At 42.5% G+C, this 144,179-nt stretch overlaps 2 protein-coding genes and 1 non-coding gene across 3 annotated transcripts; 2 read left to right on the top strand and 1 right to left on the bottom strand.

The window, feature by feature from the left end:
* The first annotated feature begins 2,314 nt into the window (after positions 1-2,314).
* On the top strand, positions 2,315-59,259 carry LOC147902471 (Ankyrin repeat family protein). The gene is made up of 10 exons (XM_087373807.1): positions 2,315-2,682; positions 28,247-28,303; positions 28,461-28,528; positions 28,734-28,932; positions 29,244-29,368; positions 29,546-29,621; positions 29,722-29,781; positions 30,222-30,272; positions 30,358-30,436; positions 58,995-59,259. Exons 1-10 carry the CDS (start codon positions 2,602-2,604, stop codon positions 59,075-59,077), a joined length of 879 nt encoding a protein of 292 aa, XP_087229933.1. The 5' UTR covers positions 2,315-2,601; the 3' UTR covers positions 59,078-59,259.
* Positions 59,260-65,708: 6,449 nt separating this feature from the next.
* Positions 65,709-69,964, bottom strand: LOC147902472 (ATP-citrate synthase alpha chain protein 3-like). Its single transcript, XM_087373511.1, has 14 exons — positions 69,317-69,964; positions 69,113-69,229; positions 68,921-69,034; positions 68,776-68,838; positions 68,377-68,538; positions 68,191-68,271; positions 68,031-68,082; positions 67,775-67,889; positions 67,559-67,640; positions 66,884-66,979; positions 66,696-66,797; positions 66,464-66,580; positions 66,241-66,357; positions 65,709-66,141 (listed from the first exon to the last, which is right to left on the bottom strand). Exons 2-14 carry the CDS (start codon positions 69,209-69,211, stop codon positions 66,070-66,072), a joined length of 1,272 nt encoding a protein of 423 aa, XP_087229637.1. The 5' UTR covers positions 69,212-69,229; positions 69,317-69,964; the 3' UTR covers positions 65,709-66,069.
* Positions 69,965-124,931: 54,967 nt separating this feature from the next.
* On the top strand, positions 124,932-125,003 carry TRNAD-GUC (transfer RNA aspartic acid (anticodon GUC)). The gene has a single exon. It is a non-coding gene; the product is annotated as a tRNA-Asp (tRNA).
* The last annotated feature ends 19,176 nt before the right edge of the window (positions 125,004-144,179 follow it).

Below are 144,179 nucleotides of genomic sequence, written 5' to 3' on the forward strand. Positions count from 1 at the left end.
TAGGGTGGCTACTTAATTCTTCCCTATACCATACCTTAGCCTTTAATCTATGTGCTCATGGCACCATATCTCAACACATGCTTCCATGCCCCAAGTGAAATCCCTTTGAATCCTCTACACCTCAGCCACAATCTAAAGAGATTTCAACCCAAATCCTTTATTTTCTAGGACAACTCCATAAGCAATTAGGGATTGACTTAAGAAACCCATGAGTATAGGGGTGACACTATCCATCCACATGCATTTGCTCCAGCCATGGCCTATGGAAAGACCCCCATGGGCAACCATCAATAAGAAATATGAGATCTTCTATGGCTGCCAACTAAACAATAACTACACCCATAATCTAGATCCGCCGACATCTTGGGGCACCTACTACTCAGCCCACTATGTCTCTCTTAAAGGGGTCAAATCCATTGCCTTCAATTGTGCAGAGGACATCCTATACATGTTGTGTAAGAGAAAAAGGCCACTGCTTCCGCATGCTCTAAGTGGCCTACTTTGGATGGTCCAAACCACTCTCCTAGATCCCACTAAACCTCATGAAGGCGATGGCCATCCCAAAGCCAAAGGCACCATTGATGTGCATCCTGATCTGAAATGCATAATGGGTTAATGGATCACTCCTTGCCCCATTGGCCCACTACTATGATAATCTACCATTGAAGTGTATCTAGCCTCCCATCCATCTTTGGGTCTCTCATGGTTGAAGAAGCCTTCCTAGCCCCACTCCAAAGAAACAAGCTCGGTCACTGTGCCTAAACATAATCCTCAAGGCTATCCCTATCTTGGAGAATTGACTCACCCAAAAATTGACTGCTAGCATATGGACTTTTTTCCACCATGACTTAGGAATGGCCTTGTTAATCTCCATCATCCGTAATTTTGCCCCTCGGAGATTAGAAATGGCATCGAGTCATGCCTCTACCTCTGTAAAGAGTCTACTCCAAATCCAAAAGAGCTTGTTGGGTCATTATCTCACTATGCCCATCCTATGTGAGTCTATTGTATGAGAATGAGCCCATCCTAATCTCTAATCTCTAGATGCCAAATAATAGGTTATCACTCAAAGTCCTCCCTACAATGTAGATGAGTCCAAAACTATGTTTGATGACTTTACATGAATCACATATTTGGTGCAATGATTGATTCATGAAAGATAATATGCACTGGTTTAATTTATGAATGATTTACTTATATATGCAAGTTTATATTTTTATACTTTAAAGTTCCACCTAAACCGTAAACCTTGAAACCTACATGACTCTTAGACTTCGGTGCAATGAATTATTCATGATATTACTACTCTAACCACTAGGATTTTGTGTACTTTTAGTTTGGGTGGACGAATTATCTCAAAATGCAAGATTCACCTATCAAAAAACATTCATGCATCCACCATCTTTCATGATTTACATGAAGCACATATTTAATGCAAGATTTGGCAAGGTGAGGCCTCAACTTCAAACTCAAGACCATGGCTAATATCTTGTATGCAGAGTCTAATAAGGTGATAGGTCTCTACTGGCAAATGTCTAACTTGTCCCCTCCTTTCAGATCAAACAAATCCATCCTTGAATCAAGGATTGAGGAAGAGAGTCTGAGTGAAAAAATCTCCTAAAAAGAAAGTCAAAGTGCAGTGAAGATATGCTCCCAAAAGCACCAAAAGGACATGTTTGATGAGGATATGCTCCTAGAAGCACCTGGTCCAAAAGAAGGATGTGATCAAGCCGTCCTTCCCATGGCACTTCTAAGGCAAGAGGGCCATGAGGGCCTCCCAAAGCTCCTCCATGCCTCTAACTTCCTACTAAATCTTAGAAGGACCACTCTAAGAATCTGCATCCACATTGCCTTTCGGGCTACTAAAATCATGGGGAATGACTCCTCAAATTGAAACAATTGCCAAAAGAAGTTTGTGGTCATCTCAAGTATCTCCTATAGATCTATATGCATCTATCCACTCACATCCCCCCCCCCCTACCCCCGCCAAATCATCTCATCAACATCTTACTCCGCTATCGATATACTCCAACGATCTATAAAAGCTAAAAACATTGAAATAATGAAGGCAGAGTTCTTGAGCACATCATGTGCTCTCTTGTTTTTGGCCTGCCCTTGGCTAGGTCTAAGTGAAGGCGCATGCATGTAAGAAGCGGAATTAGATTTTCATGAAATTTGATGTTGATTACGGCACTTGATTTTCACTTTCTATTTTCTTCCTTGGGATCTTTCTTACTCTCTCTCTCTCTCTAGCTTTCTGTCCTCATTTCCACGCTATCCATCCAATTCGTTGCCCTCTTTTCCATGCTGAGCATCCAATTCGTCTTCTTCTTCAATGTGGAGCAGGCCTTATGAATGATTTTGATAATTCATCTTGTTATAATTTTGTAAGTTTGGGAGTTTAGATGAAAGGATTAAATAAAATACTCTTTTAAATATCTAAGGAGTGGTAATGATCACTATTGGTATGACTGACACACCAAGATCATCAACACGCAGCTGAGCTAGATCATTGTTTTCGATCGGATCCCGATTCCCCTCATCTCGTAGTCGATTTGCAGCTGTCGCTGCTCAAATTACTGGTTTCTCGACATTGAAGCTATGGAAGACGCTCCCCCTGCATTTCAGGAAGCCAGCCGGTGTGCCATCTGTGCCTCAGGCTTCTCCACTTTCAGACGCCGGGTATGATGCTCCTTCTCGATCGCGAAATTTATCGATCATTGAGAAGAACTACCGTTTTTTATCACGGCGTTTAGGAAGCTCCGACTTGGTCCATGGTCCTGGACTTACGGTGAGTGGATTAATTGTGACGACACGACGAAGTACAACCTCGCATTAGGATGTATTTTCCCAAAGGACCTTTTTGTTGTAAAACTATTGACAGCGAAGCATAATTAGAGAATCTAATAAAAGAGCGTAATTGACTTCCATCCCTCGCTTGGCGATCTTCTGCTTCCGCTGTCTTCCGCTGCATTTGTGAATCTTGTCAATAATAGGTTCCGCTTGCTTCATCTGAAACTAGCATATCAACTATATGGGCACAAGCTCAATGGGATAGTGGATCGGCCTGATACAGCCTTACACGGCGAGCACTCTGAGTGAATACAACCACCATTGTAGAAGAGAAAGCTGAAAGATGTGTCTACCTGTAAACCGAAGTCATGGCCATTTAGAAGCGGCGGGACTGCTGGAAGAAGAAGGCGTACTCCAAGTACTTATGAAAGTAAAACTACTTTTTATTTTTGAACTTGAATTTGCATACCCCTCCAAGTAATCCTCTCTCATTTTAAGGTGGCCCCATTTAGACTGTCATACAATGATCCCTGCCCAAACGATTTGCTCTCAAATTGCAAAGAGATGGTTGCTGTCCCCATAGCCATCTGCTGCAAAATAGGATACCTTATCATGCATGCACCTGCGTCAAAGGAATTTTTTTGCTCTAGGTCGTGTGGGTCTTCCTTGGTCTTGTAAGTTTTCAATTGTCCTTGCAGGCTTCTCATCAGGAAGTTACAGTCATGCTGAACTTGGCTGTTCCATGCCTTTGAAGTTTGAGTTTGTCTCCTCAATGTAAGTCTTCAATTGTCCTGGCAGACTTGTCATCAGGAAGTTCTATAGTCATGCTGAACCTAGCTGTCCAATGCCTTTGAATTTGCACTCTTAATAATGTAAGTGTTCAAATGTCGTGGCAGACTTGAATTTAAGAAGGTCTACAGTTATGCTGAAATTGGTTGTTCCAGGCCTTCGAATTTGCACTCTCCTCAATGTCCTCGTTGTCACGATCTATGACGTATTCCTTTCTCTATATCTAGACTTATGGATGGTTTGATGAATGGACACTTGTGGAAGGGTATGCCCTTTCGACGGGACACTTCCTATGAGGCACAACCCTTCATAAGAGACATTCTGTGGAAGAGACATTCCTATCGTAATGTACCCTCTCATCAAGGGTCACACCTTTCACAAGGGGTACACACCTCGTCATGCACATACATTTTGGAGTACACACCTTTTCATGTGTGACTCTTCACTCTCTATATAAGAGAGGCCCAATTGTATGGATGACACACTACAGATACGCTACAGACACTCAAGCAATACAATTATTCCTTGTTCTCTGCTATTTCAGTCTCCTTTCTGTTCCTTAGCACATTTCTAAATATAGTAAATCTAGGATTTCTTACAGTGGTATCAGAGCAAATTTCGCTCTTGCCTGTAGGAAGTGCCCCCCACCTTCTAGCACCTATCTGATACATCTCTTTCCGCTAGAAGGATATCCGTGCACATTGTGCATGGAACGAGATGGAGAGAATGAGCGTAAAATTTTTTAGCGCCAACCCTGCCTAAAGTCATCAATGGCCTCTCCATCTCCCACACATCACGAGTTGATGTGAATGGACATGACAAAAATTGTGTCTTTTCATGTGCTTGGGCTGTCCCAAAACCCAGGGACGCACCTTTTCCACCATCGGACACACCTTTTGATGAAGAGTTTTGACTCCTCACCCAAGGGACACACCCCATCGTGGAAAAAAGGACACCCCTCTTCGTGTGGGGACACCCCTTTTGAAAACAGGGTCACACCCCTTCATGAAAAGGTACACCTATTCCAAGGGTCACACCCCTTAGAATAGGCACACCTTTTGGCACCAAGCACCTTATAAAAGGGTACTTAGAGGGGCTAAAAAGGAAAACCCAGCCCCATATCTTAGGTCTTACCCTAGACTACCCAAGGGTTAATTAAACCCACACTTTAATTTTTGGCAACCACCCAACCTAGGCAGCCACACACCAAATGATGATCCACGATTGACGCCCGTACGGAAATTCGTCATTTTGGCTCGCCTCCCTACGCAGCCCTCTTTCCACGCCATACGCAGTCCCCCTCCCCGCCGGTTTGCTGCCCTGGGTTCCTGCCAGTCCTGCAGCGCTAGATCATTGCCCTGGCTGCCGCAATTCAGCCTTGGAAGCCCGCAGCCTGTTTCGCCACAAGCAAGCAGCCTGCCCCCTTTTTCGCCACCATACCTGCCTTTTTGATCAGCAGCGGTTCAGCCCCTCTATTACAATGCAGACAGCCTGTGAAAAGCACCGTTTTGCTGCCTTCCAATCCTGACCAGCCAGGCCGAGATCTGCTCCTCGCACCCCACAGGCACTTTTTCTCTGAAATCAACGCAGGAAATCTGCCTTTTCTGCACCCAGCCTCTGCCGACGCCTCTGTCTGCCTCAAAAGTCTACCCGGCACCTATTTCTGGTTCACACATCCACGTGGATTTGCAAGGATAGCAACATGGACCTCCGGACAGAGATCTGCAGGCCTTTTCTACGCAACTAATTGGCGGATTAAATCTACGCCAGGTGGATTCTTTCCATTCTATTGCTAAGGATTCTCTTTCGTATTGTTATTTGACGCTCATTATCAAATTACAGCAAATGAAAGCCTTCTCCTTAAAGCATGGGAACCCCTGGTAATCCACCCGTCCCTTCAAGGACACCTCAGGCATCGTCTACCACACAATATCGTGTTCATATTGCACAACCAGCCCATTTCGGAGCTTTTGCATTGTGGGTCTTCTGTGTCACGTGCCCTTCTAGTGATTTGGACCTTAGGCTCACAAAATTGCGCATGTATTTTGATATTGTTGACCTCATGGAAGGCAAAAAGATTGCCTTGGCAGCCTCCCTCCTTAAGGATACAGCTTTCCTATGGTGGCAAAGACGCTTAAAGGACGGCAAAAGTGTGTTAACATGGGAACGTTTTGAACACGTGCTCCATAAGCAGTTCATACCTGCCGATGCGGACTTCCAAGCACCTTCAAAACTTCGACAGTTGGAGCAAACAGACTCCCTGTCTTCCTACATTTCTGAGTTCACCACATTGGTGTTGGAGATTGATGGCTTAACTGAGGATGATCGCCGTCATGCTTTCATCTCAGGCCTAAATCCCTCATTATGCATTGATGTCCTTAAAGCAAACATCACCACCACAGCTGGCGCTATTGCTTATGCAGAGCGCATAACAAATTTCCAAAACACAGGGAAGCAGAGTGCTAATCGAACACAGAACTCTACTATGGCCAAAGGTGCTCGCCCTCAAGATAACCCTAGGTTTAGAAAAACCTCGGGTAATCAAGGTCAGCGACAGTCTCAAGATCCCCACAAGTCTCAGAAATCATATGCTGGATTCCAACAGAAGCACTCCTCCAAGGATCGCGCCTCTTCTTCTTCATAAAGTCATTACCGTCATCCCCAACATAAAGGTGCGGCCACTGACAAGAAGAACAACTCCAGCACAAAAGGACTTTATACCATCTGTATAGGCGACCATAGATGGTTCGATTGTCCTAAGCGACCAAAGCAAAATTCCAATATGGAACCTTGCACTTCCCAAACAAAAGATGCTACCCTAGCACAAGACAAGAAAGGCAAAGCTGTTCGAATGGCAAATACCATCCACTTAAGCCTTGCCAGCAACCCTGAACCTTCCCTGGCCACTCTAGTACTTTGTGTTCAAGGATCAATTCGTGGAACAACGGTCACTATCCTCATCGACAGTGGCTGCTCTCATAACTTCCTAGCTAGTTCTATGGTCGACAAACTTCGGTTGACCACCAATCCTAGTCTCATGGACTATTAGATTGAACTCGCAAATGGAACTACCTTCTTGTGCAACACCAGGATCAAAAACTTGTCTTTTTGCATCCAACATTATACGGACAAGTTGAATTTCGACATCATGCCTCTTTCTCGGTACGATGTCATACTTGGACAATAGTGGCTCTACGACTATGATCCATCAATCAGTTTTCGCAGCCATACTATCCAGTTTGTCCACCAGGGAAAACTTCTTGAGCTAACTGGTTCTAGGGACTCTCCTTCAACCCCAGTTGCCTCTGCCCTACAAGTAAAGAAGTGGGTTCGTAAACGTCAAGTAAAGACTTCACTATTGTTGGTTACGGCAGTAGAGGAGACACCATCAAAGGATCCTCCTGAATATCTCAACCAACCTTTTTCCAGCTCTATCTGGATATTTTTCCACAGGAATTGCCAAAGCAGTTATCACCTCGACGACCAGTGGATCACCCAATCGAAATTATTCCTAGCAGTAATCCACCGTTGAAACCTCCTTATCGGGTTTCTTACACTTAAAATGAAGAAATCCAAAGACAGGTGACCGAACTACTCGACAAAGGTCACATTCGGCCCAGTCGCAGCACTTTCGGATCTCCTGTACTACTTGTGGAAAAAAAGAATAAGTCAATGCGCCTCTGCATCGACTACCAAGCCCTCAACAAGCTCACTACAAAAAACAAGTATCCATTGCCTCGCATCGATGACCTCTTCGATCAACTTCTACACGCAACACAATTCTTAAAGATTGATCTTCGTTCAGGTTATCATCAAATTCGCATACGAGAAGGCGATGAGTACAAGACAGCTTTTCGAACAAAGTATGGACACTATGAATGTTTGGTCATGCCTTTTGGGTTAAACAATGCCCCGGCCACATTCATGACACTAATGAACGACATCTTCAGGCCTTTCCTCAACAAGTTCGTCATCGTTTACCTCGATGACATCCTCGTTTTCAGCAAATCCCTACATGAGCACAAACAACATCTTCACCAAGTTTTTGAAGTTCTCCGTGCAAATTCTCTCTACATCAACATTGAGAAGAGTGAGTTCTTCAAGACTGAACTCGAATATTTGGGACATGTTATTTCAGCTCAAGGCATCTCAGTGGATTCCAAGAAGGTTGAGGCAATCCGAAACTGGCCTACTCCTAAGAATGTTCATGATGTCCGCTCTTTTCTCGGATTGGCAAACTTCTACCATACAAAGGTCTATCAGTTTTCTGAAATCGCAGCTCCTATGTCCGAATTATTGAAAAGCGCAACAATTTTTCAGTGGCTTCCCGAAACAGAGTATAGTTTCTAAGAACTCAAGCAAGCACTCACTACCACACCAGTTATGGCTATTGCTGACCCAAACCTTCCATTTGAGGTCATGACCGACGCTTTCGATATCGCTATAGGAGCATTCTTGATGCAAGAAGGCAGAGTTATTGCTTTTGACAGCCATAAACATTCCGATATCCAAACCCGATACCCGGTTTATGATAAGGAGTTTCTTGCCGTTGTATATGCTTATCGCTCTTGGAAATATTATCTCATGGGAGCCGACTCTGTGGTCAAGACAGACCATCACTCCCTAAAGTATATCTTTACTCAGCCAGTCATGAACGCTCGACAAGCACGCTGGATTGAGTTTCTGGCCAACTTTCACATGACCATTGAGTACATTCCAGGACTACGCAATGTAGTTGCAGATGCTCTCAGCATGTTAACTCTAGCATCAGCTATGGTAATCTCTACATTATCTGTGGATGATTCGAAGGGAAGTATTTCAATGATAAAGACTTTGGCACAGCAGTACAAGTTCTTTCAAAAGATCAACCTTCGACTTCCGAACAGAAGATTTTCTCATCCTATTCTTATACGGACGACCTTCTGTATTATCAAGATCGCGTCTGTGTACCACATGACAAGGATGTTCGATGTCTTTCGTTAAAAGAGCATCATGTAGTTCCTTATGCTGCCCATCCAGGCATCAACAACACTCATAGGTTACTCAGTGCAACATACTACTGGCCTCAGATGAAAAGCGACGTAATCAAAATGGTTACATCTTGCTTATCTTGTCAACAAATGAAAGCAAGCTGACGACTTTCAACAGGACTTCTTCAGCCTCTTTCAGTTCCAACTGAAAGGTGGGAAAGTATTTCCATGGATTTCATTACAACACTACCACGATCCTCTAGAGGTAACACTCAGATTATGGTAATTGTTGATCGATTGTCCAAAATGGCACACTTTGTCGCTTGCAAAAGCAGTGCACAGGCTCCGGACATAGCCAAACTCTTCATACAACACATCTTTTGACACCATGGATTGCCCAAGAATATTATATCCGACAGAGATCCTAAGTTTACCAATCACTTTTGGATTTCACTGTTCGAATCTTTGGGTACAACTCTACTGTTTAGTTCAGCCTACCACCCAAAATCAGATGGCCAGACTGAAAGAGTCAACCAAGTTCTGGAAGAAATGCTTCGACATTATATTCAGTCACGCCTAGCAGCTTGAGAAGAGTATCTACCACTCCTTGAGTTTGCTTATAATAACTCTTTCCATAGTGCCATCAGCATGACTCCATTTCAAGCAGCTTATGGACACACTCCGATTGTACCAACGAATTTTGTACTTCAACATCGAGTGGCCCTAGTTGATCAACTGGTTCAAGAAATGCAAGACATTCTACTACAAGTCAGGGATCATATGTGAAAAGCGCAAGAGCGGTATCAATGATCTACCAACAAACATAGACGTCACCTGGAATTTGACACTGGTGACATGATGCTATTATTTGTAGCCCCACATCGCTATAAGACGGTTAAGTCTGTGTTTCCTAAGTTGCGACCAAGATACTATGGACCTTTCCGGATCGTCAAGAAAAATTCACCTTTAAGTTACAAATTGGAATGACCACCATCATGGGGTAAAATCCATCCGACATTTCATATTCTTTAGCTAAAGACGTACATTCCAGGCGATGAAGCAGTTCCTCCTGGAGTTGATTATGTCCCAGAAATCGAAGACGATTATCCTTATTCCTGAGCGTATTCTGGACCATCGACAGCGAGAGACTCGACATCGACTTATCACAGAATTCCTTGTTCTTTGGCAAGATCTGGACAACTCTGACGCTACTTGGCAATCTGATGAAGACTTACAGCAGTACCCTGACATTTTACAGCAGTATTTTCAGAATTTACTGATTTTCTGCATCAGTTCATTATCTCCACCAGGGTCTTATTTTGAGTGGGAGGGGATGTCACGATCTGTGACGTATTCCTTTCTCTATATCTAGACTTATGGATGGTTTGATGAATGGACACTTGTGGAAGGGTATGCCCTTTCGACGGGACACTTCCTATGAGGCACAACCCTTCACAAGAGACATTTTGTGGAAGAGACATTCCTATTGTAATGTACCCTCTCATCAAGGGTCACACCCTTCACAAGGGGTACACACCTCTTCATGCACATACACTTTGGAGTACACACCTTTTCATGTGTGACTCTTCACTCTCTGTATAAGAGAGGCCCAATTGTATGGATGACACACAGATACACTACAGACACTCAAGCAATACAATTATTCCTTGTTCTCTGCTATTTCAGTCTCCTCTCTGTTCCTTAACACATTTCTAAATATAGTAAATCTAGGATTTCTTATACTCGTGCCCAATTCCCCCCCCCACTGGAGCAGTACTTGTTTTACATCCTTTTTATGGTAGCTTGAGTGAGCTATTTTGGCATTGTATATTTAGCTTTGCTGTCTTACCCATGGGATTTAAATGCATGGACTTTATTCTGACCTGAGCAAGAGCTTCTAACCAGCTAGGTCCCCTTAACTATTGCTCTATCATGCCCTTGCGATAACATGGTGCACCTGGTTATGGAAGCATTCTCCTTTTGCTATCCAGATGTAGAGCAATGGAACACTGCAGTAAAATTCTAGACATGGGCGACAGATTGGCCAAACACATACTAACAACTTCGGAATTTTTGGAAATTCTAGAAGATAGATGTAAAGAGCTATTATCGTTTTGATAGTGGTTTCTAGTCCCATAGATCCTGTAGATTTCCTTACAGGTGAATAGAGTTGTAAACCAAAGAGCCATGGACCTTTATGATATAAGTGCAAAAGACCTTATGACTTTGTCTCACGGTGTAGTCATTATATCTTTGGAATTTCGGCTTTGGGTATGTTTAGGATCCTTGAACATAGAATCAAAATCCAAAGTGCTCATTTTCTTTTTAGCTTTTAGGTTGGTTCTATTTTTGGAGGTCATCTTCTCTTAGGTACCTGCTTAGTTTTGGTTTTTCCCCACCACCCTATTTTTCCATTATTTGCTATTATTTTTAGATTAAAATAAATAACTAAATAATAAAGAATGATAATAATTGTTTCCTTGTGTCAACATTTGTTTTCTTATATATGTGTTGGTTTATCTTTGTTTCCTTGTGTTAGTGTTGACTTAATTTGATTCTCTCTCTCTCTCTCTCTCTCTCTCTCTCTCTCTCTCTCTCTCTCTCTCTCGTGTATATTTATCCCTTGCCGCATGACGGACACCATACACTAATCATGACATCCTCTCCGATCATAGCCTCTCCCATTGGTACTCCACACGACCCTCCACCTTACCACATATCTCGAGGACATCCCGCTCCTAGAAGATCGAGTTGCTATGATCACCCGATCCCTTCATGAGGTTGCCTGCCCACTTTCACACACGCCACCTGCTCCACTGGCCCACCGTCCCTTGGCTTAATTTCTTGCAATAGTTGGTACAATAACAAGTGAAAGGCTTTATGCCATCAACTCAAGTTCAAGACTATGCATCACCTTCTGAGTGAGACATAGACTATATGCAAGTATTGTTGGAACTTGGGGAGAGAGGAGAGCTTCATCATGGAGGTGAGTGAGAACACATGAGATATTCAAGTGGGTGTTCTATTCATTGTGAGAGGGAAGTCCCTCTTTTATAGAAATGGAGAGAGGGTGTCCTAAATCAATGGCACCTCTCCTATATCAATGGAGGTAGCTCCTAAATCATAGGAACTCCACAATCATGGGCACCACTGCATGTGGGGGCCTTTGCATTACATCATCACCTGTGTCATGGTCTATGGCACTAAGTGTACCTCCCCTTGATCACATATATCCCAACATACCCACCCTCAAGGGTTTGCCTCTTGCTACGCAAGGATTCATCTAGTCATATAGTTTCTCATGCCATCTCATGGTGGTCTAGGATAAATCTATGGCTAGCATCTCATGCTAGCAAAGGTGCGCAAGGGTCAAGGTTTACAAAAATGGGATAGACCCCCTCAAATGGTTCTCTCTCTTGCATGTATAAGGATTAATCATAGGCCTTCGTGTGGGCCTAGTTTCTCATGTCTGCAAGAAGTACCATGGGAGCAAACATACATCATATGGCCTACATCGTATGGTGATCAGAGGTGATTTACAAAAGACAAAACACATAACATTCTTTTTGGAGTACTACTCCAAACAAAGAACCTCAAAAATTGACCAAGTGATGATAAATTTCAAAAGACAAAGCTTTATCTTCTACCACAAAGTTTGATTCTTCATTTGTTGATGGAGTCTTTCCTTCAGCAAGATTTTCTTTATTGTTGATGCACCTCTTCTTCACATGAAATGCTTCATTCTCTTGGGTGTCATTCCTCTCCTCTTCTTGGGCTTGTCTCTTGGAGAGCAGCTGTAGAGAAAACCTTTTTAGGTGGCAATACTCCATAGTATGATTGGGTACTCCACAGAAGATACATATCTTTTTCTTGGTGTTCACCTTGATGAAATATTCACCATTATAGGGCTTTACTCTCATTCTAGGCTTCTTTTGGAATGCTTTCCTCTGAGATACATAATCAATGTTAGAGGAACAATATAGCATATTGGGAAGGTCTTACCACTAATGTGGCAGTGTCTAGTCCCTTACAAAGAAGTCTCCTTCTCCATAAGTATAATTGGTTAGAGAGATAGTTAGATACCCCAAACTCTTAGCATAAAGTAAATACAGTGTCTATTGCTTCAAAAAATAGAATTCAAGCATATTCAAATCATAAATGCATTATGAGCATTTACCAAAACTGTCAATGATACGTACACTTTCTTGACTCTCTGGTTTTCGTTGATTCACTGGCTAACAATCACAAGCGCTGGCATCATATTTTTCCTCCCAGCCTCCTTGTGGATTGCATCCTATAAAGATACTTAATTTTTCATTCCTTATGCATATCCACAAGCCCACATCTCCCTAGATGGTTCCTTCTGCCACATGTCATCATTCTAGACCTTTAACTTGGTACACCATTTACCCCTCTCTTGGGGCACAATTAAAACATTTGCCCCTTGGCATTATTATACATTTAGGTGCACCTAGGCGTGAGCACTCAGAACCACCTAGTCGATGCCAATACACCCTCACCTAGGACCTTGGCAGTTACTTCTCTTGACCATTTAATTTACGCACACAAAATATTACAAAAGTCGGTCATCTAAGAGAAATGCCCACCGATCTTTCCGAGGTCATGCTATCTTGGCTAGAGCATAACATTCCTTCCCTCTTCAAGCATCAACGTTCTCGATGATGAAATATGGGAACACTCTTTGTAACTGGCATACGGATTTCCAGGTAGCTTCCGATAGAGATAGACCATGCCGTGCAACCAACACCGTGGGTATCTTCTGATTGCTTACTTGCATTGTTCCTCGGTCCAGTATTCTTGCTGGTTTGCGTCTTTCATTATCCTCTATCTCCTGAAACAAAACAACACCTTCGATTAGTGAGTCACCAGTATGTAAAAATTTCTTTAAACAAGAAACATGAAACACTGGGTGCACCTTACACCCCGGTAGTAATTCTAATTTATAGGCTACATTGCCTATTCTTTTTAGAATTAACCATGGTTCACAATATCGAGGTGATAACTTAGCACACTCTCCTGCAGTCAAAGACTTAGAGTGCGAAGGAACTCTGAGAAAAACTTTTTCTCCTTCCTTAAATTCTCTAGTGGATCGGTTTTCATCCGCATACACCTTAGCTCTATCCATAGCTTGGTGGATGTTAGCTCTCGCAAGTGCTAGCACCTCCCGCATCTTAACCACAAAGTTCGCGGCACTAGGCACTTTCTGAGGTATTCCAACTATAGTTGGATTCATTGGTCTATAACCATAGTTCAGTTCAAACGGACTGAACCCTGTAGAGGAATGTTTTCTATCATTGTAGGCAAACTCCAACAATGGCAACCACTTGTCCCATGTATGTTGCCTCAATGACACATATGCTGTCAGCATATTCTCTAAAATTTGGTTGATTCTTTCCGTCTGACCATCCGTTTCTGGATGATCCCCACTAATATATGTCTAATAAATAAATCCGCCACTTGCGGGGCACTAACAGACTCCCTAGTTGGAATGAAGTGAGCCATCTTGGTAAGACGATCAACCACCACAAGGATAGAATCATATCCACCTTGTGTCATAGGCAGCCCTACAATAGAGTCCATGGAAATGCTCTCCCACTTACTTAGTGGTATCTCCAAGGGCTGTAAAAGTCCGAGTGGCTTCACCCGCTCGGCCTTACTTACCTGACACGAAAAACACCGTGTCACATATTCATGAATATGCTTTTTCATCTTTGGCCAAAAGAAATCTCGTTTCACGAGATCATAAGTCTTCTCGACTCCTAGATGTCCCGCACATGGGCTATCATGGCACTGTCGAATGACTCTCTGCCTGAGATCATTCTGATTAGGTACTACTACCTTGCCTTTTCTTTTTAGCATACCATCCCTTATGGTATATCTTGCATAAGTTTGGCCTTTCCTGGATGCCAGGTCATCCTCTTCCCTGGGTTTCAATACATGAGCCTTAGGCCAAAGGCTCTGGACAAACTCGTCCACCTTTTGAGTTTCTCTAATCTCGGCCATTAGAGCACTCTCTAACACCGTGAAACTCATGTTATGCATAATGTGTGACAACGCATGAGCAACTTTATTATCTTTTCCTCTTCGGTACCGAATCGTTTAATTAAACTCCTGCATGAGTTCTGCCCACCTAGCTTGACGGCCTCTCAAGTCAGGTTATTTACAAAAATGTTTCAGAGTATCATGATCAACGTCCACATAAAACTCTGATCCATACAAATAATGTCGCCATGTTTTCAAAGCATGGACAACAGCATACAACTCCAATTCATGAGTTAGCCAATTCCTTTGAAGAGGGAGTAATCAACTCGAAGCTTATTAAGAGGCTCAAGTTGAAAACTAGTCCGTCTGACTATGCTTATACGGTCAAGATGGCAGACGGAAGTTCAACTGAAGTATGGGACTCAAGGGTTACCGAGTTGGAACTTCGAATTCAGGACTATGTTGAGAAGCTGGACTTTGAGTTGACCAGGCTTGCTCACGCAGATATAGCCCTAGGAATGGCTTGGCATTTTTGGAAAAATCCAGCCATTGATTGGAAAAAGCATATTTATCAATTCAAGATGAACGGGATAGAATATGTTTTACGAGGTGAGAAGGATTTACCTCGAGGACCATTGATTTCAGCCATGGAAATTCGGAAGACTCCGAAAGAGTTTTTGTGTCTGTGTATAGCATCGGTAGAGTCGATTGATGATGCGTCGACTAGCACTGAGGCTACCCAAGATGGGGAAATGGCCGAGTTGGCTAAAGAGATATCGGAGAAGTTCTCTGATTGTTTCAAGGATGAGTTACCTTATGGGTTACCTCCAAGGCGGAATGTTCAACATAAAATTGAGCTTATCCCGGGGGCAGAACCTGTAAATAGACCTCCCTATAGATTAAGCTTTACAGAAGAAGCTGAGGTGCGAAGACAACTGGAAGAATACCTCAAGCTGGGATAGATTCAATCAAGTTTTTCACCTTTTGCTTCCCCAGTGATATTAAGAGGAAGAAAGATGATACTTTTCGTCTCTGTATAGATTACAGAGCATTGAATAATATCACTGTTAAGCACAGGTATCCGATGGCTCGGATCGATGATTTGCTAGATGCATTACATGGGGCCGTAATTTTTAGTAAGATAGATCTTAAGTGTGGCTACCATCAGATCCGTATTAGAGCCGAGGATGTGCATAAAACCGCTTTTAGAAGCATGTTTGGACATTATGAGTTTTTGGTAATGCCCTTTGGACTTACCAATGCTCCAGCTACATTCGTCATGCTTATGAGCGATTTACTACGTCCGTATATCGGAAAGTTTGTAGTACACTTTATTGACGATATTCTAGTATTCAGTAAAAGTATTATTGAGCATCGTGAACACTTAAGAATAGTGTTCAGTACTTTGAGGAAAGCCAGTCTTTATGTAAATAAGAAGAAAACTATACTGTGTATGGTTAGACTTGAATATTTAGGATTCATGATTACTCGAGAGGGGGTAGAAATGGATCCAAAGAAAGTGGCTGCGATACTGACTTGGCCAATCCCTCAGAGTTTGACCGCTCTGCGATCATTCTTGGGATTTTTCCAATTTTATCGAAGGCATATCAAAGGATATTCCGAAATAGTATCGCCATTGACTAATCTGACCTCATATAAAGTACCTTTTATATGGGGATAGAATCAACAGGAAAGTTTTAACACCATAAAACAAGCTGTGGTCAGAGGACTGGTGTTAAAAATAGTTGATCCCCAGAAACCGATGTTCCTGGAAACCGAAGCAAGTGGCATTGCGGTAGGAGCAGCTCTCCTCCAAGAGGGAAGGCCAGTAGCCTTATGAAATGATACGTACACTTTCTTGACTCTCTAGTTTTCGTTGATTCACTGGCTAACTCACAATCATAGGTGTTGGCATCATATTTTTCCTCCCAGCCTCATTGTGGATTGCATGCTATAAAGATACGTAATTTTTCATTCCTTATGCATATCCACAAGCCCACATCTCCCTAGATGGTTCCTTCTGCCACATGTCATCATTCTAGACCTTTAACTTGGTACACCATTTACCCCTCTCTTGGGGCACAATTAAAACATTTGCCCCTTGGCATTATTACACATTTAGTTGCACCTAGGCCTGAGCACTCAGAACCACCTAGTCGATGCTAGTACACCCTCACCTAGGACCTTGGCAGTTACTTCTCTTGACCATTTAATTTACGCACATAAAATATTACAAAAGTCGGTCATCTAAGAGAAAATGCCCACCGATCTTTCCGAGGTTATGCTATCTCGGCTAGAGCATAACAGTCAAACTGCAGGACAGTGCTCCAAAGATAAGACTAAAAAATGCCTTAGATCACTTCCAATGGTCAAACATCCAAAAGACCAAAGATAACTGAGATAATAATGAAACTTTCTAGCACTTAACCATATTCAATGGTTCATCTTAGAAGCAGATATCACTGTTACCCCCAAATTGAGCAGTCTGAAATTGGAGAGTGCAATTGAAGCTGAAGAGAAAAGCTTTGAGAGGGCTTTCAAAGGCAAATGGAAGCTCTTACTGAGGACTACTTCCAGCAGAGAGGATTGCCAAAAAATGCGCAGCATTGCTCATGACAGTAGCGCCTTCTGCGACTGGTCTTTTGCTTGTTTCTCCTTATTCCAGCAAGCATTTGAGCTCAAATTTCATGAGCAGCAAGCTCATAGTGTCGTCCACCCGTGGCTAAGAGGAATTGGCGAAATATCGTGTTAGTAGGCAGAATTGCTTGAAAGTTTGGTGAGCAGAGATCGTGTTGGCACAGACTGTAGAGGGCATCTCTCTCTAATTGCTTGGTGTCAAAGGTGCGCCCCAAGTAGAGGAAACTTCAACTCAGAGGGCTCTGGGAATGGTCACTTAATGGAGGAGAACGGAGGTAAACAAAATCTGGAGAGAGAGAGGGCAGAAATGAAGAAGAAGATGGAGGGTGGAGAAGAAGATGATGAGGTGGCATATTGAAGCTACAATGGGCTAGAGACTCAAGGAGGCTCTGATACCAAATGTCGGAACTTGGGGAGAAAGAAAGAAAGAAAGAAAGTTTATTAAAGTCTTCGGGAGACCGTGAAGGTCTATGAAACTAAAGGTAACTGATACAATGAGCATAACGGTGGCGGTCTCAAAACGGGCCAGCCAACCGTTCTACAAAAAAGAGGTTATGAAGGACGGTGTGTCTAGTCCTGATACAAAAAATATGTGTCAACCTCCAGATGATACAAAAAAGAAGGGGGGGGCACCAAAAATGGGGCAGGGGGGGGAGATACAAAATATATGTGCAGGTGGTGATCATCAGAGACCAATCATAGAGGGGCCATCAAATGGGAGGCCGGAAAAAACCCTGCGATAGATGATTGGCCTCTGACGTCACGCGGCCTAATCGAGCTCGGTCGTCGGGGGGGAGGGTGGCCCTGTGGATGAGGGCAACGGTAACCCCGGTGGGGCGAGCATAGAGCAGAGACGAGATGTCATGGACCCGGATGTGTGAGTCTGTCCGCTGGCGCAGTTGTCGTGGCTCTGGCTCTGGCTCTCGCTCACGTCCGCGTCGTCGGCTAGACTGAGGAGAGGTATCCTGTGACTGGAAGAAATCAGTGATGGGCCGCTGGGTGTCCTCACGTTGTGTGTGTGTCGCCGTGCTCGGAGAGAGGTATCTCGGTGGCGAGTCATCTCATGTAAGAAAGCGGCTAGGCATCGCTGATTCGGGAATTGCAGCATGTGTGGGAGGGGGCTGAATCCATCGCGGAAGAGGCAGTGGTACCGGCCTCGGATGGCATAATAGATTGGACATCTGAAAGCAAAGTGCTCCTCCGACTCGATCTCCTGCAAGTCGCAAAGTGGGCAAAGGCGGCCCTCTCGTGGGATACCCTCTGTGCGTCCGCTCTCGATCCGTAATCGGTGTGACGAAACCCTAAACTGACCGAGGGAGATCCAGAGCGCATGTGGTAGATGAAGTTGTGTGTAACTCGGAGGTGTGATGAAGCCCTCCTGTGAGATTTGGAGGCAGTGTCGGCAGTAGAAGTCGAGCTTCACAGGAAGCTCGGAGTGAAGAAACCATGTCTGCTAGGTGTGGAGCTGGAGCAGATCCGCTCGAATGAGCCGGTTGACCTCTTGGTCAGTGGGGGAGAGGGGAGATGGTGGAGCGTCGAGGCTGTACTGAAAAGGAGGCAACCGGTCTAAGTCGAGGCCCAGTCGGGTGAACCAACTGGAAAGACGACTATACTAGCATCGCTGGTCCCCATCAATGGATAAGGCCATAGAGGAGGATAGGGCTAGCCAAGGTATTACTGCCCAGATAACCTCCAAGTCGTAGTCTAACTCCTGCAGGCATTTGACGAGTCGGGCGCGGGGAACGGTGTCGAATGCTTTGTGAAAATCCACAAAGCAACAATATACTCTCCGTCTCCTGTGTCTGGCCTCCTCAATGATCCCTCTAAGTGTAAAAATGTGATCGTAAGTCGAGTGATCCGCCCTGAAGCTGACCTGTCCGGATGCTCTGATCCCCTGTACCTCTGCGCGAGCACTGACCTCGCCGTCTAACACTGATGCATAGATCTTGGAGATAACATGTCCAATCATGATGGTCCTGTAATTCCCTGGATCCATGGGATCTCCTGCTTTGTGGATGGGTGTGATAGTGTTCAGGGTCCAGGCTATGGGGAACCTGTGGCAGACAGCTTCATTGAACATCGTTGCCAGGATGGGGGCTAGAGTTTTGATGCCATAGGCAACAAACTCTGTGCATAGGCCCTCATGATCCTTAGCTCGGCCGTTGTGAAGCTTAAGCGCTGCGTGGGTGACTCCCTAGGTTGTGAAGAGGGTGAGAGAGGAGAGCTTCATCATGGAGGTGAGTGAGAACACATGAGATATTCAAATGGGTGTTCTATTCATTATGAGGGGGAAGTCTCTCTTTTATGGAAATGGAGAGAGGGTGTCCTAAATCAATAGCACCTCTCCTACATGAATGGAGGTAGCTCCTAAATCATAGGAACTCCACAATCATAGGCAGCACCCCATGTGGGGGCCTTTGCATTACATCATCACACCTGTCATGATCTATGGCACTAAGTGTACCTCTTCTACACACACACACACACACACACACACACACACAACCATATGACTGCTAGTGGATGCACACATGCACTTAGTAAGCCCTTGATCACATATATCCCAACAAGTATTGCAGCCTAGTCCATTGGAAGAAGCAGGCTCTCGTTCGTCAGCAGAATGACTAGTTAAATAAATATTATGTTTAACAACTCCAAGGATTTCTAGCATAAGTTTCTCGAGCGACAGGTTCCCTCTCCTATCACAGATACTACACTTTGGCACTCTTATGCGCACACATTGTACAACATTTTGCACTAGCCATCATCTGACCTCTTACTGCTATCCGGCCCCACTGCCTGCACACTAGTCACCACCAGTGGCGTCAAACACTCAGCTTTCAAGCTCCATAACAGTTGGGTGAAGAATCATGAGGGACGCCATATTGAATAGATGGACTAAGTTACTATGGCCCTGACCTTTTCAATGAAGCGGTGTGCACCGGTTTCCATGCATTCGAAACCTTAACACCATCACTCCCATTCATAAGGTAGGGGATCTCGTGAGCCCATAAAACTATAGGGCCAGTATTATTGGGCATATCATGTCCAAGATCTATGCATCAGTACTCAATACACAAGTTAGCAAGTTTACAGAGCTGCACGGACTTAGAGAAGATGGACAGGTAGGCTTTTGGGATTATCATGTAGCTTTAAATCACATCCTCACACTTACGAGGTATCATTGAGGAGGCCAGAGGGTTTATTGCTGCTTTGCGGATTTTTGCAAGGCTTTTGACACAATGGTGAGAGCTTGTCTTGTTCAACGCTTGTAGGATCTAGGGTACGGTCAAGAGACCATTTGGGCAGCCATGGCCCTCTACGAGGAAGTCCTAGGCAAGGTTCGATTGGCCAGAGGGTAACAGAGGAGATCAAGAGCATTATCGAGGTCTAGGGTTATCTGCTATCACGAACCCTATTTGGTTTATACATTGACAAGCTTGTGACCTTCCTCAGGACATTGCACAAATAGAAGTTCACGTCGGAAAGATTATTAGTGGAGGTCGTCGCATCCTACACGTATTTAGGGGTCCTTTTCTTTGGCACGATTTTCACGATGTGCCCAGCAATGCAGACCCAATTGAACAGGGATACACGCACTAGCTAGACTTGAGTAACAGTGTTTTCACTCTCATTTCTATGATTCATGGACCAAGTCTCTATGGCAGCCCTTGCTGGGGTACTGATCCATCAAAGGTAGACTTGGCTGAGTGGAGAGGTTCCAGGTTCTCTTATTGTCATGGATGATCCGTAGTAAGCTGTTAGTCTCATATTAGATCATTTTGGCTGAGCTCCACAATAGCTTGATGCAACATTTCAATTGAATGCATACCTCTACCAAGTTGAGGATTATTGTCACATGCACCTGACAACTGGCTTCATCGACAAAGTGCAGATAGTTCCTATGATAGGATATTTTGTCGTATGCCATGACCCCATTGTGAGCCCTTGTCCAAGGACAGTCAGGGACGAGCTACGTAGGTTAGTCTCTCAGCCTTAGGTCAAGTCAGAAATCAAGTCCTTGTTCACTAGTACCCACTTGAGAACAATAGGTTGTTATTGTTTCCATCTTAGGTTAGGTTAGGTCTAGGTCTTAGCCTAGGATAGGAGCCCTAGAGGGCCCCCCAAAGGTTGACCATGGACCAGAGGCAAGCATCAGAGAATATTCACCTTTGCCCGATTGACGGCAAGACTCCTTCACCATTCTCGACGCACTGTCTGAGCTAGCCATCATCCACGAGGAGAGAAGCATTCCTAGTATCCCTTTGATCTCCCACATGCACGTAGCTCGTTCTATTCGTAAAGGCGCCATATGCACATTGGTGTATGTCCATTGTCAGCTAAATTCAGTGCAGGCAGCTCCTCCTTTGTGGCACGCAATGGCCGATCTCATCCAGGAGTTCCATGATATTATGCTCCGGCACAATCTACCACCACAGCTTCCGCCTCACAGACCTGAGGACCATAGGATTGAATTAGTTTCGGAATCAATGCCTCCCATTAAAATTCCTTATTAATTTTCTAAGACTATGGAGGCAGAGTTAGAGCAAGAGCACATGCAGCTATTATGCGTTGGGTTTATCCGGCCATCCTCATCACCTTTTGCGGCTCCAATTCTATTTGTTCAGAAAAAGGATAAGACGGCACAACTATGTGTCAACTACAGGGCACTCAACAAAATCACCATCAGCATAAATTTCCCATTCCCCTCATTGAGTATATTTTAGAACGCTTGAATGGTGCTAGGTATATTTTCAAGATAGAGTCGAGCGGTTATCACCAGGTCCGAATATTCGATGCTGACATCCTAAAGACAACATTTAGGACATCGTAGTCATGCTGTTCGGTCTCAAAAATGCACCACCAACATTCAACCAAGATGATGTCGTGGGTGTTCGTCGCTGAACCTGTTTATCTTTCTAGATGATATCTTAATCTTCTTTGCCACAACGGAGCAGCATATACGGGATGTGCAGAAAGCTCAAGTATGTGTGGGTGTGTGGATTTGTATGTGTGAGAGCATACTTTCATACTATGGTCTACACCCACTGTTGGGCGCTGATGACGTCAGTGGGGATGTCATAGTAGCTAGTCCTTGCTATGCGTGATGGAGTTTATGGTTTTCAATCTTATGAGTGACTATCGTGAGATTGAAACTGCACTATGTTGTGTTTTTAGAGGATGAGTTTGGGAATGTTCCTGGATTCATCTAGGTATGTGCAGAAAGCTCTTCACCTTTTGCGCGATAATCAATTATATCTCAATGCCAAGAAAAGTGAGTTCGGCTTGATGGAAATCCAATATTAGGGTAACATCATCAGCGCCATTGGCATTCGCTTGGATCTTGAAAAAATTCAAGCTATCACTAATCGGGCAGTCCCCATGAAGGCCCTGGAGATCCCATCTTTAGTAGGGGTTTGCCAGGCTTACAGTTCACATATGCCTGGATTCTCCACCACCTCATCCCCCTTAACCGACTTATTAAAAGGGGTGACGACTCGCCGACAAAAATATCCGTAACTGGTGCAGCTTTGTAGGCCTGATTCCCTTTCGATGCGCGGCGCGCAGTGCGCCCTTGACACAGGACTGCCCCATCTCCTTCCCAATGATAGGGGTGATTGGTGTACTAAACCCTGGACAAGCCAAGCCTGCCTCACTCATACATAGGCCCCATCTCCTTTGCACGGATTCCAAGTTTGCCTGCCAACTCAAGGGGGAAAAAAATTGCACGAGCCCCTAGATCAAAGAAGATCAATGCCATTTGATCTCTCACTTTGCCCCGTGCCACGCTTAACTCTAAGGCATCCCTACTTGGCTGCTCGCCAATCACATCAGGCATTAATCCTGCAGTGGGCTAAGGCTTCTTGCCTTTCTGATCATCCCTATCATCAGCCTTGCATTTCAGTTTGCGTTTTGGGCATTCTCGTGCCATATGTCCCTCTTCTTTGCAGTGAAAGCACTTATTGGCGTCCATTAAAGCTTTCCTCTCCTCACGTGACAACCAATTAGAGCCTGGCCTATCATGCTTTCCCCCTTGTTAAATGGAGCCTTTGCAACATTCCCTGGCTTTCCTACTCTTTTGAAGGTGTCAGATTTGCTGCTCTTGTAACCGCTTGTTTTCCCAAGCAACTACGCATCAGCAGTAGCTGGATTTTCAATCAATTGGGACATAGTGGTTACCCTTGTCTTCGAGTCTTAGTCTCTGATCTCTTTGTGCAAGCCGCATGAGTTTTTCTCAATCTGCTCTGACAATGGCACATGCCTATAAGAGCTAACCAATAAAGCTTCCCAAAACTTTTTATTGTATTCCCATAACATCCACCTCAAATATGGTGGTCAGCCACGTAGCTGCGAATGACTGTTTAAACTGAACCCAGCTGGTCGGTGCTCTATTCTGGAGTAGCAAATTTGTCCACCACTATAGGGCATTCCCTTTCAGAAAGGTGGCTGTCTTACACATCTTTGAAGATTCAGTGAAGTTTCCTTCTGAGAAGGCTGCATCAAACTGTTGAACGAAAGTTAAAGATTTCAGCCTATCCTGAGCCCCATTGAAGGTCTCAAACTTCACTGTGCCCCACCTTCCTTGAAGTCTTTTGCATCCCCTTTAGGTGTGAAATTGTCATACACAAATAGCTGTAAAAATTGAGGATACATAGCATTACCTCCATCCTGTCCACCACTCTGACCAGCATCACCACCACCCTATCCAGCATCACCACCACTCATAGGTGGGTTTGCCATACCATCCCCAGTCCCTTGCACCCCAAACATACCTGCAGGAGCTCCCAAATTACCATGCATTCCTCCTTGCAACCCTGGTTGCATTCCAATATTCCCATACATTATGCTGTGCATTGTGGGCTGCACACCAGGCTGAAAATCCACTGGATAGTTTCCAGACATTCTAGGATAATGCACAGCTTGCCAACCATTGGCTTGAACACTGAACCACCACCAAAATATCGTGGATGCATTAAGGGTTGGGAGAAGGCTTGCTGTCTCTGATTTGCATTCTGAAGATTATTCCCTTGAGCATGCAGATCAACTCTAGGACCATTAATAGATTGCTGCAATGGAGCACCCTGCACATTTGGCATTACTAAAGGCTGTCCATTAAATGGCATGGGACCATAGGGCTGCTTTTGAGCTCTACTGGTTTCCCCTGGATGTGAATGACCCTTTTCTTTTTAGACTTAAAAGGGGTTTGCATAAACTCAGTAAGCCTTGGGTCCTGAGTGAGATGAGCAAGTGCGCCACTTCACTTACTAGCTGTGCTTTGAACAGTGCATCAGCCTCCTCTACATCTTCAGCATCATTAGACCCTCCAAGCAGTGTTTCATTCACATCAAGAGCATTTACAGCTTGATGTCCATCAGCATCATCATCAGTGAGCGATGTACTTGCTGAATGTTTATCCTTGCTGTAAATCAACTACAGCTAGCAATACTAACACCAGAGACAACCACAGGCTCACCTCCTTAAAGAAGGTGGTGATGTCCCCGCAATGGAACCATGAAACCGGCCTCATGACTGAGAGGAGGGCGGTAATAAAGAATTCACACAGCCAACTCTCTCACATTAATAGTTCAACAAGTAAACAACAAAATGGATTGGGAGCTAGAATGCTTCTGCTCAAGACAATTACACAAACTGGACCCAAACCTTGGCATTGCTTTCGGTATTTCTTTATTAATTGGAGAACCTTACCAATGGGTTACACAAATCTTTTCAACTTCCCTTTGATTCTGTGCATAACTCACGCCCAGAGGGAATCAATACCTCAAGCAATAACCCTGCTAGGCTCTACTCTCACCCAACAAAGCAATAGGCATCCAACGTTATTCCAAATGCTGGCATGAAGCTTGGAGTTGTTACTAGCAACCCATGCGGGGTCACAGAACTCCCCTGCCAGCCTCAGGTGTCCATTGAACCACTGATATGACCAAGCAATGGGTGAAAGCAGAAATAATCAGTCTGCAATCTCGGGAACTTGCGCTCAAACTCGAAGCATTCACCATAAACCACTCTGCCAAGAAAGTCTCTCCAAGACGGCTCACAACAATGGAGTAGGATCAAGAGGAAGCAACTAGCTTGTCTTGGTCAACTTGGAGGCATAAACTAAGCTCATACTTGAGCTTATGCAATCCCATTCTCAATGATGCATTATCTGCAGCCCATACATCTGCTTATTGAATGGCCTCACTAGCTCGTACAGTTCATATCACAACCATCCGTACAGCTGTACTCCCACGTGTGCACACCGTTGATGAATCATATGCTGTCCATACCATCACGTGTGCACTCTGTTCGTTGACCATACGCTGTTTATACCCGTACTGTAGCAGTCCGTATAGATTTGGAACCCGTATAGTCTATAGTACAATAGCTCGTATTGACGTGTTCAGTGCAACTTATGAGCACCCGTGCCTACTGATGGCCCATACCACCCGTATAGTCTATGCACTGTCAGTGCGACTAATTGGCGCAGCTTGAGAATTCGTCTATACAGCAGTCCATACTCGCTTTCGTACATCAAAGTGCGACAAAATTTGCTAATGCCTGTGAACCAACAGTCCGTCGTCCACCTTCACTTCCTTCCTAGGTGCTTCCTCTAGTTCCATTCCAATTGGGGGAGGAAATTGCCACGTGGCAATTCCCCACGTGCTCAATTGTGGCTTGCCCCGAATTTAGATTCTTTAGGGCCTTTTTTCCCCTTTGCCCCTTTGCCCCTCCTAGAGCACCAAGGTCCAACATTGGGATTTTGGGTCCCTTTTGCCCCTTCCCCCAATCTAGGACTACCTAGGGCATTTAATGCCAAGGGAGCCTGTTTTGCCCTTCACGTCGGGACCAACTAGGGACACTGAAGTCCTAGTGGAGCCATGCACACTTAGTGTACCCCCAAAGTCCTTTGCACACCAACACAAGCTTTGCTTGCAAGTAGGCCCCAAGCATTCACACTTAGGTTTCACATTATAGTTTGAAAGTGACGTCCTCATGACACTTATCAGGTTATCTAGGAGGACCTCATACAGCTATACACATTGAAGACTTGGTTAGCTCCTAGGGAGCTTCTTGTGAAGCTTAGCTTCTACAGAGATCATTGCATACAGATATCAGAGGAGGGCTTCATTGACATGCCAGGCTACATACGGATTCACCTCTTTCATTCTTTGAGGATCGATTGGGCAGTTTCGTGTTTCACATCGACTACACATTGAGAATGGACGGATTGAGCACCATACCTAGAGAGGGTCACATCTGCACTCTATGTGATATACATGAGGTCAAGTCATGAGGAGCACTTTGCTTTTAGATGCCTTGTGTACTAGAGATCCAAGGTCGTTACTAGTCTTTTCACAGATGGATTCGGATCCCTCTTCATAACTAGGAATTCTCCAATACACAAAGCACCACTTGATAAATTGAGAAAGAAACCAAAAGCACAAAGAGACAATGACAACCACCTAAGTACAGTCTCCCCTCGAGATGAGTGGCTTATGCTTTCTCATATGGAGTATCTAAGATATTCAATTAAAGAATAAGGAGCCAATTTTTTCCCTCTCTCATCCATAATAAGGGATGCTCTTTACATAGCCTCTTTGGGCTTTATTTATCCTAAATTTAGTTTATATCCTCTAAGAGAAAATATTGCTCAAGCTATACAATATCAAAGAAATACAAAATTGGCCCATGGCCATATAGCATGTGCGGTGTGATATCTCAATCGGTACCCTCGCACGAACTCCAATCCTCATCATTAGTTCCATTATGTGTACTCAAGCTAGAATTATATTAGTAATAAACAATCAATTGAACAAATCACCGAATCAATCCATCCCAATATAATTATGCTCAAGTACAATAATAAAACACAACACCAATAACAATAGCGACATCAGTATCAGCATGGAATCATCCACAGTACTGACCATCTAGCATGGCAAAAGTTAGGTGTCCCCAACTCGTATCACATCCGGATCACAAATGTTTGGTGACTTTCATTCAAGAGGCCATATGATACAAATACCAACTGCTCACATAGCTGAGATCAGGATACTTAGCCTAGTTTCACTTAGAGTGTGATCACTTAGTTTTTCCAGCCAAATAGCATGAACCAGGAGGCAGTGTAGCCGAGACCTTGAGTGAGAGAGATGACAAACCCATCAGCGTGTTGATGCACAGATCAAGCTCGGGGATCTTCCCTCCATGTTCACTAGACTAGATGCACGCTTGAAGGATGTGACAGCGGCATGTGTCCGATGAAAGGCCACAGCTAGGGGACCACATCAAACCATGCATACTGACCCTCACCATTGCTCTATCATGGGTTTTATGCCGCCGCAGCCCCGTACATCATCGGGACCTCTTGTGGACTTGACTCTCCGCCAGCATCCAAAGGACCACCACAGTGATGCATCGGGGTGGGAGTTTCAGACGAAATGGGTTGCCCTAGAGATCCTTGCTCTTGTTGAGTTTCTATCGCCATTGTGATTGTGGAGACTACACCCAGAGTTGGAGAAGATCTTATTGGTGGTGAGGCTATATTGGCTGTGCCATCTGGGGGGTACGAGGACAATGCCTCTTGTCGTGTCTCTGCTTCTCCTCCGTATTCATGCGTTTATCTGTCACCACTTTGCTGCTGGAAGTATCGCAGGTCTTGGAATCCTTGGACCTGAGGTGTTCAGATACTCCTTATATTTGCGTTCCCTCCTAATGGCCTAACTTATGACTCAGCCTGACTGGCCAAGTGGGGTCTCACAATTCACTATTGAGTTGCTTCATTCAAAGCATTTACTGAAAGAGCATGCCAAGCACAGGAAGCTAGAATAATCTTGAATGGCGGTTCTAAAAGGGAAATAAGATTGAAAAAATAGAGATGGATGTTGTAGAGTCGGTTGATGGAAATGATCAAAATTTTCTGATGGAGATTTCTTAACGTTTCAATGTTGTTCAATCATATGACTCTGCCCAGGTTCCGCTTGTAATGTGGGTAAGTAACATTTTTGTGTCAGGTAGAGTTTAAGGTACTCACATCCTGATATGTCTGATGGCAGCATCACTGCAGATGTTGTGGAAGGAGCCTCTGCAATGAGCATTCATCCAACCAAATGGTATGTAATTTCAAAATCTCAGATTCTCGGAAGACCAGTGTACACTATCTGTTGATATTTTTAAAATAGTAAGTTCAACTTGACAAAATATAACGTCGGACTAGCATCTTGAAGGAGATGGTTTTTCAGTAACTATCTTGGCTGTTCCATTGTACAGGCTTTGCCACAATTTGGACTGAAATCTGCTGTCCGGGTTTGTGATGATTGCTTTCAGTCACCACAACAGTGAGCAATAATGCTTACCTTTTCTATGACCATCTTGTTATAATATCATTTAGTTATTGTATTTCTTTTGTATAAACACTATAAAATAAACATGTAAATCATGCGTTATACTTTTGATTATGTTGCCTTGATACATTGGCAGCTTTAGTAAGAAATATGAGACGTACACCGTCGTTTTCAACATTTTTGTTTTTTGATCTTGCAGTCACCCGCCTGAAGGAAGGATTTCACAGGTGGAAGTTGATGGTTCAAGAGCTGCATCATCTTTCTCCAAGTTGTCTCTGTCTCCCAGCAGTAGTCCGCCTTTGACAGAAGAAATGCCTTCAGTCACTCCAGAGACACAAATTCTTGAGTGTACTTGTGGGATGCCTTTATGTATATGCCAAGCTCCTACTCCTCCGCAGGTGATTAAATTCTTTTAAGTGATTGTGTCTATTTTATTATTATGATTGGTTAAATTATTTTATTTAATTAAATCATTGCCTTTATGTATATGCCAAGCTCCTACTCCTCTACAGGTGATTAAATTCTTTTAAATGATTTTGTTTATTTTATTATTGTTATTAGTTAAATTATTGTATTATTGGGAATTCTGACATCTTCAGTAGGATTAAATACTGATAAGTCAGATAATAACCTACATTGGTTTTGACAACATGTATCTCAGCTAGTTTGTTGCTTGAATCTGAAAATATGCAGATAAATGTGTTTTCAGGTTATCTCATCTACTGAACCAGTGACTCCTTTCATATCAAAAAAAAATCCTTCAGTGTCTTCTGGGACTAACTCGACAGCTGCAAAACCTGCTGCAATTTCTTCTTTTGGCAATAATCTCCCAAGGTTTGTGAAGATCTTATGGCAAGCTCAGTTGTTTCTTTAGCTCATAGTAAAACATGAATATTAAGATCCTCCATCTGTGAGTGCCTCTGTGTTGGTGTAAAAAGTGTAATCTTTCAGCATATTGTTTTCCTTAGTAGCTTAGTTGCATGGATTGCGTAAATATGGAGATTTTTGCAGTCTATTTTTCTCCACTACACAAATGGCAAATGGAGGAAGTCATTGTATGTCGAAAAAATATGAGGCCACAGGAGAGGTACTTTCAATTCAATGTACATTATTGCTGTGGACTGCACTTAATCAGAAGCCAACTAAGAGCTATTGGATTTCTGCACTTCTGATTCATCTTACAACAGGGGATGCGAGAAGCTATCAAAGTTGGTGATGTGGCATCTGTGAAAGATTTGCTTGCAAGTGTAAGGCTGTGTTAGTGTCTTTTTCTATTAATCTATCAGAAATGGTTCTTATCATCCGCCGTTGCATCACAATTGTGATGACTAGGGTTATTATAGCTTTGAAAGTGCCTTGTTTTGGAGGGATACTGAAGAGCAAGTTTTTGATTTTTGGAACTAGTAATCGGACGCAGCATTAGGCTTGGACAAGCAATGTTAAATTTTTTCCATACTGTAGCTCATATTCAATAATCATTCATCTGAGCAGGCAATGGTCCTAGTGAAAATAGGCAGGGCGTCCGTTAGCCTTTATTTATGTTAGCTTATGTAATGCTGCATTGCTTTGCAATACTCATTCATTGAAGGGCGGTCAATGGTTCTAGAGCTGTTCTTAATGTCCTTAGAGCTTTGTATTGTTTTGGGAAGTGTTGGAAGATGAGGCTCACTTATCCTGTTTAATGCAGGGTGTTGATCCAAATCATACAGACAAGCAAGGAATGTCTTTACTTCACCTTGTAAGTCAAAGAGCTGCTTTTAAATTTCATGCAGTGAAAAACGAAGCTGCAGAATTAAAATTACTATTCTGTCTTGCTTGCACAGGCAGCTGTATTCAATTTAACTGAAATCGCATTCTTGTTGATGGATGCGGGGGCAAAAGTGGATGCTAAAAATTCTCAAGGTAAATAAAATATGGCCATTCTTAAGTCCATCTCTGTTACTTGCACAATGTTCTAATCCCCCAGTGGTTATATGACAAGCCATATCATTGCTACACGGTTTGTTGTCAAAGGTTGTTATGATATGGATAAGATTTTACAAGCAGGATTACTCATTCTTCTCATTGTAACAATGAGACTATAAAATGCAGTGGCGAATAGAAATGACAGATAATAGATAAAGAGTGTCGCTGTGTCTTGCCAAATATGATGTTCTATCATCTCTCTAGAAGGGGTCCCTCTCTCCTTTTTTGGTTCTAGGTTGAGATTGCTCCTTGTTTTGTCCAAAGTGAATGCTTCCTTTGCCTCCTACGAAGGAAGCTCTACTCCTTCCTGCTTGTGAAGTAGTTTCCTTGTCTACTTTTCATTTTGTTTCATGTCCCCATTTTTTAAAGGGGGGAGAGTGTTGGTTTTGTTTGATTAGTTTTTTGGTTTATACCCCCCTCCCCTCTGTCTCTATATCTCTCTCTTGCTTTCTGGATTTCCTGTTGCTTTGTGGATTTCCGCAAAGCATTTGACACGGTTCCGAGAGCTGCCTCATACGGCGCCTACAGGATTTGGGTTATGACCAGGAGATCATTTGGGTTGTCATGGCACTTTACGAGAGAGTTTCAGGCAGAGTTTGGGCAGGATCTGGGTGGATAGACGAGATCATGAGCACTATTGGGGTCAAACAACGGTGTCTATTATCACCTACCTTGTTTGGCCTCTACATTGACGAGCTTGAGACAATGATGCAGACACAGGGGGGGTTTGGTTGCTCTTTTGTGGGTACGTTGATCCGGATATTGCTTTACACCGATGATGTGGCTCTTTTGTCTTCCTCAGCAGAGGGGCTCCAGAGACACCTTGACGCACTATAGTCCTTTTGTGGGTCTTATGATTTGAAGGTTAACCTAGGTAAAACCAAGGTTATGATCTTCAATACATCTTGAGCCATCATGTGCCAGGAGCAGTTCACATTTGATGGGTCACCTGTTGAGATAGTTTCATCATACACTTATCTTGGAGTTGTCTTTTTCGGACCCATCTTCACTATGAGACCTGCGATGCAGACACGCTTGGGCAGAGGATATGCTTCATTGGCCAGACTAGAGAGGTATTGCTTCCGCTCGCACTTTCAGGGACCAAGGGGCTGCTTTGTGACTCCTTGGTCCATCCAGTGGGGATGTATGGCAGTCCATGTTGGGGCCAGACTTGTTGGATATAGAGTGAACGGCTACAGGTTCTCATGTTATCATGGATGATTCGTGGTAAGCCATCCGTTCCTCACTTCCTCACTAGATCATTCAGGCTGAGTTTGGGTCATCCCCATTACAGCTAGATACTGCATTTTAGGTCATCATGTATCTGTACCGAGTCAGGGATATGGGGATTACACCTTTGGGCATAGCAAGCTACCATGGCTAGCATTGTCCTCTTCTATGGTACTTTCAGCACTTTCAGTAGGAGGGGACCAGAGGTGTTGGTATGCACGCACAGAGAGATGGTTGGAGCGACTGGGACTCCACATGGATAGACTACCTTCCTTCCACTATAGCTTGGATGCTCCGTTTTCTCCCCTCCTATCACGTGAGGTTAACCAGGTTATCCGTGAGGATCTCTTACAGCTACACACATTCTGGACCTGGTTGGGATCGAGTGAATTCCCAGTGAAGCTTAGTTTCTACAGAGATCACTGCTTACATATAACAGAGGAGGGTTTAATTGACTTCCCAGGATACACACAAATCTACTTACCCTACTCACTGACGATCTCTATTGGGCAGTTTCGGGTCTCTTCACATAGACTTTGTATCTAGAGCGACAGAGTAGAGCGACTACCCAGGGAGAGGTACATATGCACATTATGTGACATGCAGGAGGTTGAGACAGAGGAGCATTTCATCTTCAGGTGTCTTGTTTACTTTGAGATATGAGGGCATTTCTACTGCCTCTTTAGAGAGAGCTATGGGATTTTGGGCCGATTCCTCTCCTACCTAGGCCAGCGATGTTTGGCAGGTTTCATTTATGTGATACTCAGACACCGCGAGAGGATACTTAGAGCAGGGAGAAAGGAGCAGACTTTTTCCTTGGCTGATCTCTGTCAGAGCTCTATCACGGAGTTTTTTCAGCCAGATCACATGGACCCCCACGAGACGAGGCCTCGACATAACCGTGACGTGGAGCCAATGACCCGACAGCTTAGACAGAGGGTTAACGCACAGATTACACTTGGGGACATCCCCTCCCTGTTTAGAGACGGAGCGCAATCGACATGGGGTCACGGTATCCCTGGTTAGACGTAGAGCTATGACCAGGAAACGTCCCAAGGCCGCGCCCTGAGTGGCCGACAATACTCTATCGCCGATTTCATGCCTCCAGTGCCTCATCCGCTCTGATGTCTTGATGATGATGATGATTATGAGATTGATATATAGTCGACCACCGACATGACTATGTTGTACTTAGGACTCAGTACTATCATTCGGCATTTTTTGCATTATTGTGGATTCTCGTTTAGTAGCTCCACCACCACAGTCTCATAGACTCGTCGGTCTTCCGAAGACTTTAATAAACTTTCGTTCTTTCTTTCTTTCCTCATACTCTCCTCCTCAGTAGTTGAGGGTCTCTAGCGATATTTAAATGCGCTCCACTCTTTTTGTGATACACATGATTTGAATGTCAACTTGGGTATAAAACTAAGGTTATGATCTTCAGCACATCTCGAGCGGTTGCACACAAAGAGCAGTTTACCTTTGACGGGGCTCCTGTATAGATTGTTGCATCCTACATGTACGTTGATGCGCTCTTTTCAGGTTTAATCTTCACGATGCAACTAGCTATGTAGGCCCGTTTGAGCAGGGGTTGTAGCGCACTAGCTAGACTCGAGTGCCAATGCTTTCGATCACATTTGCAAGATCTGAGAACCAAGTCTCTTCTTTTTGGCTCATTGGTTTGCCCGGCAAGGATGTACAGTAGTCCCTTTTGAGGACAGACTTATCACAGGCAGATTGGTCTCCGCATAGAGAGAGACTTTGGCTTCTCGCTCAGATGATCTGTAGTAAGCCATCGATATCATACTTGTAGAGTTTGGGGCCACCCCTCTACAGCTTAATGCAGTCTTATAGGTGGTCAGTTATCTCCATAGGGTCAGGGACTTTGGTACCACGACAACTGGAGACTACCATAGGTAACCCTGACTTCATCTATGGCATTGGAGGCAGAAGGGGATCACAGGAGCTGGTATGCTTGGGCAGGCAGATGGTTCGCAAGCCTACGGTTACAGATGGACATCTAGATTGCCACCATTTTACTATGGCCTTGAGGCTCCATTTATTTCACTTGCCTGTCAGGAGGTGAACCAGCTCATCAGAGAGGATCTCTTGTAGCTCTACACATTTAGGACTTGGTTAGCACCTTTCAAGCTTTCGATGAAACTCAGCTTCTACTGAGATCATTGCTTACAAATCTCAGAGGAGGGTTTCATGGTATTGTCAGGCTACACCCACATTCATCTCAAAGGAGGGTTTCATGGTATTGCCAGGCTACACCCACATTCATCTCTCCCATGCATTGGCGATTCCGATGGCTCTGTTTCGGGTGTCTTCACACAGGCTATGGGTTGAGACAGGATGAGCAGAGGGCATCCCACACGAAAGACTGATCTGCACTTTATGTGATCTACAGGAGATCAAGACAGAGGATCACTATGCTTTAAGATGTCCAATATTCTAGGACCCGTGGACAGCACCATTGTCTTTTGAGTATCGGTTTCGGCCCACTCAGAGAGTGCTTGACACTTCTAGATCAGCAAGGGGTGGCTATTTTCCTTCCTGAGGCCTAGAGATAGAGATCAGCTCATACAAGCACAATGGAGAGCACATGAGGGACCGGTCAAGCCCATTCAGAGTACAATTATGGATTTTTTCTTTAGTGACCAGATGTAACAAGGAGAAAGACTGACTCACCCTCTCTCCTGCTCAATACTAACTGAACTGAAGAATGATGCACTCAAAACACAAGTGATGCTGTGGAGTGAGTGTGAGAATCAAAGGGAGAGAATATGATGGGCCTCTGAAGGGGGAAATGAATAGTAAACAATGTCTGGCCTAGAGGGCTGAATACAACTATAGAATAGACAAAAACTGTATGGAGGGAAATCCCTCACTACAAAAGAGAGAACTAGTAGAACTACTGTAGACTAACTGAAGGCTGGAGGGACTGCTGGTCTGCTGCAGTCTTCTCTGTCTTGATCTGGACTCAACTGCTGCTGCTGGGCTATGTGCTAGAGCTGCCTCAGAAGATGGGAAACAAGGGCCAAGGGGGCTGCCTTTTATAGGCTCCCTTGACCCCTAGAAATGGCCGACTGGCTGCACCTTGCTCCACCAACCTGGCAGTCTGCTCCACCGACTTGGCAGTCTGCTCCACTGACCTGGCAGTCCACCAACTTGCCACATGGCTACTGATGTCATTGTTGACATGGCACCTTTATGCTGACGTCACCTGTTGCTGACCTGGTCTGCCTGTTGCCGCCTGTGCTCATTTGCCTGTTGCATGGTTGCAGCATGTCCACGGGCTGCAGATACCTGTGACATCCCCTTCTGCTGAAACTCAAACTAGGGTATGGAAAAGGCTTCCTTGTATCCTGCGGGGAGGTTTGGATAATCTGTGAAAAAATCCTCGTCCACCCATGGTGCTTCGTGGGAGCCCCCGTGCTTGAACTTGACTGCATACAAGCGTTGTCGATTGCCTATCGCTCTTTTGAATCGATGATGTAAGATTTGCTCAGGTTCAACAACCTTGGCCTCATCAACAATTTCTGGTTGCTCCACATCTGGTACTGTTGTAAGTGTTGGACCCACATACGGCTTGAGCCATGACACATGAAAAAGGGATGCATGGTCCATGTTGAAGATAATTGCAACTTCATGACTACATCATTCACTACTTTGACCATTGGAAAGGGGCCAAAGCTTCTATGAGATAGCTTTGGGCACTTTCTCCCAATTTGCTTAAGGCGCTTCTTCATGATCCAAAGATAGACCCACTGCCATTCCTTGTGACTCACGTCACGCATGTGCTTGTTTGCTTGCGTTGGGTAGGTCTCTTGGGCTTTGGCAATGTGGTCGTGTATTGACTCCATGATCTGCTTATAGGTCTAGGTGATACCATGCCTCGTATACCTTCGCAGATGTCCTGGCGAGAAGGGACTTGAATTTCTTGCCAAAAGTTGCTTTATAGGGAGTTTGACCCACATTGGAAGAATGGGTGTCGTTTAGGATCCCTTGTATGAGTGGTAATAATGCTCCTAGCGAGATTGAGCATTTGCAACATAGCACTTCATAATTTCTTGCTGAAAGCTGCTTTATAGGGAGTCTGAACGACATTGGAAGAATGGGTGTCGTTTCAAGATCCCTTGTTTTAGTGGTAATAATGCTCCCTGCGGGATTGAGCATCTGCAACATAGCACTTCAGAATGTTGAATGATAACTAGTTGTAGACTTTTGTCTCACCACCTGATTGCGGATGAAAGCTACTGAAGAAACTAACTTTGGTACCAAAGTTGTCGAACAGGGCTCTCCAAAAGTGAGTGGTGAATTTGGAATTCCTTTCGGATACAATGATATGGGGCATGCCCACACATGGGATACTGCCATTTGAGAAATGACGAGCTGTGTCCTGTGCGTTGATGATACCCTTGCATGGAATAAACCTGACAAATTTGCTAAACCTATTAACAATGGTCAGGCACATGGTGTTCTTGGTACCAATGGCTGGTGGAAGGCCCGTAACAAAGTCCATGCTAATCTGCTCAAAGGAATAATCTAGAACCTCAAGGGGCTGGAGTAATCTTGGTAGCTTCCCATGGGAAACCTTCACCGATTGGCACACGTGGCAATGAGATACATATTGATGAACATCAGTGTGGAAATGTGGCCAAAAAAATTTGCGCTCAATCTTCTTGAGAGTGCTTGCAACCCCTTTGTGTCTGCTGGTTAGAGAATCATGCATATCATAGAGAATGGTAGCACTGTAGAGGAGTGGGGGGTAGAAGAGATGCATCATGGCACAAGGAGTGAGAGCACAAGTGAGGTAAAATCCATGTATTAGAATGAAGGAATGACCTCCATTTTATAGAAAGAGAGGATAGTGTAGGTACCTTCCCTAAATCAGTGGCAATCAGCCCCTACATCAGTGGGACTGGCCTAAATCAAAGGAACCTCCCATGTGGGGACCTTTGGCTTACATCATCACTTAGGTCACACACTAGACAGATCATAGCACTAGATGTGCCTCTACAACACACACACACACACACACACATACACACATTTGACTCTCCTAGATGCACACATGCACCATAGAGCAAGTCCTTGATCATAGTTATCCCAATATACCTCCCTCAAGGGTTTGCCTCTTGCAATGTCAAGGATACATCTAGTCTCATAGTTTCTCATGCCATCTCATAGTGGTCACACATGGCCATCTCATGGTGGTCAAGGATAAATCTATGTCTATGATCTCATAGGGTCAAGGTTTACAAAAATGGGATAGAACAAACACATATCACATGGCCTACATCATATGGTGACTAGAGGTGATTTACAAAAAACATGACATTCTTTTTGGAGTACTACTCTAGGCAGAGAACCTCAAAATTTACTCTAGGCAGAGAACCTCAAAATTTGACCAAGTGATGATAAACAAAAATTCAAAGACAAGTTGCTCAAAAGGCAAAGTCCTTGTCTTCTACCACGAAGTTGGATGCTTCTTTTGCTGATGGAAATCTCTCTTCAACCAGATTTGTCATAGTCCTCTTTTTCTCGTTGCAAAACTTTTCAGAGTGATTATTCTTTCCACAATATGAGCAAGGGTTGATTCTTTAACAATCTTTCTCAAGGTGATTGTTCTTTCCACAGTGTTAACAAGCCTTGTACTTGCTCTTTGAAAACTTCACTGCAAGTGCCTCTGTATGCATTTTGCCCATTCTTGAAGTGTTCTTTCTTTCCTCTTCTTGTAAGGCACTAATAATGCCTTCTAATGAGGGTTGAGGAAGATTCTTTACAGTAGTAACCACATTGTCAAAATCCTGAGGCATGCTCTTTAAAAGCACCATAACATCATCCTTAGTGACATGGGAATTAATTGAAGCTAGTTGTGTCATAATACTTCTCATAGTGTTGATATGGGCAGCAACATTATCTCCCTCCATTTTAAGTTTAAAGAACTTAATTTTCAGCTTTAATTTGGAAGTATGAGAGCTAGCACCAAACAATATGTCTAACTTGTGTCATGCTTCAAAAGGGAATTCCAAATCTGAAATGTGGTGTACATAGTCATCACCCAAACCTAATGCAATGATGACATAGGCTTTCTTAATTCTGTATGCATCTGTAGGTATATAAGTAGAGTCAATGGCTTTTCCTTTACCTTTTGTTGTAGTTGATTCACCTTCTTGAGAGGTTTGAGTTCCTTCCTTGACTAAGTCCCATAGATTTTCCTTCATAAGCATAAACTTTATCTTCATCTACCAAATATGGAGTCCTTGGCCGTTGAACTTGTCAATTTTATAAGTAGCCATTAGAGGGTCTTACCTTTGTCAGGCAGTGTCTACTCTCTTACAAAATGACTAATTTTGTGGAAAAAGAAATCTCCTTCACCATACAAATGTAGATTGCTAGAGATAAATTCAGAGAATCCTAATTGTTTAGCATATTTATACCCTGTTGGCTTCTCCCAAAGTTTCTTGGCTGGGGTCTTTTTCACTTTGAATTTTGTCCTTCTTGTAGTCTTCTTCAAGTGATTAGCATTAGAAGAACCTTCAGAGCTTGGCATTTTGACAAAAGATCAGTCCCAACTGAATTTCAAACTGAAAATGCATTCTTTGATCTGTACTTTGGCATTACTTCAATCCTCAAGAATCACTCTAGCATTTACTCTAGCATCAAATGTCCAAAACTGTCAAAAATGCATTGCATTAGACTAGCTCAACTTGGAGGGCATAATTCACACAACTGAAGAAGAGTTTGAGAGGGCTTTTTATGCAAAACTAAAGCTTGAATACCCAAGTAAGTTCACCATAGAGCATTGCTGAAATAGTGCACCTTTTGGTCTGGGAGAGTTGCACCTTCGTTGACTGTCTTTTTTCTGATTTCTCCTTGCTCCAATAAGCATTGGCCTTCAAAACTCATCACCAGTAGGCTCTAGGCATGGACCAGCTTGTGCTAGGAGGGCTCAGGCAATGGTTGAGCAGAAGAGCAGAATTGTGCGTTTTTTCGTCTTAGCTTGCTTGAATCAGCACGGGTGGAATACACCATATCTAGGGAAATGCTCTGGGCCAGAGAAGTGCCCCATAGTGTAAAAAATCCAGCTGGGAGGGCTTGGCAAAAGTCGCAAGGAATGGGGAGAACAGAGCTAAGCAAATTCTGAGAAAGAGGTGTTGGAGAAGATGATGAGGTGGCACTACCAAAATGAGTTCTACAAAGCGTACCAGCTCTGATACCAAATGTAGAGGAGTGTGGGGTAGAAGAGATGCATCATGGCACAAGGAGTGAGAGCACAAGTGAGGCAAAATTCATGTATTAGAATGAAGGAATGACCTCCATTTTATAGAAAGAGAGGATGGTGTAGGCACCTCCTCTAAATCAGTGGCAATCAGCCCCTACATCAGTGGGATTGGCCTAAATCAAAGGAACCTCCCATGTGAGGGCCTTTGGCTTACATCATCACTTAGGTCACACACTAGACACATCATAGCACTAGATGTGCCTCTAACACACACACACACAAACACACACACACACACACACACATACATATGTGACTCCCGTAGATGCACACATGCACCATAGAGCAAGCCATTGACCATAGTTATTCCAACAAGCACGGTATGTGGGCAACACACAAAGGCATCCTTTGAACAACACTGTCGTGTACAACATGGTCGTTGGGTCATGTGTCTAGCATGACTTTGTACCAGTGCGTATGGAAATCAAGATCCATATGGTACGGGTTGTGCATCTCTGCTAGAGAGTACTCTTGCACTATGGAGATAGAGGTGACCATTCCTCGTCTGCTAAGAGCATCTGCCACAACATTCTTTGATCCTGGTTGATACTTGATCATTCTGTGAAACTTCTGAGAAGTTCTTTTGATCTGACCCCACTGAGTGGCAGGTATGGTCTATAGCCACCGCAAGGCCCAATGATCTATGTGGACTACATATAAAAAATGTTGCTATGTCTTGAGGGCATGGATTGTAGGATCGATGAATATAAAGAGAGAGTGTAGGTTGCGAAGAGTCGATAGAGTCTGCCGTCACGTCAACTAGGATAATGAAAATAGAGAGTACAAGGTACTTGTACCTAGACCTAGGACTAAGTGTCCTATGTGGCCTAAAAGGTACTTATAATTGAAAGAGTGAGAGATAAGGTTTTGTCCTAGTGACAAAACCTTAGTAGTCACTAACCATAGTTAGTGGACTAACTGCGGTTAGGGGGGAAAACCTCTTAAAGAGGGAAAAGTGCCCCTAACTAGCTTATTAAATTACATTGGTCATTGCTGAATTATATCTATAATTCTAATACCCCCCTGCAGTGCCAATGTCATGTATAAGGCTGATTAATCACCAAACGGATATAAGTTCAGGGCACTGCGAAATGCCTCAAACTTTTCACGTGGTAATGCTTTGGTGAAAATATCTGCAACATTGTCATGTGTGGACACAAAGATCATACTGATCTCTCCTGCATGCGACTTCTCTCTGATGTAGTGATAGTGAACCTCAATGTGCTTCGTGCGAGCGTGAAACACTGGATTCTTTGCCACTACAATGGCACTGTGACTATTAGTGAGAATTGGAGAAGGACCCTCCAATGACAGATGAAGATCAGCAAATAGACGTCGCAGCCAGAGACATTCAACTGTTGTTGTGAAAGCTGCCCTGTACTCAGCTTCACATGACGAGGTAGCCACTGTAGATTGTTTCTTGCTCAGCCAGGAAATGCAAGCTTTACCCAAAAAGAAACAATTGCCACTAGTGGACTGCCTAGTGCCATAATCACCAGCCCAATCTGAATCATTGTAGGCATGCATCTGCAAGTCACCCCCCCTGGGAAATAATAAGCCAAAAGACTTCGTGCCCTGCAAATAACGGAAGATGCGCTTAATTGCCTGCCAATGCATAGTTTTTGGGCTGTGCATATACCTGCTCACCTGAGATACTGCAAACTGAATATTAGGTCTAATGTTGCAGAGATATATGAGGCATCCAACAGCCTGACTGTAAGATGTGGCATCAACTGATTCTCCTGCATCATGCATTGTGAGTTTCAGCCCCGGCTCCATGGGAGTGGCTATGGGCTTACAATCATGCATGTTAAATCTGTCCAAGAGTTTCTGCACATACTTGGACTGAGACATAACAGTGCCACGTCTCTCTTGAGAGAACTGGATCCCCAAATAAAAGTGAAGCAGCCCCAAATCTGACATGTCAAAGGTGGTCTGCAAATCAGCTTTGAAATCTGCAATATTATCTTCATTGGACCCTGTGAGCAGTAAGTCATCAACATAAAGAAGGATGACTAAAATTTCCCTCCCATCCATCTTGATGTAGAGGGTGCTCTCAGTAGGACTATTGTGCGTGCAGCCCCTTGCTGGTCAAAAAGGCATGAATCTTGGCATACCATGCACGAGGGGCCTGTTTCAGCCCATACAAAGCTTTATTTAGCTTGCATACATGAAGTGCATTTGCTGTAATTTCAAAGCCTGGAGGTTGTTTGACATAAACCTCTTCCAACAAGTCTCCGTTTAGGAAGGCTGTTTTAATGTCCAACTGATGAACATTCCACTCAAAATGTGCAGCCATTGCAATAACGGATCGGATGGTGGTCATCCGGGATGTAGGAGCAAAAGTCTCCTCATAATCTATGCCCTTTTTCTGAGCATAGCCTTTGGCAACTAGCCTTGCCTTGTATTTGTCAATGGAGCCATCTGGCTTGTGTTTCACCTTGAAAACCCATCGTGTACCAATGGCATGTTTACCTGGTGGCAAGTCCACGACATCCCAAGTTTGATTTTTCTTAATGGACTGCAACTCATCGTGCATGGCATTCATCCAATGCACATTGTCCTTTGCTTCTTCGAATGTTGCAGGCTCCTCCTCATCGAGAAGAGTATCTGCATATTCTGATTCAACTGAATTAGCACCTTCCATGTGCCTTGCTGCACTGCGAGTCCTGCCAGGTAATGGAGCATCAATCTTACTCTCCCTGAGAGTCTGTAACAGCCAGTCTGGGACTGCTTTTGCTGCATGTATGTCTGCAATTTCTTGCTGAACTACCTATTCCACTGCCTGTGGAGGTGGCAAGACATCCTGTGACTGAACTGGAGCATCGGGAGGTGGCTGTAAATTCTGATTTGCATCAGAAATATCAGTAGGGGAACCCAAGGCAATGGGTAGCATCCCCTCAAAAACATCCTATGAAGAAGAAGGCATATGAAATTCAGCTTGAGTGTGAGCTGAATTTTCTGCAAATATCACATCTCTACTGACAATGATCTTGCGTGTAGCAAGATTGTAGAGACAGTACCCCTTGCTTTCTGCACTGTACCCAACAAATATGCACTAAATTGCCTTATCTGACAACTTATGCCGAAATTCAAGTGGCACATGAGCATATGCAAGGCATCCAAAGGCTCGGAAATGATCCACTGAAGGCTTTCTCCCATTCCAGACCTCATAGGGAGTTTTTGTTTTCAAAGCCTTAGTGGGAGTCCGATTTAAGATGTAGTTGGCACACATTAGACCTTCAAGCCAGAATTTGTGAGGCATGTGTTTGCTTTTCAGCATACATCTGTCCATCTCCATAAGAGTTCTATTTTTCCTCTCAGCTTTGCCATTTTGTTGAGGGGTCAGCATCACTGTGAGCTGATGCACAATACCCTTGCCTTTCAGAAAAGCATCAAAATCTGCAGACAAGTATTCCCCACCTCTATCTGTGCGCAATGTCTGTATCTTGAGTCCAGTTTCATTTTCAACCATGGCTGAAAAGTGTTTAAACACCATGAGCACTTCTGATTTGCGCTTCAGTCTAAAAACCCAAGTGAAATTGGAGTAATCATCAATAAAAGTAACAAAGTAGAGATGACCACCCAATGATGGAGTCCTCATGGGACCACAGACATCACTGTGTATAAGCTGTAATTTCCGGACAGCTTTAACTGAACCATCCTTTTTGAAGGGGAATCTATGCATCTTGCCTAAAATGCACCCTTCACAGGCATGTGGAGGAGGTATCTCAAGAGGTGGCAATGCATCAACCATAGAGTGCTTCTGAAGCGTCATCAAGCTGTTGTAATGCATGTGGCCATATCGGGCATGCCATAATTCTGCATTCTGCATGGCAGCAGTAGGAGTAGAAACTGCAAGAGCATGGGCTGCTCTTTTCTCAAAAAGATCAAGCTGAAAAAGCCCACGCAGCAGAGTACCAGATAATCTCAAGGCATAATCATTTTCCCTGTCTGAGACAGCACATTTGTCATCCTCAAAGATGACATGAAATCCAGCCCTGTTAAGAGTGGACACTGAAAGGAGATTCTTGGTGATACCAGGCACATACAAGACATCTGAAAGTCTGAAAACTGAGCCATCAATGGCAGTAAGCTCAACTTCTCTTGTACCACATACTGAATATGATGAGTTGTTGGCACAAGTGACTTTCTTACCAACCGGAGGTGGATGCAAGGAAGTAAAGAGACACTTCCTAGAAGTGATATGCTTGGATGCACCGCTGTCAAAATACCAAGTATTCAGTGTTTCATTGACACTAAAAGCTGATGCATCCGTGGAAGGATCATAACTGCAAGTCAAAAAGGCATATGTATCATCATTACAAGTGGTTGTACTATCTCGAGCATCTGAAACAGCCAGCCTAGAATCTGAAATGCAAGATAAAAAGGCATAATCCTATCCAACAAAGTTGGTAGCAGCATCCCCACTGTCAGATGCATGAGGAGCTGAATCTGAAACAGCCATACCGGAGCTGTTTTTCTTCTCTTTTGCAAGCCTTTTCCTGCATTTTGCAATGTGATGACCTGGCTTTTTGCAGTAATGACAAAAACCCTTCTTCTTGGGCTTGCTTGCATCATTTTTAGCCTTTTGTGAAGGCTATCCTGACCCACTGGAAGGCTGATTTACTGATGTCTTTGCCTGTCCCTTTGTTTTTGACTTGAACTTTGAGAGCATAGCTTGTTCACCTGCACGTGAAGCCAAGTTTTTCCTGGTCTGCTCTTCCTGAAGCAGAATTTCTATCAATTCATGAAAAGTGAGAGGATTTGCACCCCCCCTCAATGATAAGTTCAGCGAGGTATGAAAGCTGAGATAAGACTCAGGAAGAGAATTCAGAGTGGTGGTGATCATCTCTGAATCAGGAATAATCTCATCAATGTTCAATAATTGCTCTCTGAGATCCTGTAGCTTTGTGAGGTGTACTGACATGGAGTCACCCTCTTCCATATGTGTATTACTTAACTCTCTTTTCAAGAAAGATACCCTTGCATCATTTCGGGCTGCATACATGCTTTCTAAGATATCCCACGTTGCCTTCGAGGTCTTACACGACTGGATATGCGGAATGATAAATCTTTTCACTGAAAGAGAGATGCATGACAAGGCTAAGGCATCCCGTAAATCCCATCTCTTCTGCTCTGGAGTAGTGACTATAGCTGCACCAACAACTTGTCCTGCAGCTGCACCCTGTGCACGACCTCTTCCACCTCCTTGCTGGGGAGGGGTATTAGGTGCTATATCTACTGGTCGGATCTCACCCCCATTCACATAATCCCATAAATTGCGAGAAATCAGAATATTGCGTACCATAAAACTCCAGAGGGAGTAGTTGGTACCATCCAACTTGTCTTCCTGTGAAAGACCACCGAACTGGAAATCATTCTGATTTTGCTGGGCCATATCTGAGAAAGAGATTTAAGCAGATACAAAACTGAATTCCCTTACTGGGAATGAAATGCACAACTTCCAAAAAACACAGCCAAGCACTGGCTGTAAATGCAACTTAGATTTTTGCACTTGCACTGTCAGAAATCTGTCCAAGCATCAAAAATTCTCCAGAATCTGCGAAAAGTGCTGCAAAACACTTCAAGAAAGGCAGTATGAACTGAAATCTCCAAAATTGCTCTCCCAACACAAAAGCCACAAAATAGGCCCAAAATTGCAACCAGAAAGGGGCAAATTGATCAAAAGCCCCAAATGTTGCAAGAATTGCGCTCTGTCTGCAAAAGCCTCAAATTTCACTGCGAAATTGCAGTGTTATCACAAAATCCCCAAATTTTTGCAAGAAATTGTACTGCAAAACTGAAAGCCCCAAATGTCGAGCTTGAAATTGCAACCAGAAAGGGGCAAATTTACTAAAAGCCCCAAATTTGCAATTTCTGAACAAAAGCCCCAAATTTCAAACCAAATCTACAGATCTGTCTGCAATGTTTGCTTCACAAGCAACTATGAACCCGAAAATACCCAAATGACTGCAAAAGGCTGCAAATGTTTACATAAATACCACCAGATTTGCTGGTACGATGAGTACGGATGAGCAGGTACGTTTGTACGACAGAGTACAGATGAGTAGGTACAGATCCGCCACACGTGCAGTACGAAATATTTGTTCGTAGTTGTACGGAAGCAGGTACGATTGATGTACGGAATGTGACACAGATTCGGGATGTACGGCGAAGTACGTATGGCGAACTGTTTGCAGGTATGACTGGTACGTAGGTGATGATGCAGGTAAGGCTGCAGGTGCGAGCAGGTACAGCACACACGACATGTACACGTTGGCACAGCAGGTACAATACGGGCAAGCAGATCTGCAGAGCAGGTACGTACGGCGTACGATGACGAGTTGTACAGCCGTACGGTCGCGTAGTACGACGAGACTGCAAGTACGGCACTGACGCAAGAAGGTACGGCGAACGTACGGACGATGATGTATAGTATGAAAGGTGCTGCAGTCGTGCTGTACGAAATGCGCAGGTACGGTAGGTACGGCAGAGTACGAGCAGGTACGGACGAGTGGCGCAAGTGCAGTGCGGGACTATACGTAAACAGTCCGTACAGATTGTACGGACGATCTGTACGGACGACAATGGAGATGAAGAAAAAGCTTGTGGGCTGGTGATGGAGGTGAATATGCAGCAGATGGTGAAGGGAGCAGGGAGCACGGAGTATTTAATAAGCTAGTTAGGGGCACTTTTTCCTCTTTAAGAGGTTTTTCCCCCTAACTGCAGTTAGTCCACTAACTATGGTTAGCGACTACTAAGGTTTTGTCACTAGGACAAAACCTTATCTCTCACTCTTTCAGTTGTACTCTCACACTCTTCATTTGCAACTAAGCTTTCAAGCTTTCAGCTCTCAGCTCACTCTCTTGCTCTCTCTCTCTCTCTCCAAAACTCACATTTGGTATCAGAGCAGGTTCAAGCATTGGTCACTGCTGAATTATATCTATAATTCTAACACCATGGCCTATAGGGCATCACTAGAACCACCAGGAGATGGCCTACAAACCCCCCTCCATGGGATGGGCTGAAGTACTCTGGAAACGTCTCAGAATACCTGATATTTTCTGGTCATGGTGGCACATGTTCATCCAAAAGGATATAGCCACCTATGAATGTACAAGGGATGTCAGATCATGTAACAAAGGGAACCAAGTGTAAAGCCTGTCGGAAGACTTCGAACTTGGGACGAGGAAGTGCCTTTGTAAACATATTTGCTATGTTGTCCTCTGTGGAAAAATATGACAAGTCTATGTCTCCTGCTGACAACCGCTCCCGAACATAATGATAGTGAACTTCAACATGCTTGGTACGCGCATGAAACACTGGGTTACGCGCAATGGCCAAAGCACTCTCGCTGTCAGTGTAGACAATAGTGGAGGATGTCTTGCGAATACCAAGATGTGTAAGTAATTGTCGAAGCCAAACACACTCTACTGTAGCGGTGTGTAAGTAATTGTCGAAGCCAAACACACTCTACTGTAGCGGTGAAAGCTGCCCTGTACTCAACCTCACAGCTAGATGTGGCAACTGTTGGTTGCTTCTTGCTAAGCCAAGAGATACATGAATTGCCAAGCAAAAAACAATTGCCGGTATGTGACACTCTGGTGTCGGAACATCCTGCCCAGTCACTATCCGTGTAAGCATGCATGGTGAGTGAACCTTGATCACCATAGAAGAGGGCTAAATCCTGAGTGCCTCTGAGATATCTGAAGACTCTCTTCACTGCTTGCCAATGCTATGAACTGGGCATGTGCATGAATCTGCTGAGCTGAGATACTGCATACTGTAAGTCAGGTCTGGTGTGACATGAATAAATAAGGCATCCAAGAACCTGTTGATAAAGAGTGATATTACATGGTGGGCTCCCATCATGAGCTGAGAATTTGAAGCCAGGGTCCACTGGAGTAGAGATTGGCTTGTAATCCTCAAACTGAAAACGATCAAGGAGCTGTCCAATATACTTGGACTGAGACATCATGATACCCCCCTCAACATGAGCAAACTGAATGCCCAAATAATAATGGAGCTGTCCCATGTATGACATGTCAAAAATCTGCTGCAAATCAGCCTTGAAAGCTGCAATTTGCTGAGTATTTGGGCCCGTGATGAGCATATCATCCACATATAAAATCAGCACTAAAAAATCAGATCCACTCCCACGGACATAAAGAGTGGGTTTTGTGGGACTATTCCAAAAACCAAGGGATAGTAAGTGCGCATGAATTTTGGCATACCATGCCCTGGGTGCTTGCTTGAAACCATAAAGGGCTTTTCTAAGCCGGAATAACTCATTTTCAGAATTAAAAACCTCAAACCCAGGAGGTTGTGTGACATAGACTTCTTCCTGCAGATCCCCATGAAGAAAAGCAGGCTTGATGTCAAGTTGGTGCACTTGCCAATGATGATGGGCAGCAATGGCAATGACACATCTAATGGTAGTAATCGTGGATGTGGGAGCAAATGTTTCTCCAAAGTCAATGCCTTGGTATTGGGCATACCCTTTTGCAACAAACGGGCTTTGTGTCGATCTATACTGCCATCAGATTTCCTTTTTAATTTGTAGACCCACCGGGTTCCAATGGCATGCTTGCCGGGAGGAAGATCTACAAAATCCCATGTGTCATTTTTAGCAATGGAATGTAACTCAGCCCTCATTGCATCCATCCACTCTTTGCTGTCAAAAGCATCTTTATGGCACAGAGGCTCTTCATTGCAAGCTGTAGCAAGGAGTGCAAACTCAAGAAAGTGACCATGCTGTCTATTCCCTGATCTTGTCTGGGCAGCAAAAGGCTAATCTTGTTTGCTGTCCCTCAATGTATCAAGAAGCCATCTGGGAACTTGCCTTTGCTGTCTATTGACAGCTCTTTCTTCAATGACTGCATTATGAATAGTGGGATCATTTTGTGCCGGAAGAGAGAGCTGCAAATCAGCATGAGGTAGTGGCTGATTATTGCTTGGTGGAGGGCCTGCAGGAGGCTCATGTTGTTGGTCAAAGTCCTCTTCTGAGGATGGTAGAGGTAACCAAGATTCAAAGGCATCAAACATGTCAACATCTGGCTTAGCTTTGCAGTCCACAAGAGGAGAAGCTGAATGTTGAGCAAAGATTACATCTCTACTGACAATAATCTTCCCAGTATTTGGTTGGTATAACCGATACCCTCTGCTCTCTTGGCTGTAACCAATAAATATGCATTTGATTGCCTTGTCATCAAGCTTATGTCTCAGCTGAGATGGTACATGAACATATGCAAGAGACCTAAAAACTCTCATGTGTGAAAGTGAAGGCTTTCTGCCTTTCCATGCTTCATAAGGTGTAACAGTCTTCAATGCCCGTGTAGGTGATCTATTCAGCACATAGTTGGCACACATCACAGCATGCATCTGGCCATCTCCATTGTGGACCTGTTTTTCCTTTCAGAAACAACATTCTGCTGAGGAGTGTAAGGAGTAGTGCATGAGTGAATAATGCCCCGTGAAGACAGAAATGCATCAAACTCCTTCGACATATACTCTCCCCTCCTATCTGTGTTGAGGGTGACAAGCTTGCATCCTGATTCATTCTCAACCATATTCAGCCACTTGTGAAACCATGAGAAAACGTCAGATTTGGCTTTTAAAGGATATATGCAGCAATATCTTGTGAAATCATCAATGAGAGTCGTGAAATATTTGTACCCCCCAATGGCATTTGTCCTCATTGGGCCACAGATATCACTGTGCACTAACTGCAATTTCCTTTGTGAGAGTTTTGGACAATTCTTTTGAAAAGGAAACCGATGCATCTTACCCAAAAGACAAACCTCACACACATGTTTGGAAACTGTGTGAGTTTGAGGTACATCATTTGCCATTTGTTGTGAATGTAGCTTTGCAAGAGCTCTATAATTGAGATGACCCATTCTCTCATGCCAAAGATGAGTTTCAGCAAGCTGTGAATCTGAAATAGCAAATGCTTCAATAGAAAGTGCAGCTGAGTGATGATCAAGGTGATAAAGCTTCTTTTGCAAAGTGCTAGTGAGAACTATGGCATTGTCATCACGAAGATCATAAACTAGGCATCTGTAGCCATCAAAAATCACTCTGAAATTTGAAGTAGCAATTGCTGAAATTGAGATCAAGTTGACTTCAATTCCAGGCACAAAGAGAACATTTGTCAAAGTGACAGGATGACTTGAAATAGATGTGAGCTGCACATCTCCAATTCCTTTCACAGCATATGAAGCATTATTAGCACATGTGACAGTCCCCCCTTGAGGTGCATCAGCTAAAGAGTGAAACAAGTGTCTGTAAGATGTGACGTGCTTGGAGGCACCACTATCAAAATACCAAGACTGAGCGTCATTAGCAGTAAAGAGTGCATCAGCTTTGGAGGGATCAAATGAGCAATGGACAGCCCATGCCCAATCATCCTGAAGAGCATGTGCATGTGAAGCATGTGTTGGCTCATGGGATTCAATAGCATGTGAGGCATTAACCGTCAATCCTGCTTTCTTTTTCTCTGAAGCAATGCGCTTCCTGCATTCTGAAATGTCATGTCCAGGCTTGCGACAGTAGTTGCATCTTTTCTTCTTTGACTTATCTGCTGTATTTTTAGATGCATGGGCAAATGCATGATCAGGAATAATGGCTTGTCTATTAGCTCGACTTTGCTCTTCCTGCAAAAGCAAAGTAACTAGCTGATCAAAAGAATAGTGGTCTGGATTACCCATGGCCACTAATTGAAGGGTTGTAGCAAACCCTTGATATGTATCTGGCAGTCCATTCAATGTGGTACTGACAAGCGGTGAATTTGGCACCACCTCATCAATGTTGGTAAGTTGTTCCATGAGATCCTTGACCTTTGTCAGGTATGCATCCATAGAGTCACCTTCATTCATATTGACTTCCTATAATTGCCTTCTCAAATATGCAACACGAGCTTCATTGCGAATTTGATAGAGAGAAGCCAATTTATCCCAAGCATCCTTTGCTGTCCTGCAAGACCGGATGTGTGGAATAATGATTCTCTTGCATGATAAAGCAATACATGAATGTGCATTTGCATCTCTTGCATCCCATCTTGACTGTTCCTGAGTTGGAAGAGCAGCAGCAGGAGTGCTAGAGGATGAGGCATCAGGAGGAGTAACCCCTGCAGAGGGACCAGCAGTAGAGGCAACCACTGTAGCATTGGCTGGCCTCAGATCGACCCCAGAAACAATATTCGACAAATGCTTTGCAACAAGAATATGTTTCATGAGATAAGACCACATCGGATAGTTGGTGCCATCCAACTTATCATCTTCACGAAGAACGCCAAATAGATCTTGATTGTTCCCAGCCATAGCAAATGTGATACCCTGAAAGAGACCTGAAAACCCAAAAGCCTCAAGACTATCACTGCAAAGAGCTGGCTGTCCAATAATGACAGCAAATATCTGCAAATTTCCAATCCAAATCAAAGGGCAAATGCAGATCTGACCCAAATGTGACTGTGTCAGGCAATGCTCATTGCAAAAAACAGCAAATCTGGCAAAAACCCCAAATTTAATGAGGGCAAATAGTCCAAAAAGAGGGCAAATGCAGAAAAGCCCCAAATTTTGCTTAGATTTTTGCAAAAGTGACCTAATGAATGATAATCTGACTTAATGTCCTTCAGAAAAGACTCAATGTTTGAAAATCTGACTCAATGTCCTGCAAATGTGACTCAATGTATAGCCTTAAGGCTTGAAGCTGGAAAAGTATGAGTTACTGTCCCAAACACTAGTTGAAATTGAGCTCCTAACACAAAAACCCTAAATTTTGTTGACCTGAGTGATGGAGTGGCACAATGTGACAGTCCTGAACCTAAAATTAACTGAAAACTTCAAATTTTGGAAGGATTTCAGTTGTCAACCTTGTCCAAAGTATTGTATTGACAGGTTGAAGGTTCAGATGTCAAAAGCCCTAAATTTTCTGTTGGAAATTAGGATTTGACAGTAAAAACTGTCAAAAAACAGTAAAAGACTGCAAGTAATTTCACACGTGCCAAATGTTGTACCAAATCCCGGAGCAAGCACAACATACGGCGCAGGTACTGAACAGACATATGGAACAGTACGGAATCCAATGTGCGGCTGTATGGATGCAGGATGTACAGCTTTACAGAAACACAGTATGGGACAGATATGCTGACTGTATGTAGGTATGGAGAGCAGTACGGAGCCCTGTACGGTGACGTACGAAACAGGTACGCTGTACGGACAGCTGCTGTGTGTGGTTGTATGGAGCAGATCCAATGTATGGTGCACAGCGTAGGTACGATGTACGGAATAGTACGGACGATATACATGCAGTTATGATGTATTGAACTTCGGTATGAAAGTACTGAAGCAGTTACGATACCTTCTGTACAGTTGTATAGAAGGTGTATGGCGCAATACTTCTGCCGTACGGACATCTGGTGTACGGAATCATAGGTACGGAGAAGAGCGTACGGCTGTAGCAGGTACTGGTTGTTTCGTACGGCGGGGGTCTTGATTGCAGGCTTGTTTGTACGTGGGTCCATACAGTCGTACGGATTGTACGGATGGAGGAGTAGGTAGGCTGAAGGGAGCTTGTGCGAGTCCAAGAGCAGGAAGCAAGTATTAACGTGGCTCTGATACCACTGTAGGATCGATGAATAGAAAGAGAGAGTGCAGGTTGCAAAGAGTCGATAAAGTCTGCCGTCACGTCAACTAGGATAATGAAAATAGAGAGTACAAGGTACTTGTACCTAGACCTAGGACTAAGTGTCCTAGGTGTCACATAGGACTAAGTGTCCTATGTGGCCTAAAAGGCACTAACACTACAAGTGCCTATATTTATGCCTGCAAGGCACATACCATGGCCTATAGGGCATCACTAGAACCACCAGGAGATGGCCTACATGGATGACTGCACATAACTCCTTGTGTATATTGAGTATCTAGTCTCTGCTGGAATCAACTTGCATCTCTAAATGCGATTGGGTGACTGCTCTAATGGAAAACTCGCTAGTGTCGGTCTGTACATCGACGGGTTGGTCCCATTGTGCCAATGCCAGGCACGGAGCTGTGGTAATTGCCTCTTTTAGCTGGGCGAAGGTTGATAGAGCTGCTGTAGTAAAGGTGATAGGTTGCTTCTTGGCTTTTACTCCCTTCCCTATAAAGGGTTGGTGATATGAACTACAATTTTTGCCAGGTCCTTGATATGCTTCGTGTATGCTTGACAAATGCGCATAAATATCTGCACCTCCCACTCCACGATATCTTTCACCTTAGCTGGTTCCAGCCAAACACCTGTCGTAGTGATGATGTACCCCAAGTAATGTACTTCTTCCAAGAAGAAAGTACTTTTCTTGGTGTTGATGTACAATTGGTTGTCCTTCAGAAGTTGAAGAACCTACCGAACATGCTTCACATGCTGCACGGGATCCTTGGAGAAAATCAAAATGTCGTCTAAAAACACAAAGACACTCTTACCGATCAAAGGTTTGAAAACCCGTAGCATCATATAGTTGAAGGACGCGGGTGCCCCTGTGAGACTGAAGGGCATCAACACGAACTCATACTAGGATTTCTCCGTGCGGAAGGCCGTATCCGGCTCGTGAGTCCAGATCTGGTGGTACCCACTCTTCAGATAAATCTTTGAGAACATCTTGGTCATGTTTAGGCGCTTCAAGATGTAGTTGATCCTCGGCATGGGGAACATGCTCTTGATGGTCAGCTTGTTCAGTGCACGGTAATCCACACATATTGGAGCTGAGCCGTCCTTCTTGACAAAAAGGATTGGAGCTGTGTATGGCGAATTATTGGTGTGGATGAAGCCAATTCGTAACAACTCCTATAACTATTGCTCAAGCTCCTCTTCTATCATCTTGCTGAGACGGTAAGGATGTGCAGGTGGATTGTGGGATATAACTGAAGGAAGAGATCCAAAACCGGTGGATGTAAAGGATATGTCAGGGAAGGTAACAAGGGCAGTAGATCCATATGACGTAAAAGAATGATTCATTGGCAAGGATCATCAGGACAACTATAGATTCGGTGCTTCTGCACATTCAACTGGCAGAGACCCAAGGGAAGGGCAAGCAAAAGAAAGGTAAGCCGAATAAAAAAAAGACACTTCCGAGGACTGAAAAGAAGAGAAAGATGTGATATGCCTGGACATATGGCAAGGGATTGCCAGGAGAAAAAGGATGATTAAAAGAAGAAAGTCCAAGGAGATGAACTAAGGAAAAGATTCAGCTCATGTTGTTTAACGTGAGTTGTTCTTGGTGGCTACACCATGCAGTACCTTGACAGGATGCATAGTTCCAGGTGTGACAATGCTCATGTCTAGTATAAAGCAATGGTCAGAAAATTTAGGTTCCAGGAAAACAATGTATGTTGCTCAAAGCAAGCTGAGGTGTTGGGTTAGTACTTTTGCAGATTGGGGTATTGGCTCCGGAACACACAGATGTGTTGAAGGGAGTACTTCGTTTAGGTACTTGGGTTTGTTTTAACAGCAAGCAACAAACGAATGGGTATGTAATCGCCTTGTATTTATGTGAGGATTACAGTAGCATTCTTGGCATCAATGCTTGTTAGGTTGGAGGGTGAAAGCCTTCCGGATAGTACAGGAGAAGCTTCCTTGATAGAGGCACTTGGAGCTTTCTGTTTAATTTCAGGTGAAACTAACGATGAAGACTTCTAAAGGAGGACCAGAGGCATCTATGGACATGAGTACTATATTACATTGGTGGTCTCAGGGCTAGAAAATGAGAGGAGCTCACTCAGAGCTTGTGTTTGGAGACATCCTGGGGTGATTTCAGGGTTTCTGGATGAATGTTGTGGTTCATGCAAGTTGCATAACGGGTTGAAACAATAGATGCATCACATGTGGATGCCACATGGGCAGATCTAGGTGGAAGAGATCATCCACATGGCTGCCATTAGATCCACTATCAGAGTTGGGCAGCAAGGACAGCAGAGAGAGCTGTCAGAAGATTGCGATGACAATAGCACCAGGGGAGCAGTAGAGTCTGCAAGGTCAGCAAGTCGGAGCTGTCTGGGCTATGGCAGAAGACTGCAGGCCTGCGCAGCAAGCAGGAGCACTCTAGAGGTATTCTGCAGGTCAGGGCAGGCTGCAACCATGCAGAAGACAGATGGAACGATCAGAGTCGGAGCTGTCTGCGCCATGGCAGAAGACTGCAGACCTGCGCAGCAAGCAGGAGCACTCTAGAGGTATTCTGCAGGTCAGGGCAGCAGGCTGCAACCATGCAGAAGACAGATGGGATGATCAGAGCTGGCACATGTCAGTCAGTGTGGCTGGCCTACAGACTGGGTCAGCCAGTCTGAAGGTCCCTGCTCACATGACATCTTCTGTGTATGGCATATGCCTTTCTTTTGACTCTCTGAGATCTGCCCCCATGGTAGCCTTCACATCTGCGCACGTGGCTTCTCTCTGAAATCATATCCTTCTACAAATCATCCTCCCCCATGTCTTCCCAATTTGGGGGCTCTGAGGTGTGGGGGTGACGTTGATGCAGATGCTCCATCACTTTTCATGAAGAATCTCTCATAAAGATGTCCTCGATATTTAGTCCTTCATTATGTAGCACTTGTTCCTCCAGGTCTAGTTTCACCAAGGTAAGTCACCCCAGAACACAGGTAATCCAGGTAGTGCCAATTGTCCAGGGTACTACCCTCCTTGATCATGAGCATGCTAGCGTTCTAGAGCAACCTTGGTACTAAGACAAGGTTCATCCAGACAGTTTGGCTCCATCAAAGCACCACGCTCCTGAGGTCTGTTTCAACTTGTCATCACTTAGGGAATATCCGCAACCAAGTAATAGATCTGAACTATGATATCCTATGTCTGATCCGCAGATCCCCATCACAAGTATCTCTCCAGAGATCCTGGACCATAGGCTCCAATTGAGCTTCCACTTGAATAACCCACTGGCAAAAGCATACTCTCCTGATCTGTTGTTGTTCCTGTCTGCGCCATAAGGCTTCAATAGTTTCACCTTCTTCTGCTCCCATCATCTTGCAACTGAGCCCTGAAGAAGCCTCTGAAACACCTATTCCTGTCACTAAATCATGCTTCTTGAAGCAATCAACACTATCCTTGATATAAGTCATGTAGCAGGCATTGGTGGCCTCTGCAACAAGACATCCTCCTGCATCTGCCATCACCCTCCCTTCTTTCAATACCTGAGAAAAGCAAGGCAAACCTTGTGTCCATTTAAGCTATTGAAGTCTGAATGAATACACATAATATACATACTGTTGGTCCACTCATCTATTTCTTGCTTTGAAAACAAGCCAGGTGCATCTTAGCACAGCCACAACATCCAACTCTATACTACAACCTTCAGTGTCCCCTTACTCCTTTGAACTTGATCCTGGAAGTCTATCCCAAGACATTTCCTTAATAGGATTGGGAAGGAGAAATGGATCTCGTAGGATTGGGAATTTGGCAATACAGGAGGAAACACTCCCCATGGCTTGTGAATTTGATAGGATGGGCTCCCATTGTGTGACAAAGTATGATTCATCATCGGATTAAAAATACCTGGGGCATTGCTCAATCCGAAAGGAACGACTAGACTCTTACAATCTTTGATACGTACGAAAAACGGTGTTACATGGTGATATCTTCCTTTGAAGATATCTGCTCTTCAAGTCTATCAACATCCTTGCACAGACTGTCAAGAATCTCTATCTATGCATGGTATTGCAACCCTATTCCCTCAAGCAGCCCTTCTTCCTTTAGCAACCCTTGTAGTCAGCATAGTCTCTCCCGTTGACCTTTTTGCATAGTTAGCCTCGGGCCATAGCAGCCAGCCTAGTCTCAGCCCGATATATCAAGCCCCTTCAATGGGACCAAGATGGAAAATCAGCCCGCCCACCTAGGCTGGTTTCCAGACAGCAAGGTGGAGAGGATCGTTCTGGACGGAAAGTCTACAGACGCTCGAGGTGGAGCACGCGGGCTCGAGTCTGGAGATAGCCGGGAGATAGGAGAAGTACCTTGTGGTAAGATCAGAGGACCACACCATTGGTGGGACTCTGGATCTCTCTCTTTTGTATTGTGTCCATAGCTTTGGATGGAAATATATTATTTTGGTGGTTTCTCTATCTGGCTGGTTCATTGTCTATTGATGAGTCTGCACATCTATTTTATGCACATAAGTTAAAGTTTGTGATTCCACGCCCCACATCACACTGTGTGAGCTCCTGGGCATTACTGTCAGTCTTCCGCTGTGCGTACCCTCTGTTGGGTCTTTTCTAACACTTTGGCACTATTGCAGCTCTTTTGTCTTTTACTCATCATAATCGGTGAGTTCATCCTTCTCTACATCTTTTCTACCTCTGCCGAAATCTGCTCGGCTGATCTGAATCTTTTGTCTTTTCAATCTTGCCAAGGGCCTTTTGGAGAGCTGAACCAGAATTTGTAAATTCAGCCTCCAAGAAGGCGGCTATTTTCTTATGTATGCAAAGCTGTAATACTCTATGCTGCATTATTTCTGTTAGCGGTAATGGATTGTCATCCCTGACTGTAGCGGATTCACATTCTTGAGGTTTACACATATTCTCAGTTTTTTCTCAAGTTCTTCATACACTCCACAGCTCCTTCACAGCACTTTCTCCTCTATACTTGAATCAAGTTGAAATATCTGATCTACAAACTGGTTGATATGGTCTTCTTAGGGGCAATTGATGCTAGAGAAAAGGATTGCTTGCTACAGGCAATCCTCACGCAGCGAAATAAAGAAATTCTTCAGATGTCACAATGAAAACTTTGAATGCCAACTCACTCCATGTGCTTATAGAGATAACACTTTAGATAGAGAGAAAGTACGCACAGATGTACAGCCAAACAGTTTCATGTAGATGGTAGGGCACCAAAATTAGGCTTCTGTTTGCTGTTCTGTCTGCTGTATACTCCTAGATCACTGCGCGTGTCTGTCAGACTTCAGTGGCTGCTCCAGGTAAAGTCCTCGGCTGTCCTTCCTGTGCAACACAGTCAAGCTCTTCTACAGGGTGCAGATCTGCCCCTTTGTGTGTGCTTCTGGATGACCCAAGGCACCTACATACTGACTGCTGTGAGAACCTCTTCTGCTGCGCACAAGCACTCGCCTCTGCTCTCCAACAGTCTGCTGGTCTGCTCCAAGGAAGAGGCTGAAATGCCCAAAGACTGAACTCAAGAATGGGCCAGCATTGATGCCCTTTTATAGGGCTGGAACTGCCCCTGACTAGCAGACGCAGTCAGCCAATCAGCCGATCCCTGATCTAGCCGACCTGACCAGGTGCAGCCCCCTGCTCCAGCCAACCTGACAGACTGGGGCAGACCGCCGACTGCAGTGCCTTGCTGCTGGCCAGGGTGGCCCATGTGGCTGGCCCAATCAACCCTAAGAAGGATCTTTGTCTGCTGGTCAGCCATCTTGCAGGCCACATGGAAGCCTCAGCCCATCTCCCTACTGATGCATCTATCCAGAGGGGGCTAACAGGTGTGACGTTGACCCTATTTATCCAACAAGTGAGGAATTCGTTGCACCCATAGCATTCTGGGTATGCACCATGGCTTCAAACAGGGATAACCTTGACTCTCATGCTTTTTTTTCACACGTTCACAACATATGCAATCCTAGGATGACCTAAGGCTATTATTCCAAGGCCAATTACATAACTTAATGGAAAGAAAGACAGCGCTTTGATACCTGTCAGAGTGGTGCTGTAGCGGAAGCATGTTTCCAATGATTTATTTAATTCACACTTAGAATTTAAATAGCCATAAAGTGAAAATAATAAACAACATTAACTTTCACCAAATCACACACAGCTTAAAACATGAAAGAGAGATTGGAACACAAAAACGAGGACACCAAACAAGGATCATCCTCTGTTAAAGCTTAGCCCGATGACATATTTATGAATTCAATAATGCTCGGTTTTGAATACTATAAAATTCAAGAACTCTGGATGAAACCAGTAAATTCCTATCAAAATGAATATTGTCATCTCATTTAACAAATAGGAGGAATACAACATGTATCTGCAATAAAATCTGTCAAAATAGTCTTGAAGAACCTTATGGACGTCAAAATAGTCATGAAGAACTAGATACCAAAAGTCATCCCGACCTCAGAGTTTGGAAATATCTCAAGGATCTACGATTGATACTCCCACGTAGATATTACCACAATCACCTCTCATGTCAGTTTTTTCTCCAAACCAACACCAGGATCCAGCTCAATACCAACTTTAGAATAATCAATTAACACCCAGCACAGACAATATTCTCATGCAACAACCAAACAGCCTCAAACTGTTATATACGTTAAGGAAGATGATTCCAGAAAGTTTAGAAACTCCAAATTGTTGTTAAAATGCAAAGTTTGACTATTTTGGCTCGGGTGGAGTACCTTTTGTATGGCTCTGGTTGTGAGCGTCTATTGTATCCATGTTCTTCCCACCACTTTGTCTTGAAATGCCTATAATAGGACAAACTCCGATGACTGTCTCCTCCAGTGAACGATGGCTTGACAAAGGCCAAATCATTTTACCTGACCAGTCCCATCACGATTTTGGGTTTGTCTCAGGATACTTGTATCCTTCTGTCCTAGGTTTGCAAGTGGCAGGCTTTCAATTTAAGGGGAGAGTTTAGACACCAGCAAACACAACTGTTGCGTGTTGTCAATTTCATCCAATCCTTTTTCTACTATTTTATGAAGTAGTTATCTGCTATCAAATTGATACAAAAAACAAATCCTCAGACTCTACATGTGGCCTACCATATACAATTGTGGAACACTGACATGCTGAACTGTTAAAGAGTCCAAGAACATATGTAAAAGCTACACAGCAGCGCTCATATCCAGCTTATAACTCGTTGCTCTGGAGTCGTGAGAATCAAAGATGTGGTCTGTTTGGTAGGAGGGTTTTAATTTTTTACACGAGCAAACTGATCAGTCTTGGAATTCATCCACCAATTCGTGCGTTTGCGCAGGAGAGACTCCACTTGATTGTGCACAAGCTACGCTCCAATTCAAGATGCAGCAGAAAATCAAAGCTGAAATGAAAGATTTGTAGATATTATAGTCAAGTTCATCTGCCGTAAGGAAAATAATATTCTTTATATGGGGCTGGACAGGCCTCATCATTGTTGAAATAATATTTGTTAGTGCTTCAATACAGTTTTGAACATTCTTTTTTGATATTCTTATCTCTGAGAATTATTTCACTGTATGATGTTTAAAGGAATTATAGTGACGGAGCGATTTTTCTTGTGAAAAGCTAGAATTGTGAGTAAAATATCATTTTGATCAGTGAAATATTGCAAGGGGATTCTGTTTGAATATATTGCTAGCAAAATGCTATACATATATAGAAATACATATATATTTTATAACATAATGGGTCAACTTTCTTGTAACTTTCAATTTAGAACTCCGATGAGCATGATAGCAAAGCCAACATTTTTCTTTTTTGCATAGAAAATCCCATGCCCAAAAACCAATTCGCATTGCATTTGATAAATTCACGTTCAAGATACTCATAATGGTTCTTGTTTCTTCTAAAATCTATATCTAACCTAGCCTAGCCTAACCTTTTACCTAACCTAACCATACAATGTAGTTTAGCCTACAAGGGGAGAGAGGAGAGGAGGGGTTAGGAAGGGGTGACCGGGGACGTGCTAGGAGGGGAGAGGGGGAGGGGAGGTAGCAGGCAAGGCGGAGGGAAGAGATTGTAGGCAAGGGGGGGGGGGGGGGGGGGGCAGAGAGAAGGCTAGCTCGGGGCAGCCGCACAGAGAGAGGAAGTGGGGGGGGGGAGAAGGGGGGCTAATTAATCCAATTTTTGATTAAAAGTTGAGTAGGGGGACATAACTATATGCATATATTTCTATATAAATACATCTATATGTATAGACATGTATACACGTGTGCATTCATTCAAGCTCATGTGTGATGTACTTTAATTTTTTGAGAAAAGAGGGTTTATATGAAGTGAACATCATTATGACATTATATAAATGATCCCACAAAACAAGCATATCTAATTTACTTTTTTTATTTATTATTTTATGCTTTGCTTCATGTCACTTGTAAACTCCCTTTATCTCTTTTTCCCTCTACTCCACTCTCCCCCCTCCCCCCTCTCATTGTTCTTTCACCATCTTTCAAAAATTTTACTTTTTGTGTGTGTGTGTTTTGGAAAAGGGCACTTGTAGAATGTGCATTTCATGAAAGTGAAAATATCCTTTAAAAATGAAAAAAATTGAATCCATCTAGGTGGAAGAAAATACCTCATTGATCTGAATATTGAAGACATGAATTGAAACTTTGGCATGATCATGGACAAATAGCAACTTTAAAATACCACTAAGTAAACATCTTTTATATAGGAAACTATTCAATACCAATAAGTATAGTTTGCATGACCAACTCTCCTTACATGTCAATATTGATCATGAGAACATGGGACTTCCATCGCCAAAAAAGATTACGCAAGAAGGTAGTGTCTTCCAGATTAATTCCATAATTTGTGAATCCTTAAATTATAAATTATTGGCATGAAGCATTAATTATGAAGTATAAACAAGTACTTTTTCACTTGGGAAGAAAATATTTTTTGAATATATACTCATTGCTTGGGAGAACTTAACTTTGCACAAATATCACACTTTGAAGAAAGATTGATTCTGACAAAAAATGTCTCTTTACTTGAAAGAAAAACAAAACTTTCTACAAAGGCATAAGATACTACAAGCATATGGTGGCCAACCACGTCATGAAATTGAAATTGCACACTTTGTTGTGATCTTAGAGCATGAGTTTGGGCATGTTCTTGGACACATGCACACATGCATGTGCATGATGTGCATGTGTGCATGTGTATGCATGCACACACACACACACACACACACCATGGCCAACCAAGTCCTTTGTTTGCCACAGCTTGGTACATAGCCTAATACTGTTGTTTTCCCAAAGGATCCATGCAACTCAAGCGCTTGATGTGTAACTTTTTGTGGGCAAGATTGGATGGTAGAAGGAACACTATAGCCAAGGTCGCTTGGCAAACAATAATCCTACCCCAAGAAGAGGGAGGACTTGGCATCATAGCCCTAGGGATGTGGATGTTAGAGAGAGACTTTGCCATTTCTAATTCTTGGAGGGATAGACTTCACAGAGCCTTTGCTCCCCCACATTGGTATGATAGTTATGTCCTTGAGGGTCAAGTATTTACACCAAGACCTTGGATCCTTTTGCTCAAGTATTGCAAAGTGAGGTCGAGGGGTCTTCTCCACAGATGGAAATCCAGAGAGGCCTTGGACGTGCTTGATTAGCAGATAATCAAGGTAGTGGGCTGCTTGGGCAAGGATTGAACCATCGACCCAACACTAGTCACTTTGGGTCAAGCTAGGTCATAATGGCGCCTCTCATTGTGGGAGGGCAACCCCTTCGTGAGGTCAAGTAGGATCTAGGTGTGGTTTTGGCCATCTAGACTAGGACATTCAAGGAGGTGTGGAGGTGTCCTCATACAAGTCATCACCTTCAAGTAGAGGTGGTCGCTTACACTCCTTTTGGAGAGAGTGACATTGAATTGAGTAGTAAGCATTCCAAGATGTCAGCTCTGGTTTTTGGTCATGTCTGTCGACTAGCTGCCAGCCATGAAACATTACATATTTCTTTTGATGAGAGGCGCCACTAATGTGTGGATAGTGATCCCAAGACAATTCTGCATTGTTTGTGGAGCTCTGCCCCGCAGCACAGAAGACCTAGCAAGGGACTCTCCTAATCATGGCTAGGACGTAGAGAATGTAGCGTGACTTCACCTGGGGTATGGAAGCTTGGTTGACAGAGGGGTTCATGCCTTCTTATTGACACGATCACATCAGCTTACAGGATCCAGAGACCGATCGTCTTCAAGATCAATCGAGTCCCCCCCTCTCAACAGTGTCTTGTCTCTTCTCTTTTTGGGACACAATGTGCAGCATCAATGCTTGGAACATATGGGTCGCCCATTGTTGTAGCTTGGTAATGAGAGGTCATTCGGTCCCTCGGCAACCACCCTCATTGCCATTTGGCAGGACATAATCTACACCCTGCGCGCTATATGGGAGCATGGTTGAGATCTCGAACGATTGTTGAGAGGCAAGCGCATTTCTACAAGGCTTGGATTGCAAGCGTCTTTCATAGAGCGACGCATAGTTCTCCATCCTAGTTGTTGGCCCTTGTTTCAAAGATTCCCTAGGCAGTGAGCTAGGTCCTTTGAAAATTAGCTGCTTTGATGGCCAATTCTTTTTCCTTTTGTTTCTTCTACTATTAGGCCAGACATTACGATCAATCACTTGGGTATGCTTTTAGTGCCTTTTTTTCCTAGAGAGAAGAACTTTCTCGTACTTCTTGAAAGACCAACCATACAAATCGGCAATTCGCTTATACTACGCTCTTAGGGGCTTAGCACATGGGAAGAAATAGGATGGAAATGGGAAAAGGTGTTCCCATGTATATTTCTATCATGTTCCCATCCCACCATGTGCCAACAAAAAAAGAACTAGGGATGGGTTTAGGTGGAACAGGACACATGGCATCATCTCAATTGTTTAGGAGGTGGGGACCATGTGGGGACAAAGACACATGTCATCCTTCCATGTTTTTAAATACCTAAAAAAGGGGAACGCATTCTGGTTGCTAGGTTCTAGAGGCCATGGTCCAAGATGAGAGAAAAAGTGGCTACTCCCATTCTAAATCCATCCTAGACCACTTGGTCTAGGATGGGAGTAATGATGACAAAAAGATTCCCATCCTAAACCCATGCTAGTCCCATCCATGTGCTAAGGCCCTTAGTATCTTGTAGTCTAGCTATAATGTTTACGATTTCTTCCATTCATTATTTTAGCCACTATGTATTGTCTGATTTCCTTTGTCCATACTTTGGACACTCAATTTTTCGGATCCAATGCTACAATTCTTATAGAGTAATGTGTTACATAGCATCGTGCTTTATACATCACTATTTTTCCACTTTGATCTCTACTTAGATCCACTACTTTGGCCATGTAAAAATTTACATTTTCACATTTATCACCTAAGTATTGAATTCTGTTACCGATGTTTGTTTTGAGTTTGAACTCTCGTTAGCAATTATGTGATCCACAAGATGGACTTGGTAGCAAAGTTTCAAATTCATGTTATGCATCTACGTTTGTCTCAACATTGCCTATATTTGAAAGCAATAGATTCTCTCATCATTATGTGCTCGCTTGTACTTGCATCTATCCAAACATACTGCCCATTTGTTTGTTTTTCCTAACCACTGGTGTCAACCCCAAACTCAACCTGCCACATGTTTATGGGTTGAGGATTAGATTCACAATCATGCAATTAACCGAAATGACCATGGACACTCCAACAAGTTGTAAAATGCCACAGGATACACTTTTGAGTTGAATATAGACTTCCTAGAATCATCTTAATATTAACTCCTCTCCAAGTCTTTTGTGCAAGCGAAAGAATGGTAGTTGCTAGCTCCTTGCGAGAATTAGGATAAGTTCTTTTGTACTTTTGATTTGGTTCCTACATGGCAAGCAAAATAATCAGAATTGGATACATTCAACAACCATATTTTTCTCTCCTTAAAAAAAGAAAACATGATAAAACACACCCTCATCTCACAATGACAAGCATGAAGGTTATTGTATCTTGGATTTGTCAACAATATAGAAATCTCAATAATTCATGACAAACACAACCCTCGCAATCTTACCAAATCTCTATAAAATTTTGAATCTAGATAATTCATGACAAATCACAATCCTTGCAATACCACACTATACATGAGTTGCAATAGAACATCCAATGACACGCCATGACTACTAACTCCCAACTTTGAAACTTTGGTACCCTAAGAGTCGGTTTCTAGATGAATTAAGACAATCCAAATAAATGACAATCTAAATTATGCCTCATCTTGTAATCTTTGCAAGTAAGTTCCCCCTTGTTATTGAAACTTGGAAAATTCGATTGGCATTAGACTCCATCTTGGCCTCGCAAATAATTAACTTAAGTTTATGAAAAACTTAAGGACCCCTTATGAAAAATTAAGGCTTCCTCCTGTCTCAAAGGTTCCAAACACTATATCTTCGCTCTCCTTCTTCTCGGCTTCTTCTCCTCTCCTTCCCTAGCTGCTTCTCTTCTCTCCTTCAAGCTTTTGAGCTCTTTCCTACTCTTTCTCACCCTCTTCTTCTCTCCTGCTCTTCGTCCTATTATCCCTCTTGCTCCTTCATTTCCCTCTGTCCTGCTCTCTTGCTCAATCTACGTTATTATAAGGGAAACTTGGTTGAAATGCATAACAAGAGTGGGTGGAGGTAGTGCTTGGGGTGTTGAATCCCCTTTTTCTCCTGTGTATCTTCTCGCATGTCTCCCACCTTGTTGTCTCCTATACCTTCTCCAGTTGCCTTCAAGCCCATCCCCTCTAGGTCTTCCCTCTATGGTGCATTGTATGGCTTCTTCATCTCCTTACCTATGGTGGTTCTAGGAAAACAAAAAAACCATTGTTTGCCACACATCAATTGTTCCAAGTTATCCTACAACCTCAACCTAGAGATGAGATGAAGAATCCGAGTTGGGAGAAAGGGGGAAGAGGGAGGTCATCTCAAAGCAAGGTATTGTGCAGATTGCAAGCATAGGTCAATGATTTCGCAACCGATAGTGAGCTGGTTTGTGGATCAAAGGAGGCTAGAGCATAGGCGATGCAAAGCAATCTAGGAGGAGGGGGGGCATGGCTGATTGGCAAGAAGTGACTTACAACTAGGAACAAGGGTGAGGGGAGGGAGGGGAGTCAGGTTAAATCACCATAAGGGTTATGTTGATCAAGTTAGAAGTTAAGTCTATTTTAATCAAACGTTCCCTTAGTTGCAATTCTTTGATTTCATGTAAATTAATGTCAATATTGAAATTAAAGTTTCATTTGGATTTTTTCCTTGTGAATTTTCGATGCAAGAAACAAAAATGTAGATGTCTGAATCATGTTGGAAGCATTAGTAGAGTATGCAAGCTAAGAATTTTGTAAGAGAGAAAAGCTAGTATGCTAACAAGACATAATTAATTTCCAGATGAATCAAGACAATCAAAATAATTGACAATCTAAATTACATTTCATCTTGCAATCTTTGGTAACAAGACTTACATCTTATGCTATGCATTTGATTTCTAGATGAATTAAGACAATCAAAATAAATGACAGTCTAAATTACTTCTCATCTTGCAATCGTTGGGAATAGGACTTAAATCTTATGCAATGCATGGGTTGCAGTAGAAACGTCTAGTCACATGCAACCCCAACTCTTACATTTTTGTACCCCAAGAGACAGATTAAGACAATTAAATGACAATCTAAATTCATCTTGCGCTTTCTGATCCTTCAGTAAAATTCCTATCATAAAGATGCATGCACACCATGTCAACATTGTAGTCTTACATCATTACCTCTGGCATATTGCCATCATAACCTACTTAGACTAACCGTTATCATCATAAACAGAATCCTTTTCCTCAATAAAGCCTAATTAAACATGGGAGTCAAGGGGTAGAGAGAGAGAGAGAGAGAGAGAGAGAGAGAGAGAGAGAGAGACTGCCTGCCCTTGAAGTTGGGCATTATGAATTAGGTTTTTGCAAAATATACAAAGCACTAAATATATCAAGTAATTAAACCCACATTAGCCTTGTAGATTAAGATCCTTAAAAGAGAGGAAGGCGGCGAGAGAGGAGAAAGCGAACGAAAGAGCACAAGAGACAATGTTCTGCAGTGACAGTCAAATTTTATTTTTGGATTCTGCTCTAGTAACAACCCTAGGAGCATCAATTGACGAAACTTGCCACAACTAGACAAGGTTATTACATGTGATGGGCCTCTCTTTCAACCAAGAATCACAATACTCCTGCATTTTCAGCTGATCTTACAATCAAACGAAGAATCAAAACATAGGAGATATGAAACAGCAGCAGGGACTAAAACATCCTGCTTGTCTGCCTCAGTCTCTTAGGTTTTAAAGGGGCAGTGAATAGGAACATGTAGCCTCAACCTGAAACTTTGATGTAGTCAATGGCTTGCTTGCAAATGCCTGTCATGCTGGCCTCAGGACCATACGCCTGGAATCCACATAGCACAAAGACAATAAACATATATCGGTCTGGGGACTCGGAGATAAGAAAAAAGACCATGCCATGTTCTTGGTTGAAAAACTTTACCTCAATTGGAACATTGATTTCCTCACTCAATGCCCGCATCTTTGCTAGACCTTGTTGCCAATTTGGTCCACCTCTCCTCACATAAATGCGAATCTTAGACGCCCTCAATTGGTTTTGCTGACATTAGCATAAATAACATGAGGAAGCCTTCATAAGCAAACTTGAAATTGGGAGTGGGAGTCGACAGTGCACCAAATGACGGTAAGTTCCATTTTGTCCTCACCTTCTCTCGCATGGCTCTAATGATACCACCAAAAGTCGCTGCCACATCAGTGAAGTTTGCAATACCTCCACCAACAATAAGAGCCCTTCCACGCCCATCAGGGTTGGCTGTCGCACACTGAAGCAAACATACATCATCCAAATTAGTCTCTCAGAATGACCAGCAGCTAGCACACACAATATCCACACACTAAAGAAGCCTTGGGAATAATGAGGCGAGGAGAAACCCATACATCTATCAATACTCTAGCATAGTGAAGAACTTCCTCTTCATTTGGAGCACCGCTATACTCAGCATAGTTACCAAGATCAGAAGCATAACCCAAGTCTCCCACCTGCAGTCCCCAGATCTCAGCTGTCACTTGTGATTGAGATAAGGAAGAAGCATGGCACATACTCTTTACAAAGCTTCAATGCTTACAGTATCAGCATAGATCACGCTTGCACCTCCACCAGCAACCATTGTCCAGATGCGAGCCTTTGGGTTCAGTATTGCCAATTTCAAGGATGCACTCGTCTGAAAACCATCTCACAATTGTCAAAGCGCTTACACTGAAAATAATAACACCTAACAAACATATGACATGCAGAAATGGCCCAACTTAAAAGCAATTCTGCTCTGATGGCATCCGATGCCTATTCATTTACACCCCGTGTTGTCCTTACCTTAATCAGATAAATCTTCCTATGATTGAGAATTCAGATAAAAATATATACCTTCATAAGACTAGAATATATCCAATCTTACAAATTTAAAGTTTTATAAACAAGCGAAAGAGCAAAGAAAGCCTTTGTAAGAACCTTTAAACAAAATTATAAGTGCATGAGAGAGAGAAAAGAAGTAACTTGGTAGCGAAGCTGCGCTTATATTCTCATTAGTACCCACGCATGAGCTGCCATCTGGGTTATTAAAGATTCCAGAATATCTTGGGTAAACCCAGTGCTCACTAAGCTTCGAAATGCGGACCCAACCAACAAAAGTTCAATAGTAAAGGGGAAGAAAGAAAGCGTCCCATCATTTTCAATTTTTATTGAACTCTCACTGATAAATGAAAATTCCCAAAACCAACTGCTCAGAAGGACTCATAATCCTTACTTTCTCGTCCATTCCATAAACCAACTGCTCAGAAGGACTCATAACCCTTCCAAAGGGTAGTGGGAATTCCACATTTCCCCACCTGTACATTTACGACACAGATGATCAATAGACTTACACAACCCGCAATGGCAAATCTGAAAATTCTGCGCTTCATCAAAAGAACAATACTAGTAGATCCTATTGACAATAGAAGCTATCACAACGAATTCTCACTTTTGGAAATTCTTGAAGGCTGCAGTATCATCCAGCTCGCCACGCATGTCAAGAGGGTATGGCTCACCATGTACAAGAGTAAACGGGTTCATCTCCAACAAAGTGAAGTCTAAGTCTGCTCAATACATTTCAGAAATCTGTGAGACTCTTCATTTTGTCTCTTGCTATAGAGCCGAAGTCATATTCGTACCAAGTAAGTTTGAACTCAAATATTACTCTTGTAGCCGTATCACACTTCTGGGCAAGACTGCATTACCTTCAAACACATTGAATACACCTTTGATGAAAGCTTCAATTTTAGTGCGGACCTGGCAAAAAGCAAGACAGAGAGAAAGATGTAAATGTACATGAAAGAACCACTTTGGTTTGATCGTACTAAAGAAGAAGCAAGATCAAATTCCCAATGATCGAAGTACCTCCAGCGAAAGAGTTGCAATAAGTGGAGCACATAGCTCTGTGTTCAGAGACTGTCCCGTAGGCACAAACACTTGCTTAACCTGCAATACCGAAATAGTCGCATTAACAGCATGCCTAGATGAACCCCTACTGCAGATTCCATAATTGGGAATACCTTCACAGAAAATTAGCAAGAAAATCCCTACCTTGTCCCAATTTTCTTCAATTTCAACTCCTCCACATTCTGAAAAACTCACAGTAGAACCCAGGCGGTCTGACACAATAGAAAAGTAGTACTCGTCATCGTGTGGCATGAATGGCTCCACGATAAAAGTTGTGATCGGAGCTTTTGCTCCACCCATCTCAATCTGGAAAGTACATCATTCAGTCACGTATTTCAAAAGGTGTCAGAAGTAAAATTACGCCCAGATCTATTACTGAGATACTGCCCCGTATCGATATAGATCAGTTTTTCATTAAGAGCTGCGGGGAGGCAGCCCACCACGCAGGTATGGCCCTTCAATGGCATACGCCAATAGTTTAAGGTGAACTCGTTAAAGATGCTATACACTTTACGATCTTGGAAGGGATGCGGCTAGTATTACCTCCTTGCCAAGACGTTCTTTCACAAATGCAATGACCCCAGCCAGATCCAAGTTGAGCGCAACCTGCAATAAATTTTTGTCAAAAACTTCTATTGCAACGCTTAACTCCGATCAGCTACAGGTTTCCTTGCCAGAAAAACCATACCAGACCGCTCTTTCCTCGCTTGCCGAACAGCATATCCGGTTTCACGACAAGTCTGGTGGTAGTTAACCATGGCTCCCTGTCTGCCAATTCACCGAAGTCTGTAGATTGCGTTACCTGTTGTTACAATCAACGTGTTAAACATAGTCGCGAATCAAGAGGAAGGTCTTGTCACTGCGAGCCAGAGACGCATACTTGTGCTGACTTAATGTCAAGCGAGATGCCAGCTAGTCGATTCAGATGCTGCTTCAGAATTCTTTTGGAGTCGTACTCTCTGATTTTCTTCCTAGCCATAGTCGGGGGAAGGAGGGCCTGAAATGCAAAAGAGGGTGAACAACGACCTGCATAGATGAAAATTCTGCAAATCTGGGGACAAGGAGCAAATGCAGGCAGACCCACCTGGAGAAGAAGTCTTGGAGAGGTGGAGAAGGGAGGTACGAGGGGGGGAGGAGGGGTGGAAACGAGGAGGGTAGATAGCCAAGAAAATATGGGGAGGCTGGAATGGGCAGGAAAAGGGGAGAAAGGTGAGGACACGAGAGGAAGCTGCAGAAAGGAGGAGAACGTGCCCTGTTCTCTCTCTCTCTCTCTCTCTCTGTGTTTTCTCTCGCTGGATGCTCTCTTGCTCTCGCCCTTCTACACCACAGCAGGAAGACGTGTGTTCCCCTCTCTCCCTCTTAATACCACACTACCGCAGAAGGAGCCCTGTCTCTCTGTCTCTCTCTCTCTCTCTCTGCGATGGAGCTCTCAAAGGACCACAGCTCACGCGATTAGCAGGGGAGAATGCACGAGGAGCCTGCTGCTGTAGGGGGCTGGATCAAAGAAAGCGGCTTGTGGGTAGAAGTAATGAAGGGAGTATAGATGGCTAAAATAGCGATGGGCAAAGAGAAAATGGTCAAAAAGCATGTTTTGGAGAGAGGAGAGGCGGCCATAGCTGAAGACTTTTGGTCAGTGAGGTGGTGCTGGAATTGATTTGAGTAATGAATGAGAGGTTGATTTGCTTGTGCTGAGGCTCCTTCGGCGGCGCTGACCATTCATCCTACCCAGTAGCCAGTAGCCAGTCCATTGCCAATTTGCCACCTTCATCTTCTTCTTCTTCTTCAAATTCATTCATACTCTCCCTCCCTTCTTCATCTTCATCACCATAATTCACGCCTCTATCTCCTCCCTTCCTCGTCCCAGTTGTTGCTCCTTGGCACTTTCCATTCATTCACTTTTAGTAACCTCCACACATGCCTCTCCCACCTCGTTTGCAATGTTCCCATGTCAGTCTCTCGTGAATTGCCCATTCACCTTCAATCCCCATATCAGTGGCAAACCCCCCCCCCCTCCCCCCCCAAAAAAAGCAAAAACTAGAACCGCGCAGGCAGCTGTGAGTGAACGGTGCCAGGCTGGGCAGCGAGAATCTCGTTCCAAGCCACTGTGCTACCTCCCTAACAGAAACTAGACCAGGGGAGGCAAGATCTAGCAACATCAAATATAGGATTCGCTCATGTGGGTTTGGGGTTGCTTTTTATAATGTGCCACGTGGCTCAACGAGAGGGCAGAAAGGGGGTTTGGTTCCACTACACTGCCTGCCTAAAAAGTGTGTTTGCATGCTGTGTGTTAGTGTTATAGTACAACTGTGGACCCCACGCTCGCCAATCCAAGGCAAGTGCCCCTCGATAAGACCACGGGTGGGTATGAAAAAAAGAGGAAAAAATTCGTCTCTAGTGTCCACCTAGAAGGAGAAGGTGCCTGCTAACATTGGGCTTTTGGCCAATGGTAAGAGCCAATCCCCATGTGGACCGTTGCTTCCATCGAAAATACGAGGCTCCATGCAATTGTACTCCATCCCACCATGCAACCTTCAAGACCGCCTACCTACATTTTCACCCCAATCTAGGGGCCTAGGCACCCCCGACAACCCGTGTTCCCAACTCCATTGATTCCACTCCCTAACAGGGCTTAGAGGAACGAATCATCAAGCAACAACCCAGCTAGGAACAACCACCCTAGACAGTAGTGAATTGTGGGGCTAACTCGAAATTTCAACCTCCTCATGGGGCCTCAAATCCTCCATTTGCCAACCGGAAGACCCACAAGTATCAACCAAGGTCCCTGCTTTTCTATTGGATGGGGATCGGGTCTAAGCACAATAATCGAAGTCAAATTTAGGAGTTCTGAAACCTCTCACCAAGCGTTATCATTTTGGGATAGCTGTACAAGCCCCAACATGTTGAGCTAGTCTACAACAAGTTGTGAGCAGGTTGAGTTAGAGCATGGAATGTTTTCCAAGAGTAGATACGATGTAACGACACAAGCATTTCAATTGGCATTCCCCATGCCATACAGCTCACACTAGGAGGAGAAGGGCATGGGAATGTCCTCTCAAGCTCACTTTTGTAATGAAATAATTGGATTCTTGAATGGATGAAAGATATATCACAGTGCTATCGATTCTTATTGGGACAAAGGGGTCACTCCAGGGTACACATGGAACTCCCTTGCTCAATGATGTCTCAAAGCAACTCACTTACGGCCTACTAACACTGAAGGTACTTGATTCATTGCACTACATCACTTCATTGAACATTGGGACATAATGGTTGAAGTTAATGGTAGCTAGCTATATTCATCACCTTGTCATGTCCCTCACTGAATGCCACATACCTTCATAAAATAATAAGGGCCTAATCAAGTCTAAATGAGGCCTTTCATCAAGTGGTAGCCTTCCCTAAGGCATACACCCTATGCATGTGCCGGAATGGAAATGCACACTTGAATATCTCAATTTGACACCAATTGCATGCCCCTAGGAACCACAAGGCATACAAGTACCATTGGGGACATTTAACACGAGGCCTACATCAAGAAAAAACAAGAGTGCACAAGTGCACGTGGGCACTGGCTACTAGTATAGTGGTATATTGAGTGCTTTTCAATGCAAAAGAGAGAGAAAACAAAATTTTAAAGACATTGGGCTATTAAAAGCACTTTTAGTCCTGACGGTAAAAATCTTTGTAGGAGATCTCCATAAATGGCAATTTGAAACACACAACTCGATTAACTTTTTAACAAAACTACATGTGGAAATTCACAATCCTAAGGAGGTAATGCTAATGAAAAACTTATCCATTAGTTGGGGGAGAAGATACCAAAGTTTTAAAGGGGGTGGTGACATTCATGTGGGCCACAATGGTTGGAGAAGGGCTCCCCCTCCCTCTTGTTTGTGAGATTAAATACTTATTTACTCCCTTGTTACTATGGCAATCTTCACCATTAATGTGTAAATGTTCAAATTACCATATAGATGCTCAAGAAGGATCATTAAGCGATCTCTTTTGTTGAGCTCCTTTATAGTCTAGCTTTAGCTTAATTGAGCTAGTCTTGATTCCATCGAAGAAATCAATTTATTTTGTTAAACCCAAAGGAAAAAGCCCTCTCCTTAGGATAACTAAAGGAAATGGATCACTTTGATGGAATTAGGCACCTTTAGAAGACCTTGACATGCTATGTATGTGAACAAATGAATGGTCGAATTAGCTTATAATAATCAATAAAGATGATTGTGGAGTGTGAAAATTTGTATGCCAATGGAAAGCTTCCTTACAATAAAAGTAAAAGTTCTAGTAAAAAAGTATCAGTCGCTTCTAGTTCATCTATCTTAATGGAATAATCAATGAAAATTTTCTAAACAGACTCACAAAGTCCTACATAAGTTGATTAGGATCTAATTAGAAAAACAACTAAAGATAGTAGTTTTGATTGTTTGTCCTTGTATTGAAAGTTTATGGAAGCCATGTCCAACCTACCAATTGATAATTAATCCCCCTCGATGTACTCTAGAGAATAATGATTGCTGTGTTGTTCCCTACTCCATGGTACATGGTCACGCTAGGCCAGTTGCCACTTTTATCAAGTAGCCTATGAGTATCTTCATGTCCACATGGTTTGTAATTGCTTGTCCTCTTATTAAAGCTGGGCTTCACTTCTCCAAGGGGAGCACTTTTTGTTTGCTTTTGTAATCTATGATTCTAATCCAACAACCACGTGCATGTGTTCTAAACTTATCCTCCCCTATACCTAGAATCTATTCAACCTATCAACTTTTTTTTGGGGCATTGGGAAATATGTTTTCTTTGTTCAATTAAAAAAATCAAACTTTGGTTGATACATCATAAAGGCTAACTCCTCCCCTATCTTTTATGATTTAGAGCAAGTGTGTGAAGGCCTTGTGTCATTCTGTGTTAGTGACCGCGAAAAATAACTTCTAAACTGAATAAATATGTTGCTCATAATTTTAACATTACTGACAGTAATAATAGGATGATTGGGTAGTAATAAGACAGATACCATCGAGTTGTTAAAGTACTATTGACAGTAACCATTTATATACTATCAATGCAATGATAATATTGATAGTAGTATGGCATTTATTGACAGTAATATTTCCTAGTGTCTTGCTAGTTTTTTCTTACAAAAGGCTTGTGAGAGCCACAAGTGACAAATAGTGGGAGTGAAAAACAAATTTTTTAGCCCAAAATGGGAGTTTGCAATCAATTGCATAACTACATTGAATGGAGATGCAAAATTTGTCACAAGGGAAAATAGGGAGGTGTCGCTCATATAAGGGGTCACCTACTTGCTAATAAATCTACATTGGAAATTGTAGCTACTTGACATTCAAATGATAAACTATAGGCAAGTGGAAAATTACGAAGAAGGACGATTTGTCAAGTCATGAGTGATAGTTCCAATGTTTCATCTCCCACTGTTCTAACACAATCTCAAACTCCAATCATACAACCTCACACAAGACATGAGGCTACTCAAGCCTATTTCAATAGTATTAGTGCAAGCATGCCATCATTGGGGAACTAGGCCACAGAGTGCATCATCTACTCACCACCCAAAAATTGAGCAATCTGTTCACCAACAAGCACCAAATTAGTAGGAAAGAGACATAGTTGGACTCTAGGCTAGTAGACATCCGCATACCATAGAAGCCCCATCCACAAGCGATGCATCAACCTAGCTCATCAAGTGCTGGCATGTCTCTTGTAGGAAACATTGTCTATGTACTGATCAATCTCTCGAGTACCGAGCCCCTTATGCCAATATATTGCTGCAAGTCAAGGCTATAATTATCATACAAGCCTATAGATTTTGAGTTAAAAGTTCATATATCCCATCTTTTTAGGAATCGGTGCCGTTTGGTAGACCGGAATGTATTGATCACCTTGTATAATGTAGTGACTTATAATGCTAGACTGAGTTGCATTATCACCATTTTGGGGATAGTTGTATCCATTGAAGATAGGTTTGGGGTCTCTCCAATCACTAGGTAGCTCTTCCACCAATACTTGATTAGGGGATTAATTCGTGGTGGTGGTGGTTGAGGTCCAATATTGGCAGGGGTAATGGAGTATTTTGAGCCCTAAATTGCCCTTGATTGGCTGATGTGGCTCCTTGTACTGCCAATTGTGCCTGATTGGATGGATTGGGCAGTGCAAGTGATGGTAGATGCGGCCTTTGTTGATACATGGGTTGAGGAATCACCCTAGGATAATGACATTGGGATGTGCCATGATTTCCCCTATGAGCACAATGGGCACAGTAGAGTGTTGGCCTGGCTCTAAGACGAGGGCATTCCTTAGTGGGATGATTTCGAGTGCATACCCCACACCATATGTTATCTCTTTGTGGAAATAGATTGGGGTTGCTAGGACCATCTTTTGGTGCTTCTATCTTCCATTGTTGGCTCAACTTGTTTAATAGATCTGTGGCCAACTCTTCCATGTTGAGCACCTTGGGCATAATGCTTGCATCCCTAGTTGCTTCGGAGGTTGAAGTCTGTGCTATTTGGGACATATCAGAGGAAGCTAAAGATTTATGCCAAAGGTCCCCACATCAATAAGTTAGGCCAATACTTCGAAGGTGATGATACTAATGCAACTATCTCAATCTGCCAAAATTCTGCCAGGATTTCCCAGCCCCCAGCCCTCTTCGTGTAGCAATTTAGCCCCTAGGTTATGTCCTTAGCCTCCTCCTCTTCTATTGATTCGCTTTATTACTCAGTTGCCATCCTTATTCCCCATGGATCCTGAAAATGAGTCCTTTGAGTTCGAAACGTGGAGCTCAGTCTCCACCCCCCCATTCCACAAGCCATCGGCCCCTCCGAATCACAGAGCACACCTTTAGGCACCATCCGTATATCCTCTGACTTCCTAGCCGAGGCCTTACAGACAAAGGAAGAAATTTTGACCCAATAGGCCACTGAAGATGTGCCTATAGCAATGGGCACTCCCCCTCTAGATCATAAAGGAAGCGCACTCCCGCCCCCACACAAGTGGAATAAAAAATTGTGCAATCTCAAACACACTCACCGCTTGGAGAGGCATGGCTCCAAGAGCTCAATATATGTGCCATCCACTCCCACTACTATGCATCTGAGGGCCATGACTACACCCTCCATTACCACAATGCAATGGCATATCAAGCGCTGAAAGCGTTGGAGGTTCAGGCATCTCCCACAGTGATACATCTTGGATCTGTAGGCATGGACCGCCTCTCCTGTCACCTGGATATAAGGCTACTAGGAGAATTCCTCTATGCCTACAACTCCGACACAAATGTCAGCATCTTGCATGATGCAATGGGCACTCCCCACTTCTACCACCTTAACTTGGATGTGGTGTGAGCTGCCTTCGACCTCCTGGTCATCATCAACAAATACTCTCTAAAGAAGAAGATGGCCCTCAATGAAATCCACAGATACAATCATAAGAAGAGCAAGGGGTGCATTAATTTTTTGGATATTATCAAGCCACAATTGGAAAAGTTAACATGCGCTCTCTAGTGTACTAGAACCAGAAGCTTGACACCATCTGGATGGGGGAGTGGGTGTGAGTGTCTACACCAAGGAATGTTGGGAGAGGTGGGGAAAACCTTCCCTTGAGCAAATTCACTTGGTAGTGAAGCTAGCCTATGACAAAATTGCTGAAACCTTGGGAGTCCTCATAGGTATTAACATTAAGATATTCGGCTTCACAGACACCGTTAGATTTATAGTCATGTACTTTACCCACAACAACCTAGATATGAAGCCATCCTAGGCAAGCCCTTCTTGCAAATGTCCTAAACTTATACATGATTGGTGCATTGACAACATCTATTTATGGCATGTGGATCAAAACATGTCAGTGGACTTGTGTACATACAAGTCCCACCCTTTGTCATGACAACTATTTGCCGTAGAGTTCGAAACAATCGATAGGACCACATTCCTAAAATTGTTCCAAACATAACAAGAAGGAGGAAGATGAATTTTGGTATGCCCCTCTCCCCGAGCTAGAGTTCTCTCAGAATTGGATGCACATTTTGGCAAACATTGAGGATTCCAAATAACAACCCTCGAGCGCGAAGAGTTGAGCACAGTGGTTCCCCTCAGAATGTTTAACATGCTCAAACCCCACGAGGCAAGCAGAGGGACAGTAAAGATCAAATCAAACCTCCACTATCTAACATCTGTGAGTTCCACTACTGCTCACCATGAGTACTCCTTTGATTGGGGATCATGGTTGAGCAAGATTACCCCTCCAATCGGTAGCATAAGTGCCATGAAGGAGCCCCCCTTAGGTCTAAGAAGCTCCCAAGTTCCAAAAGCCCAAAGTCTCCCACTAGGGCCAAGAGGGACACCACCACAAGGGAGGTGGAGGAGGAGGATGAAGAAATGGAGGACCTACGACAAGTACCTTCCCATTACAAGGCCTACACAATCGAGGATCGCAAGATCTTATAGCAACAGGACAAGAGAACCCAAGAAGAGCTAAGGTTAAGGAGGTAAACCTGGCACCAGAAGGGGAGGACCCACAACTAGTATTCATATTAGATTATCTCACCTCCAACAAGGAGCGTGCTTTAATTGCCCTCCTTTAAGAGTACAAGGACTGCATGGCCTGGAAGTACACAGATATGACGGGTGTGCCCATTGAAATCGTGCAGCACACAATACCCATGCTAGATGATGCCAGGCCAGTGTGCCAGCATCCCTACTCTATTAATCCCAAACATGCGTTTATAGCGAGGGAGGAGATCCAAAACTCATAGATGTGGGATTCATCTATGAGATAGAGCATATAGATTGGGCATCACCCATCGTGATATTCCTAAAAAAGAATGGAAAGATTCGCGTATGCGTGGATCTGAAGAAAGTCAATGCCACCACTAGGTGCGACCATTATCTATTGCCTTTCACAAAACATGTTCTAGAAAGAGTAGTAGGAAAGGAAGCTTATAGCTTTGTAGATGGATTCTCATGATACAACCAAGTATCTATCATCCTGCGAGACCAACATAAAACTTCCTTTGCAACCGAGTGGGGCATGTATGCAGCCAAAGCAACGATATTTGGGCTTACCAATGCACCTACCACATTTCAATGGTTGATGATCACCGTCTTCAAGGAGTATGTAAGGGACTTTGTAGAAGTATTCTTGGATGACATGCGCTTGAAATCGACATGGTATGATCACCTGAGATGCTTGAAACTAGTCCTTGAAAGATGTAGGTTGTATTGGATATCCTTGAATCCCCTCAAGTGCCAATTTTGGTTCAAACATGTCATGATTCTCGGTCACATAGTGTCTGAGAATGACATCTCCACGGATTACAACAAGATCAAGCTCATTCTAGAGTTACTGCCCCCCACTAATGCCAAGGGAGTGCAACGGTTTATGGGCCTTACAGGCTACTATATTGAAGGTTCATCCTATTCTATGCAGAGATAGCCCGGCCATTGTACAAGCTGTTAGTAGCCTTTGAGTGGACCGATGAATGTTAGAAATCCTTTGAGACCCTCAAGTTAGCTCGAGCCATAGCATCAGTATGCCAGGCCTCAGACTAGAATCTAGTATTCCATCTCCACATAGATGCCTCAAACTTTTCCATCGGATGTGTGTCAGCCCAACCAGGGGAGTACAACCTAAACTACCTGGTGTACTTTGCTAGTTGACAATTAAATTAATTACACGACAACAGAGAGGGAAGATCTAGCCATGGTCTACGTAGTTAAGAAGCTTAGGCATTACTTGTTAGCCAACAAGTTCATCTTTTTTGTTGATCATCAAGCCTTACTGTATTTGGTTAACAAATCTTGCATGACAGGACACATCACAAGGTGGATGCTAATCCTTTTGGAGTTCAACTTCATAGTTATGGTACATACGGGAAAGACCCATGTCCTGGCTAACCACCTCTCAAGGCTCTCCTATTCCTCATTGACATAATTCTGGAATAGGCAACCGAAATAGGCCACTACCTAGCAAATGGATTGCCTCTAGACAAAGTCCTCAAGAGGGACATATCCCACAAATTGGTCAAGGGCGTAGCACCATATCAACTAATTGCAGGCCAACTACACCACATGGGCAAGGATGGCTTCATGCGCAGGTGCATGTGCAAGCAAAAATACATCGACGTGCTCAAAGAAGCCCATTTTGGGATAGCAGGCGGTCAACAGTTATGCCAATGGAATATGTAGTGCCCAGCCTTTGCATCATAGTCAAGGAAAGGCTCACCAAAAATGCCTTGGTGGAGTGCTTAATTGATCTCAAATAGCTAGATGAAACAAGATTGAGTGTGGCCTTTTTCCTCCAAGTGGAGAAGGCACGATGCTAAAAATGGTTCGACTGCAACCTCAAAAACAAGGACCTCGAGGAAGGAGATCTTGCACTTCTCTATAGAGTCCACAACACCAAAAGTAAACTTAAATACAGGGGCATGGGTCCCTACCATGTAGTGGAGATTACTCCGCAAGGCGCATGCTGAATAGCTACCTTGGATGGAGTGGAAATGGATGGCTACCTTAATGGGAGCAAATTGAAAAGATACTATGGCCCCCTCACCTTGGAGGCCCTCCAAGCCATCCATAAGGAAAGGGAGCTTAAGGTTGTGGTAGCCCAGATGAAACATCAGGCCATCAAAGAAGCCAAAGCATGAAATGGTGGTAAATTCAGACAACATAAACAAATGGCCATGTTTCTACACTCGAACATCTAGGACCGATTGATGAACTAATGATAGATCTAGCTAGGTTGAATGTCCAATTGTTGGGCTCGAGCTTTACGCATCTAAAGGCTTGTGGATTTCAGGAGCGAGTTATAACTTCATCTCCCACAAAGTATGGGAAGCATTACAGGTACCCCTAAACCTTTCTGTGGCTTTAGTCCATGCAATCAACAGTCAACTCAAGCACATTGGGGTATGAGGACTTGAAACTAATGGTTTTTTGTCAGGAAGTAGAGATTAATTTTTATGTTCTTCCCATAGATGTGATCAACAAAAAGATGATATTGGGAAGGACCTAGTGCTACGCTGTGAACTGCCAAATCGACTAGAGGGCTTGAACAACAACTCTCATGAATGGCAAGAGAACTACAATAATTCCTCTTTGTGAAGTTTATCCCACCTCCCCAACATAATACCACTGCCTGTAAAAGGCAAGGAAATTTTAGAAGACAATCCCAAGGCCCAAGTAACCCCTAGCACTCCTGGCTCCGAAGGAAGTCTAGTCCAAGATAGCATTAAGTTCTAATTGCAGTGATAGCAAGGCCATGCCGCAAGCTACTCTTCTACCCCTATGACCCATCCAAAAATGCCATGAACAATAGGTATGAGAGGCCATTCTCTATGCACAACACCACTTCAATAGAAGTCAATGGCCCTAGAAGACCGAAGCAGGGAAAGTGTCTCTGATCCCTTCTTGGCCTGCACCAACACGAGCAATCCCATCCAAGAGAACAGCTCGATGCTACCAATTGCCTCGACTGCAAGGGCCAATTTCACCACTCCATGCACAGCAACTCACCAGTGCTGGGTTGTGAGAAAGCTCTTGGGAGCCTAGGGCTACTACCAAGGCGAGTGAGCCACTTAGGTCCAAAAACTTTTGATGACACCAAATACACGATCCCAAATTGCTGGGGTTCAAAAGGTAGTAACACAAGAACCTGTGTCAACTCTAGATGTAGTCCCACAACAACCTACCCTCGAGCCCATTGAGCCCCCAAGCCCATGGAGTGCCATGATTCCATGTATAGTGCAGCTCAATGAGAAGGTCACTCAGATCCTCGAAGAAGCAACACAAGAACCAACCCCTAAAAGTGGGGTAGTTACACAAGAACCTTCCTCTAGGCTCATGCGCATGCCATCAAAGGACACGTTAGTCAATAGAGCATTGATGGTGTTACATGGGCATAACTTGTTTACCATATTAACGGGTCGTGGTACCACAAGAACCTATTTTTACCCCGATTATAGCCACACAAGAACCCGCATGCCTTACCCCGAGAGAGATTCATCAAAGGGAAAAAACTATGCCAGTGCACACGTGACAATCGGGATGATGCACAAACTCAATGCGTGCTCTACTTAGCTAATGACGTGGTATGCTACTGCTCAGCATTCATCTCCATTGCATTCCACCTAATCATCAAGTCCAGGTCTAGCTAAGTCCATACCATAGGCATACACCCACATGCACCAGCAGCTCGTGAGTCCTTGGTATCCCAATGTACTCACTCACATTCACGGTCAACATTAGGTGTATATGGTCAGCACACTTGCTGTGCTTTTTTTTCATGTTTTGGATCCTTGCACGCTGACCTCACGATCTATGCATCATCGAGTTCGTTCATCCTATTTTTCCCTTCACACGACACCCTCAACATCAACAGCCCCCTCCTCTTCCTTTTGTCCCTCCCCCCCCCCCCCTTCTCTCTCACACAAATTTTGACATCTACTATCCCCATAGCCATCGCCTTTTCTATATCCCCACGGCCGTTGATTTTCTGTTATGCTGTCGACTCATCGCTATAGCTCCTAACCCCATGATTGTTGCCTTTTCTATAACCCCCCTTTCTGTTGTCCCACGGTTGTTGCTTTCTCGTTATCGCCATGGCTGTCGCCTTTCTGTTGTCCCACGGTTGTTGCTTTCTCATTATCGCCATGGCTGTTGCCTTTTCTATTATCCCACCGACCCATCGCTTTATCTCCTATCCCCATGACCCATCACCTTATCCTATCCCCCCAGCCATAGGGATACCCAAAACTATAATAGGCCCCCTATCCCCTAAGGTCGTCACCTTAGCAAAAAGAGAAAAACTCTGCCATATTTCTACCAGATCTTCCTTAGCCCTTAGCCCTCTTCTAGCATGCATTCCAACCCCATTGAATGTTCTCAGCCTCATCCTCCTCCACTGACTCTCTCCTCACACAACTACCATCCTTTTTCCCCATGGATCTCGACGATGATTTCTTCAAATTCAAAATGGAACTCGGCCTCCACCCCCCAAATCCACAGCCGACCGGCCCCTCTAAATCCCAAAGTACACCCTCAAGGACAATTCGGATCCCCTCTGATGTTCCAACAAAGGAACTACAAATAGAGGAGGAAATCTTGATGCAACAAGCCACTCAGGAACCATCAACAACACCTGTGGCCACTCCCTTCAAGTCCTCCAAGAAGTGTGCCTTAGCTCCAACGCAAGGGAAGTACAAGATTGTGAGGTCCTAGACGCACTCGCTGCTTGGAGAAGCTTGGTTGTAACAACTCAAGGGATGCACGATCCACTCTTGATATGCCTACGAGAGGCATGATTACACCCTCCACTACCACAAAGTGACTGCATACCAATCCCTCAACGATCTATAGGTGCAAGCCTCCCTAGCACTAATAGGCCTTGGACCCATTGTTGCGGACTATCTTCCCTGTCACCTTGACATGAAGCTACTCAGGGGGCTCCTCCAGGCCTACAACTTGAACACCAACATCGACATCCTACGTGACACAATAGGTACCCCTCACTTCTACCACCTCAATGTGGATGTGGTGCATGTTGCCTTCAACCTCCTTGTCATTGCAGAAAAGTACTCATAGAAGAAAAAGTTGCACAAAGCCCTTGGCTAGATTTGCAACTATGACCAAAAGAAGAGCAAGGGCCACACCCACTTCTCCAAAATTACCAAGCCAGAGATGGAAAAATTAGCATGTGTACTCCAGTGTGGCCAGGTCAAGCATATGGACCACCACCAATCAATCATGCCCAATGTCCTCTCATGATTGGTAGCACCACAGGTGACCAACTTGGTGGATTACTTCTGTAATTAGATGTAAGAAGACCTCAAGACTTATGGTGAGGTCCTTGGCAACCCCATGTTATATATGCCAATGCTCTACCACATGATGCAGCAACAACTGCTGATTGGATATGGGCTGGCCGTCAATGTAGCCTTAAGATCTATGCCAGTAGAAGAAGAGGAGACAGTGCCGTACCTAAGTGACCAAGGACAGATTCGAGTGCCACCCCCTCCAGCCATCTTGCTAAGCCACCCCTTGACAACCAGCTGTGCGCCCAATACAGATTGCCAGGTGCGAGAAAGCCTGAGAAGGCAACATCATCTTAAGCATTCCACTCTGCTCTCGAAGGGCAAGCCTACCACAAGGACCCCATCAATGTCGATGACTTCCCTAGGGTGATACTGTACACATTGGTCTCTACCTTCAAGCCCAAGGCATGCAGGCTACCCCCTCTGCTCCCCAAGTCTTGGCTTCAGCTTTCGTTCAATCCTAGGAGACCTCCTCCTTCACCAGATCCTCTTTGTCCCCATGGGCCAGGCTCACATAAGCCCTCTAATTTCTCAGCACGTACCATTACCAGACCCCGGGCAACTACAGCGCCATGCCAGTCGAGTAGCTCTCACACATTGATCAAATGGAGCTCCAGCTCTACTATTGGATGTGATGGCCCAGCTCCCATGGTGGTGCAAACAATCTTGTAGAGGAGGCAAGAGAATGCCTCCTCCCAGTTATCATCCTCTCTCCTTTAGGCACAACTCAGCACACATGACAACCACATGCTTATGGTTGAAACCACTATCGACAAAGCGGAGGAATATCAGGCCAAGACCAAAGAGCTGGAAGTCTCCCTCACCAAGATCAAGGATGAGCTTTTTGCCAGTGAATCCCTGGTCCAAACCCTTAGGGGGACTAGTTCAATAAGGCAGAATCCATCCCTTATGCATGGGAAGAATGTAGGGTGCAAGCCGAGGAGCACCAAGCTAGACTCAGGGGATCCGATAGACAAATCCAAACCCTCCAAGATCTCTTAGCATAGGAGCACGCCCTCACAATCACCATGCAGATAGAAAATGAGAGCCTGCACACCTTTGGCCACCCAAAGGAATTGATATTGGAAGACAGGAATAGCAAGAGTTATGTACAAATGTACCGGGATGTCTCCACACAATTTGCCACTTACATGCTCGCCCCACGCACTATCCCCCAAACACTCCAAATGCACTTCGATGCACTCGAGTCACAAAACGTGATCCTCCACATAGACCTCACTCCCCCTCTTCTGCCCAACACACTCCAACCCATCCCCCGCCACAATCCCAACCATTGTTACCCCATCCTTGCCATGTCATATTTCTCCCTCAACCTTCAGCTTGCTAGTGTCTCCCTCCTCTGTCCTTTCGATCTTTAGACCCTCTCTGCCCACCCCATCTTGCTCAACTTCCAAGCGTGATGCTGGGTCATCACATAGTCCACAAACTATCCACGAGATAATGAAGTGATGCAACTAACGAAGCCCGACGAACTCAGCTCATGGGTCTGCACTCTCGACGGCCTCTAAGCCAACATCACCTTGATGTAGAGCTATGGTTGGGCCTCCGCTATCCAAATGTAAGGGCACCTAGTTGCATATGATTCCACTTTTTGCCAGCCCCTTGGCATAATCATTTTGTTTAACCGAGTGCTACAGGCTCTCCAGGACTCTCTCTCATCCTTAGTCATCGATTTCAAAACTATTCATGTAGCATACCATGAAAATGTCACCAATGGGCAAGGGCTGGAAGCTATTGCTGTCTTCAACTCCACTGTCCACCCTGTCAAAATCCCACAGCCACCTCTTGCAGATCCCGTCCAACCCCCCCAGCAACCCACCAATCCAATGCTGCCCCCACTACCCCACACAAACCTCCTAAAGTACTCCTCTAATGCCTCCAACACAAGCTCTGCATAGCATGGGACCTGGTAGTCCATCTCCTCTAATGCTCCTATCCACCTTTCGAATGAGGCACTCAATGTGTCCTTGAGGACAATGAATTTTGAACCTACGCCCATCGATCCGTTGCCCGTAGGGACTACTGAGGAGGAACCTATGCCCATGGATGACAATGAGACCCCTCCAGCACCTCCCTCATCCAAACCCGAAGATGTCCAATAGCGACCCAATCTATAGTCCTTTCAAGACTTGCCCAATAGCACCCTAATGCATTACTAGAAGGCTTAGCTCAAAGGCTCTCACCTCCACCTCTATGAAATTATGGAAGTTCATGCCCCTCACTCAGCTCATTACCTAGTCCTTCTATTTTCCCAACACAATCCAATAATATTTCACTCTGAATCCCCATACCAAGGTATTTATAATTCAGACCCATGGTATTTACAATGATGCACTCCACTCATACTCACATCCCACTAATTACTATCAACCCACATTAATTATTACATGAAATGATGTAGTCAACATCAAAAGAATGACAAGCCACCAACAAGAGTGGCCGTCAAAAGTCATCTCCTGCTGCCAACTTCTTCATCATGCTTCTTGGTTCTTATGTTTCCACGGCTGGCTTTTGTCACCGTCCGGATCCCACAAATCCTCCCACAAGTTTCAAAAGAAAATATCATTTTTTGTTGTCACACTAGACCATTGGATGATCGAGCCACAATAGTAGCTCTACTTTACCTGTTGTCATAGCACCAGAAGTGGGATCTATAGCGGGATCTCTAGCTACACCAACAATTTTTGCACTTGTAGCAGATCCTACCATTGCTCAAGCATAGGTAGAATGGGATAAGAAAGATAAGTATGCATATCATTTGATCAAGGAGAATGTGCAAGATGTCATGCTAGGACAACTAAACATAGTCAAGACATCAAAAGAAGCATGGGATATGTTCACAGCTCTCTATGAGTCCAAGAACACTCCTAGGATTCACACTAAGAAACCAAATCAACCAGAGTTGTAGAGAAACTAGTCATGCTTACGTACTTAGGATCGAAGACTATAGCAATCAATTCACAGCAACAAGAGAGACCATGAATCCAACAGAAATGGTTCAAGTCATCTTGAATGGGGACTAGGAGAGGGATACGAGAATCTAGTCCAAAGTATTGCCATCCAATGGCAAATTTTGACACTCAAAGAACTTCAATCAGTATTACTTGGTGAAGAACTCAGGACTCAAGCCATTCATGCATGCAAAGGTCATTCTAATGATCAGGCATTCACAAATTTAGATAGAAGTAGAGGGAGAGGTAGAGGTAGATCATTCCAGAGAAGTGGTCATCATCAGCAACAAAGTCATCAGCAAAGTTAGAATCAGCATCAGTCAACAACATCAGAATCAACAAAGAGGAAATCATTCCAATCAAGGAAGATTCTAAGGACGAGGGAATGCATCCACCAACACGTCAAACATCTAGTGCAATTGCTATCATAAGTTTGGACACTATGAAAGTGATTGCCGCAAGAAGCAGTATGATCAAGGCGGTCAATCTAGTAGCAATCGAGGGAATTTTCGCGGAAGAGGAAATCATCGTGGTGGACATTCTAGTCATAGTCATTATGCAAATGAACATGGGAATATGTTTCTTGCAAATGAGGAAATGCCGAAGACTGATACAGTGTATCTAGACACTGATTGCAAATCAAAAGAGGATTTCAACTATCAAGTCGACCAAGCAGATTAGGATCCTTGGTACATTGACAGCAGTGCATCATCTTAGCTGACAAATGATCAGGAATGGTTCAAAGAGATGAAACCATTACAAGGTCAAAAGAATGCCATCTACACAGCAGCAGATAATACATTGAATCTAGTTCAAGGGCTATGCATTATCCCTATGAATAATTTCATTGGTACGAAAGGATTGGTGAAATATGTACTCTATGTTTCAAAGATCAACAAGAACCTCTTGTCAGTAGGTCAAATAATAGAACACAACTACCGAGTCATATTCAAAGGAGATGAATGCACTATCAGAGACAAATGTAGAAGATTTTAGTTAGTAGGAAAAGGAGTCAAGGAAGAACGCTTGGACAGAATGCTAGCTACAGTACCAGATTTGCATGCCATGTCAGCTCAACTGTAATAGAGGCCACTATCTACAAAATGGCACAAGAGATATGGTCATTTCAATTTCAAGAGCTTGCTAGATCTCAAGAATCAGAATATGGAAATCAGGATTCCTAAGCTACAGTTTCTATGAAAAGTTTGCGAAGCATGCTGCTTTGGCAACAAACAAAAGCGAACCATCTTTGGTAGAAGCACCTCTTGAGCAAGAGGTATTCTTGATTTGATGCATATAGATGTATGGGGTTATGCCCAAACTTGCAACATCAATGGTTCACTTTACTACTTGACTTTCATCGACGACTACAATAGGTATTGTTGGGTCTACTTTCTAAAAGAGAAATATGAAGTGTTTTCTAGATTTCAAGAATTCAAAGCCATGGTAGAAAACTAGATAGGCAGAAAGATCAAATGAGATCAGATAGAGGAGGTGAATATATGTCTTCAGCATTCATGAACTTTTGCAAAAGTCATGACATTTGAAAACAATTCACTTGTGTAGATACTCCTCAATAGCATGCAAGAGTTGAAAGGAAGAATGGTCATGCAAGAGTTGAAAGGAAGAATGGTACTTTAGCAGACATAGGGCTAGAGCAATGCTTAGTGAGAAGCATCTTCCGAATCAGTATTGGGCAAAAGTAATAGCCACTATAGACTATTTGCTTAATTGGCTTTCGATCAAACCGATTCAGGGTATGACACCTTATGAAGCATTCACTGGACACAAGCCATGCATTGGGCATCTCCACATATTTGGCTGCATAGCATATGCCCACATACATGATGATAATCGTAGAAAATTGGATGCGAAGTCACATAACTGCATCATGGTTGGCTATAGTGAAGAAAGCAAAGCATACAAGTTCCCATCAATCGAAAGGTCATTATCTCCAAAGATGTAATCTTCGATGAGGAATCAGAATGGAAAACCTCAAATACATAGGAGATAGACGCATCAATTACACAGTCATCTACAGAAAAGGTTGACAAAGAAAAGCAAGCTAGAAGTACCCCAAGCAGAGCCACAACAACTAAGACTATCTACTAGGGAAAGCAGACCTCTAGCCAAGATTGACATATGCTCAGAAAGGCATAGCAATTCAGGTTGAAACCACCAACTATGCTCTTATGACTACCATCATGGCTATAGAAGAGCTAGTATACTTCAAAGATGGAGTAGACAAGCCAGAATGGCAAACTGCTATGAAGTACAATCTAGATGGAAGTATTCAAAGATATAAAGCCAGACTAGTTGCAAAAGGATTTGCATAGCAATATGGTCAAGATTATGATGAGACTCAATAAAGATGGATTCTATATGATTCTTGATATCACTAGCAACACTCAACATATGGAATGTGTATCAGCTCAATGTCAAGAATGCATTTCGCAATAATTATGTTGAACCAGGAAAGCAGAATGTTGTTTGCATCTTAAGAAAAGCCTCTATGGCTAAAAGCAAGCACCCAAAAGTTGGTACAACAGAATTGACAAAGTATTTTGCTCATCTGGGATACATGAAGTCCAATGCAGATCATACTCTCTAGTACAAATCCAGATATTTGCTATGCAGTAAGCTCACTTGCATACTTTATGGCAAATCCAAAAGAGTCTCACTGTAATGCAGCCAAAAGAGTCTTGAGATACATCAGAGGTACATGATAGTTTGGAATAGAATATAGAGGAAGTCATCCACCATGGTTGCATGGATACTATGACAATGACTATGCCAGAGATCATGAGACCAGGAGATCGACACAAGGATATGCATTTTGCCTTGGTCAAGGTGCTATAACAGATGATCTAAGGGTGGATCTAATTATTTCATCCATACAAAGTCACAACACATAGTTGTAACCACATTTTATATTTGGGACTCTAAGTATCAGCAACCCACTTTGAATTAGACAAGTGATCTAAGGGTGGATCTACTTTTTCCATCTATGCAAAGTCATAACACATAGTTGGAACCATATGTCATTTCTGGGACTACAAGTCTGAACAACTCATCTTTCTTGTTATCAGTATCCAAAGATTTGTATAAAGTTAATGCACATAATATCCATAATATGTACAAATTCTATCAATAGTTTCAACTTCTAAAAGACCTAAAAATTGCATCCATCACATTATGTCACAAATGCCTAGTAGTCCAAGACCTAATTTTCACATATAGCTAGCAAAACTATAAAAATCATTCATCTCTATTGCTCTCTTATATGTGTGTGGGTAGGAAAGTAAGTGTGGCTTGTAACCACATTAAACTTTAGTTGTAGCTATATAAGATCTTGAGCCTATAGTGGCTCCCTCTTCATCATTATCACCTGCTCTCTGCAATATATGTAGCCTTCCACAATATGTAGTCCTTGTTTTTGCGACCTTCCTTCCCATAGAATAAACATGAAATGTTGAAATTATATTTGTTCTATCTATTTGATAGGTTCTTCTACTCTGAATAGGGCTTGGTAATTCATAGTCAACAACTATGACTGTACATGGGTGGCATATGTGCATGCACAAAGAATGCAACAATCTTGAATCTGAGAGGAAGATCAACTGTTACACTATGTGATGCACTGCCGAATGCTAAGAGAATTGAACTAGTGTCAGATGTATGAGTATGTACACCGATGGTAGAACCGAAGGGATTGATGTCACTGGGAACTAATCGGGTGATATGGCAATGGCTTACTTGTCTTGGTGGAGTTGGATCTCCTCTATGGTGGATCTAGACTATAGCTAGACAAAATGCAGCAAATGAATTTTAGTTCATTCATGTTATATGCTGGATGTGCTGCAGTGGATCAGGAGGTAGTTTGGGATGAAGAATATTCAATGATGCTGACCTATGGGAATGTCAGATGATAGATATGAGGTGCTCACCATATAGAGCACGATCTGTTGGTAATTTTTGCTTTTTGGATCACCAAGAAATTCTGCCTAGATAAAAAGCTATGGCTCTAGGAAGGTGGTTGTCCAAGGAGGGGGAGGTGTTATGGAGGGTGATGTGGCACTGTGAGGTCACATGCTGATGAAGGATTGTACCTGTGGGGTGATAATGTGCTTGAAAGGTACTTGTTGATGTGGCATTACCACATGGCTCATATGTTGAGCTGGCATCCGTGTTGAGGTGGAATGCTTATGTGGTAAGTAAAATGCCATGTGGCACTGCATGAGGTGGTGCCTATGGATAAGGCTACCAAGTGGCACGTATGATGTGGCTGTATAGGGTAGAAGAAATTGCCGCATGGCCAACTAGTACTGCCATTGACCAAACTCAAGGTCTGGTTGACATTAGTAAGAGCTTATCTTCCACACGACTTATCTTCCACACGATGACACATGGCAAAATTTTGTAATGCCACGTGGTGGCATAACCCTAAAGATAAGGTCATCAAAATTCTGAGAAGATCCCATCAACATCTCTCAAGATTTTGTTCATTTTGCCAAGCCACTCGTCGTTTGCTATGGAGGCCATCTTGTTTGAGCTAGGCGTTGGGGCGCTAGCTCGTTTGTTAGAGCTACTGGTCATCGATGGCCAGTTGTCCACCCTGCTGGAGGTTGTTGATTTGAGGAGTAGAAGCCTTGGTGGTTGAAGTTTGTGAGTGTGTAGACATTACTGGAGCCTAGAGGCTGTAGGTTGGTGTTGGTGGCATGGAAGCTATGCTTGCGATGGCCAATGGAGATGTGCTTGGGAGCCAATGCTCGTGACCAAGTGGAGTTAGGAGTTGGAGCTCGATTGGAGGCATGGAGGAGATGAGCTTGAAGGGCTAACATTTGGGACTGCCATGTTGGAAGCGAGGTGCTTGCTAAGATTGTGTGAGCCAACTTGCTACTACATGCTTGTTGCATGGAGGCACCATTGGACAGGATCATTGAGGGTCACTTGTTGGTGCTGTATTGGATGGAGTTGCTTGTTGGTGGCTAAGTGCCCTTGTGGGTGTTTCTCCTTGTTGTGGGAGATGAAGCTACCCATTGGTTATGAGCCATTGTGGGCAGCTGAGGAGTCAAGTAGAAAAGCCTTTGTGAGGCGCTCTATTGTGGGAGTAGTTGAGGAGGGTTGTCTAAGCATTGGAGGCGACTGGGTGTAGCTACTGGTTGCTATTGTAGAAGTCTAAGACATGAAGCTGTAGATGCTGGGTTGGCCATCATTGAGGGTTGCCCTACCCTTGTTGGCTTAAAGCAAGCCAGATTGTTGTTGGAGTGTCTACCTTTTAGGAATAGAGCTGATTGGTAGATGGGGCTAGTATGCAATTCTTTCTGGGATGGAAACAAGTTGCTTAGAAAGAGGCAAACTATTTTAGGCAATGTAGTAGGTAGAGACTCCTTTGTGGAAGGGCAAAAAGTAGCCGAGAGATAGTGACCTATAGAAGATGAAACTTAGGCTAAAAGATGCTTTTGTTCAGTTGGTGGAGCTCAAAACTGAAGCACTAGCTCTAGGCTGTTAGCATGGGAGCAGCTTGAGTCTCTCCTCAACCTTCCAGAATACTAAGGCCCTGTCATCCTCACTAAATTGGAGTTTTAGAATTGAAAAGTCCTTCAAAGACAATGAATCACTCAAGGAATGAAGAGCAATACTCGAAAGAGGATACCTAGATCTCCACATAATGGAACTAGAAGCTTTTTGATCCAACACAGAGATGGAGAAGAGCTCTAGAAGATGAGCTTGAGAGGATGGAATGGGATGCCTCAAAGGGAGGGCTTGTGCCTTTACGAAACAAGGGCTTGTACTCTCTCTGATAGAAAACTCTCCCAATGGAAGATGCCTCACACATGGAGGGATTGATGCCTTGACAAGATGCAAGGGCTTTGTAGCACCTGGTGCTCTGATACCATGATAGCGAAAGTGAGAGAGGAAGAGAAAGAGGAGTGCACATGATATAGCTATCTGTACACAAGTTGTATTGAAGAGTATTGATATGGATTTGATGCCTCCTAGAAATCACATTTCATGCTCCACTCTGCTACTCCATTGATAGTGATGGTGCCTTAATATGGATGAAAATGGGAATGCCATGCTTTCATAGATGCAACTATGTGTAATATAGAATTTCAAGAAGCAACTTGGGTTGGATGGGGGGCTTGTGAAATATAACAAATCATCATGGAATAAAAATGACTGAGGCCCATTTTTAGTTGCCAATATCTTTTTGATTTTTTTAATTTCATCATTCTAAGTCTATAGAATTTTACTATTAGACGTGAATGACAAGCCATTGGAATAGTAAACAATTGAATATGACACAGGATAGGCAAGTAACTAGTAGTTGATACTGAAGTATCTTGTCACAACCTGGGTTGATGAAAAATTGTTTAAGATCCTTGAGCATATTGGGGCTAGCATGAAGGAGAAGATGCATCAACTTCACAAAATTGAGAATTGGTCTCGTTTGGTGCTTGCTTCAAGTCCTAAAGTTACATCAAAGCATCTTTATAGTATTTGTATTTGTTTTTAGTTAGAGCTTCTTTGAAAATATTTGTATTTAGTTAGAGCTTCTTTTAAGTGAGGCCAATAATTTTGTATTGAATGATTTAGCAAATGATGCTAAATTGCTACAAGATACTAAAACAATGGCTTGATTTCTTTGACTTTTTGGGACTTGTTCCACTTATGACACGCTTGTAGATTTGAAAAGTGATCTAACCTCATATAAATCATGTCTCTTGCTATGATGATATTTGCAAGGTTGACATTCAATTGAATTGGTTCAAAGAGAATAGAGTCCAACATCTATAGAGTAAGTTGAAAGGTTCATCTTTGTTTGACATGATAGATTCTTAGTCATTTTGAGGTTGACATTGGATTGAACTAGTTCAAAGAGAATACAGCCAAAATTTGAAAGGATTGATTCTGCTTGATATTGATAGACTCTTAGTCATGCTCCATGTCCATTTGTGCATAATTGGACAAGGCAACATATCCATTGATTTCATGACTCCATGAAGATGACAGATGGAAGAGGAGCAAAGAGAAAAAAATCAATATAAGAAATGTGGGTTTCACAATGCCCACACGACGATGCATTTTTCCCAAGGTTATGACAATAGTCTTAGTAATTGCCTTGTAGTTTTGACTATAGAAGATAACACAATGTAAATAGACTTCTAGGAGAATTCCTTTCAGTCTTCTCAAAAGTGGACACATGATGTTGTTGATTCATGCAGAGTAGCTCATGATATGGATGATAGATCACACTATATAAGCATTGGAGCTTTAGATTGAACAAGTGAAGCCAATTAGCACGTCATGATATGGATGACATATCACACTATGAGAAAGAAAAGAAATGTTTATTAGAAGCTTTGAGGAAACACAAATTTAGCAATCCATGAGGCATTGAAAAGTAAAATATGATAGCTATCTTGCAACCCACTTCTCATGGTCTATGTTAGAAAATGAAATCCCACCACCAAAGGGTATCTAGCAGTAAAAGAATGCTAGATGAACCCAAGAATTACATGCAAAAGTGTTTCACTATGGAATCAAGATTCATAAACCTTTGTGTACTCCACAACCATTCATGTGAGTCCAAGGTAGCAAAAATAACTGTGCATCTAGAGGCAACACTTATATATTTCCATCCATCCACAAATTGGACACAATACAATACCAAAATGTTCTTTACTATATTGACAACACCTCTAGATATCTGATCCTGGTACTCTAGTGAAGTTATGTAGACCCTTTGTCCAAAGATCCCTTCCACCTTGCTATCTAGAAATCCAGCCTAGATGGCTGCCACTCGAAGCCAAGTCTATAGCATTTATAAGTCTATTTCCTAGATGTATGCTCAAGGAATCCCTCCTAATGCTCCTTCTAGATGGCTGCCACTCGAAGCCAAGTTTGTAGCATTTATAAGTCTAACTCCTAGATGTATTCCCAAGGAATCCCTCCTAATGCTCCTTCTTGCTCTTGAACTGCTGGGCTACTCCAAGTGATGGGGATGGGGCCCCAAATGCCCCTTTTATAGGGGCTGGTTGTCCCCTCCAAAATAGCCAACTATTATAGGCCCTTTAGCCAACTCAAATAGGCCCTCTAGCCGACTCCTTCTATGCAGCTTATAAATCCCCCCTTAGGGGCATACTTGTAGGTCATTTTGTTGGCCCTACTTGGCCACGTGGTAGGCTGCCATAGGCCCAGAAAGGCCTGCCCATATCCAACCTCAATCCCAAGCCCTTTGGCCCTCCATAACATCCATGATTGCTATCTTTTTGTATGCAACAGATCTGCCTCTATTAACTGTTGTTCTTCTTTTTGTTTGCAATAGATCCACCTCTGTTCAACGTTGTTCTAACCTAGCTTCCAACTAGTATGTACTTGCACATGCCTGTCCTCTCCATCCATGGACAACCTTGTGGCACTCTTGCACCACTTTTTTCCATTACGGTGGCCTTGATCTGCCAAGTCTCTCTCTCTCTCTCTCTCTCTCTCTCTGTGATGCCCACATGGAAGCCCCATGCCTAATCATATTCTATGGTCCATGCCTAATCCTATTCTATGGTCGAAACCCCTACCCCTCCCCTCGATGTACTCCCCATATGGGGGCTCATAGGAGGGGAGGTGACCAACCCTATTCCAACACCAATTGGCCGATCAAGATGCTCCAGTAGCTCCCATGTCAAAGCCCTCTCGAACTTAGTGTCATCATAGTCTGCTCCTAGGTTTTCAACTAGTGGCTCCTACTCTGCTAGGTTTGGTTTCACTTTCGCACACCAATCTAGTACATAGGTCCATCTTTGGAAGTACTACATGGCACCACCACCTTTAGCCACACGAACCCACCTTTGAACTCAAGCACTCCAAGTACCGGCATCCTCTAATTGTCCCCCTTATGATGGGTGAATAGCCTAAAGTCCTCTAGGAACCAAGCTATTTCAACATGTCCTCCCTCTGGCTCAAAGAACATACCTGAGACATTATATCCCAAGTGTAAATACAGATTACTAGAATTGTGAAAGCTCTACAGTTGTGGTTATGGGTTGTTGTCCCCCTCTAAGTCATAGCCACTGTCTAACCCTAAGTCCTTATGTCTAGTCAAAGAATCCTCCTTTGCTTTAGCAACACCAGCCAAGGATCTAGATGACTTTAGACACTCATCACTTTCCATCCCCTTTACAAAGGACTCCTAACCAATCCTTAATGTTTGACATTCTAATAGTAACACTGGGGTCCCATGTACCTAATCTCAACATCACTCAAAGTTGGGTTAAAGCTCACATGTTGGAGATTTGTTGGGCTTTTTTTTGCCATTGCTAATTTATTTTTTCTAAAAATAGATATTCACAAAATAGAGGGTTTAGATGTGGTGTCACACAGGAACAATGAAGCAGTAGCCTTTGGATAAATACTTAATCTTTATCCTATGAACATGTGTCATTTTAAGGTTGTGATGAGAAAAGATGAGTAGTGATAATCACCAATGTGATCAATCCTAAAGTACAATTAAAATATCGAATGGAGACTTTAAAACATTGGGTGATATCTCACAATATGACATTTTGATGTGCAAGCACATAAACTCTTTGGGATCGAGATGAAACCTTTCCAAAGATATGCTTTCAAGATATAAAGAAAAATTATTTCAAGCATTAGGGGAATTTTGGACTCAAAAAGGGCCTCTTGGATTAGTCCCTTAAGATTTGTGATTAGTAAACTAGCCAACGGGAAGGCTTGGGCATTAAAAGAATGGAGGATTCCATATTGGCCTCTCATTTGTGGAGAGACATCCCTTGGTCCCCACTAGGCTCCCACTTGCTTCCTCTTTCCCCCACCACCTCCTGGGGCATTTACTCCCCCCTTGACTGTTTCATGGTCCCCCTACCCTCCTCCCTCACTCCGTGGCCCCCAAAATTGCGAGCTTTTTTTCCCTCCAAAAACCAAAAATTTCCAAAAGTGTCCCCAACCCCCCAAAAACCTCCCAAGAGCCCCCCCAAACTATCCTTATTGACTCCCGACCTGCCTCCTAGCCTCTTTCTTGTCTTAGCCTCCTGTCAGCCTCCTCCTCCTCCTCTCAATCTCCTCTCAGCCTCCTCCCCCTCCTCTCAACCTCCCCTCAACCTCTTCCTCCTCTTAGCCTCCTCTCAACTTCCTCCTCTCAACCTCCACTCATCCTCCCCCTCTCAATATCCTTAGCCTCCTCTCAACATCCTCACAACCTCTTCTTGCTCTTAGCCTTGTCCTGTCAATCTCTTCCTCTTTTCTTTCTCCCATTCTTTCCATAGTTATAAAGCACTCCTCTTCCCCTAGACCAAATGTAAGATACATTTTGAAGGAGTACTTCATTTTGGCATTGCTCAAAAAAGGCTTGTATGGGAGCGAGGGTAAGAGGACTATGTTGTGGAGAGAGAGAGAGAGAGAGAGAGAGAGAGAGAGAGAGAGAGAGAGAGAGAGAGAGAGAGAGAGAGAGAGAGAGAGAGAGAGATGGATTCCCATGCATTACGTGCATATGTGTGTGTGTGCGATTTCACTTAAAAAAAGGTGTGTGCGTGTGTGTGTGTGTGTGTGTGTGTGTGTGAGAGAGAGAGAGAGAGAGAGAGAGAGAGAGAGAGAGAGAGAGAGAGAGAGAGAAAGAGAGAGATATATTCCCATGCATTACGTGCATGTGTGTGTGTGTGTGCGATTTCACTAAAAAAAAAGTGTGTGCATGTGTGTATGTGTGTGTGTGTGTGAGAGAGAGAGAGAGAGAGAGAGAGAGAGAGAGAGAGAGAGAGAGAGAGAGAGAGAGATGGATTCCCATGCTCTGTGTGTGTGTGTGAGAGGGAGAGAGAGAGAGAGAGAGAATTAATATGTATCATGTTGTGTATATGAAATATGTATGTAGCTATTTGGAAGTTATATTTACTTCTTGGACATTACATCACATTTGAAAACAATCAGACATAATTGCATGTGATCACTTGTATTTATTATTTACATAGAATGGGAGTTGGCAACTTGAACCCCCAAGTAATACATGCTTTGATGGAATACTCCAAGTAACATTTTGGGAAGGTTCTACTCTTAGGTATTGCTTATATTTAGAGCTATATTGATTTTTTAATTCAATTAATAACTTTGACTCATGAATAATATAAGTTAGAGGGGATATTATAATTGAATATGTATTAAAAAACTTTGCTTTTATAATTTTTGTCAATTATATAACATTTTGAAAAGATCTTCTTTAAATGTACCAAAAATTTGGATGTAATAAACAAATGCATCATTTTTAAATTTATATTATGTGGAAATCAAGCATGCAAAGATTTAGTAAGAAGACAGGATAGGACAAGGGTGGGAAAAAAATGTTCAATTTTCTTTATTAAAAGAAGTGGAAAGCTTTTGAAGGTTCAAAGTTAACATATTCATCGAGACCTGATGAATGATATCCATATCATATCCTAATGTTTGGCATCCAAAAGTAAAAGTATTTGAGCATCTAAAGAAGCAACACCTGTAGATCAATTGTACCATAAGCATAGAACATGTCCATGCATATCCATGCTATTGAATTGAGGTACAATGAGATTATAAGGGGCATACATATGTATAATATCGATGATTTTTGTATAAGGTAACAATTATTTGATGACAAATTGTCTCTAAAAGTTTAACAGTGATATTTGTTCTTACTAGTTTTAGTGTAAACACTAAAACAATAACTAGAGAAGGACATAATACATAAGAAATACTATGATTGAATTAATGTAAAAGATCAATCTTGGACTAAAATATACATATGCATGCAAAAGTGAAAGGAATGCACATGGGACATATATAAATAATGAATAGAATTTGTAGATCAACCTTGTAGAGTATAATATGTGTACTTTTTGTGAGTACCCATTGTGAGGCCAAAGGACGATAGTGAGCTCCCAAACTATACTTGCTAGCAATCACAGAAAAAGATGAAAGAGTGCCATCATCTAGAAGTCATTGCACTGTATTTTTGCTTCCATGATTTGTTTTCACAATTTCATCAACATATTGACAATGAGCACTTTGGAAAGGCAAATATGTCTGAGAAGATGATTGCTTTTGGGAAAGGTTTGTAAAGGAGAGTTGTAGATTTTACACCAAGCTACAACTTTGATACTTTGTGATTTACATGATTCAACCATTCAGATGGGAAATAATCGCTTGATGATGTGAAAAAGGCACTCTAAAGTGTTTTCTTGGCTTGGATTTGCATGCCCAATTCTAAATGCATATTTGAAGCCTTAGATGGCAAGTTTGGGCAGAAAGAGATGATGATAAAAGTTGTAGGGAATCAAAAGACTGTTAAAAGTTATACTATGAACTATTTTCATATCTTGCACTATTTAGAAGATATGGGCCTCCAAACAGGGCTATTTTTTCCCATTGTCAAAAAAAAGAAGGAACTTGCTAGATTTAATCAATTGCACCTGCATGTAAGCATAATATTTGGTTGCAGACTTGGCTGGAACTAGGGAGTCAAGATTGCCTAATTTTTCCCCAATTCACCTTTTTGTTATTTTATTTGTTAGGAACCACTGATTGGGGCATGGAGAGACATTCCTCTAAAAAAATTGCAAAAAAGAAGGCCAGATGGCCCTAGTATGAGCAGGCATGAATTTGGGCCATACGAGAATGCCGTTTGGCCCAAAGTCACACCTGCTCACACCTAGGGCCATCTGGCCTTTTTTTTCAAAAATTTTGGGATGGAATGTCTCTCCATGCCCAAATAGTGGTTTCCCCAAATTAAGATTGCTTGATAGTGGTTCAAGATTGCCTAATATTTTTCCAAATAAAATTTTTTCTCTTTTATTTGTTGGGGACTAGTATTTGGGGCATCGAGAGACATTCCCCCAAAAGAATTTAAAAAAAAAATGGCAAGATAGCCCTAGTTGTGAGCAAGCATGACTTTGGGCTAAACGGGGTCCGTGTTTGGCCCAAAGTCATGCTTGCTCATACCTAAGGCCATCTGGGGACCCCGTCTGGCCCAATGCCATGCCTGCTCATAATTGGGCCATCTAGCCATTTTTTTTCAAACTTGTTGGGGGGGGGGATGTTTCTTTCTGCCCGAAATACTGGTTCCCCCAAATCAAGGTTGCCTAATAGTGGTTCCCCCAAATAATTTTCTTGGAGGGGGGGGGTTCAAGATTGCCTTATATTTTTCCAAATCAAGGTTGCCTAATAGTGGTTCCCCCAAATAGGTTTTTTGGAGGGGGGGTCCAAGATTGCCTAATATTTTTCCATATAACTTTTTTTCTATTTTATTTGTTGTTGGGAACCAGTATTTGGGGCATGGAGAGACATCCCCCCCCCAAAAATTTTGAAAAAAAATGGCTACATGGCCCCAGGTGTGAACAAGTGCGACTTTGGGCTAGACGGGGAATGTCTCTCCATGCCCCAAATACTAGCTCCCCCAAATCAAGGTTGCCTAATAGTGGTTCCCCCAATCGGTTTTTTGGAGGGGGGGTTTCAAGATTGCCTAATATTTTTCCATATAACTTTTTTTCTATTTTATTTGTTGGGAACCAATATTTGGGGCATGAAGAGACATTCCCTCCAAAAAATTTTGAAAAAAAAGGCGAGGTGGCCCAAAGTCATGCCTGCTCACACCTGGGGCCATCTGGCCATTTTTTTTCAAATTTTTTTGGGGGGAATGTCTCTCCATGCCCCAAATATTGGTTCCCAACAAATCAAGGATGCCTAATAGTATTATAAAATGTTAAGGTGGCATGGTTCCTCCATGTGCAACCACTCCACCTAGGCATCAGTCCCATGCCTACATTTAGTGAGACGTGGCCCAAGGACCACGGGAGAAGTAATATAAAATAGGTGGAGATGGATATTATATTGAATTATTCCCTTCATGTAGGATAGGCCCATGTGTGGGGAGGGGGGATAGATAGTCCAAGAATGCAAGTTAAATAATGGGGAAAGTAGGATGAGTGGTAATATTTCTTGTGCCAACCCTCCACTTGTCCTCCTAGATGTTTGAATGTATTATAAAATTGGGAAGAGACCAAGGGAGTATCTTAGTCTTGGGATATGGGGTTTTAGGTGGAAAAATGAGGCAAAGGGTTGTCGCACACAATTGAGAGTGCGTACCCACCTAGCCCACATGGGAGATTCCTCCACACACAACATGCATGTGGGAGGATACATTTATTAGGAGAGACCCCCTCTCTTGGCTATAAAAGGAGGGGGCTATTCCTTGATGTAACACACTCATTCTTGTAAAGCCACCATGCTAGTACTTTGATTTCCCCCATTCTTCCTTTCAAATAAAGCATGACTCTCTTCCCTTGATGTCTCGATCTCTACATTCCACCTCCCATCATGTACATGCTCCTCTTTCCCCTCTCCCTTTTCCCTTGTGCCATAGTCTCTCTCTTCATTCCCACCCATCTTAATCCCTTTTTACCACCCATGTTAATGCTTTTCCCCTCAAGTTCGCTTTCCCCATCATGAACTTCATGTGGTAATTTTGTTTGGGCACAAAGTGAATTTTCAACAAAAAATTATGAGTTTGTTTGGGGCAGAACGCCTTGCTGGGGTTTTGGCATCCCCTCATTCACTCATCCTCCCAATCCTAGATTATTGGGAGACTTGGGATGTACGTGTCTTGGTGCTCATATGATGTCAGCTTGGGTCTTACACTTTGATGGTGCTTATAGACCTTTGACAAAAGTGGCGGGGGTAGGAGTGACCTTGACTTCACCCAACAGAGAAAAGTTTTTGCATGGCAGCCCCATGGTAGCAGACACTTGTAATCAGGCCAAATACTCTGCACTCATTTTTGGCTTACAAAAAGCCAAAGAACATCAAATCACTTAGCTAGAGGTACGAGGTGACTCGCAATTGGTATGCCAATAAGTGAGCAGTGAGTGGAAAGTGAAAAGTGAAGTCTTGATAGCCACCATCAATAGGCTACTCAACTTTGTCAAAACTTTGAAGAGATTCAAGTGAAGCATATTCCAAGAACTCAAAATAGCATCGCCAACTCACTTGCACGAGCGTCTTGTGAATCAAAAAGAGATACCTCTTCAAAGGAACGGAAATGCCGAATGTCACCCCACTAATGTCACCCCACTAGAAGAAATCTCATGGAGACTACAAGAGCTTGAGGATTTGGAAGGTGATGTGCAAGCCCTGTGTCTTCTACCATGGTAATGGCTTTCCTCTTTGCTTTAATGAACAACTTGATGCGACGCCATACCCCCAATCTTTCGCAATGATGTTAGCTATAAGAGTTGTTTACGAACTCTTCTTCACCATTGACTCTTCCCATACGGAATATTGCATGACTCCCAATACTCTGTTTCTAGCTTACATTTGCTTTCTAGAAGTCTTGTCCCCGCACTTCCATTTTAAAATTCCACTCTCTATTGTCAATACATAATGTTGTATTTTCTTACCTCCTCCACTATATTCTTTGATTCCCTCCTCTTTTCCAAGCATCGCTGACATTCCTGGGTTCTATGGTCAGGTTGAAGAAAATCCAAATGAGTATCTTGTGGCCTTCAAGTGCCGTTGTGTGTCTCTCAACTTTCTTACTAAAAATAGATGGTTGTTGGTTTTTCCCACATTTCTAGAGGGTTTGGCTCAAGTGTGGTATGAGAAGCACACCGAGGACGCTCGCCAAAGTTGGCCGAGGTTGACAACAGCTATGATCAAGTATTTTGGCAAAGAAGAGGAGCAGGAGAATGTGTACTTGCAGGTGGCAAACTTGAAGCAGTCTCAGAAGGTGAGATGGCACGTCGATATGTGGATCGAGCGGCCATGCTCTTGGACCATTTAATTGCCACGTAGGAGGACAACTTTGAATTTTTAGCTAGAATGACTCAGCATGTGTTGCGCTACCTTGTAGTAGGAGCAAATGATGAATTCTCGCCTCAAGCTTAAATGGGAGAATCCAGAGGCCATGGTGCGAGTACAAGAGATTGCTCAAAAGTTTGAAAAAGTTCAGTCCTAACCTTGCTTCAAAGAAGGCGATTGTCCCTCCGCACCCCCCTCAATTCTTGCAACAACAACTTGGGGGGTCCAACTCAGGGGCATACCCCCACCCCCCATCAAGCATATATCCACTACCTCCACTTGAAATGTATGGTCCTCCCTTAGATGCTTACCCTCAATGAGATGTATATCCTCACCCTCTGCCCAGAAGATTTCCCTAGCCTCGCCCATGAGCCCCCCTCCTTCCTACTCCCTCGGCCCCTCCTGCCAAAGAACCCAGAGTCAATGACCTTGCTAAGGCCCTGAATGATCTTCGGTTTGAGATGGTGGGCATAAAAAATCAAGCCAATTGCCCTCCAAGAGAACGTGCCGATGTTGTGTGCTATGAGTGCCACCAGAAGGGTCATTATTGCATTGAATGTTCTAAATTTCCAAGGGTGAATCTTCTAGGTGAATCAAGCACCAAGGATTTTGATGTAGAGGTCCTTGACTTCTGGAAGAGAAGTCATACCACCTCGAACCCCTCTCTAAACCATGGACCAGGTTGCCACAGGAAGAAGGTGTCCTTCTTAGAGACCCTAGATGCTAAGATGACAGACCCACCAACAAAGAAGGCTAAAAGATCTCATAGGAGTAAGTGGTTGCCTGCGGATTTCCCTATCAACTCAGGGCAAGAAGACTATTTGGTCATTTGGGACCTTGCTCATCGATCTTTGAGCATCACACTTCCTCAACTAATAGCATTAAGCCCTAATCTGAGATGTGAGCTACAGCAAGGGCTCTCAAGGAGGAGTAAGAAAAAGGGAAAGGTACGAGAGATTTCTTCTATCTCTGAAGATGTTGATCGGTACCCACATACAGTAGATGTCATCATAGATAATTGCTGTATCAAAAGCATGTGTGTTGATGGGGGAGCCGCATGTAATATCATGGTGCCTTGTATTATGAAGAAGTTGAATTTGAAATACACAAGGTGTTCCTCCACTCAAATCAAAGTAGGAGATGGTTGACGACTCGCCACCTTGGGAGTCATTGAGGATTTGCCCATCACTATCAATGGGTTGACCACCACCATCAATTTCTATGTAGTGGACATTGAAGATATATAAGAGTGCTCTCAACGGAAGCAAGAATGGAAGAGGGAGAGAGAGAAACAGAGAGCCACACAAGTTTTTAATGCGTGCAGAACCCTAATCTTCTTTTTCATTCATTTATATATGTGTTTGAGTATTGTACATAACTGGGGTAAAGGCATAATGACCTTTAACCCCCACGACCTCCCACTTAAAGGACAATATGCCTTTAAGGGAGAACAATCAGTGAGCATACTATCCAATGCCCATCAATACACGACAATACTCAAACCACGACTAGGTAGACTCTTCGTCAGCATATCTATAGGGTTATCATCTGTATGAACCTTGACAAGCTCTATGCGCTTGTCCTCAAGTACCTCCCTGATGAAATGGTGCCTGACCTCAATGTGTTTGGTCTTTGCATGAAAAACTGAATTCCGTGCTAGCTGAATAGCACTCATGGAATCACTATGCAATGTCGGTACACCTGTATGAATCCCCAAATCTCCCACTAGCCGATCAAGCCATATAGCCTCCTTGCAGCCCTCTGTGGCTGCAACATACTCAACCTCTGTGGTAGACAAAGAAACACACTTCTATGTGCAAGACATCCATGACACTGCACTACCTGGAAAGGTGAACACATAACTAGAAGTGGATCTCCTACTGTCCACATGCCCTGCATAGTCTGAATCTGTGTACCCAAGTACATGCATGTCTTCTCTATCAAAGCAGATGCACATCTCCTTGGTACCCTTCATGTACCTCATGATGCACTTAACTGCCTCTCAATGCCTCTTTCCTAGATTAGCCATATATCGGCTAACAACTCCCACTGCAAATGCAATGTCTGGTCTAGTAGCTATCATAGCATACATAAGACTCCCAACTGCTGATGCATAAGGAACCTTGGCCATCATGGCCCTCTCCTCATCTGATTTGGGACTATCTATATGACTCAGTTTCACATATGGAGGCAATGGAGTACTCATTGCCTTCCCCCCCTCCATATTGAAATGCTGCAATACTTTTGTAACATACTCCTTCTATGAAAGCCAAAGGAGTTTCCTACTCCGATCATGCATGATGCGCATACCAAGAATATGACCTGCAAGTCCCAAATCCTTCATATCAAAGGCCTCATGCAACTTGGCCTTTAATGCATCTAGCTCATAAGTATTCTTGCTAGCCAATAGCATATCATCCATATATAGTGCTGGGATTATCAGGCTATTATCCTTAGCCCTTTTAGTGTAGAGGCAGTGATCAATTTCACTCCTTCTAAAACCCTGGGACCGAATGAAAGCATCAAACTTCTGATACCATTCTCTAGGTGCTTGCTTAAGACCATAGAGACTCTTCTTCAGCTTGCAAACTAAATGTTCTTTGCCCTTTTCTTCAAAGCCTTCTGGCTGCACCATGTAAATTTCCTCATGCAAATCCCCATGCAAGAAAGCTGTCTTGATAGCCATCTGCATAAGCTCCACATCCTCTGCTACCACTAGTCCAAGCATGCATCTAAGTGTGGTCATCTTCACAACTGGAGAGAATATCTCATCAAAGTCCACACCCTTCTCTTGCTTGAACCCTTTAGCGACCAAATGGGCCTTGTGCCTAGGCACATCATTACCTGTGACCTTCATCTTGTAGGCCCATTTACATGGCAATGCTTTCTTTCCATGTGGCAAAGAAACCGAGTCTCAAGTCTTATTCTTCATAAGTGAACTCATCTCTGATTGCATAGCATACTCCCACTTGCATTGATCCTCGCGCATCATAGCCACTCTGTAGCAAGAAGGCTCCCTACAATTAGTAAGCATCATATAGTCTACCCCTGGAACAAACCTATCAGGTGGTCTAGATACTCTAGATGATCTTCTCAAGGGCATTTTAGCTTGCTGTCCCACTTGCATATATCAGCCACATTTGGCTCATCATTTCCACTAATAGATGATCCATCATCTACCCTTGATTGTATACCTGTGGGGGTATTTGGTGGTACCATTCTTGCACATTTGGTGCATGGACAACTTGCTGTCTATCAACATATGCAAGTGGATTCACATCCTGGAAAGTGATTCTCCTCATTTCAATATCCCTCATGTGCCTTATGCATCTTCTTCTCATTGAAGACTACATCATGGCTGCGTATGATCTTCTTTGCTTCTGGATCCCAGAGAAGACAGCTCATCTCTCCACTTTCACCATAACCCAGAAAGATGCATTTCCTAGACTTAGGATCTAGCTTCTTTCAAAGCTCTTTTGGCACATGTGCATATGCCTCACACCCAAATATATGCAAATGAGAGTAAGAGGGCTTCTTGCCACTCCATGCCTCTTCAGGAATACCACCATCCAAACTCTTACTAGGTGATCTATTGATCACATGCATTGTAGTCTTCATTGCCTCAGCCCAAAAACCTCCAGAAAGACTTGCATTGGAAAGCATGCATTGCAACCTTTCTTGAATGGTACGGTTCATCTTTTCTGCAACTGGATTTCGCACTAGAGTATGAGGGGATGTGAGCTCCCTCTTAATCCCACGTGTATCACAAAAATGCTGAAAGTCATGAGAGAGATACTCTCCACCATTGTTAGTCCGTAGGCATTTAAGCGTTCTATCTGACTGATTCTCAACCAAGGCCAGCCATTTTTGAAATACCTGGAACACATCACTCTTTCAAGCTATAGCATAAGCCCACACTTTCCTAGTTGCATCATCAATTAATGTCACATAGTATTCAGCCCTGCCTAATGATCGTGTAGGCATGGGACCACATCTGAATGCACCAAATCAAGCTTTTCAAACTCTTTCTTTCCTCTTCTGTTATGTGCTGATTTAGTGTGCTTCCCATAGAGACACTGCTCACAAAATTCAAAATCAAAGAAACTCAAATGCGGTACATAACCCAAACATCATAAGAGTTTCATTCCATTCTAGCTCATGTGCCCCAACCTGCAATGCCACAAAGAAGTGCTTGGCATCTCAGTTATTGCAACAACATGATCAAATACCCCTGATACATGTAAGGGATACAAAGTCCCACACTTGGCACCCCTGGCCAAAAGCATAGAGCCCTTCTGAATTTTCCAACTCTAAAAACCAAAAGTGGTGTGAAAAGTAGCATCATCTAGTTGACCCATTGAAATAAGACTCTTGGTCAACTTAGGCACATGTCTCAAAATAAATGCAGACCCATTTGCAAAAGAAAGCTTTATGTCACCTACTCCCACTATGTCACATGCAGTCATTTCCAAGATGCACACAACTTGTCTTTCCACTGTCATAAGTGGAGAACCATTTCCTATGGGGAGTAACATGGAATGAAGCACCAAAATCCAAAATCCAATCCTGGGAATATGCATCATCTGAAGTGGTAAGCAACTCTGCAGATAAACTAGACATGAAGAGAACGTCATTGTCACTATCATGTATGACTGCATTGATCTCCTCGATCTTCAGTTTACCTTTGTCCTCCCTTGGACTCTCTTCCTTTTGATTTGCACCTTAATTTGTATTCTTTTTCTTTTCCTTTTGCTCTCTTTTCAACTTATAGCAGTCCTTTTTCATATGGCCCTTCTTGCCATAGTGGTAACACTCAATGTTTTGTGCCTTGGATTTGCTACGAGACTTTCCTCTTTCTTGGGACTTCCCCCTGAACTGTGATCTACCCCTTTGCACATTTAAGGCTGCATCTTGCTTGTTGCCATTTATAGATTTCCGTCTAATCTCCTCGGCCAACAAGCTACCCACAACATCATCAAATTTTAGTACTCCACCAGCAGAGTTATTGACAGCTATACGGAAGGTATCCCATGAGGATGGTAATGAACATAAGAGAAATATTGCCTTAGTCTCTGCATCAAAATTCATCTTCTGAGCCTGAAGCTGCTGGCTGAAAATAATATTGAATTCATTCAAGTGAGAAGCAATGGACACCCGTTCCTTCATTTGTAGCTCAAACAACCTCTTCGTGAGGTAAACTTTATTAGGAGCAGTTTCCTTCTCATATGTGGCACACAGTTTCTTCCATAAATCTTCCTTAGTCAGCTCATTTACGACTATGAAATAAACTGACTCTGCAAGATGAAGTCTAATAGTAGACTTTGCTAATGCATCCAACTCATTCCAATCATCCTCAGACATAGACTGCTACTGAAAGCTTGAGATGCCTTAAAACATGGACGCCATTGCATAATCAGACATAACAAGAAAATCTGCAAATATCTCTCTTCTGCCGGAACTCCAAAATCCCAACCGATGAGTGAGAAATGGGAGTCAACACTTATCCACTACCATGTGGCATAAATCTAAGGTTTCAAAACCTTAGAATAAAAAATGCATAACAGAGAGATGAAATCGAATACACAGAGATCTATATCTCTGAAAATACTCCACCAAATCATGTAAGAACTGGCGGTAGGGATTTTTGGGCATCTGGAATGCAATGGGACAAACGGTTTTGGAAACCATGGTCTCAATCACTGGGTCCAACACACAGACTGAAAAACTCTTTTGGAAATAGAGCTGTTTGTAAACTTCACCGGAGTGTGAATGATGAGTAGCATAGAAGTTTTAAGACCTCTTGAGTCCACCGGAATTGACAGATCTGCAAATGGTTGCTCCAAATTTGAGTTCTAACACCCAGGCAGAAAAATGTAGAAACTGACACACTAAGTTAGAAATCCAATGAAATGATCCCATATTCAAGAATGAAGGTGCTTCCAAGCTCTTGAAGTGAAGTGGACACCAAAAGCAAGCAATAATTTCCTCTACAAGTCAATACGGAGTCTCTGTCATCGAACAGAACAAGAAAATCTCAAAAAACGACTTTTTCTTTGAAAACACTTAACAGGCTCTCAAAACCACCCAAAGTGACTTTTCCAAAGGTTTCTCCAAGGTCTCTACACACTCGGATGCAAGTAAAGTCACCCACAAAGCTTCCCATAGAGCTTCTCCTTCCTCCGACAAAAGCTACTGAGCTTCCAAGCATTCACGCACGCTCAGCTAGATCACCTAGGCTCTGATACCAGTTGAGAGTGCTCTCAACAGAAGCAAGAACAGAAGAGGGAGAGAGAGAAACAGAGAGCCACACAAGTTTTTAATGGGTGTAGAACCCTAATCTTCTTTTTCATTCATTTATATATGTGTTTGAGTATTGTACATAACCAAGGTAAAGGCACAGTGACCTTTAACCCCCACAATATAGGTAGGAGTTACCCAGCCATACTCGAGGAGACCATGGTTGAGAAAGAGTGATGCAGTTAGTTATTGGAAGACAGGACACATGTCTTTTGGTGCTTCAAATGAAAAGATCCCAGTGCAACCAGGTGCCACTTAGCCAGAAGAAGAAAAGGAGCAAGACAGTGATACTCTCTCATCCTTGGTGTCTGAGTCAATGGAAGATTCAGATGGGGGGGAGGAGTCCTCAGAGGAAGAAGTTTACATGATGGGGATGTCGCTGACCTTGCCACCCGTGGACAAGGTCACAGCTAGTCCCCAACAACTTGAATCTATGCTTTCTCCAGACCTCACTCCGAGTGAGAAATATGAGTTTCTAGAAATGTTCAAAGGTTTCCCTGACCTCTTCACAACTAGCTACCACCACCTTCACCATGTGACTGCCATAGAACACAGGATAGAGCTGAAGCTTGATGCTAAGCTAGTGGCTCAGAAGTATTAGAGATTAGGGCCCCTACAGACTCATCTTTGCGCTCAGAGTTGCAAAAGCTTGTAGAAGCTAGGTTTATTGTTCCGGTTCACAATACTAAATGGGTTTCACTAGTGGGAGTCACCCCAAAGATAAACAATAAGTGGCGGGTCTACATCGATTATAAGAAACTCAATGCAGCCCATCAAGAGGGACCATCATCCTTTGCCCTTATTCTTGAGAAGGTAAGTGGTCATGAGATGTATACTTTCTGTGATGGTTACTCCGAGTTTTATCAAATTAGAATTGCTGAGGAGGATGTGCTTAAAACCACATTTGCCACACCCTGGGGGACGTTTGTGCCCTTTGGCCTCACCAATGCTCCTGCTACCTTTCAAAGATTTATGCAGATGGTGTTTGCTCCTTATTTGGGGGTTTTCTTGGAGATGTTTTTAGATGATTTCTATATATTCTCGACACGTAAGGAGCATGTCATGAAGGTTAGGTTGGCCTTCCAAAGGGTCAATGACGCAAATGGTAGTCTCAACCCTGATAAATGCACCATTGGAGCCACTCAAGGAAGGTTACTGGGACATATTATCTCATCCAAGGGCGTCAAGCCTAACCCCGCAAAGGTAGAAGCTATCCTCAAGCTCTCCTTGCCAACAACCAAATGTCAAGTACGCTCATTTGTTAATCTAGTAGGATACTGTTGCCGCTTCATTGATCAATATGCTGCTTTGATGGGACCCATGACTACACTATTAAAAGATGGGGTTGATTTCTCTTGAGATGAGGATTGCGATCATGGGGTTGTATAAATCAAGAGTGCTTTGGCTTCAAAACCCATTCTACGCAATCCTGATTGGTCAAAGACTTTGTATATCAATCCTGGGTTTGGTGAGCACACTCTGGTGGGTATTCTTCTCCAGCAAGGGGAGGATCGGTTCATGTATCCTGTTCGATTTTCTTCTTGACAATTGCTCAAAACTGAATGACGCTACTCTGAGGCTGACAAGCATGCCTTGTCTTTGGTGTTCTGCATTGAGAAATTTAAGCATTATGTGGCTAGAATGTCCTTCATTATAATCTCTAGCAATGGTCTTGCAAAGTAGGTTCTTCAATCACCAAATCCCATGGGCCGGTTGGCCAAATGGTTGGCAGTTCCACAAGAATATGATTTTTCTTTCAAAGTTTTAAAAGGGGGTTGTTCCAACTTGAGGAATGCTTTGATTGATTTAGAGGAGTGCCTCGATGTAACCCTTGTAGTGGCCGTAGAAGTTGGGGATCCATGGTATGGTGGTATCTACACGTTTTTGACTGCTTTCTCCTTTCCTCCGGAAAGTACTAGCTATGAGAGAAAGAAGATCCATAGAGATAGTGGGCGCTACACTCTCTTTGATGGGGTGTTGTACCGTCAAAGCATGGATTGGGTACTAAGACAGGCCATTGGTGCAAATGAAGTACCTAAGGTATTGAAGCATTATCATGATGGATTTTGTGGAGGCCACTATGCCAGTGACTATACAACTAAGAAGATTTTACATGCTGGGTACTATTGGCTGACCTTGTTCAAGGATGTCACTATGTATTGCAAAACTTGTGAACCATGCCAATTCTTTGGTAGGAAGGATTTGCATCTTGGGCAACACCATCCAGTGATGTTCATCCATCCATTTCAGAAGTGGGGAATAGATTTTGTCGAGCCCCTGCCCATGATTGCCTGCAAAAAGAAGTATCTTTTAGTAGCCACTCAGTATGTCACTAACTGGGTTGAAGCTATCGCCCTCCCCGCTGCAAATGGTAAGGCAGTTTCAAATTTCATATTTGAACGTATTTGCACAAGGTTTGGGACACCCATGGAATTAGTATCTAACCATGGGAGTCCATTCTTAAATGAAGTGGTGGAGTTGCTCATGGATCACATGGGTATTGATCATCGCACTTCTAGCATCTATAATCCAGCATCCATGGGACAAACGGAGCGGACCAATGGCCTTCTTTGTAAATCCATGGGAAAAATGGCCACCATATTGGAATTAGAAGGTCACTGAAGTTGTGTGAGCTTACAACATCACTCGTAAAACGTCTACAAGTCACACTCTTTTTGAGTTAGTGTATGGTAGTGAGGCAGTTTTACCACTGGAGATAGAGATTTCGGCCTTGAGATTGGCACAAGAATAGAGGATGATAGAAGATGAACATGTAGAGGCTAGGTTAGTACAACATGAGAAGTTAGATGAAACTTGATGCCTTGCACTACATCAAACAGAGATAAAAAAAATCGACAAAAGGCCCGCTTGGATGCTAAGATTCGCAAGAGATGGGAAAGACACTTTGTTGAAGGGGATGTTGTGCTATGCTTTGACAACAGATTAGACCACCAAATGGATAAAAAGTTCCTTCTACTGTGGACCGGTCCATACAAAGTCATCAAGGAACATAGCAATGGGTCTGTACAAGTTCAGGAGCTGCATGAGCCATATGGCAAGAAGATGATCAACAAGTATTATCTCAAGCCCTTCTCTGTGTGTGATGGTCCCAGGCATGGAAATGCTATGCATTCCCTACTTGGGGGGGGGAGCTGTTATGGATATTTGACCAAGGTAAAACGCATAAATATGTGTGTGAGCTCGTATGTGTGGCAATAATATAATAAAATATGGTGGGCATAGGGCCCAGTGTTGAGGTGGCAGGGCATGACCATGTGCCACCCTTCCACGTAAGAGGACCCATAAGGTGTGTTGTACATAATCCATGGTAGTAATATTATAAAATGTTAAGGTGGCATGGTTCTTCCATGTGCCATCCCTCCACCCAGGTGGTCCCATGCCTGCATTTAGTGAGACATGGCCCAAGGATCATGGGAGAAGTAATATAAAATAGGTCGAGATGGATACTATATTGGATTATTCCCTCCATGTAGGATAGGCCCATGTGGGGGGAGTGTAGATAGTCCAAGAATGCAAGTTAAATAGTGGGGAAAGTAGGATGAGGTGGCAAGATTGCTTGTGCCAACCCTGCTACGAGTTAGAGTAGACTATAATTAATGTATGCGATGTAGAGGGAAGGATTGTGCTGAAGACGAATGGTGTCATGTCCGTGAACTAACACTTTTTTGCTCTAAAACAACTCATTGAGTATTCGAAGGGGAAACTTTTTTTGCAAAGCTCTGCATATGAGGCCTAAAAACTCATAGGTAGCGTCAAGTTTCTCATGGGCATCAATGAATTGTCCCATTTGTGTTTAGTTCTTGCAGTACACTCTATGATCCATTCCATTAAACATCGAGAAAAGCATGCAAGCTTTGGAGTCCCTTGTACGATTTAGATAAGTTGCCATCAACCACATCTTTATTTAGATAATATGCGGTTTGTAGGATTCATGAAGAGTCTTTGAAGGATGTTGTAGTTTTTCACTTTCTACATGAGCATGATTGTTAATATAAAATTTTTAGGAGTTACTGTTTTGTGCAATTCTCCCTCTACATGAGTGAAGGATATTCTACTTTGTCACTATTCTACTAGAGTGAAGGATATTCTACTTGGTCACTATCTATATGAGCATGATTCCTAGTTCAAACAGACAATTAAACCTCTCTCTAAAGGAATCTTTTCGGCATGCCTAGTGAGTTTTTCACCTTGTTTTTGGCCTGCCCCGCAGGGTAGCCTAAGCAATGGTGAGACGGATTTCCAAAGGAAGGAGAAATTAGGCAATATTTTATTTTTTGTAATGGTTAGCATTTTGATTGGTGGATGTACTCGTGTCATTCTTAGTAAATGTGATTGGCCCACACTTCTGCCATGCGACTTTGCATGAATACTATTGGCTGAAATCTTGTATGCATTATTGAAACTGACACGTGTTCCAGTGGTAGTTGGAGTCCAGGCTGCGTGAATATTTCGTCCCTTCTGTCATAACTACCGTTGGAGCTACGGATTCTATGCACGCATCCAACTTGTAGTTGCTGAATGATGCAACGAAAGGTGCTTGGGTCCAATCTATTTTTACTAACCCACCCCTGGTTGCCCAGCTATCTCCGTTCCAGATGCTGGAATATATCCGCATCGGTTGCTTGTTGAGATAGGGGATGCCAGCTGCTTCGTTGTTGCAAACGTTCGGATAGGAGTTCCATCCACAGCGACACTGCATTCACAGGAAATGCGAGCGTCAGAGGCAAGTTGAATTTCGCGTGAATAGAAGGTAAGGGTTTAATTAGAGGATTTCGCACATTCGATGAAATTAATTCGGGAGGATGTTGCTGTGCATATTTGTCTTCTTCTCAGTGAATGTATCGGCGATTCAGTGCAAAGCAATTCGAGGTATGATTGTTGGAACATGCAAACGTGTTTGTGGCTTTGTCGAACACAGATTCCTTTTTACGTGAAATTAAAATGTCTGCCATTCTATAAACACAAACAGGGGAAGGATGGAGTATTTTCTACTGTGGTTTGTTTCTGCGGATTCAGTGAGCGTGAGATGGAAGGGTCTACAGAGTATATGGAAACTAACAGTGGTGTTTTTGTGAAAGGTTCTCTTTGAGCGTCTCATTTTTTGGTTTTCGATTTGAACGTATTTCATTACTTCCTTTCCTTCTGATATTCCCATATGTTTGGTTGTAGGTTTGGCGCAAGCTTTTCCTGATGCAGTGGATTCTCCAATGACTCCAGTTAACGTGAAACTTTCTGCTGCTGAATGTGTCGATGACGTTGTCAAGCCAATGAATCCTGTCCACGGTAAATGCATGTCATCCGCACGGCAGTCCCTCTTCTGCTTTCGGCATCTAGCTGTGCTTCCCAAGGTCAAGAATTGAAGAACCAGGTCGCTTTTCTTTTGAGGCAATGAAATTAAAGCTTTACCTCTTCGTGAGCTTGCTTTAACTCATAGCCTTCCCACTCTTGAGAGCTTCCTCTTGTCTCCAAATCCATCATTGTTCCTTTGACAAGGAAGTCGTCATTTTGTATCTGGCGCTACGTTCTCCTTTACTTCCAGTATATCTCCAATCCTCCTGTCATGAACGCATCTCCTTCACGTTGCTGCTCTCTCTTGACCTTCCGCACGCTTGCACCAGGAGAAATTCTTGGTCGACTTGCTTCCATGCAAGGTTTGTAGTTTTCGTACGTCCGCCTCATAGTTGACCGCTGCCTAGTCTTGCATTTGCTATCTAATGTTTTAGTTCACAAACATTCTGTTCCCTGGTCTTCAATATATCCCAAGATTCAGTTTAAACGTTTGTTTGTTTGTAAAGCGATCGTTCGTGATTTGATTGTTTTGAAATGTTGATAGAAAAAGCTTGTGTCCTCTCCTTTTAATTTGGAAGTCATTAAGTACATAGTTTCTGTCACCCGTTTATCTGTAAGGCTTGTAGCGCTGTTTGTTTTGAATTGACGAATCCTTCCCATAATTTCATGTGTTCTACAATGCCGCAAACGTTGTAAATTGAAGTTGGACTTTGGAGTTGTGTCATTGATTTGTCTCGCACCTAAATATAACTTTGTTTGAGCTTTAATTTTGCTTAGGTACTCCTGCTACTTCTGTATGTTCATATGCACAGAAAACTACATCACCTCTTAGCCAACGTTCAACTCCCTTTGTTCTTGGTAGTCCTAGCAAGCCTCTAAAAGAGAATCTTCTAAAGAATTCACCTATTAAGAAGACTCCAAGACATTCCTTGAAGCATTGCTTCCAAGAGGTGGCACAAGAAGCATATGCGCAAGGTAGTTTTCTTTTGCATGTGTTAGATTTCCAATTATTGCAGAATTGCGATTGAATTTATTTTTTTGTTTCAGTGAAGAGGCTTGTGCTCGACCCAAAATATGCTAGTTTTAAATCAACTATAACAAATGTTGAGCGCACAAATGCGCCCAGGAAACCAAACCATGGAGAAAGAGCTACACCTCCTAAATTAGAGAAGAAAAATGTCATGATCATTGATTGAAAATATTGTATTTTAAGATATAATTTGAAGTATTTTGAGAACTATTTTCATACATAATGTCTTTCAAATATTGAAAGTAAACATGACTCATAACAATTTAGTATATTTTCTTTTATTTGCGTTGCATTTGAGAAATTATTTTCCTACTCAACCCACATAATTTGTATTGATTTCTAACAATAATTAATTTATACAATTTTAATGCAGTCTTAAAAAAATGCATGATTATTGCTTTATGATGATTTACATTTATTTTTGTTATTGTATTTGTTGTAAATTCTTACCTTTTCCCATTTGATGATGCAGCAAGTAAACAGTTCTTGTGCAAAGATGAAAATGACGAGGTTAACTCTCATAGTGGACCTAATGATGTTATGAATGTGCAACCCTTACCACACAATTGCCCTTCTATAGCCAAAGCCATAGTTCCATCAAAGGAGAATCTTGTGGGAGGGGGAAACTCCTTAGTATTGCTTGCAATAACTCAACTCTCCGATTGCACTCCTCATAGATTTGTCTTTGAAGGGAAATTGCTTTGTAAGTATGGTACTTACAAAGTAGTTAATCCAAAGTATCCCACGTTCTTGAAGGGGGACTTAATAGAGATAGGTTTTGTTCCCACACGGTCACTTTGTTGATTCCCTCCACTTATATCCACCAATTTGTTAATTTCTTGCAAATTGGAGAGTTTTATAGAATAGAAGGAGCCTCTGTTGTGTTGAAAGGTCCAACTGAAGGTGGGACTTGTAAATTTTCTTTACTTGTCCACAACTTGCATCATTAGGGGAGAGCCTTTTGAAGGAAATCTACGTTTGTTGCCAGACCATCCCATATGCACATATGCCTCTTGGGCTTTAGAAAGTATTAACTTTGGAAAGTTGAGCATTTCAAATGTGATGGGTACCATTGCAATTGTGATTATCGAGGTCACAAATGAAGAGGGCATGGCGGATCAAATCATTTTTGCGGATAGTCCAAGAGATGAGGACAAAGCTGCAATAAGTTCTTCTAATCAATTTCTCAAAAAGACCTTCTCACAATTGAAAATGTCAAAAAATATGTAGAGAATTCTTCATCATCTCTTGCATTAATTGTGGACATTCTAAAGCGCTTTAACTTAATCTTTGGTACATCATTTGCCTTTCTTTGGTACAATGATGTAAACATCCAAACAGATTTGTTGTAGGATCAAATAATTGAAAATCTAGAAATCACTTATTTCTTTTAATTTGTTCAATTGAGAAACGTACTTACCAAAATGGAGAGTAGATGATGAACAAAAATTAAAACAAATAGTCCATCAAAACCCATGCTTACAAGCAAAAGAAATTGCTTCGCTTTTCGTAGAAAAAAACTTCAACAATACTTACACAATGTTCAAGCAATCTTAAAAAAAATATGCAAATTCCGTAGAATTTTTTTTACCTCTACTTCTATCTTAGCCAAAGTCAATCCTCCAATAGATGGATTACCATTAATAGGAGTAGTTGGATGTCGAAAAAGAAAATGAACCAAAAATAAACATTAAAAAAAATATTACAAGAAAATCTTGGATACTCCTAATTCGCCATGTTGTTGTTGTGGCTCAATCAAATTTTCCTTAAAGTTAAAAAAACTCAAAGAAGAAATGGCAATATTTCTCCTTAGCAATGGAATCAAAATATCATCAACCCAATCACAACAAAAAATGTTGTGTTCACTTTGCTACGAAGATATATCAAGGAAAAAGATGTCATTGTTCAACAACAATAACCTTCAAATGACTCCAATCCAAACATCCACAAACAAACTGAACGACCTAGAAGCACGCTTAGTTTCCATTCGTATTCCTTTTGCACAAATTCTTGAACTCTCTTAAGAAGGTCAATGTGGATTGCGTGGAAGTGTTGTGAATGTGTTTGCAGATGTTGATAGAGCTCAAAGCATATTACAAAGGTTCATAGACAAAAATGACACTGTTGCCATGGCAATTAAGTGCAAGTTGTCGCACAAGCATAGCTACATGAGTGGTGTTGTACGACCAACTTTAACTATGATGTACACCTCTATATAAACAATTCAATGTTCAAATAAATCATCTTTGGGAAAATCACATTAAAAACAACATGAAAATGATTTAGAAAAAGACAAACAAGAGCCCTTTCTAGAAGAAGAAGATGAACACATAACAGATACCTTAGTGCATGGAATATATGCAAGTCAACAAGTTATGGACTTTGAAGATCAAACTATTGTTGTAGCTCCATCTGAAGGTTTCTCTCCTTTAAGTATATTCAAAGATTATTTTTGTGAAGAACTAGCGTACCCAAAACTTTTTTTAGACATAAACGACAATATAACATTCTAGAACGCACATCCTACCAAAGTATTGCATCTTGGGAACTCATAAATATTGACCTCCGCTTCGCGATGTGAATTGAAAACCTGTTCTTTAGATTTTGGTTAGACAAGTTCTTTCTTCATCGTGGGTACGAATGCATAAAGGTCAAACACAAGGGAGAACATTGCAAGTAAAAGACGCTCTCGTGGATACAAATATTAAAAAACTTCTTCAATCAAACATAGTTTTTTGTGATTTCACACACTTGAGAACTTCTATTGATTACAAGTACTACCTCAAAAAAAACCTATTTGCTATGTTGCGATGACAATTGGATCCTCCATGTTTCTTCGTAACACTTTCTACTGCGGAAAGGATTTGTCAACCACTACTAGGATGTCTACAACAATTAAATCCTCGAAAAGAACAAAGCAACATCAATACAAATGCGAAAACATGCAACGTGATTCGATCTGATCCAGTGACCACGGCACAATATTATGTACACAAATTCAAAGCACTGAAAACACTACTAAGAAAATATGAAAGCATTTTAGGAAAAATTAAGGGCTTCTTATTTGTCATAGAATTCCAAAATTGAGGTAGCCAACATGATCATGGATTGTTGTGAGTTCAAGATGCACCTGTATTTGGAATATCGTCTAACCATGACATTGAACATGATTGGATCTGATCTAGTGACCACGACACAATATTATGTACACAAATTCAAAGCACTGAAAACACTACTAAGAAAATATGAAAGCATTCTAGGAAAAATTAAGGACTTCTTGTTTGTCACAAAATTCCAAAATCGAGGTAGCCAATATGATCATGGACTGTTGTGGGTTCAAGATGCACCTGTATTTGGAATATTGTCTAAGCATGACATTGAATACTTTGTTGATAAATACATCTCCACCGACATAGACCAATTTCCATATGAGATACACCAAATGCAAACACATAAACATCGCAAAACATGCTTTAAGATAAAGAACAAGTGCAGATTTGGATTCCCAAGATTACCTATGGCAACCACGAAAGTTTTGATGCCGTTAGAAGATGATGTTGACATCAAATCCATGAGAAAAGAAATGAAAAAAATAAAATCTTTCTTGTTAGAAGAAAATACACAATCCTTGGATTACGTTTCATTCTTACAAGGACTACATATGTATGAGGAAGAATACATCAACTTCATTAGATCAAGCATATCACAACCAACCTTGTTTTTAAGAAGAAAACCCGAAGACATATACACAAATAATTTCAATCCAACATTGTCTAAGTTATGGGAAGCTAATACAGATGTTCAATTTATACTAAATCCACATGGAGCAGTTGCATATTGCACATCATACATAACTAAATAAGACAAGGAAACAACACAAGCAGTTAAAATTGCAATGGCGGAGAGCATTTCAAACAATGTAGGACCAAATGAACGTATTCGCAAAGTCGGGAATGCTATTCTTAACACACAACATATAAGCTCACAATAAACAGTATATTTGGCCCTATCAATGTCGCTCTCATCTTCTACAAGACAATTCCAATATATTAACACAAATCCTCCTGAGAAGTGAACATATTTACTCAAAAGGAGAGAACAATTGGAACAATTGCATCCCTACTAACATCTTCTTTGAGGACATTATGATGAAATACTTGAAACGTTCTAATACTCTAGAGAATATTTGTTTGGCAACATTTACGAGTGAATACACTTACAACAACAAAAAGAAAGAAAGCAAAAATCATACGATTCAATAACTACAACCAAATACAAGATCCAAAGAATTACTACAAAGAAAAATGTATCCTCTTCCTTCCTTATCACAATAGCAAAATAACACTTACAGAAAGTATGCAAACATGGCACGACATGCATTACAACAACAAAGATATAATACAATCAAATGAGAGTAAATATATCAAACTGCTGCCAAAATTTCTAACAAAATTAAATGAAACAACAACAACATCGTCTTCAAAATGCACATCAAATTTCAAAAACAAGGACACATATGACATTGGTATGGATATGCAAACACAATGCATCCCAACACAAAATCAACATACATCATTACTAAACTACAACATCATGCCTAACATCGAATATTATGCTAAAATTAGAGAACTAAACAGAGAACAAAGATTACTTCTTGAGGACATCATGCTAAAAAAAAGATGCTATCCAACTTACAAAATACATTTATTCTTGACTAGCAATGCTGGCACTGGCAAAACTTTTGTTCTTCTTCTAATTGTGCAAGTGTTACTATGACAATACTCGCATAAAGAAACTTCAAACATTGACCTCGCAAAAGTTCTTCTTCTTGCATACACACGAAAAGCAACATTCAACATTGGTGGAACAACAATACATGCAGCACTACATCTACCACTAATGGCATCTCACTACACAGCCCTATCTGCAGAAAAACTGCAAGAACTGTCACAATTGTACAAAGACATTGAACTTCTTGTATTCGATGAGGTCTCCTTAATTGGACATAGTACATTTGTGGCTGTAGACATGCTTATGCGTGAGATCAAGCACAATCATCTAGAGCCATTCGAAGGGGTCGACATAATTTTGTGTGGAGATCTCTGTCAAGCAAGTCCCACAAAAGACTCTTGGATATTCATGGACTAGACACCAACCTCAACAACAATGTCTTCATTTTGGAAGAACAATGTTCTACTCTATGAACTAAACAAGCCAATGCACCAAAATGCCACCACTTACATAGAAGCTCTAAACAAAATAAGGGTGGGACAACACACAATAGATGAATTATCATATCTCAACCCAAAAAAAAAAAGATTTGGAGAAAATTCCACATTTATTCTACACAAATGCTTCAAAGGATGACCACAACCAAAAAGTTTTCAACTTACTTCAAGACACTCTACACGTGTTAAAATCAATCGATAAAAGACATAAAACATACAATAAAACAATTAATATCCCAATAGCTCCTAAGAACACAGCTGGATTGCATCACACCTTATACCTAAAACCAGAAATGATTGTTGAAATATGTTCTCTCAGGAAACTTGGATATACTAGATGGGCTCGTCAACAGAGTTGATGGCGTTTTAAAACTTTCTTCAACATCCAATGACCAACATATAGCTTGGGTTTTGTTTAACAACACAGCGTTGGAAAGAGGGCACGCTATAACAACTCCAACCTCTACAACAATATCATTCATGCAAGTGGACTCCCATTCACCAAATTACAAGAGAATTCCAAATTGGGAAGAACAACCTAAATACGGTCTCAAGGCATCAATTTCCCTTGCAACCGGCAGCTGCAAGAACAATCCATCGCTCACAAGGTCTTTCAATGGATTATCTTGCATTCGACCCATCATTCATTAAGGCACATGGGTTGACATACACAGCTCTCTCACGTATACGTGACCCTGCCAATTTACACCTAGTTAACCCAATCCAGGACAAACACATAAAAGTCGACAAAAAAGTGTTACAAGAACTCAAATACCAATACACTTGTGGCGATTGGCTTTGCATGGTGGTCATGCACCGCAGGTAGCTCAAGTACCCTTACTTCAAGGATCCTTGCCAATGGCGGGACTTGATTGGACATTTTGAACAGGAAAAGCTATGAATTGGCTAGTGTGATGAGTCTGTTGTGGGACCAACCCAATATCTACAGATTTCAAACTCATGGAGTCGTTATGGATAAGCGGCTGGCACAATTTAGGTTGGTTAATGACATGCTCGAAAAAAGACTCCAGAAGCAAGGGAATCCACAGGGCCAGAGCATTCACTGCTAAGACAATGGTTTGATGAAGGATTGTCTAAATCTAGGTCTGGAGTACAGATGAATATGGGCTCGGAGACGCTTTGCTTAGAGAAGGTACTCACTTCGTTGGAACAGATGGCCCATCTAGCTTCGGTTGAGAACCTTACATGCATCCTGCAAAAGTGCATAAAAGAGAAAAATCTTGCTTGTACCAAGCGCTTGCATGACTACATGTGCAAAAATGGGTTGGAAGATCATAGGTCTCTTCAGAACTACCTCGTCCCGATGTTGGTGCAGGTGGGAAGTATGTACGACGCTAAGCAGGTTTTTAGCAGGTTGGCAGTACGGAATGTGTATTCTTGGACGTCTCTGATGGTTGGTTATATTGACTGCGGGGAATCACAGCATGCCCTAAACCTGTACCAGAAAATGCAAGAAGATTCTGTAGGTCCTAGCAACTACACGTTTGTGGCCCTCTTGAAGGCCTGTGCTAGGCTGAAAGAAGTGGAAAGAGGCCGAGAAATACACATTGAGATTGCCAGAAGGTGATTGGAAAGAGATCTTTTTCTTGGCAGCACCTTGGTGGATATGTATGCCAAGTGTGGCTTGCTTGTAATAGCATGGGAAGCACTTGACAGGCTTCCAGTTCGAAATGAGGTCTCATGGAACGCACTAATTGCAGGATATGCCCAGCACGGGTTTGCTGAGGATGCCCTGAACTGTTACGAACAGATGCAATTGGAGGGTCTCTTTCCAAATGCCGTCACATTTATTTGCAGCTTGAAAGCTTGTGCGAGCATAGGAGCCATAGACAAGGGCCGAGAAATACATTCTGAGGTTGCCAGAAAGGGGTTGGAAAGGGAGGTTTTTGTTGGCAATACTTTGGTGGATATGTATGCCAAATGTGGCTCACTTGCAGAAGCACTGAAAGCATTTGACAAGCTTACCATCCGAACTGAGGTGTCATGGAATGCATTAATTGCAGGATATACTGAGCATGGGCTTGTTGAGGAAGCGCTGAACTGTTTTGAACAGATGCAGCAGGAGGATCTCTCTCCAACTGCTATCACATTTGTTGGCAGCTTGAAAGCTTGTGGCAGCATAGGAGCCATAGACAAGGGCCGAGAATTGTACGCGGATATTGCCAAAAAGGGGCTGGAAAGAGATCCTTTTGTTGGTAACAAGGCGGTAGATATGTATGCCAAATGTGGCTCGCTTGCAGAAGCACGGGAAGCATTTGACAAGCTTCTAGTTCGAGATGAGGTCTCGTGGAATGCACTAATTGCAGGATATGCCCAGCTAGGAGAAAGTGAAATTGTTTTCCATATGCTTGAGAGAATGAGAGGTGAAGGCATACAGCCAGGTGAGGTCACATTCCTTGCCGTTCTTAGTGTGTGTAGTCACACGGGTTTAGTGGACAAGGGCCAGAAGTATTTCGAGGCCATGAGCAAAGACTATGGCATCGCTTATTCAATTGAGCACCACATTTGCATGGTTGATCTACTCGGCCGTGCAGGCAGATTAGACGAGGTGTTAGCGATTGTGAAGAAGATGCCTTTCCATCCTAATCTTGTTATGTGGAGAACTGTGTTGGGCGCTTGTCGAAAGTGGGGTAATGTGGAGCTTGGAAGACAAACCTTTGAACATGCACTGCAATTTGATGATAAGAATGCTGCAGCTTATGTGTTGATGTCTAACATTTATGCCACATGTTGAGAGGAATGTTGATTGCACCTAGAGTGAAGGATCAACTATTCGAACAAGACAGGACAAAGTTGTACTGGGCAGTGGCATTGGTGATGGGAAATACAAGGCATTTTGGAAGCAAAAATACAAGGCATTTTGGAAGACAAACCTTTGAACATGCACTGCAATTTGATGATAAGAATGTCACAGCTTATGTGTTGATGTCTAACATTTATGCCACATGTTGAGAGGAATGTTGATTGCACCTAGAGTGAAGGATCAACTATCGAACAAGACAGGACAAAGTTGTACTGGGCAGTGGCATTGGTGGTGGGAAATACAAGGCATTTTGGAAGCAAAAATACACCTGCAAAGTGAGACGATCTTTTCTCAAAATGAGGTAAGGGAATGTCCAGATTTGCACTGGATGTCACACGACATATCCAGTATGCAAAGGAAGATGGGTATGTGGACACAGTGAGAAGCTGGCTATCTGTACACCCCAGGGGATTTTTCTTGTCAGACTCAAACCTCTTTCTGTCATGGCTTCCAAGTAAGGAAATTGTGCCTGTGGGAATTATTTGTGGTCTGAGTGCATCTAGCATCTTTTGTACTTGAAATGGTACTGCTAGAAAGATGGAAAGACAGGTGAAGTGTACATAGTCATCAGAGCCTTTTGTGTGTTATATGCCTTTCAATTAAATTTTTTTTTGGAAGTCTGCATATTATCAAATTTTTAGTCCATATGATCATTGACGTGAACAAAACTAAAGATACTAACACAAGTTCAGCAGGTCCAATCTATAATACTGTCACTCCCCAACAAACTTGTATCCACCTACTTGGTAATTTTTCTGTTACATTTCAATTTTAGCATGTTTTGCAAAAGTAGATGAAAGTTTTTCTGAGTTTCAGTTAGGTCATGGGGGCTAGGTCTAGTATTTGAGGGTGGACCCCCTTGCCTAGGGTTATGGGCATTAGTGACCCACAAGAGTGATGCCTTCTCTTGAGAAAGGACATTAGGAAATCTCACCCCACCTGAGTACCCATCTTTGGGACCGATCAACTGCACAGATTGTAAACTGACCTAGCAACCATCCAACAGAATGTCTCAGGGCTTTGGGTGTTGAGCCAGGAAGCATGTTAAGAGGCATGGAGATACAAGATAAGACGACAAACAAATAAACCTCTTAACTGAGGTCAATTAAGCTCAAACATGACTTTAGAATAGGTCAATGTGTAGGTATACTCGCTAACCTGAAACGTGGTAGATTGACACGTGGCAGGTGACATTTGTCAAGCTGACATGTGGCAGGTGACACGTGGTAGGTTGACACGTGGCAGGTTGACACATGGCAGGCTGACATGTGGCAGGCTGAGTTGGCAGCAAGGCCAGCTGGCCCAGCTACTTCGCCATGCATGAGGGGGTGGGTGGCATGCAAGATGACATGTGTGGCGGCTCACCCACCACTTGGTGGGCTGGGAAAGCTTGTCAACTTGGGCAAGGGGGTGGGCTAGGCCTATAAAAGAAGGCCTGCCCTCCCTCATTCCATACAAATCCCACATCCATTTTCTGTCCCTCCTCCCTCCTTGGTGCAGCAGCCCTCCTCCCTTCCCCATCTTTGTGCAGCTAGCCTCTTCTCAGCCCCTCTTGGTGGTGCAGCAGACTCTCTCTCTCCTCTACTAGTCTATTGTGCAGAATCTCGCTCTACAGTTTCAGCCCTTTCTTCCTGCAGAAATCTCTCTTCTCATCCCTGGAGCAGCAGCCACATCTCTTTCCTTCCCCCTACCTTGGAGCAGCCAAAGCACTCTCTCTCTAAACTGCAGCACCCTTCTCTGAGTTTTTCCTCTCTCTAGCCTCAGAATCCAGATCTTTTTCAGCAAGGGGAGGCTGCAATTGCACCAAGGGCCCCATCCTCAAAGGAGCAAGGATTAACGAGAACCTTGTATCTGAGTTTTTGTTTGTTTTCAGCAATTCCTACTCTTACTTTCACATTGTGATTTCTTTTCCTAGAAATCTAGAATAGGCTACTAATGTTGGATGAAGTTTGGATTACACAAGCATATTCCTTGTGAATTGTGGTGCCCAGGGAGTCTGGTTCCATCTAGTTCTAGCATTGAGTCATTCCTTGTATAGAGCTCGATTGGAGCATCCATTCTTTTTCAGTCGTGTCTGAGTCCTCTCTGTCTCAAGAGCTTAAGTCAAAGTTTGCACGTTGCATTGCACCTTGCTTTTGTATCTCCATTTGAGCAATAAAAGAGCCTAGATAACGGGGGGGGATGTGGTCGGCCCCTCAACTCGACTGCAATCATTGAATTTCTCTTATTGCTCTTTAAAGTTATCAAGAAATGCAAGCATTCTCATTCATGTAAACTCCAATCCAACTTGAGTTAGAGAGGCGCACCGTCAGAGATGCAGGAGCCGCTTTGGAGGTGGAGTTGGGGAGCGCGAAGGCATTTTTCCTTGGATGGCTGTGTGTTGGTCGTTTAGGCGGGCCGTTGCTGCATGCGCGTTGTAGTCCATTCCATGAGCATGGAGTTGTTGGAGCCTGTTGGCCTTGCTGTTGTGTGGAGGCATTGCTCAGTTGGAGCTTCAACCGTTGCAGAGGAGGCATGGAGAGACGGTTATGGTGCCGCTTGCAGTGAGGCGCCGTTATAGTATGGCACGTACGTCGGGCCTGTTGTGCTGGTCGTGCGCTGCCTTGCTGTGTATTGAGTCGGCCGGCCATTTTTTCTTTGGCTTGGTCGAAGGAGTAGTAGGCAACGTTGATGGCGTAGTTGTGGGGAGCTGCTCACTGCTTGCTATGGAGCATTGGGCCTTGGAGCCCGTCGATGGCAAAGGCGTCTGTGTGGTTGCGCACGTAGAAGGAGCGGGCGCTATATGTGAGGAGCTAGGAGCCGGTGTTGACGGGAGCTGCCTTGCAAGATAGGGTCGTAAGCGGGCTGGAGCGGAGTTTTGCAGATGGGATATGCCATGTGGAGCTCATGATTCTTATTTGGTCTATCAATGCTGCTAGCAATTTGTGTATGTGGTGCCAAGTTGTGCATGTGTTTCGACCCTTTTTAATAGTAATTATGAGAGTGGGAGTCATCACTTTTTGTATGTAAGCGGGATTCAATGTTGCTATTCGATTGTGTGAGTGGTGCCATAATGTAGCTTTGTTATACATGCCTTTTGAATGCTAGACTTTGCTTTGATTATTTTTCTTCTACTATGCTTTAATTTCATTCCTTTGGCCACCATGGTAATAAAATTTTTACACACACATTGACCAACATGTTTGTGGCTATGTATGTAACCCATAGAATGGAGCTTCTACCAACATCAAAGGATGGTCGTCAAATAATAACGAGAAAAATATCAGTCATAAGCAGTTGAAGCAAAGTGCATCACAAAATAAAAAACGCTTTATGAAGCGGTAAAAGAAAATCAAGCTAATGAAATATAAATCTAATTAACCCGATGTAATGCCATCAAGTCGTTGTAGTATAGTGGTGAGTATACCCGCCTGTCACGCGGGTGACCCGGGTTCGATCCCCGGCAACGGCGCTTTTTATTTTCTTTTCCTCGGAGGAAAACCACGAAGGACTGTTTTCTCTTTAATAGTTGAGATTGGTGTTACTCTTTGCATAGATTACTTCCCAAGTACGCTTTTTGAAAAGTACGATTGTGCGTACGCATAAGTTATGCAAAATCTTTTGGCCGAGGGAACATAAAAGAAACAGCGGCCATTGAAATTTCACAGTCCAACCTCAGCAAACTGCACTCTCTCTCTCATGCATTCAGCTTTCCGCCAAAAGTAGACCACCATTTTCTACACTCGATGGGAAACTCCTCGTGTGTGTGCGTGTAACGCATAGGTGTAGTGCTCAACGTTTAAAGACCGTAAACTAGTTAGCCGTGAAATTCAAATAGAGAGTTGATAAGGATTCAGCCATGAAGAGTGCTCGTAAAAGTAAAAGAGTAATCTAGAGGTGCTATGTAGGGTCGGAAACCATTAGTAGTTTATCGATATGTAGGGTTGGAAACCATTAGTAGTTTATCGATATGCTTGTCAAGTCCACCTCCCCATCCATTTATCTCGCGAATCTGGTAGCGACAAGGAAGCGCCCATTGTCGAAGAGCCTTGTCTTCCCTTCTCAAAGTTTTGTGGAGCTCGAGGAGAAGATTAGAACTCCATTTAGCCGAGTTTGCTTGCTGAGTTGTCAAGGAGGACACATACAAGATCGTATAGATTGCTCATAGTTTAAAAGACTAAGCAAAGGCCTAATACAATCAACTAAAACCAAATTTGGACTGGAATTAGTTGGTTACTAGGTCTAGGATTCCCATCCGAATCCAAACTTTAGCACTTGATCTCATAGTGGCATACGTAAAAGCAAGGTCTTGAGGAATCTGTGGAAGACTAGTATATTAGATGACCAAGATGGTATGAAAGAGCCAAGGTAGAATAGCCCCTGAGGCCATCACCCTCGTCGAAACGGGCTTGAAACACGAGCTCAAAACGTTTGTCCAAAGTCAAACCCTGCAATGATGGAAGCAAACAATAGCATGCATAATCTAAGAGCAAGGGTACTATAATAGCACTATGCGTGTGACTAGCAAACCCCCTTTGTGTAATCTTGATTGACAAACTGAGAAGCTCGCCTCCCCATCCCCCATGTATGGTGTTACCTACTATGAAGCCTCCTTTGTAGAAAGTTCAAGTCTTGCGGAAGGGCAAAGAGAAGGATGAAGACGATTCGACCATAATTTCGTTCATAGCCTATGAACTGTTATAGCTCAAAGATATGAGTGGTATGCCTTGTGAAGGCAAAAAAAATGGGAGAAAGTGTCTTCCAATAGTCCATGATATTGTAGCTTGCTGGGAAATACTTCTCCCCAAATTTTTGACCTTCAAAAGGCTTTGGGAGCATAGTAAAATTTTGACTTTGTCCTTGTTTTTTAGCCGGCTTGTGAAGGTCTAAAAACATGGGAGTAGTGCCTCCTAGTATTCCCTACTAGGAGGCATTATCTTCCTTTTTTTTCCACAAGGCTCCACAGTTGGTACTTCTTCTACATTTTTCAAAAAATGGCATCTTGGGGCTGCTAGTTTTTTTTAATGCCTAAAACAAGGGAGCAAAGGAAGCTTGTGAGATGACCTTCGAATGACACATGGGATGGTGAAGAATTTAGAGCATAAGCTCTTCAAATAGCTCTACTAGCAGCATAACGTCCGATTGTCCCCTTTTATGTTTTCCATTCCAAATAGGCACAATTTATCTTCTCCACAATCCACCATGATTGACATAGCCTTTTTTAGGGCAAGCCTCCCAGACAGTTGTATGTGCAAGATATGGTGGCCACTTTAATTAATGATTATTTGGACATGGTAGTTGTGGGATGACAATTAAGGAGCCAACATCCCAAGGATGGTCAAATTTTTTGGGCACTGACAAAAGTGAAGACCAATTGCTAGACACTAGAATCTTATGGTTCTCCTTCAACAAATGATTTACCTTCTCTAAACCATGATATCATGGCCTATTGGAAACTAATTTCTAACTCTTTTTTTGACCTTTGAAAGTCTATGGCTTAGAAGGAGTCATGGGAGGAGGAGGGTTGAAGGCAAGGTTTCCCATGATGGAAATAGAGCAAAAGAAAGCTCCAAAAAAACATCGGATGAGGTGCCTCCCAAGAGGTTGTGATACTGTGGGCTCCTGGGAAGCACCTCCTCACTTTTTTTTGCACGTCAAAAGGAATGTGCAAAAGATTTTGTCTCCCAAGACATAGTTTAAAAAAAGTGAGGAGGTGCCTCCAAGGAGGCCATGATATCATGGCATCCTAAGAGGCACCTCCTCCCATTTTTTTGTCCTTCAAAAGGAAAGGTTTGGATGCAGTCAAGGGAGAAGAAGGGACTCTATGGAAACTTACACAGTAGGAGTAGCTTCCTACTCTCTCCAAACCTCACTTAGATTATTCCTAGAATACTGGAAAATGAATTCACAATGAACAAGAATTGGACAATAGAGATTTTAGGCAAAAGACCTTGGATATATCTTCACAGGTTATGGATAAAAGTAAGAAATACTCTTGCACATGCCTTGTCATAAGCCAAAGAAATGGGAGCTAGTGCCTCCTAGTAGGCCATGATATTGCAAGCTATTGGGAGACACTATCTCCCATTTTTATGGCCTATGACAAGGCATGTACAAGAGTTAGATGGCTTCTTTTCCAAGCATTTATATTGGATGAATAAGCTTGAATGTTTTAGGAGCTCTATAAGGAGACCACTATCATGTGCAAGACTATTTCTTCGGCCCTGTAAGAAGGCACATGCAAAGCAAATTGAAAGAAGTTTCCAACTTCATAAACACAGCCCTCCAAAAATGGCCATTAAATTTGCTATCCCAATCACTAACGATACCAACTGGTGGCCCATACAATTTTTAATATGATCCACAAATAGCCTAGCTAGCTTTCCAGTTCATTAGTTGGAATAAAGTGATCCATCTTGGTCAATAGATTCACAATTACCCACACGGAGTTGTGCCCCCTCGGTTTCCTAGGTAATCCAACAACAAAATCCATGGAGATACTTTCCCACACGAGATGGAATCTCCAATGGGTGTAGGATACCTCCTACCTTAAGGCCTTTACCCTTATTAACCTTGCAATTTTTGTACTTCAATACATAATCTTGGACGCCCTTATCTATTCCATGCCAAAAGAAATGCCTCTTCAAAAGCACATACATCTTCTAAATTTCCTGGTGTTCAGCACTCACACTGTCATGACGCCTTAGTTAGCTGAGTTTGGTTTGAGACCCGCATATAGGGTTCTTCTATTTCTTTGTACTAGAGTTCATTTGGCTTTCACAACTAAGAAGAGGAAAACTGTTTTTAGCCTCCATCTTTGTGTGTATTCCCCCATTGTGTATGTGAAAAAGTGGCGAGACTCCTTCCCTCTCTCCCACTATCTTTACATGGTATCAGAGCCTAGTTCGTGGTAAGGAGCTCAAGAAAGCAAACCAAGTTCATGGTGTCCTAGTAAGAGGACCAGTGTTGCTTTCCTTTTTCGAGTTTGGGAGCAAATCTCTGCAGGTAGCACAACGGGAAAGTGCAAGAGTGCATTGTCTCAGATTGAGATGCCCTTCGTGGTGTGGCAAGAGGGTAGTATATGTTGCGGGTAGGGGCAAAGCCCTCGGTGACTTTATTTTTTTGATTCGAGGCCATTTTACGGCCCGTTTGGAGGCGGAAGTTCTCCGCAAGCACTAAGAAAAAGGCCCTGTTTTTGCTATGCGACCATTGCTCTGCAGGTTGGTGAAAAGTTACCGCAGAAATTGCATCGTATGCCTGTGCGCAGAGATATTGGGAGTTACAAAATCATCCTTATTGCCTGTTCAGCTCAATTCATTAAAAATTGGCATCTAGCTTAGGGAGTTTGCTACCAGATTGAACTTTCCCTTTTGATATTTCAATTGGATATCGAACTCTTGCATTATTTCAGCCCATATAGCTTTTCTTTCTTTAAGCTTTGACTGATTGCAAATCCACTTAATTCTTTCTTGATAAAAAATGATTTCAAATTTGGCACCATACTAATAGTGCCTTCATCTCTTCAAAGCATAAACTGTAGCATACAACTCCTTCTCATATGCCGAGTAATTTTATTTGGCATGGTCTAACTTTTAGCTTTCAAAAGCCAGTGGTCGACCCTTTTGTAATAGTACTGCCGCAACAATAAAGTCACTGGGCTTTGTTTGAACCATGAACGGCGGTTCATTGGGATCCACTACCTTTAAGCCAGGATCAGATGCTATAGCCACTTTTAGTTTCTCAAAATTGTTATTTTGAGGTTCACCCCATATGAAGGTACTTCCCTTACCCTTAAGCTAGGTCTATCATTGGAACAACATTCTTAGCATAGTCCTAGATAAGTCTCCTATAAAACCCACATAGACCTAAGAATGTCTATAATTCTTGTAGGTTTATAGGATGTGGCCATTCTCATATGGCCCTTACCTTCTTGGGATCCATACAAATCCCTTCTTGGGATATAATATGTCCTAAGTACTTTATTTCTTTTGCAAAAAATTCATATTTGGAATCTTTTGCTGAAAGAGAATTATGTCTAAGCAATTGGAACACTTTCCCCAAAATTTCCAGATGCTTTTTCCTCGTTTTCAATAGATTATGATATCATCTAAAGATACTACAGAAAATTTTCCTAAATATAGTCTCAAGACACTTCATAAGTGTCATAAAAGCTACTGGAGCATTTGTTAAACCAAAATGACATTACTTTAAACTAATAATGCACATACGTAGTACGAAATGATGTCTTAGGAACATCCTCTTCTCTAATTAGCACTTGGTGATATCCTGATCTTAACCCAATTTTATTAAAATATTTTGCCCCTTGCACTGGTTCAAAGAGCTCATCAATGCAAAGGCATAGGATACTTATTTTTTATTGTGATTTTATTTAAGGCTCTAAAATCTATGCATAAATGTATAGTGCCATTTTTTTTAAAACCAATAAACTGGTAATGACCATGGTGAATTACCAGGTTGACTATGGCTCTTCCTAGAGGTCAATCCATGAATTACGTCTATTTTGTGATGTACATCTCACTAGAGAGGTAAACCATTAGGCAAGTCACTCAAAAAATCAAATTTGAATTCAATCGTTAAATCCTTAAAGTAAGATTCATAATTTTTAATTACATCAATATAAAATTTATTCTTTTCAAATGTAGTAAATATAAAATCACTAATAAAAGAAAGTTCATAGAGGTACACCTCTCATTGTTGTTGTTGTAGAATACATTCCAATTTCATTAAATAAATAAGGGGGGAGTTGGGCACATCATGTTCTCCATGAATCTGGAAGACTCTACCTTCTTTTTTAAACATAATGGAGTTATTTAAATAACTCCTCTATAAGATATGCCTAAGACTATACAACCATTCTTGACCAAGAACATCTGCTTGATCGAGATGGATAATTTGGAAATCCAAGGCATCCTGTTAACCTTCGAGTTCCACATCAACACCATGAATCATGGTGTCTCAAATCTTTTTATCACTACCCTTTGCTAGAGAGATCGCATATTTTAGGCACTTGAGCTCTTGGGCAACTCCAATTTCTTAACTGATGAGTATTTTAAGAAATTATGTGTTATGCTATCATTGATCATAAGTCTTACCCTTTGCCCCTTTATTTTTCCATGCATCCTCATTAAATCATGAGGACCAAGGACTGCCACATTGTAGATGATAGACATCACATATGGGTGCTGTCCTCATGATAAAACTCTACTTTAGTGTACCTTTCAGAACCATTAAACATCAACACCTACAGCGCATGTTGTATTTGTGGAGGTTCCTTTGGGGCTTTAGCTCCCACTTGTGTTTTTAAAGGGAAGTTCCAAGCAGCACGATCTTTGCCCAAACATCTGAAGCATATATTTTCTTCCTTGGCCCTTTCATAATCCTCTTTCTTCAAAATATGATATTTTTGTGTTTGCAGTTTCTTAGGTGGTGCCTTAGAAGCCTCCTTCTTGAAGTGCCCCTTCCTTTTCAAATTGGGAAATTTTTGGAGCTTAGAAATAAAACATGTTCATTCTCTGAAGTTCAATCTTTGGATTTCCCCATCGCATTGTTGTATATTTGGGCATATTTAATTGCCTCTTCAAAGGTCTTGGATGCATTTCTTCTCATGTAAACCTTGTAGGTGTCTTGTCTTTTAGACCTCTCATGAAACCCCTTATCTTTTAGAATTCATCAATCTCCTTCAACTTAAGAAGTGCCTCCATGTAGTTTGCTATGTATTGAACTAAAGTGTTCTTACCCATGCTACAATTATCCCAAGCTTCCCAAGCTCTTTCTAGCTCCGTGTTGCATCGATGTTGCATTCTTTCTCTTCCCCATTGAAAATTGGTGGTTTCAAGTCCTTAAGAATATTAGAGGTTTCTTTAAGTCGAGAGGTGGACCTCTCAACTTGAGTAGGAGGAAACATATGTTTTTTTTGGGATGCGAGCGAGAAGGTGATGTAGTGGTGCAAATCTTGGTGGGAGTCAGCATTGCAGTTTCATCAAGTGCAACATTCCAAGCTATTCATTTGTTTTCATAATTATAGCACTTCAATCACATGATTATCTTCCTCAGATATGCCTAAAAGAATTCTATTACTTTGTATTTGCAGATGCGCATGTGGCATGTGACATCAATGCTAAGCTGTGAGTGATGCCCTAGTCATTTGTGAAGAGGATAGTTTTGAGCATGTGGTTGTAATTGTCTACAAATGTGGTGACAAAATTCAAGTCAAGATAGCATATTAGATGGTTGATAAGAGGCACTAGCCCAACTACTTCCAACTACGGTTGAACATGGGGGTCGTGGCATGCTTGGTAGCATTGGTAGCTATGATAAGAAAGGCAAAAATCCAGCTTAGGCTTGTAGCAGAAAGAGGAATATATGACCAAGACTTGGGGGGTTTCTAGCCATTGGTGTCCCCAAGGGGGGGGGTATTTGATGTGGTCATGATTGAATGCTTGATGTATAGGGGGCTAGTGGCATCACCTTGCGTCACTTTGTTGGTCTAGAAGTGGAAGCTTGTCCGGACCATGGATGTTTTTATTGAATCTATTCTTATATATTAATATAAATATTGTCTCTGTGCCAACATGGAATTAGGTAGCACAAAATGTGTGTGTAGAGTAGTGGCAAAGCTCCACTTGTACCTAGCTAGGAATAATCCCTCTTAGGAATCCAACTTGCATGTTCTATATGCAAGTTCTACATACAAGTCCTACATGCAAGTCCTACATGCAAGTCCTACATGCGAGTCCTACATGCAACTCCTACATGCATGTTCTACATGCAACTCCTACATGAATGTTCTACATACAAGTCCTACATGCAACATGCAACTTGCAACTCCTACATGCAACTTCTAGATGCAAGTTCTACATGTAGAGAGAGAATGTCTTACGGTTCCTACATGTAGAGAGAGAATCTCTCCAACTTGTATAAATACCCCTTAATGGAATGAAGACTACACTCTTTTGGGGCATTGTGTTGAGTTCTACTTTGGTATTCCAAGCAATTTTCTCCAAGTGTCCCTTCTTCCTTGCACTCCACGTCCAAAAGCATCTTGCCCAGGTATGTGCGTACATCTTGTCGTCGACCTTGTTCGAACTTGTTAAGTTGGAGAGCGGGATTAGCTTATAGTCTCTCTGTTTAAAAGTGCCTCTTGAATTTAGTTTGCGGTAGGTCCCATGTGGCTCTTTCTTCCACTAGGAGGTGTAGGTACCATTCCAAGTCTTCATCGCTTAAGGCCATGGGGAACTAGGCGACCTTGGTTTCATTGGATTGATCTCGTCCAGCTCTACAAGCCACATCAAAATGTTGGAGGAATCGGGCTAGATCGACCCTACCATTGTATTTGGGAAGTTTGAGCTTGCCCAGGGGGCACCTACCTTGACTATTATTGTTGCGACCAAAATTGTTGCCAGGGCTAAAGAAATTGTTCCCCTCTGATTTCGAGGTCAAGGTCACCATCATCGCGACGGCAGTCTGCTAAGTCATGTCGTGGAGGAGTCAAAGGGATTGGCTGAATTTTAGTGGGGAATTTGGGGTAGAGGGTTGTCAGAGGTATTGGCCGGAGCGTAGTTGCATGCAGATTTGGCAAGAGGTGGAACAAGTGCTTTTGCCGCCGCCGTAAGTGCGGGTGTTGATGTAGGTGTGTTAGGGGGGTTAGAGATGCATTAGTGTAGTAGAGACCTTTGTGTTAATAATGTGTGTAAGATTGTCCCATGTGATTAGGGAAATGTACCAGTGCAGATGGATCATCAATCAGAGGTCACGACAAAAATTTATGAGCGAATTAGTATGAAAAGGGGCCCCACGAGGGCACAAATTAGTGAGTAGTAGGGATGCCGAAATGGTATGCAATGGGTTGGAAAAATTCCCCATAGCAAAGAATTTTTATATGTGAAACGATGGTTCAAACTGGGTTCAATTTGGCCACCAAACAAATGAGTTATGAAGGGTTAAATTGGCTTGAAATTTGGCCCATTTTTTTGGGGGGGGTGTCCTTTGGCCCCAATAGGTGCAAGTGTGAATGGGATTAAAGTCTAACTGGGAAGAGTACCATTTCAGTTGACCTAACTGGACCAATCCAATTGACTTAACTAGACCAATCCAATTGACCTAGGCTAGTTACCCTAACTAAGTCACTTTGTCTAACTATTAGCTAGGCACTAACCTAACTAGTTAATCTAAATATAGGCTTGCTAATCTAAGATGAGTATCCTAATCACCAAGAGGGTGGAAGAGGGGGGGGGTTTGGGGTGGGAGGTGAGGGAGGAGGGTTGTGAGAGGGGAGGTGGAGGGGATTGAAAGTGGGGAGGGTGCGAGGAGGGGCGCGGAGGAGGAGGCAGGGCACGAGGAGGGGCACAGAGGAGGAGGAGAGGGTAGGCAGGTGGGTGCTACATGGGTGCCACCACCGGGTGTAAATCATCGGTGAGGCGAGCATTGCCACTAGTTGGCAAGTGGCGCTACCTTTGGCATGCCTCCGCCTCGTTGGTTGGCAACTAGTGTTGTCGGGTGATGGTTATGGAGACCAGAGGCCCCTTAGGAGTTTAGGAGGAGGAGGGGGGGGTTAGAGGAGGCAGGGAAAGGGCGGTTGGTGGTTGGGGGGGAAACGGGGGTGGAGGGGGGGGTGGCGGAGGAGAGGGGAGGAGAGGGTGGGTGGTGGAAGGGGGGGGTGGGGGGGGGGGTGTGTGGGTCGAGGGGAGGGGGGGGTGTTGTAGAGGGGGGTGGGGGTGGAAGGGGATAGAAACTTGACGGATGGAAAACTTTGACAAAAATTCAAAGGGATGAGTAGATGGTTACCTACAACACTCTCCCAAGTATTTCTCGATGTAATAGGATTGTTGAGGGTGAATGGATAGTGGGTGGATGGCCAGGTTATCACTACGAGAAGGGCTCAAAATAACTCACTGATGAGGATGGGAGTAGGGTGGTGGTCAATGGAAAGGGAGAAGGGTCTTCGTAGGGCTCGGAATGGGGAAGAGGATGGAGGCTAGATGTGAAAGAAGAAGAATGAGGGGGTAGAGTGGGTTTTTATAGGAATGGGTATAGGGTTAGGGTAAAACCCTAAACTCTTCCCGGGCCATAACTTTTGATGGTTAGCTCAAATCGCTCTTCTATAAAAAGGTGAAATGCTTGAAATTACGCGCTCTACGCATTGGTGTCATTACATAGCATGAATTTTTTTTCAAATAGCTTCTTTTTAACAAATAAACAAAATTTGTTAAGGTAGTAACCCAAGGTTGATGCTTGGGGTTGATATGTTTGGCTAGAGTTGGAAATTTTTTTACTCTCCTTGCCCTTGAGTGCTGTTGGTGAAAGTTTGTAGTAGTTTGTTTTTTATTCACATACTTGCATATGTTTACGCATTACTTGAGACGTTGGGGGGGTGGAGGGGAGGGGATGGTGATAGAAACTTCACGAACGGAATACTTTGATGAAAATTCAAAGGGAGGAGGAGATGGTTACCTACAACACTCTCCCAAGTCATTCTCTATGTAACAGGATTGTTGAGGGTGAATGGACGGTGGGTGGATGGCCAGGTTATCACTATGAGAAGGGCTCAAAATAACTCACTAATGAGGATGGAAGTAGGGTGGTGGTCGCTATGGAGAGGGACAAGGGTCTTGCATAGGGCTTGGAATGGGGAAGAGGATGGAGGCTAGATGTGGAAGAAGAAGAATGAGGGGGTGGTGGGTTTTTATAGGAATGGCTATAGGGTTAGGGTCAAACCCTAAACTCTTCTCGGGCCATAACTTTTCATGGTTATCTCGGATCGCTCTTCGGTAAAAAGGTGAAATGTTCAAAATTATGTGCTCTACGCATTAGTGTCTATTACATAGCCTGAATTTTCCCTTCAAATAGCTTCTTTTTAACAAATAAAGGAAAATTTATTAAGGTAGTAACACAAGGTTGATGCTTGGGGTTGATATGTTTGGCTAGAGTTGGAAATGTGGAATGCATATGACCTTATATACTAAACCCTAAACCTTAAATTTAAAATCCTAAACCTTAAAATAATAATCATAGACGCTAAACCCTAAATGCTAAATCCTAAATCCTAAACCCTAAACCCTAAACCCTATATCTTAAACCCTAAAGCCTAAAACCTAAACCCTTAGCCCTAAACCCTAAACCCTAAAACCATAATCATAAACCCAAAACCCTAAATTCTAAATCTTAAATCTTAAGCCCTGAATCCTTAACCCTAGATTATAAACCCTAAACCCTAAACCTAAAATTTAATGATTTTTTTCAATTTGTGCAATAGGTTTGATATATCTCCCAACCTGTTGCAAGTGGAACAGGTTAATGTAGTTTAGATATATATAGACTATATATTATATGCTTTCCAAAGTGTTTTGTTTATATCCAATACTACGGTACGATCCTTTGCAAAGGCTTTACTTTAAGTAATTATAAGTCTACCTAGTCAAAGTATCCTACTAATTAGGGACAAGCACATAGGCTAAAAGCACACCGATTCATATTTTCTTACATTCATGCTGCATGGTGTATCAGAAGTATGTGATAAGAAATATTCAGAAGAAATATGTATTAAACGCACACCGATTTATATTTTCTTACATTCATGCTGCATGGTGTATCAGAAGTATGTGATAAGAAATATTCAGAAGAAATATGTATTCCATATCATGGATTCATACCATGGATATCTGGTGGTTGCTAAAGTAGAAAAATGATATGGATTCAATGATACTGTAGTTTTGTGTAAAGCCTTTAAGGCTTTTGCAAAGTATTACATACTGTAACAAAGATAAGCAAGTATGCTAAACCTCCTCTAGATTCTATGGTTTTAAATACCTACCTTACAAATGCATTATCTAATTCTTCATTCTTCAACTAACAAGTATTATACACATGGAAGAAAAGCATACATGCTAAAAGCACGTGTGTAAAATTTAATATTTTCTTATGTTTTAAATTAATTCAATTCTTTGGTTGACTACTTTTTAAAATTTAAATGTTATTACTATATAATATACATAATTTTAAATGTTATTAATGTATAATATTAATAATTTATATATATATATATAAATTTATACAATAATTACATTATATTTATATTAGTTTTAAAGTTAATAATGTATATTTTTATTAAAACTAAAATTTAATATCTAGTTAATAGCATGAAGAATATTGTAGAGATTTTTCATATTAAGAACTAAAAACAAATGCTAAGAGTAAGAGATGCAAGGATTTTTCATATTAAGAACTAAAAACAAAGGCTAAGAGTAAGAGATGCAAGGAAGAAATTTGTTATCAATAAAGAAGGCAATAGCTAGTAGCACAGAGAGAAGGCGAGAAGATCGACCTGAAGAGAGAGTGTAGAGATGTGGTGGGAAGTGGGTAGATCAATCTCAGAGAGGGTGTGACTAGACATGGTGGCTTACAATTGAAGTAGTGTGTCATGATGTCATACTACTAGAGATTATCATGAGGTTCATGGATAGAGTATAATTGGTAAGAACCCATAAAGACCCGGGTTGCTCTTTGACCCACACATTTTCAGGTACATATGATAATGGTTGATTAAAAAGCACATGCAACACATCTCTATGCTTTATAGCACATGGCATATGTTGGCAAATACATTCACTATTGAAGAATAAGTATTATATAACGCACATATTTTCATTGTTATATTTTTTTAATTAATGTATTTATATAATAATTATATAATATTTATATTAATTGATAGATTAATAATATATATTTTTAGAAAAATTATATTCTAACATTAGTTAATAAAATTTTATTATATCATGGAGTAAAAATATTATAAATGGATTTCTCATATTAATAAAGTGTCGTGAGAAGAGTTTTTGGAGAGATTTATAGTTAAATTTTGTTTTGAAGTTGTTGCATATGCAATAGGTAGAGAGGTTTGAGTGGTTTTGGGGTTGAGAGAGAAATTTGTATTAGATTGTTTTATTTTGTTTTTTTTTGAAAAATTATTGCATGGCCAATAAGCTGGGAGACTTTGAGTTTGAGAGAAATTTGTGACAATAGGTTGTGAGAGTTTGAGGTAAAGAGGGAAATTTGTGGAAAAAAAGATTTAATGAAAAAAAAGGTTTTTTGAAGTTGTTGCGTATGCAACAGGTTTCTGAGAAAAGAATCGGATTTGAAAAAAAATTTCAAATTTACAAAAAGTTGATTCTTAGAAGTTCTTGTGTACGCAATACATTGGAAATGAACTCACCTCTTGCAACATTTTGAAAATTTTGATAATCTTGCAACAGGTTGATGAGAGGAGAGAAGTGTGGAGTGTGAAAGAATGAACTTTGAATGAAAGAGAGAGTGAAGAACGTTCTACTTATAGTGAACCTCAAAGAACTAAAAAAACCTAAAAAAATAAAAAAAGCCGACTTGACCTAAAAAAGCTGACTTGCCCGAAAAGCTACCCATTTCCTATAAACTCTACTTCTTCTCATTCTCTCTCATGACTTTCTTGGAGCTCCTCCACCACCTCCCCACGCAGGTACTCCCTCTCTCCCTTCCTTCCCCTCTCCTCCCGCTCCCCATCCCCTCTCCTTCCGCTCCCCTCATTTCCCCTCTCCTCTCCTCCTACTCCCCTTCCCTCTCCTCCTGCTTCCCCCTCCCCTCTCCTCCTTTCCCCTCCTCTCTCTTCCCTCTCCTCTCGCTTTCCCCTCCTCTCCCCTCCCTTCCCGTCTCCTCTCGCTTTCCCCTCCCCTCTCCTCCCTTCCCCTCCCCTCCCGCTTCCCCCCTCCCCTCTTCTCCTACATCCTCTCCCTCCCTCCCATTCCCCTTTGATCTTTTTTTTTGTCTTTCTTTTAAGAGCGGGGAGGCTGGTAGTGGAGAGACAGAAGTTTTTTTTTTTTGGGAATCGAGAGGTAGGGACGGTTTTGGGGAGGAGAGGTAGAGGCAGACGGGAGGCCAAGGTGGGAGGCGGGAGGGGGAAGCGAAGGTGGGAGGCGAGAGGGGGAGGCAAAGGCACAAGGGGGGAGGCGAAGGAGGAACCGCGAGGGGGGAGGCGAAGGTGGGGAGGGGGAAGCGAGGGGGGAGGCGAAGGTGAGAGGCGGGACGCAGGACGGGGGAGGCGAAGGCGGGAGGGGGGACAGGGGACAGGGGAGGCGAAGGAGGGGGGAGGCGGGAGGGAGGAGGGGGGATTACCCCCCTAACCTGTTGCGCATGCAACAGGCGACCCTCACGGGCCGACCTGTTGCACACGCAACAGGTTAGGGGGAGGGTTAATCCCCTCCCCTAAGGCCCCTTAGGCCCTTGTTGCGCACGAGGGCCGACCTGTTGCGTGCGCAATAGGAGGCTCACAAGGGCCTTAGGGGAGGGGAGTAACCCCTCCCTTAAGGGGAGCCCTTTGGGCCTCCACCTTAAAAAAAAAAAAAAAAAATCACACACACACGAAAAAAAATTAAAATTTAAACAAATTTAAATAATTTAAAAAAACATATTTTAAATTAAATAAATTAAAAAAATAAACTAAATTATATTAAATTTAAATAAAAAATTAAAATTAAATAACTAAAAAAATTAAAATAAAAAAAATTAAAAATAAAAAAATAAAATTTAAATGAAGTAGTTAATTTAAATAAATAAAATAAATGTTTAAAAAACAAAATAAATTAATTTAAATTAATAAAATAAATTATATTAAATTTAAATAAAAAATTCAAAAATAAAAATTAAATAAATAACTAAATTAAAAAAAAATTAGAAAATTTAAATTAAAATATAAATATATAGATATATAAATAAATAAATATAAATAAATAAAATAAAAATTTAAAAAGATCAAATAAAATTTTAGAAAATTTAAATAAAAATTTTTTATGTATGTTTATAAAATATTTCAAATTAAATTATTTATGTAAAAAATATTAAATAAAAAAATAGTATCTAAAAATATAAAAATATATTTAAAAAAATATATTTGAACTTTTGAAATTTCAATAAAATATATTTTAAAAAATATATTTGAACTTTTGAAATTTCAATAAAATATATTTTTAAAAATATATTTGAACTTTTGAAATTTTAATTAAATTTTAATTTTTAATATTACAAATTTTTTTAATATTTTGAGTTTGAAAATCATTGTAATTCTCATTTTTTGTTTTTGATTGTTTTGCAGAAAACTATGGCTTCGAGTTTTGGTTCCAAGGCGTCTTTCAAATATCTTAAACACGCTTGGTATTTTATGGAGCGCAAATCAAAGTATTTTTTTGTGATCACTGCCGAGAATGTGTCAAGCGTGAAATATTCTCCAGAGGCAGTAAGAAATGGTGGCATGGTCTCAACCATCAACAATAAAGAAAACAATTTGATAGAAGTTGTGTGCAAAGGGAATGATGATGATGTGGTCTACAAGTTATGAGTTACGCACAAGCACTTCTTGAAACCCTTACCAAATTCAATTGAGGGATCCCAAGAATTACTTAGTGCCTTGGAAGCATTGAAGAAAATGTGGGATGCATTTCCAAGTGGTGGTGTTTTACCTTTAGTAGCAGTAAGTCTGCCATCTATAACATGTAGCCCTCAAGTTGTACTGCCAATATTTGTGGCGATAACTACGGAATCTCTGACAAGAGTAACTACAATATCTATGGCAGTAACTACAGTATCTCCAACTGTACCTACACCATCGACTGCTGCAACTACAGGAACAAGAAGGAGTGATCGTGGAGTAGATTCAAGTTTCATAGCTATTCCCAGAAAGAGAGCCAAAATAACTCCTACTCCACATGCAGATCGTTCAAGTGTAGGTTATTTAAAACCAGGTGAAAAATTGGATAGTGATGATCAGGAGGATCTGCAAGAAGAAGATACAAGTCTCGCAAACTTTTCTATAAGTGTGGCAGACTTACATCCTCCGGAGGATGAGGGGTACATTTGGGGATTTTCACAATTCAGCATGGCCACAATGCTTATTGATCGAGCTTCGTTGTTCACAAATCAAAGAAAGCTAGATAAGACATTTGCACCTTTTAAGAGACTTCAAGAAGATGATCCTACATTGCCTGATGTCACATTTCAAAAGCGCGTGGACTTTCTTGATGCTTTTGAGAACTTTAGAAGGAGTGACTTTGTTCATGAAGCGGCTTTGTACCAAAGCCGATATGGGACTGACATCGAGAAGAGATACATGCTGGCAAAGAATAGATTCTTGGAAAGATGCAGGTTTGAGCCCATTGATGGGCAACACCTAAACCCTAAACCCTAAACCCTAAACACTTTTGTGAAGCTTGCAAGATCGCCCTTGATGAGGGAAGAAAAGGAAACTTACCACAGATTGAGTGGATGGAAAAGTTTTAACAGGTCATTTGTCATGTATGCATATTTAACGATGACTCGAAGTACATTCTAGAATCAAAAAGGCTGAATTCTGCTCCATTTAGGTTGAAAAAAAGCTCTTCTCTTTCTGAGATGCTGATAAAGGCAAGGGAGTTATGGGTGGGCTGTGGAAAGCCACAAACAGTGAAGCGTAGGAGACCTACATCTGAGTACATGGCAAAGAGGACTCAGTTCTATAGATGCTTGAAAGGTGTTGTAAGCAATACTCAAGGCGTACCAAGCAATAAGGTTGAGGCAAAGGATCTGAACACTACCGTTGCAAGATACAGGGATGTTACTTGCATTGTCTTCCACAAGGACTCTGTGTTTCAGAGCATAGTGGATGTTTGCCAAGCATATGAAATAGGAAAGATATCCTTTGAGGCACCAGAGCACACTGCAACTTAGAAGAAAGAAATAATGAAACCGATGTCTAGAGCATTAAGGTTTGTTCCAGATGCAATAATAGAAGAAGTATGCAAGAAGATCCTAAGCGGTGACTACTTCTTTGGAAAGAAGAGCAAGCATAGCAACTTGGATGAAGTGGTCACCCGAATGATTCAAAGTGAGGCTGCTCTCTCGGTAGTATTGTTTTTATTGAAATTTGATGATGAGTTAGCTGGCAAGTCAATTGATGTGGATAAGAAGAAAGCACTTAGCGTAGTTCAACTCCTTGATAAGGCATGGGCTAGAAAGTGGTTGGCTTCAATGGATGCAGATGCCACACCAACAAAGGATCTAAGAGCTAAAATGCCAAAGGTTGTCGAGACAGAATACATGGACATCAAGAAAAAGGCCTTGCAGTCCACTGCCCAAGGTAGAGCAATTGGTGGTTTACATGATGGTTCTCCATTCAGCTTCTCGTATGATATCTTGCTATCAGAGAATGATACAAAATTTGCACACATCAATGGCATTGATACAGAGCATTTCATAACAGTGAGCGGTCATGCTTGGGAGAAGCCATGTGTATTTTTCATGGATGAATTGCAAGACCTTGCAGTGTCACAGATAGTTGCACTTTGTACGGTTTATTATAGAAGGTCCTATGGCAAATAAGAAAAGATCAACGTTGGTCATGTTCGTGATAGAATCACAAGGGGATGCCTTGTATGCGACTTTGACATCTGCATTTGGGTATTTACTTTCAAAAGTATGCCATGGTATAGTCCTACGCAATCATATGGTTGTCTTGGAAGGCACTGGCATTCAAGTCTTGCAACCTCTCTTGATGTGCGTCTTATCCAGGGGTGGTGGCAATCTAATCAAAATTCCTTTAAGGACTCTCGAGCTTCATTACTTTGAGGACAATAAGGTTAAGCTTGATGTAACAATGGTGGATTACAGAAAGTCGATGCATCCTGATGTGATACTAGAGATGACAAAGAATTTACTAAATGATGGGTGGGAAGTAGCATTGTATCGAATGGGTTTTGCTGCTGAGAAATTGCTACGCCAAGGTAGAGATGTAAATGTCATTGATACCCCCCATGAGATTGAGTTCTTTGACACATATTACAGTTGCGCTACCTTCTTTGAAGAGGAAAAGTCAAAGAAGAGGGTAGTGAGGAAAATGTCAAAGACGAGGGCAGTGAGTCTGAGGGTGATTATTCTAGCTCAGGTGATGATGAGGATGAAAGCTCTGAATCCAATGACTTACGCCAAGAAGAAATCTGCACAAAGAATAAGGGTGATCAATTGTCAACTAGAGTCAAGGAAGTTCCACTCATCATATGAGAAGGCCCGCGGCAGCAAGAAGTAGTAGTACAGCATGTCATAGGAAAGGTTAAGGCTAAAGAGGTGGAAGCACTTCCCTTGAAATTAAAAGTGAGGAAGGCACCCTTGATCTTGGGTGAAGGACATGCAAGTGGATCAAGAAAGGAAGCCTTACCCAAAGAAGGTATGGACGAGGAAAAGCATGACCAAGAGGAGTTACCAGGAGGCATAGATGGTTCTTCAACCATGACCTTACGGACTCCAGAGCAGCCTACTAGTCAGGTGCTTGGAACTAAAGAGCAAACTATTGAGGACCTTGCTACTGAGACTCCAGTCTTAGAGCAGCCTATTAGTCAGGACCTTGGTAGTCAAGGGCGCATTGAGGATATTGGTACTATCTTAGAGCAGCCTATTAGTCAAGACCCTGGTAGTCAAGGGCCTGGCATTGAGGACATTGGTATTGAAAAACATGATGGCTAACGGATTTGTAATCACAAGTTTTGAACTTTGCAAGTTTTGAACTTCTATGTAATGCGAATATCTAATAAAAAGTTTACCTTTTGATTTCTTCTCTCATTATTGTGTCTAAAGATTGTTTATGAGGTCCATTTTATACTTAATGGTGTATTTTAAACTTTATGTCAATGTATTTTTATAGTTAAGGGTGCTTTTTAATACCAAGTGAGGTGAATATATACACCACTTACACAAAAGGATTTAATATGTACACTACCTTTCTAAGGGGTTTATGTACACTACCTTTCTAAGGGGTTTATCTACACCACCTTTCTAAAAGAAATGGTCATAAAGGTGTGCACACCACTTATACATAAAGGTGTTTATTTACACCACCTTTTTAAGAGAATTGGTTATCTATTGATGTTCTTAGGTGATAGTAGCTCAACTCATAAGAAGTTATGAAGATGTTTATGTAGACCACCTTTGTAAGAGATTTGGTTATGCATTGATGTTCTTAGTATGTAATCACCAAATCTTTTGTTTTGAGTTGTCAAATCTAGTTCAAAAAACAACATTACTAGTATATTCAGAATTTTTAGAATATTTTTTCGTCCATTTCTCAAATTGGACTTTACACAAGTCCAAAAATTTTGAATAGTGTGTTAACCTCTCTCTATGAAACCTCCTACTTTGAATATGCAACCTAGAATCTCTCTCTCTCTCTCTCTCTCTCTCTCTCTCTCTCTCTCTCAGCGCTCCTAGTTCTTTCTTTGCATCCTATCTCTTTATTTCTTGGCAATAGCCTCAGAGTAGCATCACTTAAAATAGATGTTGAAGAGGTGAGATCCTGAGTGAAGTGGAGTTTGTGAATTCAACTATCAGTGAGGAACAAATCAACTTGAGACCAGAGCAGAGTAGCAACACTTCAAGCCAATGAAATCTTTACAAACACTCCTGTTGAATTAATAGCATCTCCAGGACCATCAAAGTTCATACTCAGATTTCCTATCAAAAAATGGTATATGCCTCTGCAAGAAACACGTTTGCTTTTCTATTTCTTAAATGACATTGCAAATGAGGGTAGGTGGCGATGCTTTATGCTACTTTTGTAGGTGCGTCTAGTTTATGTGTCTCTGGG

The sequence above is a fragment of the Dipteris shenzhenensis genome, chromosome 4, assembly GCF_047967505.1.
Source record: "Dipteris shenzhenensis isolate YYH24624 ecotype China chromosome 4, Dip_SZ_1.0, whole genome shotgun sequence".
NCBI lineage: Eukaryota > Viridiplantae > Streptophyta > Polypodiopsida > Gleicheniales > Dipteridaceae > Dipteris > Dipteris shenzhenensis.

Excerpts from the sequence above, each read along its gene's own strand:
- LOC147902471 (XM_087373807.1), top strand. The coding sequence starts at position 2,602 with ATGGAAGACGCTCCCCCTGCATTTCAGGAAGCCAGCCGGTGTGCCATC. Across the intron at positions 28,933-29,243 it reads AAGCTCCTACTCCTCCGCAG|GTTATCTCATCTACTGAACC; the intron begins GTGATTAAATTC and ends ATGTGTTTTCAG. Across the intron at positions 29,622-29,721 it reads AATATGAGGCCACAGGAGAG|GGGATGCGAGAAGCTATCAA; the intron begins GTACTTTCAATT and ends ATCTTACAACAG.
- LOC147902472 (XM_087373511.1), bottom strand. The coding sequence starts at position 69,211 with ATGGCTAGGAAGAAAATCAGAGAGTACGACTCCAAAAGAATTCTGAAG. Across the intron at positions 69,035-69,112 it reads TTGACATTAAGTCAGCACAA|GTAACGCAATCTACAGACTT; the intron begins GTATGCGTCTCT and ends TTGTAACAACAG. Across the intron at positions 67,890-68,030 it reads TGTATTCAATGTGTTTGAAG|ACTTAGACTTCACTTTGTTG; the intron begins GTAATGCAGTCT and ends TGTATTGAGCAG.